This window comes from Bacillus rossius, chromosome 2 (genome assembly GCF_032445375.1).
Source record: "Bacillus rossius redtenbacheri isolate Brsri chromosome 2, Brsri_v3, whole genome shotgun sequence".
NCBI lineage: Eukaryota > Metazoa > Arthropoda > Insecta > Phasmatodea > Bacillidae > Bacillus > Bacillus rossius.
Window position 1 is genome coordinate 103770053 of NC_086331.1, and position 109900 is coordinate 103879952.

Below are 109900 nucleotides of genomic sequence, written 5' to 3' on the forward strand. Positions count from 1 at the left end.
CTGGACGCGGCCACAAGAGCGCTGGTGTGACGGCGTCCGAGGCGGCCTTCATGGGGAGTGTGGAGCCAAATATTGTAGTATAACAATATAGTAAACTCAAGCCCTTTAACATGGCAACGCTGGCGACACCTGACTGCAGCGATCCTAGCGGCTTGTCCTGTAGAACGCCCGCCAGATTCAAATTCCCGTGTATTACAATAGGCGATCTCGGCACAGATTTTCTCTCGTCGTATGGAATATTGTTGTCGTAGAGTAATTAATTCACACTCCATACATTTGTATGAAAACAGTGTACTCATAATTGAAACAAGTTTTCGCAATCTACAAAAATATATCGACATAAAGATTGATGCACACGTCGAAAGGGACGGGTGACCAAGTACTTAAGAATTTACAGGAGGCATACGAGGTGACAAAATTTATTTGACTCAATGCGAAAGATACAAAAAAAACATAGACCAATAATATTTACAACGATTGCCTTGAAGTCGTTATTTTTCTGAGGGCGCAACGCACGGGGACTCTGGAAACTGATAAACAATATAAAAACAAGAAATGCGCACATTAAAACTTACTATTAATAACCCCTGGCATATCTCTTTAAAATAGGAATATTACAAATCAACTAAAAATAATGAAATAGTGATGAAAAGGTGAGCTGAACAAAACATGAAAATATGTAATTAAAATATTTCGGCCACTCAACAACATGAACCATTTGAGTTAAAACATTACTCACACTTCAATACCATGGTTCGCAAACTAACAAGGCCACTTTAACACCAGGAAATTATCTAAACCATTCAATCTCACACCAAATTTGAAGATCAAAAATATTAAAAATATTAAAACAGAAAAACCTTGTACTACTAAGTTATTCGTGAATTACGTACGGCAGCTGAGTTAGGAAGACTATTACAGAACATGCGTAGAAGACTTTAAAAATTGTAATGAACCACCGCCGGAATGCGGTGGTTACTCGCCTCGTAGCGAGCTCAGGTCGAGCGACGAGTCACGAGACGAGTCGCAAGTGGACGGCGACGCTCGGCCGCGCTTCAGCACACTCGCTCCACGAGTAGGTACTGGACGACCCGCGACGCGCCTCTCTCTGGAGTCCTGCAGTCGGGTGTTCCGCCGGCTCGCCAGACGACCACCTCGCTCCGTGCACGGGTAGCCTGAACTCCTTGGCGAGTCTAGAACGGCATGTTCGTGGTCTCCTCTGCCCCAGCTATCTGGGCAGACCTAAGATGCACATAAAGTTCTGCCATTGCCGATTACACCCGAACAATTCACCTTCGGCCAACTTCGGGATTTGTTTATTTTTTTTTTTGCGCAGGAAAAATGAATTCAAATATTAAAAGTGGTCGGTTAGGTTAGCTACATCAGAACACTTCAAAACACTATGGACGGTTAGTTAGGTAAAGTATAGCTACATTAAAATAAACAGAGAAATATAAGTCCATATATAACACCCGAGGTTGGCCGAAGGTGAATTGTTCGGGTGTAGGCCTAATCGGGAATGGCAGAACGTTATGTGCATCTTAGGCTTCCCCAGCTATCTGTCTCTCTCCAACTACGTTAAGTTTATGTGCCACGCACCGCCCAGCTCAACGGCCAACCTCGCCAACGAAGATTCACTACGTCTAATGCCCACACTTAAATACCCGCAAGAACATGACAAGTTCCACAGCGAGTCCAACTCGTGCGTGCACCGGCCTCCTCCGTGGGCTGCACAAAAAAAAAAGTCCCGACACCTTTCGTCGCGGAAATAATCAAACACGCGGTCTTTAACACGCGAGAGTTGTAAAGGTGGGTTTGCGATTGAAAATTAAGAATTAAGAATTAAGACTTAGTCGTGTACTTACCATATGACTCTATGTAAAGTAGTGGAATGGTTTATGATTGTCGTGTGTGAATTTTGACGGGTCGTGTGCGAACCATATGATGACTTAATACTTAACAGAAATTGTTATATTTTATATTTTTCGTTAAGACTTAAAGGAAGCGACCATTCACAACAAACCGGAACCTTTCACCCCCAAGTTTATGTCTTGGTATTGTACCGAGCGAGGCAGTATTTTTGGTTAGAATTCGTATATTTGTAATTTGTAATCATCATCCATTTCGAAAAAAAATATATCCCATTTGTCAATAACCTATTTCAAACCTGCTTCTCCATTTCGAACAATGGCCGACCATGTGTTTTGTGCTGTGATTGGTTGGAATTAGCGACTTCTATGTCAATCATAAACTGGAAAATGTAGTTTTGACTTAATCGCGTGCTCGATGTTAAGTTATAATTCTTAAGGAAATCAATCGTAAACCCAGCTTAAGTCTGTGTGCGGCGAGGCTTGCCGGAACAGCTGGGGCACGGGTGACGTGGCAGGCAGAGGCGGCAATGGCGGCGCCTGGGTGGCCTGGGTGCTCCGCTCCCAGGCCTCACGTACTGGCGGCTGCCACGAGGCGGCCGGCCAGGGAGGCCAAACTGTGCCGCGGCGCGTTTACGTGCTGACGTTACCGGAGACGCAGGTCTCCCGCTGACAAGATCACGAAAACTTACCTAACTTAAGCATGAGGACGAAAGGAAAAAGATCTTGCAACTTTGAACAATGAAACATACTTAACTTTCAAGTCTGAATTTTTTTTAATTGTTCAATTCGTAAATAATCCCGTGAAACATGATAAAATATTAAATTTCCTAGAATATGAGCTCATCTGAAGGGGGAAAAAAAAAGAAAACCCCGAAAATTGTATTTTTTAAGTACTACTGTCCCGAAAAACATCGTTAAGTGTTTGTAATGTCGCTAACTTAAATCAACTAATCATATATAACCATTTACAGCATTTTAAATGTAGTTAACTAAACTCTACTAACTGTTCAGAACAGTGAACTATTGGTAAACTACTTGAAATAGCGCAATGGTGTTTAGCAGTCATAAAATAGACTGAAGGAAACTCAAAAATACAATTTTCAGAATTTTATATAAATTTTTATAAGAGTGCCTATTTTAGAAAATTGCCATATAATATTTACTTAAATCCTCATAAAAACCTTACTGTACATAAAAAGAATAAACATTTAAAAGCATGAAATGTTGCAGATATATAACATATTTTATTCATATTCATTGAAATTTTTTGTTTCCATAAAGGTTGTAGACACACTTTTTTCACAATTAGATGAAGACAGTAATATCCCTTTTATTTTAAATTGAAATTGTGCAAAATTGCATTAAGTAGTACCAAAATTCCGCTTTAAGGGGTGGGAAAGGGCAATGGGGGGTGTTTTTTAGGATCTTATGTAGACGTCAATAACATTCTACTTACTTTGAAGGCCAATTGTGTAAAATTTCATCAAGCAAGGAATGAAACATTAAATTTGTATTAAAATCATGCAAACAAACAATACAAATATATATTTATATATTTATATATAAATTATATTTAGGTGTATACACACATTCACATATACCCAATCAATCACTTCAATTATGTTTACAAGAATTATTTTTATTGTAAGTAAAAAATACATTTTACATGCCTACCTAGTTTCAAATAACCAAAGTTACTATTATAACACTTACTTAAACAATAACACGTAATAAAGTGATTTTTTTTTAACTATGATGTTAAAATATTATAAGAAAATGTAAAATAGTGTTTGAACCGGACGGGATTCAAGCCCAAATTTTTTATGCTGAAGTCACACATACTACCGCGATGCTATACACACATATTTAAATACTCGTAAAATATTTTGTGATAAACAGTACAATCCCAAAATTATAACTTATTATTTAAGTTGTGACTATTTCTTTGATTGATTATTAAAGTTTATAAAATTTATTCCAGAACATTTTTGCCATCATAGAGATTTATTTGCCACACCGATAAGGATTTATGTCGTTCGTTGTTTATACCTAGGGGCATGCAGATTTCGCGAAACGATTTGGAGACTAGATGAAAGTTAAAAAACTGTAGCACTGCCTGTGTTTCGTGATTGGGTGAGTTCCTCCCAGGTACATAGCGATTGTAACAACACCAATCACAGTGATTCAGTGCGTAAGTAAAACGCGTGCTGAGTGGCTCGGTCAAATAAGGCAACGACTTCTCTCGCAGACGGCCGCCAATCACAAGGAAGAAACCACAGGTGCGGGAATACCTTGTTGCAGTCTAGTAGACGTTCAGATCTTTTCGCGAAAAAAGCCTGCCCCTATTTATACCTATAAGCGAATATATACATATAATGCCGCCACACTAAGACGACTTCGGCAGCAACGCGCCTAAGGAATTTTAACTTCAAAAACGACTTCGAGGAGTTAGCAACATCTTAACTGTTACAACCAAACATTGCACGAACTTTTCCAGCCACAATAAATAATTAAAATTGCAGAAAACTTGAAAAAAAAAAATAAACGTGCAGTCTGTATGGCGTAGGACCAGGCCCTGCCGCTAGAATGCGCTGCATAACGTGTCTCCCGTTTTTTTTCGACGACTTTTCTATATTGTTCCACTGCAATAGCCGACCTCCGTAGCGTAGTCGGATGCACTCCGGCTTACGGTGCGAGGGGTTCTGGGTTCGAGTCCCGGGTGAGGCATGGGTGTTAATTTACATTAAGAGATTTGATTGCTACGATATGATAAAGATTCGAATAATATATAGTTCTGGTTGTGGGCGAAAGCCGTTAACCACACAAACAATTTAAAAAAAAAAAACATTTCACTACAATAGCTGGTGGAGCGCTCGGCTCGAGGAGGAATATGCGGGGAAGATGGACTCGGCAGGCAGCGCGACCGAGGCGGACGTTGCTGTGCGGAAGCCTACAACTCACGTAGTTTCGGTTCCCTAGTACGTTCGTGCAACTTCGGATTTCTATCAAATATTGAAATTAAAAAAATCGAACGGTTAGGTTAGGTTAGATCAGTCACAACATGCTTGTTTTCATTGGAAACTTCTGATTTAGCGGCTGAAGTGGCGTTAATACCAAAACGCAAAACTTCGGAAATGTTCGGAAATTCTTGCAGGGAACCGAAACTACGTGAGCTTCCCTTGCTGTGCGCGAGTGTAACCGAGCACATCATGGACGATGTTCCTGAGCTGCGAGACCGTCAGCGTCACAGCCACGAGTAAGTTTCCTGCCCCGCCCTGCGTAGCTGGCTTTCACTTCTTCGAACTTAACCTTTTCCGGCAGCAATGCGGATGAATTTATTTTACTGGAACTGACTGTTTTCAAGTGAACCCATTGCAAAAAAAAAAATGTGACAGAAATCGGAAGCGGGCCACGAAGCGTGCACGATAAAATAATTTTACGGCGCAGTTGCGCGTGTGTGCCCGCTTTGACGACCGCGGGCGCGTGGTTGTGCGCTACGAACTGGGCTAGGTTACACAAGCCACGAATCGCTCGTTCTGCATTGCTGCCGCTGAGTTTCGTTAAGAACAAAACTAAAAATATATTTAACATAATGTGGAAAGTATTGCATGAGCTAGACTGGTAAGCTGTTTCAGTTTTTATGGCTGCAGCACGAAGTGGTGAACTAAAATTTGCTGATAGTTTTTCGCCCACTTTAATTGAGTCTGCATTGAACTGTGAGCACTGCTGTAAATGGGAGGACACGTTTTATGAGCGATAAATTACGTTTTTCGCCGACTAAGGGAAACATGGTACTTTTAGCCTTTGGTCAGTATAAAGGATGATGGTTTGCAGTTAAATAGTGAATGGATTTTACCGCTGTCCCGAGACATTACTACCACGATCGGCACGAATGGGTTGCGTAGTATTATTACGAAATTCACTAAAGAAAATGTTCATAAATAAATTTCTTTCAATCAAGATCTATTACACTGTTCCAGTCGTACAGGGAAAATAATGGTGCCGCCATTTCACGACTTCTACGACGAACAATTATTTTATTTGAGACGACCCTAAATTCTTTAAGAAATATCAGATGCTGCGCGTCGGGAAAACACCACAGGCGCAAAGTAACAAACTTATAAGCTGACAGGATATTGAAGTAAAAGCAGCAAAATGAATAAAAATGATTTCTTACTAAAAACTTCAAAAATGATATTAAATACACAATTATGGCTTTACACGTGCTTACACTGGCTAATTTATAGATAGTCTTAAAACCAGTGGTGCACCACGCTAGCGGTAAGCTTAGCGCTACTAAAAAACATTTTGCCACAAAGGTAATTCGCGAATTGGCAATCTAGGAGAGTAAAGTGAAAACCGTACAATATGCCAACTGCTATACATAAATACATATATATATGTACATATATAAATAACGATGATTATTTAAAGTCTGAAATAGTTCGTTACACAAAAATCACACAACCGCGCTAAATGCAACAACAAATTTCTTCTCGAAAAGGAAGTTTAATTCTAAATAATTTAATTTACAAAGTATCATAAAAGAGTTGACTTAAATGATTTCTCGATAAAGTTCCTGCCGTTTATGCGTGAGTATAAAACTACGCTGAATTCTGTTGCGATTCACTGCTAGTCTCAGAGGCGGACGCATGCTTGAAAAAACCTCCAGCAGTGGTGTCTAAAGTAAAGGTCACCAACCAATCACTAGACCCCAGTCGCCAAAATTCAGTTATTTAAAAGCACAAGACTGGCGGCTACAACGAGCATAGCTCTTAATAATGTAGGTATGTGCTTAACATTCATAAGATTTGAACTTTTCTAAGCAGATGTTCGGAGAGCGTGTTAAAACTCCCAACACTTAAAAAATGTGCATGACCTATAAATTTCTACGAGAGTCCGGTACATCTAGGCCGTGCTCATTGACTACTCTGCGTCGCACGCGATTCGAATAGGCACAGTTTCAAGCCTCTGTAGTGTACAGCCCACAGAAAATAAAAATGCGTTAGCCACAAGTCACTGACAATATTTGCCACTACTGTTGTTCGATATTTCCTCTCCCTCACAAAAAAAAAATAAAATTACTATTGAAAAATCTTTTCAGTGCTTTTTTTTATTTCCGAAGCCTAAAATATTCTTCATTCTTGAATTAATTTTCCTTTTTAATTGATAAAAAAATTACTTTACAAATAAAAGTTGAAATCTTTTATCAAATTTTTAAACTTTCTTTATACTTTCTTTTTAATTTTGTATATCATCCTTTTGGTTTTAAAAAAAAATGTATAATATAGTTGAGTTAAATAAATGTTTTACATATTAGTAAATATTACGATTTTATATTGCTTTGTTTTCCCTTTATATTGGTACTATATATTTTTCTATTTTCAATACTTCATTGCCAGTAAAAGAAATAAAAAATATATTTTTTTCAATAATTAAACTTCAATTTTTTTCTGAATTTTTTTTAATCTATGAATCTTTTCAAAAATGTACGTGTTTAATATATATGTATATAAATAAAATATATATAAAATGCTATATATATAGCATTTTATTATTTTGTTTTTATTTATCATTCTAAATAGAAATACAAAAAGAATTAATTTATAGGAAAATATTACACACGTCTGTTTATGCAGAAACCAATTTTCAATCACCGTTAGACCGGGTTTATAATCTACGCAAGAGGTGCATTGTTGCACAGTGCATCACGCAACCAAAGCATGAATATCACGGTCGTTTATAAAACACGGAAGTTGCAAGATGTCATCAGCGTACAACTTGACATTCTAAAACAGCTGAAAACAATTTTCTTCCCCGGGCTTCATTTGTTTGTACGTGCTTACTATGAAAACTTATAAAATGATCAATAATTTGATTTCAATGTGTTATTATTTGTCATTGAGGGGAGGTTTAGCAAGTAAAACGTTATGTATATAATAATTATAACATCGCGACCTTCTATGGAAATAACGTCTGCGTCTTTAAAAGTTTTCAAAACACTTCGCTTTAAACATGGAAGACAAAAAGAAACGCAAGCCGAAACGAAAAAAGTTGAAAAGTTGGCCGATGCTTGGGTTGCATTGTTGCGTCTCCTGTAGCCGATAAAGCATTTGAAAACATCGCTATTCAACTGTTTGCGTCTTACATTTATTTGCATCCTTGCATTTCTAGCGTAGTTAATAGACCTGGCATTATTATCGATTTAAATTTAAAAAATTAAGGAATCATGAAAAATTAGATTTGAAAAAATGCTATGACTTATTAAAATTTAGCCTAAGTAGTATTCCTCATAATTTCTTTTAATTTTAAAAATAAATTTATATTATTAATTTTAAAGAAAAAATAATTAACTACAGAATAAAAAAATATAAAGATAAATGTTTTAAAGGTATAGGTTGTCAGCAGACACTGTTATGAAGCCATGGTATTAATTATCCCCGAAATATTGAAAAAAAAATATTAATTATATATATTTGTAATCTCTTTATTGTTTCATGGTGTTTCTTCTGAGATAAAAAAGTTAGTATTTATTATTTTTTTCTAAATACTGTGCTTGAAAGAATTATTTTATTTTCTTCTTGACATGCCACATATTGTATTTTACTGTTTTCGCTACAGAATAATGCGATAAAAATTCTTTGCTAGAAATGTAATATTTCTTCATGTATGTCTGGCCCATAGATTAGTTTGAAGAATGATGTCTGGTTCTCAAAAAGTGTGAAGTTAGCCATAATTGGTCTAGCCAATCAGGAAGCATTTGCTTTGAAGGTGCAATAAACTTGACTGTGGCTATAAACAGTTCAAAGCCAATCAGTAAACCGAATACGTTTTTAGACACTGTGAAAGCAAAAGAACTGCATAATAAACACCCAAGAATTTATAAGGTACACAGCTCCTGCAACCAGTCGCGTAGCCAGGATTTGTGAATGGCGGGGGGGGGGGAGGGGGGTTAAGAATCATGGTTCCCCCCTCCCCCTATTAAAACAGGGGAGTCCGGGCGTCCGACCCGGAAAAAATTTGGATTTAAAGGTGTAAAATAGTGCTATTTTAGCAGTTTCCGGTACTTAACTTTAAATATTGTAATGGTAAAAATATTATTAATTTTTTAATAAAAATGTTTGAGTGATGAAGTAAGAAATTTATTAAATATATTTTTATGAATCCAAGTGCCTTGTTTACATCCACTCAAAATCATAAATCATGCTCGAAGCTCGACAGTACGAAAAAAAAAAAGGAATAAAAAGGGTTGTGTTTCGGCAGAACTGATCTATTCCTGGAAACAATTAGCTTTAGCTTGAAGAGTTACATGACACCATGTCTTTGTCTCAATTCTATACACACACAGCGATCCTTACACGTTTGAAAGCCCAGTCAACACCTGCTTATAATTACCGCGCTGGTTAAATACAGTAGGTGTAAGATATTTGAAAGCTTGGGACCCGTCACGGCATCACAACCTTATAGCTTCTGCTCGCGACAGGGGTAGGGGAAGGGAAGGAGAATCGGTAGGGCTCGCTTACTCTTCCCCTCCAGTGCAGTGGCCTGGTGATAGCAGTAAGGCACCCAGGCGTTTAGCTAACCTGCTTTCAGATAAGAAAAAAATAATTGGGGTCTAAGGGGGGGAGGGGGGGGTTAGAAGCCCTAACCCCCCCCCCCCTGGCTACGCCCCTGCCTGCAACAAGACCTATATAGAACTAACTGGCACAAGAGCCTCCATTCAGCTAAATGAACATTTATTATACATCAAATGCAACATATACTGATCAGACATAGCACAGCATTACAATGAAACTGGACATTCCACCCAGTTTGAGATAGTCCAACACATAAATAATGTTAACCACCACAGATTAATTAGAGAAACTATATAAATCAGAATACACCCTCATGATATCAACAGAGAAGATGGCCACAGATGAAATAATATCTGGAATTCTTTGTTTAACAATAATCATTAGCATCATTATCAAAGATTAAGCCATAGTGTGAGCATCACTGAGCCAGCCACCCTAGGAATGGGTTCCAAAGCTGGGGACACTGTCTGATGCACCAGTTAGATCGATGGTAGCTATCACCACCCAGTGATCTAATTAGGCAATGACCATCTGAAATCAGTCACTTCCTACTGGTTGCGAATGCAGGGATCCAGCCGAGTGAAACAGTTGGATTAGTTGGAAATAGCAAATATCACCTCTTGGAAGTCGCTGGTGCTTTCGTCGGCTATGAGAATATGAAGGAATGGCAGTATCATAGGCTAAAAGAGATGCTGCTGCCCAAGAATTTAGTAGCTCACCCTAAGTGTTATATATACCTTGGGGTGAATGAACATGACAGTTTCCTTGATCTGCCACAGTAGGACACACTGAAACAAAAGAAATGAATAGCTGGAAAAGCATCCGCGAACTTTGGGCATAGTGACAGGTGGCACGAGCAGCTTGCAAGTCCAGTGAGCTGCTGGTGCACCACTGGTTGTGTGTAGTTTTGATAGTCTTCTGGTTAACAAGGACAAATGCAATTCGCTGCCCTCACAGAAATCCACCTCCCGCAGGAGAAAATGTACGATCTACATGATAATATGCCTCCGAGAGACTGGCTGGGCTCATACTTATCTAGGAAAGCACTGAACTGTCACATGATGCATCTGGTGCTTTGCATTATGTGTCACACTCAAGTTTAATCAGTTACATGAGTTTCAGCACACTAACAAGCATTTAATGCACACCAACACGACACTCATAACATGTCAGATAGCGATCTAACTGGTAGGGACTATCCTCTCTTCCCATGCTGTACACCAAAACAGAATTTTAAACTAGAATTACAGTACATATAACAACGCCCACACAAACCCACATGCCTAACTTATCCCACATAACACACACCCCACCCATTGATCCAAGTGAATCTACAAAAGTTTGGGGTCCATCTTGAATTACAGAGCACAAAGCAACTTTAGTTTCTGGTTTCACACACACTAAGTGTCCCGGAAGGTAGTATGAAGAATCGGTGGCGAGGCCTCATTTGTTAATCGACCTTGAAAATGACTGCAACAAGGCACATTAAAACATCAAGTACATAATTAGTAAGGATGTGGCTTAAACCCAGAATACAAAAGGTGTTAATAACTCTGGCCACGAAAGTTTACGATCAAGGTTATATTATTGTTTGCTGCGCATTAAATTCAGCAGTGGCATACTAACTAAATGTCAATAAAACTGTCAAAATCAGTTGGTGTAAACATTGCACTGTGGTTTTGCTTGAGTTAAATTCAACAGACACAAAATTTCGTAAAATGGTATATTGAAATGTATATTTTTTTTAAAAAAATGAGATATTCTTGTGCACAAATTATGAAATATGAAACACTGCATTGAAATAAATTGCAATATAATTTTATAACTTCAACAATTTATCACCCGCGTCTATAATCGTATTTTATGGTCGATTTAATTGTAAAAAAAGCCTAGAACATGTTTATGTAAAAATTCTTATTATCATTTTCTATGCAGCTATAATGCATAGTCGATTTAAAATTAGTTCAATTGTTTAGGTCTTTTAGGATACATTTTAACTAAATTCCCTTCAAGCGTGTTGGTAACACCTTCTTCCCTGTTTATGTCTGCGTATGACGTCACTTAATTGACTGTTACCATTCTGTGATAGTATCAAATCAGATTCATTATCATCAATTTCAAGGTGTGCTGGGAAGTGTTGTAAATATTATAAAGTAATATGAATAGTCCTATTAGGTGCACTCATTAAGTCAAGGAGATTCTCTTTGTTTGTGAGCAAGGTTACCATCTTATATTTCGGAACATCCATTATATTTTATTACAATAACCAGGTAATTATTAAGTTATAAATTTGAATAACTTTTTGTAAATGCCAGTGTTTGTAATAATAATTTATATTTTAAAACGACTGAGCAGTTTTGTAGTACTTATTAAATTATCATTAGCATGCTGATGTGTTATTTTACTTCTATTCGGTACTCGGTATTTTTAGGTTAGGTTTTCGAGAAGCTTTGAATGACAAAGTTCAGAGCTTAGGCTTCATTCGAGATTGAATGCAATAAGCATGTAAATACCAGCACTTAAGTCGAAGCTACATTTGCACACAACATGAAACATTACAACATTTTTTCCTTAGTTTATGTCTGTTGAAATTTTAAGTTCGAACATTGAAATTCTTTCAGTTTTTGTTAGAGTGTATAGCAGTTTTTTTTTTAACCTATGTACAAGCATTCAATTTCATTTTGTTATAATGGCTGTATTGATAGTCAAAATGAAGCATTGCCTCAAAATAAATACAATATTCAAATAAATTAAGTTTTCTAATCTTTCCAATGCATATATCAAAAATTTTTAGCTTTTCTATAGGCTACTACTGACGTAGTGTATGCTCATTAGCAGCGAACAGAAATATTCACGCACCACAAAGAAGAGTTAGAAGTTCAAAAACTTTCAGTGTGCCGTGCAGATGCTATTTTTCCGTGGGTGTGCTGTTTTCTTATGTTGCAGCTGCTATCTGTGTACGTTCAACTTCAGTGCCTGTGTCCAGTGCACGTGCTGTTGCAAAAGTAGCTTAGCCTTAAGGCCGATTCACAGTGCGCAGTCTACAGTTGGAAGTTGCTAGTTGGCAGTCAGCAGTCTGATGAAGTTTACAAACAACAGTTCACGTTCTGCCATATTGTTCTGGTCTCTTGTGAAAAAAATTATACATAACCTAAACATTAATGCTTGACTAGTAATGATCTGTCATATCTGTCCGTCAATCACATGACCTGTAGCCAATCAGAGGTCCTGGAAACTCCCATCCGTCCGTCAAAACCTTACCAATCTATTTTAAAAGTTTTTAATTAATTTGTTTGTTGCTTCCAAATTACATATGTTTTTAACTTGTGGTTGAAAACTTTTTAATGTTTGATATTTGATACAAAAATTGACAAAGACACAAAAGTGTTATTATTAAAATACAGTAACTTGAAAATATATTTAAATAATTATGAGACAAAAAAAATATTTTAATTTATAAGTGCTTACCGTACATGATCGTATAAATATTAAACCTCTACATGAGAAATTTTCTCAAAATATTTAAGCCTTATAGTCGATAGTCAGCATCCAAGTGGAAAAATATTGTGATGGATGTCGGATCATTGTTAATCACTTGACTTGTTGACAGACATACAGATGATGGATGGGCGGGACAGATCATTTAGAGTCTACCTTAAACCTTGTGTTGCATTGCATTCTTTGCAACAAACTGTAGTTTGCTTTTCTTATTGTGCTCTCTGCACAAAACACATGTCTTGTATGCACTCGATTCATTGGAAATAATGAGGTCCTGCTATTAGTTTTGGTGGAAAGTCCGATCTTCCTCTGCCTGATTTTCTTCTTTCTATATTGTCTTTGAAAGATTTGTGCAATGGGAGTGCATGACTTGATGTAAGCTTTTGGACATATGCCATTGCTAAAGCACATGTATGTCTGTAGAAGAAAACTACAAAAAACACAAAAGACAAAAACACAAATTAAGCAAAAAATTGCTGTTGTCAACAGGATATCAACGCCACATAATATTCCATAACAGGAATATGGTCAACAAACAAAGAAAAACAAAGAAAATGGACTAACAGAACAAAAAAAAAACCCACAAATGATGACAGCAAAAAATATTGAACCCAAAAAAAATTCATCACAACAGTTGAAAAGAGCCAAAAACACAGCAAAACGAAAAGACGAAAAACACAATAGTTTTCCAAAAAACAGAAGAGAACGAAAAAACCCCCACAAATGATGACAGCACAAAAATATTGAACCAAAAAAAAAAATTCAGCACAACAGTTGAAACGAGACAAAAACACGACAAAACGAAAAGACGAAACAAACACAATTTTGTTTGTTGACCATATTCCTGTTATGGAATATTATGTGGCTTTGATATCCTGTTGACAACAGCAATTTTTTGCTTAATTTGTGTTTTTGTCTTTTGTGTTTTTTGTAGTTTTCTTCTACAGACATACATGTGCTTTAGCAATGGCGTATGTCCAAAAGCTTACATCAAGTCTTCTTCTTTCTATGTTGTACTTTTCCAAAATTTGGTCTTTAATTTTCATTTAAAACTTGCCGTACAAAGTTTTTACAATAATTTTATTGTATAAACAATACAAATTGAAAACAGTCATATTAATAATATGAAAAAAGAGCTTGCAATAACACTTTGATGATTTCCTGATGTTTTACACTGTTTTCATTGTCATGTCACTCCTGTCAACAGATCCCATGATTTATTTTAATCAAGTACATCATTTGGTTTAAGTTTTTTTGTCCAGTTTTATAGTCACATTTGGAAGTTTCAGTCATGTCTACTTGATAAAAAGTTGAGAGCATATACACGTCTCTTTTGTCACACCATTTTAGTGCCAGAATTAGGCCTGAAATAGATTGGAAAGTAAATTCTCCCTTTTTCAGCCATTTTAAACATTTCTTTCCTTGTGTGACGAACAGTCCCACATGGATTTGTTGCCCGGTCATAAAACCAACAAAACAATGCTGGGCTGGTATACCAGTTGTCGCAGAAAAGTGTATGTTCCTTTGTAAATACAGTTCAATTAGGCTAGCTACAATGTCACCAGAAATACCAAGGCCATTTTTTTGAATGTCTGTAGGCATTCCACAATACACATTAAAGTCTAAAATATAATTGGTAAGAACATCACAGATAACACAGTTTCACTTCAGAATGGCTCATTTTTTAAACATCATCAGTGACTCATCAATGCACAATTTTTCATATGGGCAGAAATGGTTTTTATACATCTCCCTAAAATGATTAATGTATGGTCGCAGTTTGAATAAATAATCACCAGTGTGAGACTCTTCGTTGTAGGAGAAATGAAGAAATCACAGCATGTTCAGAAAACTGTCTCGAGATAGCAATTTTGAAAAGATTGGTGTGTGCAAAATTGGGTTCTGCAACCAATATTCAGATACACCCAGTTTTTTAATTGTTTTATTACAAATGCAGTGGCAATAAAAATATAAACATAACTTTCACTTGCATTGTTCCATTCAGTTTTGTGTCCTCACATTGAAAAAAATAGTTGAAAAAATCCAAGCTAATTCAAACATGCTGCATCCATTTCACTTTTTATTGCCAAATGAACATCATTGAACGTGTTTTTTTTTGGAGTCAGATATTTTGGCTGCTAAACAATTTTTCTTTTCATCGGTGGTTGGGTTTCTTTCTCATCTTCCTCATTAGAAGAGGATTCATCTATTACTGAAGAACTATTGTTGCAGAAGAAGTGTCTGATGTAGAAGGAATTGCTGAAGATATTTCTCCTGAAGTTGAATGACTGGCTAAAGAAATCAGTGTGTCTGCAGTAGACTGTGCGGCAGAAGTTTCTTCATATTCTGATGGTGATTCTTCTTCACTGGTTTTGTTATCAAAATCACTATTGAGGATCAGTTGAAGAGCCTCCTCTAAACTATATTTTTTCTTTAACATAAAAAAATAAATAAAAAAATTATATAAATGAGCAGGTGAGACGCAAAACTGCCCTTTTCCATAAATTGAAAAAATCACGTTTCCATAGAATTTGTAAAGTAAGAGTTCCCCTTCATGTATAGACAATATTGTTGTGTTTCTAAAGTCTTCTTTTCCCACGATAATTGTGAGTTGAAGAATGTAGTTCGTTGCAAAACTCTCCTATTCCAAGTGCCAGTAAGTTACATAACTGTACTTTTCCAGTTTCTTACAATTTGTTTCAAAACTGTCTTTATCCTACATGGTTTAACATTATGTATGAAAACCATCTGTAATAATGCTTATATGTTTCTATGACAAATGTATAAAACAATTTATAATTCTTTTTTCTTTCTATAATGTGTGTTTTAATATATTGCAGTTGGTTGCCCTTTATGTGCATATCTGTGGAAATAATAACTAGCCTTGATGTTTACTTTGTTACCTTTTTGTGTTTTTGTGGGAATAACTAAACGAATCATTGTTCTTGCCTGTGATGGATAATTCAGAACATTTTAGTAACGTGATTGAAGTTACTACTGAAAGGGGCAGGAAACGAAATCGGCGAAAGGAAACATGGACTCGAGAAATATCCAAACGAGAAAGGTAACAGCAATATAACCTCTCATATTAATGCAATACATTAGGAAGTGAAATTAGAATGTAAAATATTTTGATATTGCGATAACAAACAAATTACGCATGCCATTTTGCTAGTTCTGGTTTAAATTGTGACATACTTGTCCTTAACAAAATTTTCATAATTTTTAAAACTAATTACCACTCATGTTTTTGTAGCAAGCAACTCTTTCTACATGTAACAGGACTCTTGCATTTTTGCGATTATACTGTGTTGTATGCATGGAATAATACAAAGATTGCTCATACCAGTTACTTATAAATTTTATGATTAATTTATTGCTTCAGGTATACATCAAAATCACTGCCGAGAAAGCCGCAGTGTGGACATGATACGAAGACCTATAAATGTACAACTCTAGCCATGCAAGATATCAGACGTTTCCATCAGGCCTTTTATGCTACGTCTCGTAAAACATCTCAGGATAGCTTTATTTTGAAGTACACTTCCCAGATGTCTCCAAAGAGGACTTCTCGGTCAAAAGTGGCAAACAGTTCCAGGAAAACATCTTCAAACAAGTACTATGTAAAAACTCTACACGGACCTGTACAGGTATGTGCTACCACCTTCCTATCTATTTTAGGAATATCTCGATACCGTGTGCATAATTTATGTAGGAAACATTTAAGCACTGGGTATTCTCCAAAAGAAAATAGAGGTGGTGAACGATCAAATAAAATATATGAGGCAAAGAGAAATGCAGTTTGTGAGTTTATTAAGAAATTACAACCAGTTGAAGAACATTACACCAAGAACAAAACTAAATGTCAGTATCTTGAGTGTGATTTAAGTATGAAAAAACTATGGAGGATTTATAATGGATCTAATGATAGTGAATTTAAGGTTAAGTATAGTCTGTTCAGACACATCTTCCAATACAACTTTAACATAAGTTTCAAGACCCCCAGAACCGATGCTTGTTCTACATGCCTTCAACTCACAAATCAGATGAAGGCTGCTACCACAGGCAGTGAGGAAAAGTTTGATTTAATGGTGAAATTAAGGGTTCATAAACTAAAAGCCTCTGCATTTTATTCTCAGATTAAGGAAAGGCGTACTGAACGTACAGTGGTTTTTACTTACGACTGTCAAAAGAACTTAGTTTTACCTCGTGTTCCTGATCAAGCTGCTTACTACAGCAGACAGATGTTTATGTATAATTTTACTATGTGTAGAGGACATTCCAAAGCACCTCAGAATAAGGACACGGTCACAATGTATGCATGGCTAGAAAATGAACGTTTAAAGGGATCTAATGAAATTGCTTCAGCAATTATTGACACATTAAGAACTGCAGATCTTTCTGATGGTGACATAGAATGTATTCAACTGTGCTCCGATGGCTGCCCGGGCCAGAATAAAAATAGTATTGTCATTGGGGTTGTTATGAAGTGGTTGGGAGGATAGAAAAAGTGATAAGGAGTAGGGAAACAGTAATAACACCAGATGAATACATTGACATTTTCAAGTCATTCGGAACAGTCAAGAGACTTGGAAAGGAAGTAAGTACCTGTTTTTGACTGGAAAACTTCTGTGCGAAATGTACTCAAGCCTACATCACAGTGGCACTTTCGGTTATCTATGTGAAAGAGGATAGTTCTAACAAAAAATAAAAATGGTGCAGTTCGTGTTAGAGGCGAAATTAACTATGAAACAGATTGTTCAACTGTTTCATCTATCATCAGAAGGGGCATGGCTATGGCCAATATTCATCCAGAACCACTGTTACTCACAGTTCCTGTAAAAAAAGCAAAATTGAAAGATGTCAATAATCTTCTTTCTAAACATTTTGGCGAGAACTGGCGAGACTTAGAACATCTAGAATACTACCGAAATGTTATTGATGCTCAAGAAGAAGATGAGCATAGAGATGCAAACGCAATCGAAGAGTGTGCCAATGTGGATGAAGCAGATGATCCAATGGTGTAGACTTTTACTCTTTCCAGAATATACATTTCTGTTTTATGTGAAACATTTTGTACATAGTACATAAGTTTGTAAATCTTACAATAAAAACTAAACTGCCCTATTACAAGGTGTTTTAATAACAAAAATATTATTTTTCGCTAGTTTGCTGCAAAACTTTCCTTTTCCATATTACAAACCCAAATAACTCAGGGAGGTTTATCCAGATTTTTAAAATATTTCATAAATCAACTAATATTATTGTACTCTTACTCCACAAAAATTTAGCTGCATAGAAAATGTAAATTACTCAAGTTACGAGTTTTTCCCAATTCCTGAAAAATCACTTCTGGTGGATAAGGATAGTTCTGCATCTCACCTGCTCAAATATATTTTTATTAGTATCCACGATGCATTTACGTGTACATTCTCACTGCTCTTAAAATATACAGAAAAGACGAGTTTCTAAACACTCAAGGGGTTAGAATAACTGGATGTAAGGGTAATGGAAAGGAATGTGTAAAAAAATTTATTTATGGCCATCCTGCAGTCGTCACCCTAAAAGTGTCATGCAGACAATTGCCGAAGTCGTTTGTCAAAGCCCGGTGATGCGCCAGCTCGTAAAATACGCTCGGAAAAGATTGTAGTGAAATGGCTCAAAACTGAAAATCAATGCTATGTAGCATCTCCAGTAGTTAGACTCATGAGACATCCACTAGAAAGTACCAAGGTCGAGCTTCCACTTCAATTCTCCATAGCAAAGCAGAAAAAAGGGTAAGCTGTATTTTGAACTACAGTTGCCAGGGGTTTGTTTCATTAATTTCCATTGTGCTGAATGGGAATGTTATGTATGAAATAAATATTTAACAAAAGTGATGTTGCTTTTTTTGACATGAATTGATGGAACATCTTACTTGATGGTCAAGCAGCCGAGCCAGAAAAATTGCAACCCCAAATAAATTGTGACACCAAATCGGGACAAACTCTGCCTTTTGTTTACAACCACTGGCTCACCTGACTCCGTATCAATATCAGAATCTTCAGAGAGCATAGCCATGTCCATTTCCAAACAATTGTCGTCTGCATTTCTTGTCACTTTTGCGGAGATGGCTGAGGCTCGCTCAAGCGCAAATTTTGCACCTCGTTTGGGGGCTAGTTTTGCCCCACTGTCTTATTTCTCTCGGCTATTTTTTTGCCTTATTCGATACCTATGATACTCCTCTGCATTTTTAATTGCTTCTGCTCCAGTGATTCCACTAGTTTTCTTTCTGTTCTCCAACATAACCTGTTTGCGCTTATTTGGTAATTTTATAGTTATTCCACTCAACTAGTACCTCTCAGTGCACACTCATAAGGAACTTAAAAGTTTAAATCATACAAATTGGTCCAATACTTTCGTAGTTACAGCCCTCACTGACTGCAATTTGACGCTCCCCACCAATGTTCATTATGTCATCACTGCAAATGTTAACCAGGTGAGTTATACGTAACGGCGATGAGCAAAGTCTGCTCTACTAAGATATATTTTCTTCAACTGTGTAGCTTTCATAGTTTACGAGTTTTAAGCGTTATTGAATCCTCAGTCGAAGTGACACCCAACCCGAGATTAAAGACATTCATATTCCTGTTGGAAATTCCTGTAAACAAAAAAAAAAGATAGCGGCCCGACTGCTGTCCGGCATAGTCTATAGCATAGACTGCTATAGGAGTTCACTGGTCAGTGGGACCAGCCAGGTCTCGACTGCTACACAAGTTGACCATAAAGGGTTAACATGTATGACCAAGAAAGATACCTTTTTTTATTGTTAATTTAGGGGATGGGCGTATCCAAAAAAAGTAAATGAATATTTCAAAATGCAATTGGTTACTCATTTATATATTTCCCAATCATTCTCTAAAACATTTCTGCATAATTTAAAGTCATTTACTGGTAATTTAGCAATTTGTTAGCTAGTTTTAGCTGCATTGAATATTCTACTTAAGTATGTGTGAACATCTGTTAGGTTAGTTGCATTTTAAATACTGTACATATATGTGATCAGTTATTCAGGTTATGATAGCTACATGAATTATGTAGTGCATATTAATATTGTATTAATTTCATTTTATTATTGTAGCTGACCTAACCCAACAAACATTTTTTTTTGCAAGAGTCTGTAACACTTGCGAAAATCTATAATCTCTGAATCATAAATAAATGAAATCCAACACCAATATCAATACTACAAAATAGGAATAAACAATAAATAACTCACCTTCATGATGACTTAAAACTGCTTTCAACATACAGTACATAAGTTTATATGAATAAAATAAAATTTCAGATTTACAGTAGTCAAAGTTAGGAATGCAAGCCGTGCTTATGAAAATTGAAATTTTTTTTACAATACTGGTGTCACTTGATGTACATACCTGAAGTAGGCCTACTTTAAGTTCTTTATCAATGTAATGTATGAAGAAGCTGATTCCATTTTGACCATTTTGATGTAATTTTTCTCTCATGAATGTCAGTTTATAACGCATTTTCCAACCTGAGTCTCAAGTTCCGGAACATCAACAGTGCAAAGAATGTTGACTAATGGCAACCAGTATGAATCTTTCTGGCCATAATCATGATGTTCTGGCCAGTAACATAATTTAGCTGGCCAGTGAGGATGCATAAACTTAATCATTGCATCATTATTTTTCAAGCACTAACCTAATATAAAACTTATCATCATAAACTGAACACACATACGAATTGTTTTTAAATTTTGAGGCTCTCCGTTTTTTCAGTCAAAGAGTACTCTAATGAAAAATTCTCATTAGCGCTAATTCACATAGCTGCTATAATAGTTTTAGATAGTGGGATGACATAGTGCAAGGACCTTGTTCCAGGCACAGTTGTGAACTCTGAGAAACACTTGTTAAGCTTTTTTCTTCCACTGCGTGAACGTCGTCATCGTCTTTGATCAGCTGAAACTTAATTTTAGTAAATTGTTCATTGCAAAATTGAAACATCTGCTCAGTTGTCAAAATTTGATCTCTATACGGTCTTTGCAAGCTCACTCTAGATACTGTCCTTTTAACACATCCTCCAGCATCATTTCAAGCTGTTTTACCATGACTTGTTGCATGAAAGGTCCAAGAAGCTTTTGAATAAAAAATTTACATGTGATAGCAGATGTTGACGAAACTTTTAAAATTCTTGTATTGTGCTGCACTACCTTTGTGATATACTCCACTTGATTAATGTTAGGAATTCTTCATGAATTAGTAAGCTCAATCTTCTTTGAACCTCATATACAAAGAGAACATCACGGTTTAGGTTATCTGAGATAAAGCACAAACATATATTAAATTTTTCTCCATTCTTTTTTGAAGTACAGAATTACTGGATGGAATGTGCAAGCAGGACACGCCCAATGATATCACTTAATTCCATCTTGGATAACAAAAGAATAGTTTTCTGAAAAGTCCATGAAAACTAGTATTTCATTTGGGAGAATGTTTTCTTTCCTCTGTTTCACATAGTTTGACTGCTGTTTATAAACGAATGAGTGTGGTATTAAAGCCACAAGTTTCTTCAAAAGCAGATCAATATACTCAAATAAAGGACCAATGTTTTTAAAAGGCTGCGATCAGTAGTTACCTATTGTGAAAACTGAATTTCATCTTCATTCGAAAAAATCAGTAAAAATGTTTCTGGTGTATTGTTATGGGGAGAATTGGGTTCGTAAGGGATAGTCCAATATAGTTTTCCAGTTAAGTTTTATTATAATAATTGTACTTAAAAATGTCTGATCACCAATCACTGGCACTTAAATATGTTTATTCGCAAGTCACTCAATGTCTGTCAATTTCCACAGCTTGCACTCCTCACTGGATCTAGGCTCAACAGTGGTTTGCCCCTTACCTCGTGCCTGTCCACACACATACTCTCGCGCCACTCAGTCGCACTCTCTCGATCCTGTTGCTCTGCGTCGCGCCACTCTCGAGGGGGTCTCTCCCCCTCTTTGCCAATGTCGGACTTCCCTTCACTCGCAGAACTCTCCGAACTCTTGGAACTCGTTGGGAACTGGCTCAGAACTCTCACGGCACTCCCGCAGAGACCGGCGTCACTGTTAAGTACCTGTGGCGCCCTTCTTGAGCCGATGAGAGCGGCTGTGACATGTCGCGTCATCCTGGGCCGACCGGACGCCCGAAAAGTCCAGAAAGGTGGCACTCGTTCATGCCACTCCGAGCGGCGGCTTGTAGAATTCCCAAGGCCGCTCAGCGATAGATAACAGCCCTGAGGAAGAACAATGTGCGGGGAGTGGAGGAGGGTAGCGATGACCCTTGTAATCTGGCGAGGCACGTGTGGCATGCCTTACGTCAGTGGACGGCATATGACATGGTGCGTGCTGCCAGTGGCCATGCAGGGCAACCAGCCAGCTCCGAACCTTGCATCGTGGTCTAGTCTCTTGCGTTCGTAACAGTATTATTGTACTTTTTCAGAATTTGGACAGTTAGGACATATTCTTAACATGCAATCATTGTTTTCACTATCACCTACCAGTAAATTGATAAGGTCCTTAGCTTTGATATTTCTAAATTCATAGCACTTAAAAGGATTGGATTCTGGTGTATTGAGCAAACACAGACTGAATGTGTACCTGTCTGACCATCTGTGACGCACCATTTCAGCCGCAGCTCACAGAATTTAGAAAATCTTACTTTATCATTAGGAAATTTCTCTCTGTATGCTGTGTGTAGTTCCTTAAGATTGCAGAGTATTAGGCACGTGTGTTCATAAATATTTTTCTATACACTAACCTTATCTTCGGCACCTGGCATTAGTCTGCGATTTTCATCTGATTGATAAAAATTGGTAACGTTTTCAACCACTTAAGCAGAAATTTTTTAACCTTGCAAAGGCTCAGGATATGAAAGAATTCCTTTTTCTTTCACAAACTGGCTTGATATTCTTGCTGTGTACTCGGAAACATTGAATTCTGTTTAAATTTTCTTTTGTGACCAGGAATTTGATGCAACATATAAAATGTATTTAACTTCTCCCTTATGGATGTTGCATCTTTCAATTTTTCATTCATCTGAGTGATTAGAAAATTTAAGTCACTTGCATTCATGTTAATAACTTACTGTTCAGGTAAGTCTTCATCAGTACTTCCTTCAGACTGCAATTTTATCTTCTGGTAGCTTCAAAACTGCTGCTACTTTTGCTTTCATTTTACTTTTGACTTCAACTATCTTTCTTTTACCATACACTAATTTTTAACGGTTTGAAAGTCCTATTAGTTTTAAGGGTGATACTTGAAGAGAGCTCATGCTTAAAATAAATCTTCCTTTTCGAATGGTCTAGTGTCACTAAGGTCATCCATCGTAGGTGTAAGCTTGTGATGTTAATTTTACACTTTGTGACGGCGAGTTTTAACTTTTATTGCATAGTAGCAGAGGTTGCATCTTGTACTAATCTTAGTATCACTGCGCATGCGCAACTATAGGGTGTACAAGAGCACAATTAACACAATAAACATACACTGTACCATAAACAAGTACATTAAATATTTCACACCCCCTCTCAATTTCAAGTCCTCAGCAAGATTCACCAATAAATTTTGTCTTCTGTAGTTATTACTCATTTGCTATGACTCAAATACTTAAAGTAATCATAACTTGAAATTGTATACATAAGTTTGCTAAAGATAAAAAATTATATATGTAATCACAGTTTTTTTTTATGTATATTAAAAAAAATTCTCTTATTAAACTAAACCAAGATATTGTCGGCACTGTATGAATTTTTGCTTTCCCATTGGTTTAGTGAAGAAGTCTGCTATATTTCTACCAGATTCCACATACTCAATATTTATCATTTGTCTGGCTACTATATCTTTAAGAAAATGATACTTTATGTCAATGTGTTTAGATCGTCGTGTGTTCTCATAGTTGCTTGACTTGTGAATTGCACCCTGGTTGTCTACTAACAATGAACCCTGCACTTGCACTCTTGTGTCTTCAACAAACTCTGATAGGAGACCTTTCATAAAAAGAAGTTCAGTTGCTGCCATGCTACATGATGTATACTCTGCTTCTGCGGTACTTAGAGCTACAACTTGTTGTTTTCTTGAGCACCAAGAAACTGGGTTGCCACAGTGTAATGTTACCATGCCACTGACACTCTTCCTATCCACCTTGTCTCCTGCCCAGTCTGCATCTGTGTAGGTAGTTCTTTTTGTGAATTCATCAGGATTTCTCTCGTACACTAATTTCTTGTCCCTTGTTGCCTTCAAATACCGGAGTACTCTTTTTGCAGAGGTCCAGAGGGTTCTGTTTGGCTTATCTAGATAACTGCTAAGGAAAGATGTAGCAAAAACTATATCCGGTCTTGAAGTCTGCGATAGATAAATCAAACTGCCTACAAGTTCCCTATATGGCACATCTATTATAGGCTCAGACTCATCTACATATATCCTATCTTCCATTGGAGTGTTGCATCCTTTACAATCTTGAAGATTGAATTTAGCCAACATCTTATCAATGAGTTCACCTTGGCTGATTTCTATCTTATCTGTGGATATTTCTATGTCAGTTCCAAGGAAATGCTGTACACTACCCATATCTTTGGTGTTGAATTCCTTTTTCAGTTTCTGAGCAACCTCTTCCATTTTGCATTTCTCTCCGAATAACAGGATATCATCAACCCATATAACAAGCCAAACACCTTCACCCACATACAGGCATACATCATAATTTGATCTTCTTAGACCGATGTCTTCAGCAAACTCATTGAATCTTTGATTCCAGCACCTAGGTGATTCTCTGAGACCATATAACGGTCGTTGAAGCTTCAGTACTGGTTCTGCTTTCACTCCTTCAGGTCTGTGTATGTATATATCCTTATCAAGGGTCCCTATGAGAAAAGCTGTGGGAACATCCATTTGTTTTGTGTCCCACTGTTTTTGCAGTGCACATGACAGGACTAACCTAATGGTGGACAGTTTTGCCACAGGTGCATACACATCATTTTTATTTTCTTTTTGGTAACCTCTGGCCACCAACCTTGCCTTTTTTGTTCCATCCGATTTAGTCGTAAATACCCACTTAGTTTCAATTGGTGTTGTACCATGTGGTGGTTGTTGTTGTACCATGTGGTGGATTTTTAACTGTTGTCCACGTCTGAAAACGGTCATGTGCTTCCAGTTCCTTCTCAACTGCTTTTCTCCAGTCATCACTCCTTTCCACAGCTTCTTTGTAAGACTGAGGCTCACTTCCACTTAGCAAGCAATAATTCATGTAATACAATTCAAAGTTGTCTAGATGTCTTGGTTTTGATATTTTTCTCTTTGGTTTTTTAGCATCTACCTCTTCGTTATCAAAACCATGAAAATCTTCATCTTCATTGGTGCTGTCATCCTTCGATGTCACATCATTCACCACTTCTTCATTTTCTATGTTCTCCCTGGACATCTGTTCTCCAACCACACCATCTTTATAATGTATTCCTTCTTTCGCTTTTTCTGTAACTCTGTCTTCATTATCTAGACTGCTTTCTTTCACATTGTAGGTGGTATTGGTCTCATCAAATGTTACATCTCTGGAGATTACAACCTCATCTGTAAGTGGATCCCATATTCGATAACCTCTAGGACTGTAGCCCACCATTCTTCCTGGCCTTGCTCTAGGTTCCAGTTTATCCTGTTTTGGTAGTTTCACCCACCATGCTTTTGCACCAAATACCCTCAATTTATGAAGATCAGTTTTTCCCAAAAATATATCTGCTGGAATACCTTCGTGAAGTGCTGCAGTTGGTGATCTGTTTAACTGGTAGGCTGCTGTCAGAATTGCTTCCCCCCACAATTGTTTGGGTAGATTGGTCTCGACAAACATGGTTCTGACCTTATCCAGTAGTGTCCTATTTTGTCTTTCGCATTTCCCATTACTTTGGGGAGAATATGGTGCCGTATACTCCAGTTGTATACCCTTAGTCTTACAAAAGTTTTTCAACTTTTCACTCTTAAACTCACCACCATTATCACACCTCACACGGTTGGTACAGTTCGCTCCCAACTTAGACTCAAGGTATCTTTCAAAGTCAATCAAATTATCAGCAGCTTCACCTTTGTTTTTTAACAAATAAACCACACAAAAATGTGAATAGTCATCCATGATGGTTTGATAATAATTTTCACCTTTACTGGTTGGGGTGCTTACAGGTCCACCAATATCAGTATGGAGAAATTCACCAATCCTAGTTGACTGTATGGATGAGCTCCGAGGAAAAGGTTGTCTACTGGTTTTACCCTGACGGCAAGAATCACATACTTCATCTGAAAAAGGGAGACCCATCAACTTCAGTCCTTTCCTGTTTAGATGCCCAAGCCTCCTATGCCATAGGTCATCTATTGAGGTTAGGTTACAATTCTCCACGTGAAGATTGAATTGACTAAAGTACAGTTTTCCTGAACTGTTAAAAATAATTCGCAAATTATCACTTCCTACTATCTCTGCTCTATTCTCAGTGAATATTATCTTTTTTCCAGAAATAACTATTTTATTTACAGACAACAGATTCAGTGTAAGTCCTTGCACAATGAGAGCTTCAATCCTAATCACACGTCCCTCCGTATGTACTCTTAAAGTACCCTTTCTATCTGAAACCATCTCTTCACCATTGGCTACACTAATTTTCACTGGGCTATCCATTACACTTATATCAGTCATGAATTTCTCAATATCTGGTGTCACAAGATGATCTGTGCAGCCCGAATCCAAAATAAATTTAACTCTCCCTTCGTGCACTTCATCATTCATAACCGCACTATTACATGTTGTCGCAATAAACATAACCTCACTCTCATTGTCTCACATATAGCTAGACTGACCTCGAAATCCGGAACTATACTGTCTTTGGTAGTGACTCCTTCCCCTTCTTCCTCGATTGGTACCTCTCGTAAATCTCTTGGGACAGTCAGCTACTAAGTGTTGACTGTCTCCACATTCATAACATCTTCTGATAGGTCTGTTGACATGATGCATTGTTCTTGATGCGCCAAAAGATGTTTCTCCTTCTTGTGTTTCTTGCAAACTACATGCGTTTTTCTTTGATGCTCTGAACGATGTTGCTTCATCTTCCTTGTTGTCTTGAACATGACTTGCCTTTAGTTCAGCATTCAGTAGCCTTGATTTCACAAATTCAAGTGTAAGGTCTGTATCTAATGCTTCCAAAACAGTCACAATATTTTCATATTGATTTGGTATGGTTAACAATAAATGACACACGAGATCATCTTGTTCCAGTTTGGAACCCATTGCTTCTAAGTCCCTCACTAAACAATCGAATCTGTTGAAGTGTTCTTGTAGCGATGTGGTACACTTTAATGTCAGCAGTTTCTTGCGCACAAAAAGTTTTGACATTGCACTTTTTCGTTCGAAAACATTCCGCAGTGACGATAACATCTGAAATGCTGTCTTCGCATCTCTCACATAATCAATGTGTTGATCTGTAACACAGTTAATAATTACATTCCTTGCTTTCCGATCCATCTCAATTGATGTTTCCAACTCCTTACCCTCTTTACTTTTCCACATCTCATCTTCAACAATTCCCTTGAGTCCTTTTTCCTCCAATAAGGCCAAAACATGAAACTTCCAATTTCTAAAATTTATATCTGTTAATTGAGGAAAGGGACAAACGTTTGTATTCGTCGCCATTAGCACTGTTGTTTTTCTTAGATCTTCGTAAACATCTCCCGACTCACCGCTCGCGTCAATATATGTTTTTATCAATCTTAAATTTTCCGATTTTTATTTCCCTTATGCTGACATTCGTAGTCTGGGCCCATAACCTGTTAATTTTACACTTTGTGACGGCGAGTTTTAACTTCTATTGCATAGTAGCAGAGGTTCCATCTTGTACTAATCTTAGTATCACTGCGCATGCGCAACTATAGGGTGTACAAGAGCACACTTAACACAATAAACATACACTGTACCATAAACAAGTACATTAAATATTTCACATTTGAGGGTCTGGGCCTTCCTCTTCATTAGAATTATTCTGTGAATTTTCAAACTCTTGTTCTTGAAATAACTTTGTCCTACAGTAGGAACACAGCTTTTGTCCAGGAACTAACAAAACACCAGCTTTCCTTTTAGCATCTTTGGCCATTTGAAGAGATATAGGTCTTATGCCACTTTTTATAGACCTTTTGTGTTTCTTTGCTGGGTCACAATTTTTTAAAAGCATCCCTTCAATATTTAATGAGTGATGCATAGTGGTGTGAACATATACTTGAATTTGAATGCAATGTGAATCCATCTATCATCCAAAGCAGAATTTCCTTTTCTTCATCAGGAAGTTCAGCAATATTAAGAATTATCTTCTTGTTTGTGTGTGTATTTATATGACACACAGAATTAATAAAAAGACCTACACTACACTTTCATATAAACTGGTAGCCATTGTAGATTGTAAAAAAACTGTGGGTTTTACCCACTTCAGTTGGAAAATACAAAGCAAATTACTGATTAAAAATAAATAAATAAAACCAACTACACTCAAACATTAACAGTCATATATTAAACAGTCCAGACAACTTGTTGAAGTGCACAGAAAAATAGCAGCTCCTAAGACTCCCAAACACTGGACAACCTGTGACTGACTAATATCTTCTATTAGATCACCCTACAGTAAACATTTAGATGATGCAATATATTACATTATCTACTATTAAGCAAGAAGATGCAATATTATGCAAACTGATTGAGTGACCAAACATTAATTAAACCATAACTTTTCTTTAAACATTTTCTGCTCCTATTCATTTGTATTTTTCATACATAGGCCTAGAGTATATTAGATGTGCATTTACAACAAGGCTAAATCATTATTTCAAACATTTTTGCAATAAAAACTTTACTAAATATTTGCTTTTACATGTACAAATTATTTTGTAAACTTAAAACTGATTTATAAATCATCTTAACCACTTCTTTCACAAAGAACTTGCTTTTATAAGGAAATTTTATTTCACCATTTTGTAAAACATGTTTTTGTACAAAACCAGCAAGCTAGGTATTTTGATGAACTGAAGAAAAAATTAAGGCATTGTGAAGCTGTAATGCAGGTAGATTTTGCTGAAAATTACAGCTTCATCTCTCAAGATGAAGCTCAATCTGCTCACTGGCATCACTCTCAAGTTACAATTTTTACCTGTTGCTTGTGGTTCCTTGAGGCGACATGTTCTTATGCCGTGGTCAGTGACGATGTCAGCTTGCATCTCCCTTCAGCAAATAGTCAAACACTTTCAGAATGAAAATCCTGATGTGCTAACTCACTTACACTGATAATTCTTATAATAGTTCATCACAATTTAAGAGCAAATACACAGTTTTTAATGTGTGTCACTTAGCAGATGATTTAAATGTTGACTCTGTCCAATGGAACTATTTTGCTGCAGGCCATGGAAAGGGGGCTGTTGATGCGTACAGTTTGGACAGCAGTGAAAGCTAGACAGGTTTCTACTCGGAGTGCAGAAGATTTCTTTCGTATTGCAAAGGATCATTGTAAATCAACACAAGTTTTGTATGTGAGCAAGGAAGAAGTAGATAACTTAAGCAGTATCCTAAATAAAAGGTGGGAGAAAGTGCATCAAATACCAGGAATCAGAAAATTCCACCATATCAAGAGAGCTGACAGTTGTCGCGTATATTGTGGGTTAACCTCAACATCTGCTGTCAAAGAAATAAGAGTTGGATTTCCAAACTTAGCACAGCTAAATAGCCAACGTCGCTGGAAATGCAGTGATGTTTACTCGTCAGACTCTGAAGATGACGTTGTTTATTCAGAGTCAAACTTTGATGTCTTGATGCCACTTCAGATTACTTGCGGCGAAGATACTTCCTCTAAAACCAATGTAGCCCCTCAGACTGAAGCATCAAACCAAAATAAGATCCAGGCTGGTTCATTTGTTGAAGTTGACATTATTGGTAAAGGTAAAGCCCAAATAAAACACAAAATATGTTGGGAGTATGTCAGACTGGCATTACAGAAGAATCGGGTGATGTAACAGTGATTTTTTTAAAACAGTTTGGAAACAGTTCAAAAACATTTACAGTGTCTACGGAGGATGAAAAAATAATACATTTCAAGCAAGTTAAATGTATTTTTCCAACACCAGTTATGAAGACAGTTGGATCAAGAGAAGTATACAGTTTTGAATTGATATAAACGTTTAAGAGATTTTATTTTAGTGACAGCTTTTTAAAACTCTATAGTACAGACATAATGTATTTTGTATCCATAAAATGTTAGCATAGTCAAACTTTATTGTTTTTATAAAATGACTATCGAGATATCTAGGAAAATTTTCGTAATTCATTCTAGTGTTAAAATACTCAAATCCAGGATTGTTGAGCTGTGACCTTGTCATTTGAAAAAGGAAAGTGAAGTAATTTAATTATCACTGTTATTATGCAAAAAAGTAAATGTTGTGTCACTTGTAACATCCGTGACTAATGGTAACATCCATGACACTAAAAAATTGTCTTTTAATTTTTTTGCAAGTTCGCATTAAAACATGTTAATGTGATTTCTGAAACTTTATTTTGTGTACATTGAGACCCTATACCAAACAAAGCCTTGGTTTTGGTCATGAGCCTGAATTTTTCATGTTTGCTTAGTGACATCCCAACTGAGTTCACAAATGACGTAACATCCGTGACAATACATTGTCCCATTTTTTTAAACCAGAGGTTCTTGGGGTAATAAAATTGTGCCACAAGGCAGATAAAACAATAAGACTTAATTTTTGTGCTTTACAATTAATAACATTTTATTCAATTTAAATCTGTTACACTTAAATGAGCAGAATGGAACATCCGTGACAAGCCAGAGTGGCTGAGCTGTTAATCAGTAGTCTAGTAAACAATTATTACAGTATGTTTAGAAATGGTTTAAGACTTATTTCTAAATAGAGTAATGTGTGTTTAGATTTCTTATATATACTTATTTAAATTGTACATTTATGTAATACAGGGTGCGGTACGGAAACTTGCTGATTTGTATTTCATGTCAAGAGGTGAGATGAGGCCGGGAGAGGGTGGGGAGGGTCTCGTTCGAAAGGGCAGTCCATGACGTGTTGTCACCCGCCTAGTCAGTTGCTACCATGCGTTGGACCAACGAGCAGTGCGCGTTTGCCATCGAGGCTTACTTTTCTATTGGCCGTTCCATTATCGCCACTCAACGAGCGTTCCGTATTCGGTTCAATATTCGTCCTGCAGGTCCAGTTCCTGGTCGGCAATAGATTGTTACGTGGGTGGACACATTTAGGGCGAGTGGAAGTGTGATGAAAAGTGGGACAGGAGGTCCGCGAACTGTCACTACGCCCGAAAACATTGAGAGAGTGAGGCAGTCATTCTTGCGCTCTCCACGGCGTTCAGCACGTAAACACGCCGCTGCTCTGGGGATTTCGGATCGCAGTGTGAGACAAATTCTTCATAATGAACTGAACTTTCATCCCTACAAAATGGTTGTGACACAAGTGGTTAGTGAACGCAATTTTATTGCTCGTCGAAATGCATGTGAAGTGCTCTGTGAAAACTTGCCTCATGACTCAATCGTGTTCTTCAGTGATGAGGCTCACTTTCACATTTCGAGCAGTGTAAACAAGCAAAACATGTGTTGTTGGAGTGATAACAATCCGCGTGAACTTCATCAGCGGCCACTTCACTGTGAACGAGTAACTGTGTGGTGTGCAATCTCAAGAGTGGGGATAATTGGTCCTTATTTTTTTTGAGGAAAATGAACACGCAGTCACAGTTACTGCGGCTCGTTACACACAAATGATTGAAGGATTTTGTCTGTCTGCACTTGCAGAAATGAATGTTGGGGATGTCTGGTTTCAACAAGATGGAGCCACGGCGAACACCGCGCGATGTTCAATGGATCTTTTGAATCAACATTTCGCAGAGCGCCTTATCTCATTGAGAGGCGACCTTGTTTCGCCCGCCCGTTCCCCCGATTTGGCTCTGTGTGACTTTTTTTATGGGGTTATCTGAAATCAATTGTTTACAGTGACCATCCAAGGACCCTACCTCATCTGAAAAACAACATACACCAAGCTATCGCCACCACCCGTCAATATGCTTGAAAGAGTTGCACAGAACTTCAGAAATCGGGTAACTCAATGCATTGACAATGGGGGCCATCATTTGATGGATGTCATCTTTAAAACTATATAATGGAAAAATTTAAGGTGATATGTATTACAAGAAAAATTAAATTATAATGATATCACTACTACTTTATTTTTTATTGGCCTTTCAAATCAGCAAGTTTCCACGCCACATCCTGTACATATACACCTAATTTTACATACATGATACTTTATATATGATATACAAACCATTATTACAGTACCTTTGGAAATGGTTAAAGAGTTATTACTGAATAGAGCCATGTGTTTAGATTTATTTTGTATACTTATTGATATTTATATACAGTTACATGGTTATTATTAACAAGTGTTTGACAGATTGGCAAGTCCTAGAACATTGTTTGCAAGTTTTATTTCTAATCCGCTTTTACTTATGCAAAACGTTTCTTGTCTGTGAATGATTAGGTTTGTTGTTTGTTAAATATATTATGATAATCTGAGGATCTGTGTTATCAGCAACTTTAAATAAAGAATTATTATGAAATGTTTTACCTTTTTATGCTGAATTTAATGTTGGTAACAACTGTCTTAACACTTTGAGGAATATTAATTTAACAAAGAACTTACTGTATGTAAAATATGAAAATAATATAATTCAAGAATATGTAGCCAGGGAGGGTGACTATCAAATCTTATGTAAACTACAAATCACTAAAATAAAGATAAAAGTCATTAACATAAACCAGGGAATTTAAAGCATTACAAACTTATTTAAAACGTAATTACATTGAAGTTACAATTCACTAAATGATGTAATCACCGTACATTGGAGAAATAGCCTAGAGAGAGGACCAGATGGATATTAAATGAAACTAAAATTAATCAACTGCAAACATACCTGAATATTGTAGAACTGAGAAGAAAAAAACTAAACAAGATACCATCAAAAATGACCAAGTCATAATCTTGCAAGCTCAAAAGTAGGTCTACCCAAGTTTCGGACACCTATAGAGCTTAACAATTGCCAAGCAACTAAATTGCTTGTCTTAGATTTGAAAGCACTATTAGAATGTTTTTTGTTTGTTTAGACTCATTAGCATTTTATACCACGTCAATAATGTCTAGTTCATTTCCCATTTGTGACAGTCGTGACCTCTCCAGCTAGCCATGGTCTGAATTGCACATATATAAAGCACTGGTAAATTGGTGAAGCACTGTAAGTTGTTGGACAAGACATATTATTAATATAAAAGTTATGAATGTTATTTGCATTTCGGGTGATGTTCTGTTTCAAATACAAGATTCATAGGCTAACTTTTTTATATTTATTACTTTTAATGGAAACCTGACCCATGTTTCACTTTAACCTAATGTTTACACAGTTCCAGTTACTCATCGCTTGGCCCAAAAGAGAAAAAAAAAAACTTGCAGTTCAATGGTAATACAAACTGATGAATTATTCAAAATACTATTTCTTTATTGACAAAAATGTTCTGTGGTCACTTCTAAACGCACTGTACTACCAAAGAACTGTATTTTCCTTGGGACGATGCAAAAGTTTACTATGGCCCCATCATGGGCTTCTGCCGATGACTGTGGTAAAAAAATATCTGAATTAAATATTTCAAAAGAGTTTTTTCACAGCGCAGCTAGGACCACAACCTTTGAATTGTCTTGACCTATATCATCAATATATTTTTGAGCCACTGACCAGTATGACACACTTGGCAACCGAGCGATGAGTAGCCAGAAAGAGCACATTACAAAACACACAAAAACAATATGTGATATAGATAGGGACTTCCCTGGTATAAACACCTTCCTATTGGCTACAAATATTTTTCTTTCAATTACTGCTACATTATTCCCCAACCTGAGAGCTTTCTCACGGTTCTGGCAAACATGTTTGTCCTCTTCTCTAACACTGGATGCAATAATATTGGCTTATCATTTCGGCACAATGGAGTTGCGTACCTGTCTTTTTATTGTGTTTTAGAAACATAACCAACTGTTACTAAATGTGGAATTTAGCATATTACAAGTAATTTATGTAAAATAAAAAATGGAAACCCATTTTGCTCAGTATAAGTTAGTCACTAGATGTAGGACATGTAAAAAAGGACCTTAATGGTTTTATAGAAATAAAAAGCTTGGATATTCCCAAACACAATATAAAACATCTACAAATGAAATAAACAATTGTCAAAATAGGGCATCATAATTTTGGACTATAAAATCAGATGTTTCAAATGATTTATTAAAACATTTTTTTTTGGTCAAGAATATTAATCTGAATTCAGAAAGGTCTGTAATGCAATACACTTACTGAAACTTCATGACGGATCCCACTGAGATTGGAATTCAGATCCCACCGGGATTGGAACTCGGATAGCCTTGGTGGGAGGCAGTTGATGAGAATACACTGCTACCGTGGCCGCTAACCTCATTAGAGAAGTTAACGTAAAACACCAGGGTGTCTACAGGTCCTGGAAGTCACGTAAAAATCCTTAAATAAACAGCAATAGTGCTGGAAGCCACGAAACTTACATTTCAGCAGCCTTTTGCTGACTCACATTTGGTGTGTCATATGGAAATTATCTTGGAAAAGGTTTTAAGATTCTTAGCTGAACAATTGGTGCGCTCATGCAAATTGTAGAAATTTTCTTTTTATATGTGCTGATGTTTGATTTTGGTTGTATTTATGTAAAAATCATCCTTTGATTAAAAAAACTCATACTGAAAGGTGTTGAAAAAATGACTAGATTGGTTCACCTGATATTTGTAGCTGCCCTGAATACAAGTTAGCATTTTGTGTGGAAGCATCTGTGCATTTGCCTGGAGTGACTGTGGAAAGCTGGTGTTGGGATGGTTCTGGAATGTGAGTGCGGGCCTGTGTGTTTGCAGGGCTGGCCGGCCTGGAGGGGGACCCAGCTGCCCCGGGTGAGTCCCGGACACTCCCTGGACCCCTTCATCCTCCCAGCAGCCCAGACATGGACGATGCCAGTAGCAAACGACAGGCTACTAGGTAAGTGCCTCCTACCATCACTCTCACAAACAGCTAGTGGCATAGTGAAGCTCGTGACGTGCACACTTGTGTTAGTGATTACAACCTAGTTGAATAATTCATATCATTATAATACCATACACTGCATCATGATCAGGTGGCAGTTATTTAGACATTTCTGGAATTTTTTTTATTAATGTTTTGATGTCATTGTAAACCTATGCCACCAGTTTGTTTAAAGGTCTTCAAATGCCAGTGAAGGGGAACTCATGAAGTAACTTAACCTTACTCACAGATTTTTTACTTAAAAAAAAAAAAATATCGTTTGAATAAAAAGTAATTTTTTAATACTGTATTTTATGTTATTTGGTTTATCTTGTATGTTATTCAAGAAGCATGCTCCCACCTAGATGCTGTAATGTTAAACTACTATTGCTGAAAAATTAAAAATAATTAACAGAAAATAATTAATGGAAATCAAATTTTAAAAATGATGGTTTTGTGTGCTGGTTGTTGTAATGTTTGATCATCCTGCGAGACGTTTTTCTTAAAATTCTGTAAACCTTTTTTGATATTTATTTCAAATCTGTGGTACTCTGTTTTGGAGATAGTGATCACAGAGGGCACACCCATCTACTTGCAACATTAATCCCTGTTTTAAATAAATAACTATAACACCAATGCAACTTGTAGACGAGTCTTTTGCCCTTTGTGCTCTCTCCATTCATGCTTTGGAAATCAGAGTAGCATAGAAGTGATTTTAAAAAAGTTTCCTTTGGGGGGGGGGGGGGGGGGGTGAGTAATGAAAATTTAAATATTTTCATGGGATATCAAGTACAAAAAGCACCCAAAAACAATTAGTAATTTTACTTTAATTTTTCCCCCAGAAAAGTTCCTTTACTTTACTAAACAATTACATACCACAGTTTAATACATCGCACAAGCATGATTGCAGATATTTCATTAAAATATTTTATTCAGAAAGTACTTTCCCTCACTTTTAGACTTAATCAATAGATTAAGTTTCCAAACTGCAGTTGCTACACAAATATTAAAGCCAATAAAAACTCACGAAACTATGATAAAATGTTATCAAATATTTGTAGAAAGTTTCCTGCCACTTGTTCGGATTTCTTAAAATTACTGAAATGTGAAGTGGTAACCTCAGATCACTATTATCGCACAACATGTGTTGCACTGACTTCACTTGCTGTGTGTACATAGCTGGCACTTGGCATGTCATTTTTAGTAAATGGCAATTGTGGGTTCAGAAAATAAGTGTTGGGATGTAAAATGAATCTCAGTATTTGGCAGTGTGATGAAAACTGATATAATCATGTTAATAAAACAGGCTTAGATTTTTATAAATAATTGCTTGGCTAACAATACCGCCTAACTAACATTTCAGTTAATGTCTATTTGTTAAGCGACGATAGGTAACATTATGTGAAACACAATCAGTTTCATTAGTATATTTTTTGCTTTGTTTGTTTCCTATTGGTAGAAAACACCGAACAGTTTTCCTGGTTTTTAAAACAAAATCATTACCCACTAAATTCACTGCCAAATGCTTAAAATTTCTGTTATAACATTGCATTACATATAATGTGGTCTTGTTGATTTCCTCACATGTTTGCTAAAAACAAAATTTGCAATAAAATGTAGTTATAAAATTCGTTAAAAAAAATTTCTGTTTCTGATGCTATAAAATCAGTTGTTGATTGTAAATATTATTTACATTAATTTTTAAAATTTTAATAAATGTAAATAATTCATGGCACTTTCTTTAAGTGGTTTTGCCAACTGCGCAAGTTTTATTTTAGTTTTCTTGTCCATAAAGAAGGATCACCTACTGGTCAAGTCACAATGGCAGCATCTGCACTCATTAAAGCACCACCTTATCCAGAATAAAGTGAATATTTATTTTAGACTATAAGGTAATAATTATATAATTTCTTCAGTAAATTAAAAGGCTTTTGAAACACTGTCTAGTATACATATTTTCTGACATGTAGAACAAAAATATTATGCAAGAGTCACTGGACTCACTTCAGAGGTCACTGGCATTGACTTGTAGTCCTGCTGCCCATAGTTTCCTCAACTAACTGCAGGCATATGCTAGGATGGTTCCTTCATATGGGCCATGGCCGATTCACTCCGTATTATCCTTATTCTTAGTAGAAGCTTGTTATCTCTAATGACTTTGCTGTCTACTTGATGGTACTGATGTCATGGCGTGGAGTCTATGTACCCAGCGGTACTTGAGTGGCTGTTACACAGAGTGATGGAGCGGCATAGAAGTGAAAGGAGGGTAAGGAAGAACTATTTTTTTAGAATCATGCCATAGCTTGAGCTTGTTTTTTAACTGCTTTCAGCCACTAGTCAGTGGTGTTTGGTGCTGAGTCTGTAGCGCTTTACTTTATGACATGTTCTCTTTTTATACGCTGCAGAATTTAAAAGCATGGTAGTTAAAATGGATCTCTCTTTTCCCTTTGTTTATAAACAGCTAGTTAAAAGTCCCAGGTGCCAATCATTCTCCTTATATCTTTGCTATGAAGTCATATTCTTATCTAACTAAATGGTGACATTTGAAGTTGCGACATTCTAGAATTACAGCAGAAGATGTGCGTGCACACACAAACACATATAGATTGTTGATTAACGTATATGGTTTGACATTGCACGGTTATGCATAGATGCTTGTGAATTAGTCAAGTTGGGATGATGAAATGGAACCAACATGATCATGACACATTACCATTAGTGATAATGGCCACTGAGGACTCTTTACATACTCAGTGGACATCTCCACACTAATATTAGTTCCTCACAAAATTAAACCCAAAAAATGTTCATATTGCATTTGGTTAAGCAAGGTGGTGCTACTTCCATTTCCAAGACCTAGGGCCATTATGTCTGAAATGAAGGTGCAGATTTATTTTCCAATTTTCGTTTCTGTGTTTTCATGTATGCCGGAAACTATTTCATATAAAAGATTCAGGTACTGTAATGATCTGATATCTTGACAGATATCTCAAGAGACAAAAGAGCAGCTGATGTTTAATGTATACATTCATCTTGAAAATGTCACCACACTGTGGTACTTGGTGAATCTAAATGAACACTAGCAGATATTTTTTTTTATAACAGTGTAAATACGTTTGGGCGGTTTCATTTGTGTTAATGTGACAGTTCCCAGGCAACAAGTGTTTGTTACCATGAATTATTTTCGTTCTTGGTGAACAGTGAATACTCACCAAGTATACTTTTAAGCTGAGCTTTGATATAAAAATTGGGCCCTACTGAAATGTATGTTCTTTCGTTATAATCCAGTTTACTAGAGGAATGGTTCTGATATATAAATTAAAGATTATTTAGAATAAACTGTTTTATTATATTTAAAAGAACTGCAAACATTTACATAGCTGTAAAAATAATCTGTCATCCTCGTGTATTCACATGGACTTTCGTGCTACATTTCACATTTATCTTCGATTGTGACCTGGTACTGTCGGCTATCCAGTATTTACCTGTCCACCACACCCTACACAAGTTTTGAACTTATTCTCAAATGTGCTCAAACATCTGGCACTGACCATGGTGGGTGGGGGGTCCTACCAAAGCAATTAGTGTTCGATTCCCTGCGGGGTCGGACACCAATTTTTTGCAAGTGAGAAACATGGATTGTTGTAGTGAGCCGGTGAGTATTCTGGGGGTTTCCCAGTTCCCCCATCAGTGCATTCTGTCGCAGCTCCATCTCACTGTTTCACCCCATCTTCCATCTTTAATGATACCAAATGTTGATGACACATTCTCATTCTACATCTGGTATTACTTTGTAAATGATTTGTTTTTCTTGGAAAAACTGGTAGCATTTTCATTTCTTGTTTATTTGTTATAGGTCTTAAATGAGATTGGCCTCAAAATCAAAAGATACTTATTTTCTTTTGCTTGTATCTTAAGTAATGTTCTGTAAGCTTGAAATGTAATGATTTATTCACCATGAATTTAAGACAGAAAACTTATCAATGTACTGTTATAAGTCCCTCAAAAATAGAAAATTATCTATTCAAGCCAAGAACAGTGCTGTATATTTTTGGCACTCCAAGTGTGGGGAATCTATGGCTTCTCTTTTGCCATGAAATCTAATATAACCACTGTGCGCACACAGTGGTGGATTGAGGGGCTAAAACCATTAATTTTTCTTCCCTAACCACCTTCAGATCAAAACTTGCACTGCTACATTTTCTGGGAAATACTTAAGTTTCTGAACATGAACCTCCTTCCACCCCTCCGCCATGTTTCCATGGTGCACACCCTCATTGCATCATGAATTATCTTGCATCCATTCTCAACATTCGTTGGACTAATGCAGTCGCGCTGCTAAATATCTCAGGGTCAGAAGAAACCAGCCTAAATTGTGTTTCACCAATAGTCCACCTTCAATCAGATACCAATGAATAGTCTTCCATCACACTGCAGATTGTATTGCAGGCTTCACAAATACCATGGTCTTGCAAGATGTTGCATATCACCTACAGTACGTCTCCAGAGAGCCCTGTTCTCACATTTTGTAGTGTGACATACCTGTTGGGCATACAGCAAGTTTGTGTCCACACTATAGTACTCTGTCTCATATTGGCTGTAAAACTTGTATGAGAGAGAAATTCCCTGGCTAACTAACTTCTTGCAAACTTATAATACAACTTTGTTCAAATGACATATATACCTGCACCTTGAAGTAATGCTGCTGTAAGTAACGGTGCCAATAAATTACGGCATGATTTAAAGTAGCCTGGTAATAGAATCTATGTAGCATTAAATACAATGCAACAAATTCATATTGTGATGAATCACAATCAATATTTTGCTCTTCCCTTAATAGCTATTTGTCTCTGACGATGGCCCTAGTCTTCAGCCAATGTTTGTATTATGCCATCCCTTATGTCAGCATCAGCTCTGGAGAGAAAAGTCAGAAACTTTCAGGGCTAGTTTACCTCGCACCTACTAGGATGTGCTAGTGGTAAATTAAGGTGCACACACATTTAGTGAACACAGTCGGGAATTTCGTAAACAGGTTAAATAATCTTTCTAATAAAAAACATTTAGTTTATGATATTTTAAAACTTATTAGAATGTAAATGTATCTCCTATAAGAAAACAGTGCGGTATGTGAATTTTTTAAATTTAATTTTAGGCTTTTCAATCTCTAAATGTTACTCAACATTTATTTAAATGTACTTCAAATGTATTTAAATATTTATTATTATGTACTGTAAATGGATTTTAATGGAAGTAGTGTCTGGATTAAAATGTTTTTTAGCAAGCACACATACCTGATTGGAAAATAAATTATTTTTATTAACGCACACACTTACGGAAAAAACTTATTGGTTAGCGCTCTGTTTTCCTGAAACAAATTATGGCGTTACTTTGAGGGGCAGGTGTAATACTGATTTTATTCAGGTTTTTAATGTATTGCCATAGGAAGTTGTCAGACATATTGAATAACATCATCATCTGTGCCTCTGCTTTATGCTCAATTGTACTTTTTTTAATGGTTAAATAACAAATGCCATTCATATAGTACATTTCACCAACACTCTTCCTACTCATAAACATGTACACACTGACTTGAGTAGGTTGTATGGCCAATGATGTGTTCCCCAAGCTGTGAATATTGGAATGTCTGAATATCCAAGGTGTTTAAAATTGTGTGTAAATTTTCAATTTATGTTGTAACCATTTAATTGTAACTGTAATATATCTAAGTGAGTGAGATAAATGTGTATGGTTTTGTATTATTTTGAGCTTTAATTTTTTTTATACACAAAATTCTTTCCATGTAATAGCTTTTAATGTTGTCAATGTTTCCATGTTTAAATTTAGAATAAAATTTAATATTTATTCTGTTTTGGTTTTGATCATACTTCCAGGGTCTTCAAGAAGAGCTCCCCCAATGGAAAGGTAAATGCTGAATTCACTAAGTTTTAATATTTTACTTTGAATATAAATAGATGTAAAATGTCAGCAGAACATCATAATACTGTATGCATGCAATTTCCAAAATGTTTGATGTGTTTGAAATAAATAATAGTTTGAAAAAGAGGTAATTTCCTAGATTGGTGGTTTTTCCTTGGAAAGAAAATCGAAAATAGTATTTTTAAGCACTTTAGACATGCCTTTGTTTTCCCTGAAAATAGCATTTTCAAATTCCTGCTGGATTTGAGAAACTCGCTATTGGCCAGGGCCATGAACTCTAGAACAATTGTGGGTTAAAAGCCATTAAAAAATGAGAAAAATATTGATTAAAAAATTATTAAAATCACCAAATTAAAAATGCAACAGGAAATATAATGATTTTACTTCTTTTTATAATTGTTTTAAAATTTTCTGAAACAACCCAATTTTCCCAGACTTTCAAGGCCATTTTCCACCATTTCCTAAAATCTCATAATGCAATCAGAATCAAGTGCACAGAGTTTTTGATGTACTGAATCAAAAGAGCAAGCATCATTTACAACAGGGTCAATGTATATAGGATAAAATGCACAGGATCTGAGTATAACATAACATTTAAAAAGCGTAACAAACTGTGAACTATGTCGGAAGCGGGTACATCTTATTATTTTTGGGCAGAAAATGGAGATATTGGCAATTGTCTAAAACCTTCAATGAAATATGAACTCTGCTAAGTACCGAAGTAATAAAAAATTTTACTAACCATTCAAACACTCCTAGAAACACCAGCCATACTTACATCAGAATATAAAGCATTACAAAACAGACAGATCCTCTATGGTTGAACATAAATTTCTGCTCACATCTTATTAATGCTTACAAGCAATCACCACATAAAATTATACGCTTAGAACAAATTCAATTAGAAAATGCTTTCCTCTATTCCGAAACCTTTGCCACTATGCTAGTCAAAATACTTAAATGCAAACAACACAGTTCCGAAATAATGAAAACATTTAACAATTTTAAACTAATTGAAAACCTTAAATCTCCTTTATAATTAGTGTGATCATCTAAATATCAGTAATATAACATATAAAACTGTTTACATATTTCATAACATACCACACTTGACAAAACTATATCGGAAAAAACAAACACAAACACTTAGTTAACATGGTTCTAATAAAGTCTTGAACTGTAAACCTTTTGCAAGTTATTAATATCTCATTATATTGCACTCTCATCTCAAACCATCTACCACAATGGTTGGTATAACTGAAAAAAATAAATATTTGAAATGACTTTTTTTTTCACGCAGAAGCTGCCAATTTGTACAATTACTGAAAAATAAATGATAATCAAAGCCAATCAACTAAGTTAATTTGCTGCAAGTATATTCAGTTATTATTGTAAATTTTCTTAATATTTTTTAGTTTTCCCATTTTAATGTAGTATTTATTTTATTGTGTAGGGATTTTTAATGCATAATTTTAGTCAGGCAAGGCGGTTAAAATGCCATATAATTGGCATGCTACACCAATTATGTATTTATTATGTCATAAAAAATTATTGCTGAAGGGAAATTTTTGATCAAAATTTTATCTAATGAGGACTCTTGATACCTCAAATATTATATCTTTGCATCATTCCGCTTGTTATCTTTATTCCATTTACCATTGTTCCACTTGTCATATTTTATAATCCACTTTCTTATTTCTATAATATTTTTTTTTTTTCATGTCTGCTGTCTTGTTTGCCTTTGCCAACTTAATTTTTAGCTAAATCTTGGTTCACTTGTCAGGGCCAGAGCAGGTTTCAGTTGACATCATGTCTGCCAGATTAGTGTTCATGTTGTCTGTCGGATTGTGCTAGTGTTGCATTCGAACCACCAAATCCTGTGCATTACAAAATTGCAGTTGAGTGAGGTCCTCTTCTACATGTCCACCCAGCCATTAGAATTGGTATAACAGACCTGCTGGTGTGAGGCTCACAATTTTAAGGTCCATTTCACGCCCTCACGCCAAAATAGTGTTTCCTCACGATTTTTCGAGGCCCCAAGATTTTGTTTGTAAAAGTTACAAAACAAGTTTTACGAAAGCTTACGTTAATGAGTTTCCATCAATACTCGAGTCACGTAAAGGAAGCAATTTTGCGTTTTGTAGCGTGTGCCGTGCTGAATTTTTCTATATGGCATAGTGGAAGAGGAGACATTGTGAAACATGTCGCTACAAAAAACACAACTAACACGTTAAGTGTATTGCTTCCAATAAAAAAATTAATTTTGCTGTGAAAAGTGATAATAGTGTTACACGAGCAGAATGTTATTTTACATCTTTTTTAGTTGCGGCCCTGCATGATCACTACACGACAGCGCTTAATTATGTTCAACTAAATTAAATCTGCAACCTATAGTTTGTTTAAATAAATTTTGAAGCAGAGACCATGTAACATATGTACAGGTATGTCACTTAAATTTAAAGATTCTCATTTGTTGTTTTTTATATCTAACCTGTATTTATGGGCCTGAAAATTTTTATCGAGGACCTCATGATTTTTTAAAATTTGAATGTTGGCAGGTTTGGTATAATCTGCTGATGTAGGAAAGTTCAATAAACAGCTCAATATAAAAAAATAATTCCTCAAGCTTGATAAAAGATACCCAAAAAGTAGGGATGGGCCTGTCGAATCCTCGAGTCCTCGAATCCCACAGAATCGCGAAGTATTCGAAAGATTCAGGATTCAATGAAATGGATTCGTGATTCGAAGAAAAATATTCTAAGAAAAATATTTGAAAATAAATGGTAAATTAAAAAATTAAACATTGGTTAAGTTTACTAGGCTTATTTATATTTATCTTCGTACTTATTCTAAAACTGTTCTCCAAAATATTATTACTTTAATTTATATGTATTAAGAAAATTAATGCATATCATGTAAAAGAGTTAATGGAACGAATATAAATGTATAGGTTGCCATATTTAGAGACTCAAAAATACGAAGAAGTGAGAAATTTGTGGAAAACGACAAAATTCTAATGTTTTTAAAGTTTTTCCCAAAATTTCTCAACATTAAAAAAAAAAATGTGGTGCAGAACACAGCTGTTTATGTGAGTTGAGTGATGCCATTTCTTGAAACGTCATATGGAAGGTCATAGATCTTAACACAGGAAACAAATTTCAATAACAGAGTATTTCATTGTATTTTGAACATAGTATTTTTACTACAGAAAACATCAATTTTATTTATGAATGTTACAAATGTGATAAGTTGCTGATTGTGCTGTGTTTGTACGTCTTGTATCTTCATATCTTTGGTTATTTAGTTTGGGGGGGGGGGGGGAAGAAAGAATGGCTTTGTTTACAGATAAATTTGCAATCACACATTTTATATTTCTATGCAGTTTTACATTTATTTATTTCATTTCTTAATGTGACACAAAAATTTCATTTTTCAATGGAGAACAACGTGGTTTCCCAGTAAATGTCGTAACAAAATTGAAAAATAAAATAGTTTTAACATATCTTCTCATTTGTTCATACTATTCCTTTTTCTTAGAAATATTTTAGGTTAGGCCAAGAACTAATTGTAAATTGTATGTGAAGACATGTTACAAATGTGTTTAATGTATGTTTAGTCCCCTCCTCAAAATTTCTTTTACTTTAGTTACTACATCATCTTGAAATATACTCATTTTGTAAGTTCTGCGCTGTTTATGCCAAAAGATAGAGTTGATGTACTGCTTGATTTAGTACCTACCATGTGTTTTAATGATTTAACAGTAAGTTATTTAAATTTTTTGTTGAATTTAAGGAAGTTATGGAGATTATATTATTTTATTTTTTGAAATAGTTTCTAAAAAGAAACTGTTTTTTTTTTTGTAAAAAAACAATCAGTACATCTAAAGAAAAGCATTGTTTCCGTGTGTGTAAAATCTTTAAAAGATTTTTTTTTTTAATTCCTGGAATGTTTTCTTATCATTCTGCAAGATAGCATTGTGATACTGCAAGTAGTTTTATCATTTTATGAAATTGTTAAGTTTGGTATAAATATGTGAAATTGTAAATTGGGTTGGTTGGTATAGGTTAGCAACTTTTGAAATACTGTAAAAATCATTAGGAATTACCAATATTAAATGTGGCTAACAATCTCAGCAACAAAAAAGTGTTATGAAGCATTTGATATTTGTTGAAATTTTTATTTCTTTTAGATTATTTCTTTTTTGACTTTTTGAAACCTAGATTCGGATTCGAGGCACTCTTTGAGATTCGGATTTGAGAAAATTAGGATTCGACCCATCACTACTTAGAAGGATTTTGGAAATCCATACAAACACAAATTAAAGCCTGCCATGCAAGGAACAATATTGTTTACAATGTTCATGCATGGAGCCTAGTTTGCAGCTGTACTGGTTTAACCACTCAAAATGTTATTCCTAATGAACTACGGGCTGTGCTGCTAGATATTCGTAATTGAAATGGTGCTTCTTTCTCTGTGTATTTACTAACCAAGAACATACTCTTTTAGTGATGTTACTTTGGGAAGCTTTGTAGCCATGATAGCTCACTGAACACGTAGTATTAATCCTGTTTAATGCATGCTCATTTTAACATGAAAATCATGACAAATAAATTTTATTTTCTTGAAAGAAAAAAACTTGTTCAAAGACTTTATTGTACTATTTTAATTATTTGTAAGCAAAATTTGTAGTGCTTCATGATTTATTACAATGGAGGGGTTTGATACATGTTCAAAACTCTGTACAGTCCAAATAAAATTATTTTTATATTTTTTAAAGTAAACATTATTATTATAATAATAAAAAATGTTCATTTAAAACTTCTTTGTTGTTCTTTTTGTACAAAAACTAACTTTGTGCATGAGCCTCCCAAAGCATCTCTAAATAATATTTTTGCAATACGTACTTTTGAAGGTTTTGTTAATCAAATTTGTCAGTTTTTTGAAGATAGTTTTTTTATTAATTTTTCATACAAAAATAGTAAAGAAATATAATTTATTTTGTTATAAAGTTTGTCCTCATCCAGTAAGCAAATTTTTATAAAATATTGTAGCATCATTTATTTAATGGTTTTTTTTTATAGTGGAACACTTTTGAGGAAAAAGAATGACTACTTTTAACTACTTAAAAATAATGTTACCTTTTCCTAAAAAAATTCAAGCCTACCAGGCCAAAACCTATGCCAATAAATTTTAATTCAAGTTAGTGAAAATTTATCTTCACCATTGCTACTCATAGTGAATTAAATTTTTATTTATTTATTTTAGTGTTTTCAGATTTGTTTTAATGTAAGGGATTACAGTTGATTTTATTCCATGCCATATCTGAGCTCTTGTAGAAAATAGCAAGGAAAAATGGAGGACATATTGTCAGATTTCAGAGGAGCTTAAATTACAACTGTTGACTCTCAGTTCAGGCTTCTTTCCTCTGCCCTTAGTCTGGACTTAGTATAATACCTGTTATTACTTCAGAAGTCATTTAATCCAGTGTATATTTAACCCTTCTGGCGCCCCCTTCTAAATCCACCACTGTCTCTGTGTGCATTGGGTCAATAACCAACTTGCACAGACTGGAAAAACATGTGGTAAAGTCATTTAGTTACATTTAGTTTTGCAGTTCCAAAGTTTCAGTATATTTTCAGCATTTAACAAAACAAATAAGTATGATAATTTTTTTCTTTTTAGTTTTCTTCTTTAAACTGACAGTTGAAAAAATAGACAGTTTAATCAAATAAAATGGGCTAGGCTGAGTAAGTGAAATTGTTAACTAGGGCACTTGCCTCAGTTGCTAGCTTCATTTTTATTGTATTGATTTCTCTTTCTAAACAGAAATTGGTATTTAAGTCATTTGCTTCTTCTGGGTAGTGGAAATGAGTTATCCTGACCTTGCCCAAAGAGAGACATTTGACAAAATAAAAAATTTGCAGGAATGCTATAAATATTTCAATTTTATATTTAAATAAGATTTTTAAATAAACAAGTAGTATTTCATTTATTATTGAATTTAATATGCAGCAGCACAAAAGTATCATAAATTTATTTATTGCTGCACAAACATTACAATGTTTCAATAAAATAACATTAGATTTTGTAAATGTATCTCAAGCATTGTGTGCTGTATGAGTAGTAACTATTCAATTATTCTCGTAATGAGTTGACAGTTGATGAGTACATTTAAACACATCATTAAAACTGATCTTCATATTTTTATATTAATACAAAAGTTAAAAACATAAATTTACAATTAAAACATTGAGATTAATAGATTAATAAAATAAAAAATTTATGTTTGTATAGACATTACATGGGAGTATATTATGTATCAGTACTACACTATCAGCAAATGTTTCAGCCAAAAAAGAAATAAGACACAAAATTACTTTGCTTTAGTATGCTGCTTTGTATGTTGTTTAATTTTAACCATCAGTGTTGGTTTTTCTTGAATCATGAACCATTCCCAGTCTGTTGTTTGAAAAATCTCTGTTTACAGAAATGTTGTGTGCAATATTTAGTCCTTGGAAATGTCCACAATGAAGTACCTTGAAAGTCCTACCTTTGTTAGTTATACTAACTGTCCACCAATTTGACAATGAAATAAGCACTTTACCTTAATACTGTTTTCCTACCTATGGCATTGCTACTTTGGTACATCACACAAAGTGGTTGGAAGTTCTGTTAAGTCCTGTGTGTGTTCATTTGTTAATTTAGGTTTTAATTCTCTGAGTGTTCATTCTGTAGTCAGTTTGCACCAAATGTTGTTAGACTAAAAAGTACTGTTAATGTTCTAAAATAATAAAACCATTTTATTGTACAATATATGTAATAAAACATTTGTCTACTACGTAAGTAAATGTATATTGAAATTTTAAACAGTTACATGATCTTAATTATAAAGTGCAGCTCATTTTTCTTCCAAAAAAAATGTTTGTGTCGTGGAAGTCATAAAGTTGTTGTTGGGGCTAGTTTTATATGTGTGCTGCCATTTATGTTAACTTTACATTTTGTAAAGGTAGGATGCCACTTTCTTAGTAAAGATGACTTTTATTGTTGCTATATAGTTCACATTTATATAAAACTATGTTTTACAAAAAATACTAAAAGTATTTTGAATTCATTATTTCAAATTTTTGCAATGGAAATACATTAAAGCCGTGCTGAAAAAAATAAACTTAGTAATTTATTTTTTGGGGAAACAACCCTACAGCACTCATTGGAATATAATCAACCCATTGTTTTGATGCCAATTAATTATTTTTGGAATCTGCAAGTTTTTACACTCTACAGGGCACTTCTGAGGGGAGGTTAATCTCATAAATGAATTAAAAGTAACTTAACACTAAATCTTAATAAAATTAACATTTACTATTAACTGAACAAATTACTTAACATTACAACTAAACAGTCTTTCAAGTTACCAAAAATCTTTACTTAAGAGCTTAAAAAATTTAATTGTGCTTCACAAATTATTATTTATTACAGAACTTAAAGACAACATAAAGTTATTTTGTAAACCTTTTTAATTACGATTAAAATTAACTTATCAGTAATGATTTGCATAACGTAAGGCTTACATAACGATAGACACTACATCTTTACAGACAGTGACTCGTTAAAACATTACAACTTGTTAACATGGAACCTCTCTTGCTAGAGTGATATACACGACTGAATCTTGTAACACTTAGGTTATAACCTCGCCCGTTTGAGTGAGCCTAACTGGCTTTTGCATCTCAAACTCTGCAGCCGGAACTGCGAACAACCGACTCGTTACGTAGGGGTCCTCTACTCCCCAAGTGAGCTCCAACTAATGGCTTGTACCCCTTCAAGAACCATACACCCGTCCTTCCACAATGATCTAGTACTGCCTCACTCAAATTTCGTAACAACTTTCCAGGCCAGTTGAGTAGGCTCCCCCCACCCAACTATGTGCGCGTGGCTACGGCACTGCCGGTTTCATCACAGAGCGTGATCTAGTAATGCTGGCAGGTGACAGCACAAGTGTGCTGCTGACACAGAGACCCGACTCTCCAGTGTCAGATATCTGCGCCATAGCACGCCGTGAGCCGCCATGCACCAGATTCTGGGTTGCGACACCTGCCAGGCTCACAGTTCCCGTCAAGTAGACCACCATAAACTTCAATTTGGTATCACTGGGAAAATTCTGGACTGCGACAGTATTAATTTTTGTTATCCAAGTCTACGAATAATCAAGAAGATTAATAAAAACTAAAATACAAGGGGATCACATGGCTGCAGTTCTACGTTAAAAGATAATGTGTTCATGTGTGTGCATGTGCATGCATGTGATAATAGTGATGGTAATATGCCCTCTGTAATAATTTAAAATTATTCACAAACCAACACATATTGGTTATGAAAACATTACCTAAATTATTGCTCTCGTTACATTTTCCAACTACTGTGCCATTTATTAAAATAGTCTGTTTACTATCTACTTTGCTTTTGTTATTTTCACTGCTGTTAAATACATTAATCAAACATATTTTGAGCTGTTTATCTCTAGACTATTGCTTTTACACTTTATACAAATGGTTTTTGTCATAATTTATGTCTAAAGCTTCAAGTAGATTGTCATGTCTACTTGGTAATAGTAATTGAATGTTGTCAACATATTTGTAATGTTACATTTTTTAGGTAAAATGATACTGTATTAATGTAGGCGGTGAATCTAAACTACATTTTATCCTGTACTGGCAGTACAGGTTAGTTCTAAGTTGTTTGTAAGTTTGTTTTGCTTATAAGAAAGAGTTAGCATTTAAAAAAAATTTCTTTTTCTTTAGTACATGTTGTAACTAAAATTTTTTGTGGTTGCAGATAACAGTTTATTTGGGCAAGAGAGATTTTGTTGATCATATAACACATGTGGATCCAATAGGTAATCTTCAATTCAGATTGTCTATGTTTGTTTTAGTTCTGTTGTTACATTATCCAAAATTTTAATTTAAAATTTAAATATTTTAACCAGACACATTTTTCTGATAATATTAATATAACATTTTCTGGCTGTTCGACCCATCTGGTCCGTAGTGTGGAGTAAGATTGCTGTCTTGTACTATAAACCTTGTGCGGATGTACAAGATTTGGTTTGTTTATCATGTCTTTAACATATAGGAAAGATTCTTTAATATTTCCAATATAAATACTATTTGTTGAACCACCATCTTTCAAATGCAAGATGAATTTTCCTTAAATTTTTTTTAGTGTATTCTAAACATAATTTCAAAATAATTTTTCTTTAAATATTTGCTTTAACTTAATTTAAAGCATTACGAGGGTTCTCAACCCGCTATTAAATATTAAGTTTTATGTCCTTTCAATTTTTTTAATATTAAATTTTAAACTTGAGTTTGTGTGAAATGCATTAATAATAATTTTTGACTTAATAGGGGAAGTTGGCTACTCTTCACAACCAATTTAGTCCGGATTCACAGTATATGTAGGGCTGGACTAGAAATTAAAGTGACGCAAGTGGGAGCTCCAAATAGCAAAGTGTTCAGGAAATAAAAATTTCTTTGCGGATTGATCAATAAAAGTCTTTTATGTTAGCGTAATTTCCAAGCAGTGGTTGGCGCAGCGGCAACAGTTCGGATTCGTAATGCGAGGATCGCAGGTTTGAGTCACCATGCAGAAACTTATTTTGGGCTTCTTTGTAATTTTTACGAGATTTTGCAAATGAACTGAAATAATGCATAATGTATTTTATTTATTTTTTCACAAACAGCATCTTTATTTTAACAGGCATATAATCATGAAAAATTTGGGAATTGCGAGTAACTTTCCAAGAATGAATTGTAGTTAAAGATACACTAGTACTTGGTATATAAAATTAGTTACTTTTGTTATTATACAGTTTATGAATTGTATGTGATTGGGTGATCAACGTAAAGCGTGAATTGTGTCTGCACCTTGCACACATTATGAACGCCACATTTTTACAGTTACTTGGTTGTTTTAAAGTATCTATAGAAAAACAAATGTGATTTACATTCATAAAAGATTATCTCTCATTGCACATTTGGCAGCAAACCAAGCATAACGCATCATGTTGCAGAATGTTGGCGAAAATAGCTGGTGATGTACAATGGAATGTATTTTGATACACTCTTCTCGGGTTGTAATATCTTTTTCTCTCTCGATGAGATAAGAGCTGTTTTAAATCTACTGATCAAGTTCTTTACCTGACGATAAAAATGCACATCACAGGGTTGCACTTGCGGAGTGCAATTGGGGGAATCATTTTGATACTGCTCGTTGGCAATCCTTCTTCATCTTGGAAAACCTCGTCGTATAATTGTGGATTTATTTATCCTCACAAAACAATTAACAGAATAAATTTTTTCTCCTGCACATAGGGCTTCATCATATCAATTTAAAATTTTTTGTACAAGGCTGTTATAAGTTTACGAGATTTTGATCGGTGACAAAAATTTTATTTCCTAAATGCTTTGCCATCTGGAGCTCCCACTTGCCTCACTGTCATTTCGAGTCAAGCCTTACATATTCTATAATCCCGGACAAAATCAGTGATGACGAGTAGCCAACTTACCCTTGGAAATATTAACTTTCTTACAATTTGTACATAATTGGTTCCTTGTTTTGTAGATGGAGTAGTTTTGATTGATCCAGAGTATGTGAAGGATCGTAGGGTCTTTGGTCACGTACTCGCAGCTTTTCGCTATGGTCGCGAGGATCTGGATGTTTTGGGATTGACATTTCGAAAAGATCTCTACTTAGCAGCGGAGCAGATATACCCTCAAGATAACAGTTCTACAAAACGTCCACTCACAAGGCTTCAGGTAAGAGATATTCTTTTGATTTATCCTGGTTTATTACTGAAATACAGAGAATCTTGTGTGAATATAAATGCAGTGTTTCAGGCTTGGGTTTTTGTGTCTGGTGTATTTGAGTATTGAGATTTGTGAAACCTTTATCTTATCAAAATTATATTCTTTTTTATTAGAGTCCTCTACATAAGGCCTAAGGTTAATACAGAATGCACAATGTTTAAAATATTTATGTTTTAATATATTTTTAGGCTGACGGTAGGTAGCTTAACTTTAAAACATTAATCCAGTAGGTAAAGTTTTATGTCATTCTTAAAGGAATCAAATGTATGAAAACTCCTTATAAGACACTAAGCATTTAAAAAAAAATTAAATGTGTAAGAGCATTATTATGTACTTCAAAAAACTGTTTTAAAATTCAGAAAAAATTTAAAATAAAGAATTTTCAATAAGCAATTTTATTGTTTATCTGATCCATGTCCAACATCATGAATAGGTACTTAATGAAAGGCTGACTTTGTACTTGCTATATTTCATCCACTTCATCATCACTAACAGTAGCCATGGAGCTGATGACTTGCATTGTGTACCATGCTCTATGAAATGTGAAAATATTAAAGAGACTTTAGTTATGTAACCTGATGAGAAAAAATATTTTTCCCCATTGATCATCAGTCCATTTGTTACACTTTCTTGAGATGTTGAGAGAAAAAATGATTTTTCCACATTTTACAAGATGTTCTTTTGGAATTTATGATTTAATAACTACATTTTTGATTTAGGCAGCAATCTATCAAGTAAACCACAACAAAGCTTGGCTGGATTTTCACAAATTTTATTACAAATTAGTCCAGTACCTGATTAGGTTAGACTAAAATTTTGTAACACACAAATTTCACCCCTACCCATATATATTTTTCACAGACTCCCAAGCAACTTTTCCTTGAACCTTTGTTACCTTTCATCTAGAGCAGCGGTTCCCAACTTCTTTGTTATCACTGTACCCTAAAATTACTTCACTGAAATTGGAGCCACACTATATATATTTTTTAATACAATATTTTTTGTTACATTTTTATATGTGTTTTTCTGGGTTTAAATGCTTTTATTAAAATAAGGTTGATTTATTGTTATAATCAGCTAGAAATTACTATATTACATAAAATTCACTTAAACACTATAGAGAACTTTGTTGATTTATCTATACAGTAAATGGCTTCAGAATAGCTAAACAACACTCATTACTTTAAGTTTCAATGTCTTAAAGTCCATAAACACTACAAGAAAACTACCAAATGTTTCTTAAAAGTAACTTGTGAAATTTGTTCAGGCCTTAACCACTATTAATCTAAAGTTCTCTTCTATAAAGTGGAAAAAATACAGCTTGCTACTGAACCCAAGAGTTTGCCCAAATGAAATTTAAGATTTGCATCTATCACTTGCCATCGAGTGGCAGTAAAACAGTTTCTTACTTGCCTTCAGTCCTTTTCGGTTCTTAGTTCTGAGCCTAGGTTTAAAATCCTCCTTGGTGCGCCTAACTTGGCTGCATTTCTTGGACCCTTGCTTGATGTTTTATTCGCTCTGCAAAGCTCGTTCTCTGTTGTATTGTAGACTCAAGACAGCGCCGGTCTCGTTGACCCAGCAGGATCTCGGCTGGAATTACAGACTCCGGACTGGGACTCACTGTTTGGGATCTTTCTTCTTTCTCCATCCACATCTCCTGACTACTTGAAAGCCACCATCCGGGCCTCTGGGGATCGTTCCACTTGTCACTCTTCGGGTTGGCGAGTCAACACTCACTCGCCTTTTGCGTCAGTCATTCTCCGAGCTGCACTCGTCCTATTTTAATGTAGCAGACGAGTTCTCTCACCAGTGATGCATCTGGAATACAGCTCGTGCTTCGACACTCAGCGAGTCTCCACTTGACCACCTACTTGATAACTTACTCTGGACGTCTGGTATCGATTGTTGCATTATGACCATCACTATCTCCATCTTCATTAATATTCTCTGCTTCCTGCAACGTGAGTGTCTGATCACTGGCCACTCACTGATGGATTCTGACTCCCCACTGCTAGTGTCCCAGACTGGGGTCGAGTTGCGTACTGTTCTGTTTGCTCATAACCACCTCCTCTGTACATCCAGGCTTGTGCCCTGTCATCATATCTTTCGAGAATGTTTTGCCAACTTCTTCACGTTCGCTAATCTACAGTCTTCAACTCCACATCATAAGCTGTCTGACTGATTTCACTGACTTCTGCTATGCTGCCCTTACATCATAAGTCAACCCACAGAAGATTCACTGACCTCGGGGACTGTACCAGGCATCAACACCCAAGCGAAGGCGTAATGGCAGTTCTCCTCATTACACATGATTATATTTATCTAGCGAAATATCATGGCACACTCGCAGAGGCTTAACGTGTGCCTCAGCACAGTGGTTGGAAAACGCTGCTTTAAAATCTAGGCGTTTTGGTGTTTATGAGTTTTTCTGCTGACCCAAGTTTGAAATTCATATTACTCGTAAGTTCTCGATGCAGTAACATTTTAGAAATGTAACTAATATGAAATTACATCATAAGATAATTAATTTTCATAGTTTTTTTTTAAAATCAATAATTTTATTGGGAAACCATTTGTTTTTAAACATAACATTTTTTTTTCTAAATTATTATTTTTTTTATTGGTCATATGTTTTCAAGTACTTTTTAAATATATTGCTGTTAGTTTCAGTTACAGAATCTATTTTTGAATGGTCAAAATATTAGCATTCTGACATATTTTACTGTGTATTGAAGTGGTCTTTGTTTTTTAGAAAAGAAAAAATTAAATTAACTAAATGGTGTTTAATGTTTAAGTTTTGATAAAAAATAATAATATTCTATAACCACTTTTCATTTGTCATTGTTATATAATGAACCAATTTTTTTTTTTAAATTTAAATGATTGTGCAGGAACGTTTGATTAAGAAGTTGGGCCCAAATGCATACCCCTTTTACTTTGAACTGCCACCCCACTGTCCAGCATCTGTGACACTTCAGCCGGCACCAGGCGATACAGGGAAACCATGTGGTGTGGATTATGAACTGAAGGCATTTGTTGGAGAAACACAAGATGACAAACCACACAAAAGGTAAGTAAACACTTTTATTCATATCAAAGGTGATTGTATGATTTTTTTACATTAATTTGTGATATTTTATATAATTTATGTAATAATTGTAGAAGTTTTCCAAAACACAACTTTTCATGCAAAAATACATAGAAAGAAACTATTCCATAGCAAAACAATTCTATAGTGCGGGCAATCCCAATGTTTAACATAAATAATATTTAATTCAAGCACATTGCCACATAAATTTTGCAATAGTTTGTTGGAAAATGTTTCAGCATAAAAATTTATAAACAAACACAGTTATTTTATCATGTTGAGTGATAAATAGCTAAGTTTAGCCAAGTTAGATCTTTCACATTTTTGTTGGAGGTAAGTCCTTTCGTGAATCCATATTCTACACATCATGGGTAGGGCCATGCAATTTTCGCGATCGCGAAAAAATGACGAAAAACGCGAAATATTCATTAAATCTGATTTTCCCACGAAATTCGCCTTTTTTTTGACAATTCACGATAAAACACGCGAAAAACGCAAAAAATATTTATTAACTCCTTTGTTCAACACAACAGAGACAGTGCCAACTTGTACCACCTTACTACGAAAATAATATGCATTACGTTTTATAACTGTAAACACGGCAGGAAATTTCAACAATCCTTAAAAATCTGACGTGAGTAGAGTATTAAACTTGTATTCTCATAAATTCATGCGGTAAGGGATGTGGATTGGAATCCAAACGGTATTTTTTTTCCCCGTAGCAACGTTACCAATTTATAATAATAATATATTTTTTCTAACCTCAGATAACTTGTCGTATATATAAAGCTGTCGGAAAAAAATTAAATAGAACCATCCGTCAAAACGATCGTGATAATATATTTTATTAACGAAGTCACGCGCCATCTTCTTTGTTGATACTGCAAATTAGACCAGTCACAGACTCTTTCTATGCATAGATGTGTCTATCCAGATGTAGAAAGCCGCTCACCCGAACAGTTCCGAAGTTTTCCGATCGCAAGTAAAAAAGCACCATAATTAAAGGATTAAAATATTTTTATTTTACGGTCATTAAGTATTTTAAATAACGCCAACCTAACCTAAGATAACGTTTAACTTCGGAAGATTTCAGGTTGTGCTTGTAGTTTCTATTTGAACTTTAAGTTATCCATCCAATACAGCACAATGTTTTTAAAAGGCAATATCGCCACTATTCCAAAATGGCGCCGTTCTGGAAATGTTCAGTATTCACAATGAATGCAACACATTAGGTCCTGAAACTAAAAAAAAAAATTCTTGGAAGTAATTAATTGTTGGTTAGTTCAACATGCCAAAAATGTGTAAAAGAATTTAAAAGTGATGGCTTTTTTATTTTTGATGAAGGAAGTAAAATTATGATGTGCAAGTATTGCACAAGTATTGTGAGTGGCTGCGAAAAGACTTGATTCCTGTAACTGCAGTCTGATACTTCAGGCCAACCATTTCAAGCATACAACATTGTTGTACATTTTAAATAAATTATCAATATAAATATACCTATGTATGTACATATATATTTTTAAAATTTATTGCAAGGTATATGCATTAAGTGGCTTGCATATAAATGCATTATATATTATATGCTAAGTTATTAGTTTTAATATGCTATTCTAAAGTTAATAAAGTGTATATATGCATATTTGTATAGGAAATTCAATGGAATAATAATTTTAAAAAATAATATTATTTGCCGGTAATTTTTTTTGCTGATTTTTAACACCACTTTTCAGTTTTTTTAACGAATTTTTATACCGCTTTTCAGATTTTTTAACGAATTTTTATACCACTTTTACCTGTTTATAATGACGAAATACCTCATTTTTATTCACCACTTTCAGGTGACCCTAATCATGGGTCATTGTCTATAATTAATAAAAACTTTGTTAATACAAAATTCTTATTAATACAGTATGTTGTTCAGTTTCTAGAAATTATATATCAGTTATAGTGCTTAGTAGATTGTTTAGTACAATAATATGGTTATTATATAATAAAAATTATTTTTGTCCCACTAAGGAGCAATTACTTGAATTAAAGAAAGTGTAGTTCAAATATCATAGAATGATAAAAAAAAGTAAAAATTTAACTAATAATTGTGATATTTTCTTGGTTCAGAAGAGAATGGAAAAACAGCTTAGAGATATCATACTCATCCAAAATTATGATGTGTTTCCTTGTAAATAATTTCTGAAACGTTGGCGCATTCTGCTGTAATAAATAATTTTAATCTTAGTATGGTACAAAATGACATTTTGTAATAAATTTGTATCGAATCTAGGTAAAATTGTACCTTTGGTATTGTATATAACTATGTACCTATCTGAAAGTTTTCTTATTGAAATTTTTCATTTTTTTTTTGTTATTCATGTAATAACTGAGACTTTATTAAAATGTTTTTTAGAAATTAAATATCAATAGTTTGGTTAGTAAAAATCTCATTACTACAAAATACCAACATGGTGGTCTCTTCAGGTTTGTATTGATGAGGTGAAAATGTATTATAGTTTTCCAAATTTATTTTGTCACAACTTTCCTCAAGCAAAATAGATTTGCCTAAGGTGAGTATGTTTTTTAAAAGAAAACTCTTTTAGTGCTGCCAACATGAGGTAAAAACATTCGGTTGGTTTCTGTTTTGACTGCGGTGCCACCATTGCTTTTAATTTCCTCCAGTGTTTTTATGTGTTTTACGTTGCTGCAGATGGATTATTATTTTTTGTTTTGTTTTGAAGTGGCCTAAGGCTGGTATTTATAGTCGCATCTTGAGCAATGTCTTGAGACCGTCTTGACGAAGACGGTCTTGTTTCTCAAGGCAGCGATTTCAATCTCCATGTTTCATAGTCCGCGAACAAGACGAGCTTCATGAAGACTGCATGCTCAAGCAAGAGCTTGTTTTCCGTACTTATGGCTTGACGAAGCACTTACTTGAGACAGCCGAAAAGACACGAGCATACACGAACTTTGGCGATTGAACTGTTTTCGTTAAATATTCTGGTACTATTCACACCAAGCACTGAAACCCCAGAATTTGAGGCTATTTATAGTAACAAGATTTAGTGAGTATATATCACTACATTCGAAGTGCGTTTGTACGTTGATGTGAGGAATTCGTTTATTGTTATAATACTCTTGAATCACACATGGAAAAATTGATGTTTTGCGACCACAAATATGCATACCTTCTAGTACATCTCAGCTTGTGTCACTTGAGATGAATGAAATTAAGAACTTTATAGACTTTTGTCTTTCCTGTGCAAGTTTAACATTACGAAATTATGTATCTAACGATTGAATAATACCCTTTTAAAAAATAATAAAATTAAGTTAGCATCTTCAGAACTGTTTATACTGAATTACTACTTGTTTAAAAGCTACCTGTCTTTACAGAATTATCAAAAAATATTTCAGGTAGTGAAAAATGTTTTTTTTGAGAAAATGTCACTCTGCTTCAGCTTCAGGATAAGGTACAGAAAATGTTAGTTTAATAAAAATATCAGATTTAACTACACAGTAAAATAAAATTTTTAATTTAAGTAAGAAAAATGTATGTTTAGAATTATAACAATAAGTTTGAACGAATCTGATAAGGGTACATAGTAAGGAACTTAAAATTTTGTAAACCCTTTTATAAAGTGTTTGTTCATCAATAATATAAGACATTAATTTCCTCATATAATAGGTTAATTTTTCTTGTTCAAGTTACTTGTGATTCTATAATTTAATCGTATTATAAGTAAAATATATAGACTACAGTATGTCTCAAAGCCTACTGCGTATGAAATAACCAAATCATTAAATTGAGCTATGTATTTAAATATATTATAACAATTAGATTTTAAAAAATTAATCTAATAAAATTTCTCTTAAAGCTATATTTGCTTTTTTCATTTACTGTAACTATAAAAAAAAACATTGTCAGTGCCAGGATTTGAAACACATTCACATTGTTTTCTCAATTTATGAACTTGAAACCCATCTCCCTAACCATTACACTACGAAACCTCTAACGAGTTTTTGTGGAAAATTATGGTATATAAACAGTGTAATGCCACTTTTTCTTAAATTATTTTTAATGTATTTTGGGTGTCACAAATGTAGAATTAAATTTTCTGATTGTGATATGTACCATCAACCATCATTAAACGCATCGTTTTCCACATCCATTGTACTCGTTCTGTGATCGATACGTATATGAACGTGTCTGTTTAGCACTTGAAAATGTAACCACTGGTCACAAACAAACACTAAACTCATTTAAAATACATATAAAATTGCTTCAGCACTTCATACAGGATTTATTTAAGTTTAAAAATACGAGGTTCACGAGAATCCGCCATTTTATACATTGCGATCAGAACAAGCAATTGCTTGAGACATGCCTGCAGTGGTCTTGGCAAAGACGATCTTATTCGTGTTCTTAAGCACGGTCTCAGCGACTATGAAACATGCTTCTACGATGGTGTTCTCAAGCAACGACTATGAGACAGGAGAATGCCCTCTCATAAATAAGAAATATGTGACTATCATAAGATGGTCTTCATCAAGATTGTCTTGTTTGCGATCACTTGAGATCATCTCAAGCAACCTCTATGGCACACAAATGTTAAATAAGAATGCATATAAGAATTTCTTGACGAAGGAATTGCTCAAGACGTGAATATAAATACCGCCCTAAGTGGTCAAATGTTACGGTGTTTATAATTTTTTAAATATTCACATGTGGTTACTTTAATTTGTAAGATTTATTTTGCGACGTAAATTAATTCAGCAATGTATGTGTTGGGATAGTTACCCACAAGCTTGGATAGTGACAGAGGGGCATCATAGGTGCTTTAACAATAAAACAATTTATTCATGCTCATATGTGACAGAAATCAAACACCAAAAAATTATGTAGCTGTTTCAACTTCCAGAAGACTACATTTTCCATCTCCTGCAGTTGTCACTGTCCCGAAGCATACTGTACACTTAGTTAAATATACATACGCAACATCTTATTAAACAAGAATTTACAGTGAGTGGTGCAGTGAGTTTTTGAAACTTTGCCTCTTGCCTTTAGCAAGCTAACGCACAATCCGCTTAAAATGTGAAGCATGAGCAATACATATGGCTCATGAAAATTGACAGTAACTAATATGTTTTCGTTAACACCAGTCTTTAACCCAAAACTATAACTGCTCGTGCCTTGGGGCCTAGTCTGTATACTCCAGTCGGCACTCGCCTGGTCTCTTCTTTGAGTTCCTGAGTTCTGGTTACTCACTCTCTCCAGCTCTGAGATGCCACTAGTAACCAACTCGCTTTAGCGTCAGCAGTGGGTAGTGAGTTCTCCAACTCGTTCAGGCTTTGACGGCAGGGTAGCGAGTTCTCTATCTCACTCTGGATCTGGCCTCTCAGCAGCGAGTTCTCCAACTCACTCAGGGCGTGGCAGCCGGTACCAAGTTCTCTGATTCCCCTTGTATTCCGGAGGTGGGCGGTGAGCTCTCCAACTTGCTCTGGTCTGGGCAACAGGTAACGAGTTCTCTGACTCGCTCTGGATTCGTCAGCGTGGTAGTGAGCTCTCCGACTCACTATGAGTTTGGCAGCTGGACGAGTTTGCGTCATCGAGTAACAAGTTTTTTCTACTCACTAGGCGTGCTCCCCCCTCGTGCAGTGGGCCTGCGCTACTTTCTGTCCGTTGGGTTATTCCCAGCCCAGAGCTTCTGTCTGCTCGTGGGTGTGGTCTTGGTCTCCCATATCACAGCCAGCACCGTGAGTTCATGTACCCGCTTCCTGGCTGTGACTTCAGCTGTCGGTCGCTGCTGTCGAGGACAACTTACACTAGATTTTTAGTTACCCTAGATGAGTGCATAGCTGTTTCACGTAAACCACGACAGTTTTTGGGTTAACGCAAAGCAGAAAAATGTTATGGCTGTACAAATCATTACATATGAAATACTATGAATTCATATTTCCTCTAAATAAGATTGTAATCTTAGTAGTTATTCCTTTAAAGACTGTACTATGTTATGTTAGAAAGTGGGTTTGAATATGTCGTCCCCAATAGATTTACTACATTAGGATTGTTTTGTATTTAGAAGCCAATAAAAAATTTTTTCTTGCAAAAGAATGTTAGTTAATTTTTTTTACACTGTGCAAAAGATTGAATTAATTTGTAAAAATGGAAATTTATAGGGTGTACATTGCAATAAATATTATTTATGTATTTTTAACTTTTTTATTGGTATATGTTTTTGTAGAAATTCGGTGAGATTGGCAATAAGAAAAATAATGTACGCTCCAAGTAAGCAAGGTGACCAACCATCAGTGGAAGTTAGTAAAGAATTTATGATGAGTCCAAACAAATTACATTTAGAAGCATCGTTGGACAAAGAGGTAAGCATTGAAATATTTTTTAATTTTTAATTGTTCTGGTTTCAAGTTAAATTTTAAATATCTGTTAAATGCTTAATAAAATAATTATAATCTTATGTATTTTTCATTTTGGTTGTAAACATTATTTTGTATTCGTTTGCATTTGGTTAAAATCATTGTCTTCTTCGAAAGCAATCCAGTTTTGGTTCTTAGCAGGGTCAAACCTGGTGTTTAATGTTCTGGGGAGATTTGAAACTTTGCTGTTGACAATAAAATTTTTCTTTTGGTTTTATGTATTTTCTCTAAAAAGATACTGGACACCTGCAGGTCTCATCCCATAGTTGCTTTCCCAGTACCATATTTATTTATTAGGCATTCATAAAAAAATTTGCTGTTGGCCAACTTTTTATGCCTTTCTGGTAATTTTAGATATTTCCATTCTGTTGATATTTTTAGTTTTTAAAATTGATGTATAGCAAAATAAGCACGCCCAAACTGAAAACCCAAAGTAGTTTTTGAAAATATACTGTTGGGTTTAGGAACACAGGAAATGCATACTATTTATGTTTTACTTTTATTTTTTAAATATAGTTACTAATAGCAGAAATTTTTTTCTAGCTCTATCATCATGGAGAAAACATAGCTGTTAATGTTCACATTGCAAACAATTCAAATAGAACTGTAAAGAAGATAAAAGTGTCTGGTGAGTAGGAGTTGTGTTTATTGACATAGTGCCATTATAATGTTACTCAAGAAACCTCTTAGTGATAAAGAAAGACAAGAATTGATGGTAAATTTTGATAAAACCCGAATTACAACAAAATATACTGTATTACATTAAAATGCATAATATATTTTTAAACACCAAAATTGATGTTAATATACCTTGTAACATTAAAATGGAATTAAAATAAATTTCATGGACATAGGCCAATGCTAATTTACACTGGTATTTCATAAAAAAACATTCAAGAATGGACAGAATAGATTAATAAACAAACACATGGAAAACATCTAAAATCAACTCTGTCAAATGTTAAATGCCTAGACACCATCAGGCTGTTCACGCAATGCGGAAACACACAACTTAGAAATTTGGATGAGAGAGCATAAGTAATTTTGGCTTGTTCTTCGTGTGTTTATGTATTCATCTTTGTTCATTCTTGAGGTTTTTCTGTGATTTCCGGTGTTAATCAGCAGTGGCCTATGCTCATGAAATTAATTGAAATCAATCATCTCCATTTCTAGAATCATTCAAAGAATGTAATAAAATGGAATATAAAACATAGTAAGAGTAATATTTAAAAGAATTCAACTTGTGTACGACAAGTTTTATTTGAACAGTTTGAATTTGACAAATGCATAATGGTGTGCGAAGCTTCAGATTATTGAAGTCGAATCAGACTTATTTTATTCATTGTTTGGTTAGAGAAAATTTAAATTAAGAGCAGAATACCGTATTTACCTGCAGAAAAGTAGCCCCTGCATCTGGGTCACATCATTAAATATGGGCATAAAAATCAATCATTTTCATCTTAACAGTTGCCCTCTTCAGTAGAGTTCCTTAGATACACATGAATTCATTGTGTTCCGTGTTTCAGCTTACTGCTGCATAAGAAATCCAGCACTAGTGTTGACCCTCTATGTGTTTTTTTGTCTGCTTTCTGTCATACTTTATTACTTTGGGAGGGGATGATGTGGGAGTCCTGTGGCCTCTTGTCTTCCCTCCTCCCTTTTTTATTGTTTTTTCCTTCCCCGGCTATTCTCAGTTTTTTTTACCGGTCCCTCTTCTCAAGTGAGAAATGGTGGGAAGCTACTCTTTCTTGCCGCCTTCTGTAAAAAACTAGCACACACGTTTCAGTCCAAACACCAACAATGTTTATAGTCTTTTCATGGGGTTATACAGTTGAAAATGTGAGAAATTTCACACAAAAACAATGTTGGAGTATGGTTATGTTTTAAAAACCTGTCACTCGTGTATAGCGCGCCCTTTTTTCCCCTCAAGTAAAGGAAAAAAATAAGGATGCACGCTATACACGGAAAAAAAAAAGTTTGTGAAGGGGGGGAGGCGGGGAGGAGTGGAAGTCGTTAACTGCCGGGTGACGGGTGACGTTTCTGGCCAGCCCCCACACATACGCACAAGCAACAAGGCCTCTGTTTCACACACACACTCACACACGTGTGTGTGCGCGCGCGCGCACAAGCTGGCACATCATGGTCTCTTGTTTATTTTTAGACCTCCCCCCTTTACAGAAAGCCAGCTCAGAAGCTAGTAAAAAAAAAAGAGAGAGAGAATGTTGTCACCAGTTCTCCCCCCCCCCCTCCTTGTCCATTTCTTCGCTTCCTCCATTCCTCGTCCCAGCAGTGACGGGTGAGTCATCTAGTTCTCCGCGCCAGCTTAGCAACGTTGCGCGGCACGCCTCCCTCCCTCCCTCCCGCCCACGTACCAGTTGTGACGATACAGCGCTTCATTATCTTCCGTCTACACAGCAGAGTTTAAGTATTTTCCTGACGCATCACCACACATCAATTTAAATAATCAGGTACCACAAAATGTTAGTAAAATTTTATTTATGGAAAAAAAAATTTAAATTTTTTTTTTCTTTGGAATTTGTTGCAAAAATCGTGGTGCACGAGGGCACGCTATACACGAGTAAATACGGTATATATGGCGCCATCATGGACATTTATGTCTAAGAGAGAGGGAGGGAGCACCATCAACACTCCTCGAGATATGGCCATATGCATTCACACACACTAACTCTTTCTCTCGCTGGTTTACTTTTGGATTATCCCATTATCCCCTCCAGCTGAACGCTAGCGCAGCAGACACGTCACTGACCGGCCGGCAAGTGCCAGATGTAGCATAGGCACATTTGAATGTGGTTCACATGCATTGCTGAGATATTTTAATAAACAAATTTATACTTACTCGCAATGTCATATTTATTAAAGACCAACGTAGGCTAGTTATTTAAGCACATTTTAAACTACGCAGTTATGTTAAAATTTTAATTTATTATGTTATGCTGTATTGTTTTTTTTTTCTTTGAGAACTCAACGATTTAGATTTTTCTATAAAATTTGTTACATTTTGAAAGTGAATAACTTATAATTTTTTTGGTTTATTTTATTCATTGTTAAGTCCAGAGTGTTTTAAAAACTCAGTGTTTAAAAACTTATTTTATTTGCAGTGCGGCAGTTTGCAGACATTTGTTTGTTTTCCACTGCTCAGTACAAATGTACAGTGGCTGAAACAGAGAGCGAGTAAGTTTCCATGTTTTATACATTTATATTTTTGTAAAGACTTGCCTTTAATGTAAAATTATGTTATTTAAGGTTCACTGTTTCTTATTCATAATTCTTCAAACCAAAAAAGCTCTAAAAACAAACTAACTTGGTTTCTTGTCTTAAATAGCTGTAATATTTGGTTGTAATGTTCTGTCTAGACTTCAGCAGTCTGATCTGATGTAGTATTATTTTTAGAGATGATGGAAAATAGCATTTATTTTAAGTCCAAAAGCATTTCAAGCGATTCAAGATTGATTGCAATTTTGATGTATTTTGAAGACTTTTTTTTCCCGTTCTTTAGTTCAAACATTTTTATAGTAATTAATTGTAACTAATATAATTTGTAACGAAAAATAATGCATCTTAAATCGCATTGCACTTTGGTGGGAACTATGTTCAGCTTATTATGTAATATGAAGATGTTAAAACATTAATCTAAATTCATCATCATGAAAAATGTTTACTTCCACAAAAAAATAAGTTAATTTTCTACTATTAAATAAAGGTAGTTTAGCTGTCAATATTTGTTTTTACAAATAAGGAAGTTAAATAAAGATTAAATTAACATTATTGTGAAGCGGACTAGCGTGTTCGCAGAATCACCATTTTAGTGCCATAATTGACCAATTGTGTGAGCAAGTTAGAGTTGGGGCCCTAAATAGTTTTGAAAATTTGGGTGTGAAAGTAGTTACCTACAGTGGAGTCTATTCCATGAGAGAATATGAAAATGTTATGTTTATAAACTTTAATTCCTTGATTATTTCACAAACCTAACAAAAATTAAAAATGATTTTACATTATTTTTAATCTAATTTACTAAACCAGACAGACTGTTCAAATTATTTTTCAGTATTTTAAATGTAGTTAACCTTACCTAATAAATTGTTCAAACAATTTTACAGAATTTAGGAATATTTTATTAATCTTCCGTGTTATGTGTGCACTAATTCACCTTCCTTAATCACCTGAACCATTTAGTTTGTATTTTTTTCAGACAGGGCTTTAAAAGTTACCTACAGTTATGAATTTACTTGAAAAATCAGTACCGTAGTTTGAGAATTGCAGAGCATTTTAGTGTGCCTAATATTTGACCTTTATGTTACAAATTATTAGTAGAATTAAACCTAAACTACGCACACTCTGTAGCAACGGAAACATAATAGATATATGTATGTTAGATTTGTAAGACACATGCATACGCACACACAGAGCAAAAAAATTTAAAGCTTGAAATGATGATGCCATGTTTTTAAACTTCATATTTCTGCAGCAATAGATGTATCATTTACAGAAGAGATGATCATTTTTCCTGTATTCGCGTGGTGTTGTAGTCTATCGTCATGGCTTCCAAATAAACAAAACATTGGCCCGATCTTGAAAAAATAATGGTGTTGCTGAAACTCGCTGGTTAGTGATATTAAAGTTTTTTGTCTCCAATAAACGTCTTTATAGCATTTATTTGTGGCTATATAGTTGAAATAATTTTCCATCATCTTTTATTGTGTTATAAGTAAAACCAGCTGAGGTCAAAAAGTTTTATATAAGTAATTCCTTCATAAAAAGAAATCAGTACCTGCAATCTTGATTTTTTAATACTTAGCAATTCCTCTCAGTATGTATTTTCTTATTAAATTTTCTTGCTCATATTGTTAGTTAGTGTATTTATTTTCACCTTTTAGGCTAGTGATTTATTTCCAGCTGCAAAGTTTTCTGCATGAAGTAATCAGTTAATTCTTCCTGAGGGTGACAAGTCATAATATATCAATACGTAAAATTTTTAACACTTAAGAATGCACAGGAAGTTATTATTAATGCCATGTTTAGTGAAAAAGTAATGATGTATCTTAACTGAGCATTAAAGATTGATACAATAAATTTTTACCACTAAAGTTAATTCTTAAATTCTAACCACCATATCTTTCTCATTTTAAGAACACTTGAAATATTAGTTCACTTAAACTATAAATGTTTTATGCATAAAAAGGCCATTAACAAAACATGTAAATTAATAAATAATGATATTGGTAAGAATATTTCTCATTCTTTTCTCTTCAGACAAATTCATATTTGAGCCAGTGCAAGGCTGATCCCACAATCAGAGAACTTTTAACATTCGTATTTGGTTGGACATCATTTAGCCATGCCACTTTTCCTTTTTTATTACTGGCTTAAGTGTTTCCCAGGGCTTATCAAAAGAGCTGTAAACATTAAAGTAAAGTACAGTAAAACCCTGTTGTTACAACCCTGTTTATTATGACCACCTCTCTATTGCAACCCCTTTTTGAGGATCCACAAGAAAATTTGTGTTAAAAAGTAAAAAGTTTGAAGAAAATCTACTGATGATCGGTTTGAAGCGCATTGTGCTGCGTTTCTCTTGCTAAGCACTGTACTGCACACCCCTTTACCCTTTGACCACAAATGACGGTTCCTTGGTGTCAGGCATTTCTTCCCGCCGGCTGGCAGCAGCCAACCATTGCGATATCACTTGATCTTGGAGTCGCTACCTTCTCTGTTTGCTTCTGTTGTTATGACTTGGATTTTCATGATTTTGGATCTCTTTTGGTTTTGGGTACCGTTTGTTGACGACTTATAATTGCAATTTTTTTTTTACTCTTAATTTGGTAACGTTTGGAAAACGACTGTAGGCAAGCCACTCATTTTCGTTGGACACCGATTTAGTTGTGCTTTAGGTTTGATTTTGTGAACAGTTGTTGACAACGTGCATTTTTTAAATTAATATCATACGGACTTCTGATTTGTGTAAAATGAGTAGAAAGTAGGGTAGTGTGGGATCTTGTGATTCGGGAAAATTTTCAGGATCACAAAGATTTTTTACTTCGCAAAAGGGGGGGGGGGGGGGGGGGCATCCCCAAATTTGTGGTACCTTTTACGATTATTCACATGCAGAGTTTTATTTTCCTCTATATTCAGCAATGTAGATTTGGAGTAAACCAACACAGGAAGACCGATTTAACATGGTTTGTCAGACATAACAACTGCAATATTGGCTTACTTAGTATTACTCAGAAGAGCTTTATACCTGTCTGTAAAACAGCACATAATGCTGTGCCCACCTTGTGGTTGGTTTCACTCAAAATGTCAAAATGTGGTGAAGGAACCTTTCATAAATCTGGTAGCAAACATCTGTCTTTAAACGTAAGGAATGACTGTTATCCTGACATGCTACAAAATGTTTTTTTGAGTAGATTCAGTCCGAACGCATGGTCCCTCCCCCCTAGTGTTCTAATTACCCCAGGCAATGTTTATTTTGACAGCTCAGGCAGTTATTTTTTCCCATGGGTTGACAACAAAAAAAAAAGTTACTTTACCTTCACAACTCAAAAGACTTATCACTAACTTGGTGAAAAATGGCATATTTTCATGTATATGGGGTTGGGGGTAGCTCAAAACATCCAAAATTATTTTTATAAACACCCCCCCCCCCCCCTTTATGACCCTATTATTGGGAACTGTAAGGGGTTGTAACAACGGGACTTTATACTGTAGTGTTTATAGGTTACTATAGTTTATTTAAACTTTTTTTTTGCCTAACTGGAGCCAAAAAAATAACAAATGAGAGGACATTGGAAATAAATAAAAACCTACACAAAAAAATTAGATGTGCCCAGGAAGCAACGAAAGACCTAATCAGTCAAATAACATTTGAAAAATGGCAAAAATGAAAAGAAAGTTTAACTGGTACATTTACTATATAAATAAGATTGATAAACCCTTGTCAATAAAGAAGGAGTAAAAGAAGACAAATACTGAACTAACAAATGACGATAGTGATAGAAATTAACTTGGATTAACAACTAAAAGACAAGAAAAAAATTAACAACAAAATAAATTATAAACAGCAAAATTAACACACAGCAAATCAAACCAAAGAAGACAACAAAAATAAAAGTGAAGATGGCAATACTACTAGACTTTTCAGGAATTCCAGGGCCTGGAATATGTCATATTTTTCAGGCTCATCATATTGTCAGTTTTTCTGATTTCTTCCAGAGATAAAATATTTTTTCTGCTAATTTACAACTACAAGTAGCATCTGTTGTGTAACAACGTTATGCTAAATTTAAGTTAAGATATATATTTTTTAATTAAATAGGTTGAAGTAACTCAAGTATTTTCAATCATTTGCTTAGATATACAGGTACCTTAATATACAATTTTTTTCAATTATATTTAAAATTTTAATCTAAGTTATATTTTAAAATTTGTACAAAATATGAAATTAAAATTGTAACTTGTTTATGCTATTACCACTCTGCTAGAAGTTTTTAGAAAGCAGAACACGCCTGCTTACAGTATTTTCTCATCCAGCTTCTAGAAGAGCAGCAATTCTTTATGTGCAATTGGTCCTGCTAGGGTGTGACCAGGGACGAGTGAAGGACAGGAGCTGGCGTGACGTCACAAGCCTGAAGTCGAGTTCGTCGTCTACAGGTCTGCTGTCAGTCATATTGGGATTAGTAGAAGTTACATGCTTAGTAATTGTCGTACTTCGCGAAATAGTGAAAAGTAATCGAACAAGTGTGTTTTTGGTTAGAAGTAACTATAGAGCAGAAGGAACATGATGTCAGCGACAAATGTGTTTTGAACAATTGTTTCAATAATTGTAAACAGAATGTTTATGTATGGTGTGTTATATCATGGTTGCTTTAAGTTAGCAACCTGTGAAAATCAGGGAAAATTAAAATAGTGAGGGAATATGGGGGAAAGTTAGAGAAATCAAAACATTTCTGGAGTTTCGTGTTTTGGCAAAAAGAAGAAGTGAAACTAGATTTGCCGCACGCGCTGTTGATGAATGTCATGTGCAAGCCCGGCTGCCTTGCTTGTTTGACCTTGTGCTCTCGTGATTTTATGACTTGGTTCCCCCTTCTCCACTCTCCCCCATCCACCATCGCACAAACATCATCTGCCATCGCACAAACATCTTCTTCATGTTGTCAAGCTAAACAAAGTTTTAATACCGAACGCTACAGAAGTTTTGGTTAGAGTCGTGCACACCATTTATTTTCAGGGGCTTATTGCGGAAATACAATACATTTTATTCCTATATTGATTTAGTTTAATATAGGTATATATTTTAAGTTTGGTATTACAGTGCAGACTCTTTTACTACTCAATAATGAAAACATGTTTTGGGGTTTGGGCGCCAGGAAAAGCCCCAACCTGGACCCCTGTGTGAATTACTTCTACCATCACCCCATATCACCTGTGCCAGCACTGCCAAAATGCTGCTCCCTGACCTTGGACTCCACAATCGAGACTGGCTGCTTATATACCGAATACCTTTGGGAATAGTTGATATTTGGAACAGAAAATAAAATTTGCTAGAAAAACGTGTGTGATTAACTTCGACAGTAGAGAAGGCAAAGTCAGCAAAATCAATGTTTATAAAGAAACCAAATAAATTCAAATATAATCTACCAATAAATGTACCAGTTCTGTTAAATTTAAATGTCATCCTTTCAAACCTCTACTGTTTCTACACAGTGAAAGCAAATAGTGCCTCGAACTGTCGAAAATATCCACAGACACTTTTCGTCAAAAATATTGGTACTTTGAGTCCTTTTACAAGACTAGTGAATTTCCATTTTTCTTCTGTGCGCGAGCTTATTGTGTCCGCAATTCGCAGTGTGGTACAATTATTTACGCACCTTTTTGCATTTTATTACCAGCCAGGATGATATCACTCATTTATCAAATACAGCTTCAGAAACGGCTTCTCTTCTACAAACAATTTGGCGATTGGTGTTTTCAATCAGCTCCTGGGGGGGGGGGGGGGGGGGGCTCACATGCAGGCTAATAAGACTAATTATATCATACTTAGTATGAGTGCATCTTCATTCAGCATGCCCACTAAGTCCCAGCATATTCAAAACCTCTCAACTCATTCATGGAAAATATTGTCGGCTCCAGAAATACAAATTGGCTCAGTACCAATGATTTCATCTCCTAGTTCGATCTGTACACCAAGTCACTCTTCGTAACATTTGTAGGCCCTTCTCCGTGTCATACCCACAAGTCCCCGACTGCGTGCTACGAGCTTCACTGTTCAACTCACCTGAAACTTATCAGGCTGCCGCCGCCAGTGTCAGAGCACTGCCGTCGCCTTTGGCAAGCAGTTATTTCTCACACGGAAACATCATTCCAGGCGAATTCAAAATGAAACATTCCTGATTGCCCCCCTCACTCCTCTGTTTCAAATGTTTTACCAACTTAACAATACCTCATGATGACAGCATTAAAAAATTACCACACTAAAAATTAAATTAAAAAGGAAATTCCACAAATTGATGGAACCTTGGTCAAACAAATAATGATATCAAACAATAGGAAAAGAAAAAAACCACGAGGCGCATGGTGCTTCCAACAGTTTGAGCATATTCCTCCACCTATAGTTGCCTAGTGCTGGCTAATGTTTGGCATTATATCCGTGTGCAATACCTATTTACACTTGTCTTTATCTTCAGAATCTGCAGTTTCTTTTAGTCTATTAATTTATTTTCATGAATAGACCTCTTCCAAATAAAATAGTTTTTTAAAAGGGCTTATGTGACCATGTGTTATTGCCAAAGAAAGTTTAATAAACATAAAGAACTGCTCAACTCTTAGCACTCACAATAGTGGCTTGTTTCAAGAAAAATATTTTATTATTTTTGTGGTAACACATATTTTCTCCCAATTGTCTGAAGTCTGTGTAGTGAAATTATATCGGTTCAATGATATTTATAAAAAATAAAAAAAAAACTATAAAAACCATTAATAAGTGTTGGTAAACTTTCAGAACAATATACATTTCTGTGGTTTTGCTGTGGGAAAGTTTTTTTTATAATGGACATGTTTATTTATGTAAACAGGAAAATGTTTTTGAAATTAGTGATATAATAAAAGGGCATTTAGGACCTACCTTTGTTACCAAATAATGTTTAAGCAACAATTTTCCACCTAATTAGTGATAGTTGTGTGTGATTTCCATCTTGGTGGCTCTTTGCAAGAAATTTTTTTAATTTTTTTACATTTTTTTTTCAGTAGGCAGACCTCTTTAAAATTAAATCATAACATAACATTCAAGGGACATTTATGACTTCTCAGATTTATAAATACAAAGTACTGCCTGTAACTTTTAGCGTAATATGCAAATATTGTCCATTTAAAGTGGTTTCTTGAGTGAAAATAAGTGATTTTACTGTTAATATTCTAATTAGGGCTGATCGGTTCCCACATTTTCAGTTCGGTTCGGCTCGACTCAGTTTTTTGTTAAAAATGTCGGTTTTCGGTTCGGTTCGGTCACTACTTCAAAATTTTTCTTTGAGCTGTCATACCAAAAAAAATTCCACTATAGTATTTGATTACTTGCAATATCTTGCAAAAGTTTAATTTCTTAGGGGAGTCACTTTCTCAGCAATATAAAAGTTATTTTCAACTACTATTTGTATTTATAAATAAGTTTATATGCTACTGAAACAACCATATGTGTAAAAAGGAACAGAACAAAACAGTTTAGAACATTAATAATTAGTATTACATTAACCTTGTTGCCAGCTTCACTTTCATTTGAGTTTAACACCTAAATCTATTTGAGACATAAGTATAAAATCAGTGAAACTTACAAGTATCACATGTAAAAAAACAATTTATAACATTCATAAAGAGAAAACCTTGGAATCACCTTCACTATCATTTCAGTCAGACCCCTAAATAAATTTAACAGAGAAGTATAAAAACAATGTATCTTCCAAATGTTACTTAATTGTGTGTAAAAGTAACAATAAAAAATCACAGCATTTATGAACATAACCCTGAATACAAATTCAGTTTTATAGCAGGCACATTCACTTTCATATCAGTCAAATCCAGAGAATCACTCAAGTATTGTATCATAGAGTATTGTCACTTTTTGTTGAGATGAGATAGGTACTGTTTGTTTTGTTCAATGAAAACAAGTTTCTCAATGGTGTCAGGATTAAGACACTCCCTACGCATTGTAACAATATTACCTGCTGCTGAAAACATTCGTTCACTAGAAACCTGGCTCGCAGGGATGCTAAGATACCGCATTGCAAGAGTTGAGAGTGCTGGGTATTTCTTTTTGTTGGTTGCCCACCACGCGCAGGGATTACCTTTCTTAATAATAGGCTCTCTTAAATAGTTTGTAACTTCATCATGTTCATGGTTTTCTTTACAAGCTACCTTAGCAGCACGTCGTAAACTATCCCAGACAGAATTTCCTTCCTGCTCATCCGAAGAAATGTCTACACAGTACTCCAAATCATTGTTTTGGAGAGCACTGGTCTCATCCTGCAAGCCTCTTGTAACTTCACTGGTCTCTTCGTTTGTAAATAAAACACTTTTAAATCTGGGGTCAAGAACTGTGGCGTATAGGTACGTTTCCTGTTTCCTAACATCTGAAAAACGTGAATCTAGTTCTTTTAGCAGATTAGCAGCAAAGACTTTGCCTTTGGAATTTTCCTGACCCAGAAATATATTCAGTTTATCCTTCACACCATCTAGCAGGGGGATAACACATGATGATGTTGGGTACTGTTCTTTGCTTATTTCCCGAGTTGCTTCTTCAAATGGTGCCAGCACTTCAACATAACCTTCCAGAAGAGCCCAATCAGAATCTTGCAGTTTCCTTAAGTTGGTTTCTGCAGAAGCCAGTTCAGCAGTTATAGAACTTCTCAGCTTACAAAGGCGCTCAAGCATAGCATATTCAGAGTTCCAACGAGTAGGAACATCTTGAACAACTTCAAGTACGGGTTCGTTGAAAGCTTTTTGAATTGTTTGGAGTCTGCTTCTTGCTTGGCTGCTTTGGGAATAATGTCCAACAATACGACGTGCTTTCTTGAGAATTTCTTCCATACCTGTGGTGTATTTTCTGGCACTTGAAATTACTAATTGCAGTGTATGGGAAAAACAAGAAATACCTATCCATGCAGTACGAGAAACAGCGTTTACAACATTTGGCCCATTGTCAGTAACTATGTAAACAGGAATTTCTTTGTCCTCAAGATCCATGTGCCATGTGTTCACAATTTCTTTTAGCTTTTCGCATATTGCTTTTCCATCTTTTGGTCCATGGAAACACGACATTCCTAAGCACAAGCGTTGAATCTCAAAATATCCCCCATGAAGTGACATGTTAGCGAAATAAAACTGTCCATGGACCGACTAGTCCATATGTCTGTAGTAAAAGACAATGATTTTATCTTGCCAAGGTTACTCTGTAGAACATTATTGACATCTTTCTTCAATGTCTCATATATGTTGGGTATCACACGCCGGTAGAATGTGTGGCGTGATGGAACATTGTAGCTGGGCAGAGCTTCTGCCATTATATCTCTAAATCCTTCTTCTTCAACAATTGTGAAGGGGTGCATGTTAACAGCTATCCATGTTCCAATTTTGGTGGTAAGAGCTTCACTCTTTGTGCTATCTGCAGGCCATTTTTTTTGTTTTTTGGAAATCACTTCTGCTAGAGTTTTTTGAGTGGCACTACTTTCTTCACATTTGTGTTTTTGTGCTTCTTTTACTTCCTGACTTTTTGTGAATTCAAAATGTTTGTCAGGGTGCTTTTCAAGGTGTTTAATTAAAATACTAGTTGAACCATACTTGGTTTTATAGGTGTTGCCACACACTAAACATTTTGCACTGCTTATTTTATTACCTGAATCCAGCACCTTTTCGTAATACATCCACACATTTGAGCCACTGACTTTTCTCTGCAGCTCATTTCTAGGCTTCGATTCATTGTCGTCCGGTTTTGTAGGTGGAGAAACCTTGCTGATCTTATTTTGCTGTTTAAAAAGTGGAAAGATTGCCACTTTATTTCCCCAAGTGGAACAGCCGGGCGTATTGATGTTAACTTCTTTTTCTGGTTCAGTCATTGTAAAAAGAGTTACTATTATCTTACCATCCTTGCGTTTTGCTACAATTTGTAACAATAAATAATAAAGAAACTACTTTCGGTCAGCTTGTACAAGTTACATTCACGAGCGTCAAAATGTAAACAAATGCAACCTGTATGGCTGTAAGAAAAGAATTCCCACCTTTGAAAAAAGTTTCCCTATTTATTTTTAAATGTTCCGTTAAACATGATTGTCAGACAACGTCTGGCTGTATGGGCTATTAAACCATGAATATTAATTATCGTCATGAAAAAAAAAACTAGCAAAGCTCTTGGAAATGAGACCACTACTGGAAAACTCAATGTACAATACTGTGTACGTGTGTACGTGCGCAGACGTGGTAGACATGACTGCATGGCGCCATATTCACTAATAAAAAATTCTCATTACCTACTTGCTATTTTTTCGTGACCTTTTAACCTCTTTTACTACTTTTCGTAACTGAGGATATTTGTGGCAAACATAATTTGAATTTATGAAATGTACTGGAATAAAATTCAATAGCAATAATGTGATTAAAAGCAATATACAAATAAAAACTTCCTACTGTAGCCTCTATGCCGGGAGTTAATGGACAAGCCAACATAAACAAACGTCTTAACCAAGAAAACGTCTTAACCTACCAGTGCATTAAAGGCAGAATGAATCATAATGACCATATTTTCAAAATACACAAGTAAAGTATTCATATTTAGTATGCGGTATTTACTAGGATTTTTTTTCCGTCACGTGCGTAACATCATCATCTTTGCGGAACACGGGCGGTATTATTTTTAATTCCTTCGTCACAGATGTTCATAGTTGCCTCCAATTACCAAGACGTAGTGGCAAAAAAGAATTTTTATTTTACGAGAAATCAAATACTCTAGACTATAACGACGCAAAGCCGCAATAATCACGCGCGAATAGTAAACAAACTACATCTAAAGGGTCTGACGACATGCACATTCATTCTCCAACTGCCATTTGGAACGGAACTTGGAAGGCAACTAATCGATCCTAGCGCACGTATAGCGCATTCTGTGATGTGAAAATAGAACTGAGTGACGCCATGCGTCGTGAGCGCCCTGCAGAATACGAACGGAACTAAGCAATGCTACGAAACTTCTACCGTTTAAGCTTACGAACCGGAATTAAATAAATATTATTTTAGTAACGGAAGTGATATATCCTTTAAATAAGAAAAAACCATATATTTAAGAGAAAATAGTAGTATTCCGACAGAAACTTCCGACGTTAAACATAGGAAATAGTGAACTGTAAGAAACGCTTAGACTTTACTATCCCATGGTTAAAATGGCGAACATTAAGAGAATAGATGATTTAAACGTTTTATAGTGAAAAACTTAGCATGCGTCTTAAATGTGTTTTGATGTATTATGCAAGCGGTACGTTTCTTATCCAATATGAATGTTAAATACATTATTTGGTAGATACTTGAAGTTAGTTTTTAATGCCCTAATAAAAACTGAATCATCGGTTTTTTCTGGGATTTCGGTTCGGCTTCGGTTTTTACTAAAATGACCGAACCGAACCGAAAATTCGGTCAACCGATCAGCCCTAATTCTAATGTAATATCAAATGCAGAATTCTTCATGATGGAATGAAACTTTCGAATGGTATTAATAACATTTCATTCTCACCAAAAATTAAGTTCATGCACAAAACATTTGGCTAATTTTAAAGATCTCTGCATTCAGTATTCATTTTTAGCAGCTTTTGCAGTTATTAGGAATTTTAAATTGTTGCCATAATAATTAATTCCAGTTATGAATGAATTTAAGTCTGTTCCCAGTGTTAACAAAAAAAATAATAAACACAAACTGCTGTCTAACTTGCACTGATAGATCTCTTCCCAAATAAAAATGTACAGACTGGAGCATACTTGGTCACCCATTTCACTCAAACATTTCTAAACCCCAGGGTATTGTGAGTTGAAGCTTGTTGAGAAAGAAATTAACTCATCAATAATATGTTTTAAGTTGTTAATTAGAGATTTAACCATTTCATTAACATTGTCCATTTAGAAAATACCATCCCAATTAATATCTAGTGCAGGATGGGAATTAACTTCACGAAATAAAGAATCTGGATGTGTTTCAATACAAATTACGTTAATATTGGAAAAAACTAAATGTAGCAAAAACTGAGATGTTTAAGTATTATTGTGTTGCTCCAAGCCAAGCATGTTGATAGTCAAGTAGAAACTGGCCTTGAATTGTATTATACTAACTAGCTAATAACCTACGGCTTTCCTCACCTAATTCAGGCTATTGCTGATATTGCACCATTTTAAGAAAGTATGTTAGTCATTCCAAACCTCTTTACTAAAGAAATAGACACAATAAATTATCAGGTGTATAAAATAATTAATTCATAAAAAAATATTTTAAGAATTTTATTTTATAAAGTAATTGTGCATAAGTCTTTTTTAATTTTTAAAATATTTTAGGCATCTGATTTTATAATTCCAATTTTTGTGTTGAAATCAAAATTTTTCCTTTCCATTTAATGATGTAACCAATCTAAAAAATTGTGAAACATGCACATATTTCATTTTAATTAAGATTATGCCATCGTTTAGACTTACACTTTAATTTATTTTGGTTATAGCAATGCTTAGAACAATGAATTTCACCATTACGGATATTTTAGTTAAAGATTTTTTAATCAATTACATCTTTAATTGAAATGTAAAGTACAATTATCAAATTTCTTATCTAGCATATTTGTTTGTTGATTCAGAGTTACGGTTCAAATTACTTAACCAACATTTCTAAATTTTTCACCTCTCTCCTTTTTCCCACAGGGCTACCTATGTAAAAATTCAGATCTACATATTTAGAAAATATATCTGTTAACCAAATAAAACCAAACTCATCCTGTTTTTTATTGCAGATGTGACATCCAAAATATTTATTGTTAACTGACATTTATATTGAATTTAAATTTATCTTGCAAATACTGATTTATTGGATTACATAACTTTTTAATTTTTTTTAAAAAATTATATTCACCACTTTTACAACATTTGAGGTGATCATTCGGAAAGCATTCAATAAGAGAAGGTTGTTTAAGGAATGTTTATTGATTATTGCCAATATCTTAAATTAAATTTGATTTAATCAGAAGATATTTTTTAATGTTAAAACCATATTTGAAATTGCTCCCCTTAAGAAATAGAATCTCAGCAAGTGTTAAAAACGAGTTGGTCAATTTTGCACTTTTATAAACCATTCCACATAACTTACAGCCCGCTGGACTAGTTTCTGAGATATAACATTTATAATAAAACAAAACTAACTGCCTTTTCACCCCTTTTGTGGTCGATTATAGAAAAATGGTAATTGTAAAATAAAAAATGATGGCTCTTATTCTTGATCAGTTTCTTACCTCCAACTTAATTTGCTTGGATATATGATTTATTACCATTAAAACTAATGTACGGTTTCACTGCCTTTGGGGTCGAATTTCTAAAAATTGTATATTCACACTACAATATTAATTATTTAAGTTATTAATGCTGGGTTTCTTATATCGAACTTTATTTACAATGGAGATATAATTTTTTTTATGATAAAACATATAGTACCCCATTTTCAGCCCCTTAATAGACAAAATTTGAAAAATTAAAAAAAAAAAATTTAACTCTACATGAAGTGGTTCTTTATTAGTTTCTAACCTCTAGTTCCTACAGACTCGGAAGTGTATTTGTCTTTTTAAAACCATACTTGACCTTTTTACCCCTCTTAGAGGTTAAATTTTGCAAAATGGTAACATTTTGGTTTGTAATATTTCTATGTTTATTATTGGTATCCACTATATTTTCTTATGATGTATTTGGTTCGGAGACATAATTGTGTTAAAACCAAATCAAACAACCTTTTCTCCTCCTAGGGATTGAATTTTGCAAGATGGTAAAATTGTTGTTGGTAGCATTTGTATGTTCATTATTGGTACCCAGTATATATTCTTAATTAGATTTGTAGATATAATTATTAATTATTAATAATATTTCATTTAACCCTTTGTTACTCTTTTGGGGTTGAATTTTGCAAAATGGTAAGATTGTGGTTGGTAGTATTCTAGGTTTATTTTTGGTACCCAATATCATGTATTAGGCTGAATTGAATTCCGAAATATAATTAATTATCTTACAACTATATTTACCCCCTTTTCACCCCTTTAGGGGTGGAATGCTATACTTATATATACGCCTAAGTTTTAAGTTAGCCAAAGAGCTAACTATTGGAAAAAGTTTCATCAAAATAGATAAGTAGTTTTGAATTGATGAAACAAAAAGACAAATAAACAAGCATACAAACATTTTAAGAATAACTTTTAGTTAAAAATATTTTGTAAATAGCCATTTCCAATAAATTTTTATAATTTCATCCAATGTACAGACCTTTTACCTTAAACAGTTTTATTATTACAGTAAAACCCTGTTAAGGGGATTGGTGCAGGACAAAAAACAGACATTCGTCAGAATTTGTTGGAAATGAGCTTAAGTGTTTTATAAATGCTTGTTTATTACTACTGTACGGCCAGCCAGCACGTATATAAGCTAGCGGGTGAGATTTGGCAAGTTAGTGGCGAGAGAGCTTCCGTGAGGGGAGGTTGTCGAATATTGCAGCTCTGAGGCCTGCCATCTAGCGGGAATCTTTCGAAGGTCTTCCACAATATCGCCTTTCTCTCTCTCTTGCTCTCTTTCCAACACGGACACCCAACCAGCTCTTATCTTCGCTTCCCATCTCACCCTATCCTTCATTCTCGGATCAGGTAGCCGCCCTTCCCCGCGTAGACTTTCGTGTTACTGAAAAATTTGTCCAAAGCTGAATTTTTGTACTGTGGTAGAGTTGACTATGCTTAATAACATACCGAAAGTTTACCGCTGTAGACCTTGTGCGTTATCACAGAAAATTTGCATTTAAGTCCTAGGTGACAGCAACTTGCATCAGTCCATTAAAATGCTACCCATTTATACAGTTTTTAATTTTGACTGTCCGTAAACTTAGCCAAATAATCTAGAAACTGTAATACACCCATTAATGTTAGAAAAAATTTAAATTTTTAATATTTAAGATATGATATAAAGCGATTAATTCACGACATATATATTTTTTATCTTTGCCACCCCGATAAAAATACGATTTACACCGATTTGAAGAGCCCAATGCGAAAAAATGTCTAAATAAATGTTTTTAATTATACTTTTAGCTTTAAGATAGTATATTTATAAAGAGTCTAGCATAATTAGTTGCCTCATTAAAGCTGCCCGAGCGTTGCAGTGTACTGCGGCCGTACTGATCTTTCACGGCCGGTGGGCTTTGAAACACGCTGCGTACTGCGACACTCAATAAACTTAGTCTTATTTAGGGATTACTTAAAATATATTTAATGCATATGATAGGGTGTATTCATGTTACATCTATTGAGATATACATATTCTTTTTTTCTTATATGAATGATTTTTGATACAATAAAATTAACAATAAACAATTTCTGCTGGGAACTTGTAAATAAAAATTCTAGAGGACCGCTGGTTTTATATATGTGTTCATATTTTGTTACAAAAATTTTATTATTAAAAATTATTTTAATACCAAAAAATATAATTATTTTTTATTTCTAATACATTAAGTATATTATTTTACATCAGAACTGTGCAAAATTTAATGTAGCCTATATTATAAAATATATATATTTAATTGTATGAAATTAGTTTACTACATAACAATTGAAGAAAACGATACACCGTAAATGTGCTTATTGAGTTTTGTCACTTTTATAACATAATTCGTATGATAATATTATTTTTTTCCAGAAAATAAATAAAACATAAGTTGTGTTGTAAAATGTATTGATAGAATTACATATTTAGTATTTTTTTTTTTCTAAGTTAATTCATTGGAGTGCTGCGCCTAGCTTACTTCGTTGAATTTCTAGTGGCAAAGAGCGGTGGTGGATGTTTTTTCAAGAGTTTGACCGTATTTTATGACCCCAGCTGTGAGAGGGTGTTCGTCCCAGAAATCCTAACGGTCAAGGAAAATAGCCTTTCTCTGTAGTCACGTACGGGTCTGCTACTCGCTTAATATCGTCAGTTTATCACAACTTTCCGGGAAGTTCTATTGTTGTTATTTATTTATAATTTAGAAATTAAAGAGTCGATCATACTAATATTTTTACCTAAGCAAATCGCATCCTGGAAGATTTTTATCTACGTTTGCAGCAAAAATCACTTGCAGTTAGAAAACTTTTATTCTTTCAGAGTAAAATTCAGTCTGGAATTACCATACATTAAAAACCTTAGTTTTCTGGAGCAAAAAAGTCCCAGCACTAGCGACTTTAACACTGCTGCACACACACTACGCAGCTTGAAATACATCATTGGTCAGACTATTGTACCAGACACTCAAAATATACACATTTAAACCTTACAAAAAAAACACAGACAATATTTATGAAGTGATTTTTACGCTACGCTCAACATATTTATGTAACATGTAGTCAAATTTCTATAAAAAAATATATTTCTTACCTTTTATGATTAAAATTACCAATTTAATAATAGGACGTTTAAACTTTGAGGTGTTTATCACAGTTACCATGTAGGACATTCTTTTATATTACTTTGGTGCCATAATGAGAACCGGCTTAAAAAAGTATTAAAGTTATTAAATTTACGAAACATTTTTGTGGATCATTGTAGAAATTATCATTAAGGACTCAACTGCTCATTATTGGTGTGATCACAAGGTTTCATCGGTAAACTTTTGACGTGTTACTAAGAAATGTTCATTCTACTACTGTACAAAATTTTTGCTTTGGGATAATTTTCCATGTATTAAAAATTTTTGTTTCTTAACAGCGAAATTCGTTCCGACCCAAGCCTACTTCGACAACCTCGCAGTAGTATACACTACGCGGCTCGGATCGCTTTAGTGGTCAGACTAATTGTATGCGACACTTAAAAAATATACCAATTTAAAGATGAATAAATATGCAACAACGTTTACTCCAAGCGATTTCCATGTTGGGCTCTTTAATTTTATGTAAGATGTATTTATATTTCCTTAAAATTGAATGAAAGTGAATTCGTTAACTTTAATGATTTAAAAGGTCTATTTTATAGAAACATGTTTAAACTTTGTGCTTTTTATCAGTATCCTCAGATGGGGCAATGTTTCTAGATTATTTTGGGTTCCATACTGACGGTCTACTCCATAAACTGCATTTGCAATATCCATTATTGAGGATCGTTGCAAAAAAATTGTCATTTTGGACTTAACTGCTCGTTTTTGGTGTGACGCACAAGGTTTGCGGCAGTACTTAAACTTTTGTCGTGTTACTAAGAAATGTTAATTCTACTACTGTACAAATTTTCTGCTTTGGGATAATTTTCCATGTATTAAAAACCTTTGTTTCTTCACAGCGAAATTCGTCCCGACCCGAGCCTACATCGGCAACCTCGCAGTAGTATACACTACGCGGCTCGGATCACTTTAGTGGTCAGACACATTGTACCAGGCTCTCAACAAATAAACTAATTTAAAATTTAAGAACTAAATCGTGATCGTTAAATGGCCGCCATGGTGATTTGCGAATTTATGGAGAAATAAAAGCAGTTAAAATTTTATGTAGTTTCCAAGAGACATTATTACATCACCAATCATCTAAAATAACAGGTTTACAAAATTTCAACATATTCAATAACTAGTCAGTTTTTTCAAATGTGTTAGTATTAACAATCTGGACCATATCTAGTCGGTGAGGTCTGTATTGTTACAGACTATCTGTATTCTGGTATTTGGATTTTGAAGCTACTTAATGATTCGCTTTCAATGTCTATTAAAATATACCTAATGCTAATTGCAGGAATATTTCTACTCGATTTCAAAATTATAATTCCTGAAAATTTGTAGCGGACACATTTCAATGTAACACTTATTGATTTTCGAGTTATGTTGAAGTTTCACATGTCACTTCGTGTACACGAGATGGCCCCTGCTCTGGTAACAATGAGTCATCACAACCGGTGCCGTCTGTACGAGCGTCTTCACAAGTTATCCTGAAATATGTTCTTAAATAATAATTCAAGTGAATTCTTAAAATCCTACACACCTTATCTTAAGTGTCGTAAATAAAACGTTATATTTTGTAAATCCATATAATATAGGAGCCAACATGGCGCGAAGCGATGGACGCGATACGAATAATATTTTTTTTACCAACCACTACATCAGTAAATATTTGTGGTTTCCATTCGCTATGAATTCAAGCATGTAACATTTGTACTGCTTCTTCAATTCGGCCACAGTTAAATGGGAGGCTCTGAATCACTGAAAACTCCTCAACAAAATCAACGATGAATCACAGGCATTACAACAAACAGTTGTCACAAGTCAAGTAGCCAATGAGCAGGTGACATTTTTCGAGTCCGTAGAGGATTGTTGAGACTATCCTACAGGTCAATGGCAACGCGACCTTACGCGCATGGTTAATGCATGAGTAGAGTGTAAAGGCGTAAGCCTGGGACACATCTAGGTCCTCATCTAACCGCGCACACTTAGATTTAACTCAGGATAGGGTGAAAAATGTTTACTAATTTTGCAGTCCTAACAGTCACCAACGAATAGCCAGCAAAATACATAAATAAGCTCACGAATATTGTTCGTGAATGAAGGTGATGCTGATACTTTGGAAACGTTACCAGCAGATATTAAATAATGTTTAACTATTATTTACGTTGCTTACTTCTTAAAACTGCATTCATGTAAACTGATTTTGTGTGAGACTATGTTGAGTGTTTTCTGCTACACTTAGTTTTCTGAAAAAAGTATATTGTGGCTTAATAAACTTGTTAACATTGATGCCTGTCATAAAAAAAAATCAAACGTAATTATACGGATACATGCTGAGTATAGTTTATGAATGGTTCACGCATTGCTGAAAAAAAAAACATGTTTACAATTTTACACATCTTTTTGCTGTCGCATCGTGTCCATCGCGTTGTACATACGCAACTCTGAAAAATAAATATATGGTAAAAAAAGCTATAATAAAATAATCTCTTATTTTTTTTATTCTTTTTTCGAAGCGCTCTAATGGCTTTCGATAGTTTTGTTATTTTGTGTACTCTGCTTGGTGGAGGTTTCTTCTGCATTTTATTCCTGAATAAATCTTACGCTTGCAACAAAAAACATCTAGCTAAATCACTGTGCTAAATAATAACAGAGAATAACCATTCAATTATACGCCGAGCTAAACCAAACACGTTCTCTTATCTACTGAAAATGAGTACGTTGACCTTCATATCAGTTTCCCGCGAAATCCCGTCTCCTCTTCGTAAACAGCAGACAGCTGTGGCAGAGTGGGAACGAGCTGCAAAAAGTTTGGAAAACTGTCGCAAGGTGTCACTACTGTCCAGCGCACTCCATAATTCCTCGTATCCGAGCTTGCACGCTGCTCAAATTTCTACAGCTACGTTTTTACTTTAGGTCCGACTGCAATAAGCTAAAGACTAAAATAAAGTCAATCATTCAGCCGACATATATGTAGGCGTTTGAATTACAAATGAAAACGCGAATGTTATTAAATTCGCAAATGAATATCACGCAATTTCGAAGCAGCTCAGTTATTAAAATTCAAATTGTAATTACGTTAAATTAATAATTATTACAGATAAAATAATGGTCACAGTCATATCTCCCGTGTCTGAAAATTTATCTGCGAAAGTTTTACCACTGAAATCTTTATAGTTTTTTAATAAAGCTTGAATTATAAAATTCCCAAAAATCAGCAATAACTTAATTAAAATAAAAAAATAAAAAAATAAATTTTACACCAGAATGGTTCAAATCTTCTCTAGCAGCTGAATCATTAACAAATATATTGTTTTTTTAATACGATGCTGGTGCACCAATCCCCTTAAGAAGTTTTTCAAGGGACGGATGCTTAAAACTGCTTAACAGGGAAAACTTCTTAAAAGGGAAAACTTCTTAAAAGGGAAAAGTAATTTCCAACGTAAAAATCGATTTTACTCAAATGACATGTACTGTATTCACACAAAAATACACTTACTATCATTGGCATGCTGGAATAACAGAATAACTAATGACATATTTTTTATCAGTAAATTGAATTATTAAAACTGTATTTAATTTAATAAACACATTAAAATTAGTATTATCAAAACACTAGCAAAAAAAGCAATAACTAACATTTATTGTTTTAAAAAATATACGCAAATAATTCAAAGAAAGTAATAGCTGGCGGTATATGGTTTACTTTGTTTTCGTCACGTGACTTGAACTGGAAAATTGGTGTACTGATAGAACAGCCTCTAGTCCCTGAGAATGCAAGCAGGTGATTAGTCATGCGGCGTGCGGCACAGGTTTCAAAGATCGTTGGCGTTTCGCATTCGTCAGTTAAGCCACAAATGGGGAAAATCTTCTGCAGGTGGAACAGCCTCTCAGTCCAAACAAACGCAGGCATATGATTCGTCGAAATACACACAAGTAACAGTGTGTGGCGTGCGGCGCAGGTTTCGACGATTGTGCGCGTTTCTCATTCGTCACTCGAAACGGTGCACAGATAGAACAGCGTGTGGCGTGCGGCGCAGGTTTTTCGACGGTCTTGTTCTGTTCAAATTAACTTGTACCGTATTGGCCCGAATATATGGCGACCTGCAGTTTCAGGAGGCCAAACAAATGTAAAAATAATTTTGGTAGAAATAAATGTGAAAATTCATTAGACATACGTTTTGTGTTGATAAATCCTTTTTGCATTTATGTATACCACATTTAACTTTCCGTTTCACTTAAGCTACGTATTACTCTTTAGTAGTGTGTTAAACATAACAAAGCAAACAAAGAATGCAGCTTGCCGGAACAAAACAAGTGGCTAGCTGCCATGGTGAAGCATACGGCCATGAATAACTTCGGTGACGTGACCGCGAATATTTGTCCATATTACTCTCTGACAGAGTCTCTGTCCTATGAATTTTAAAGAATAATCTATGATAATTATGTTACTTGTAAGGTTTTTACATAAATAAAGAGTGGATTACTGTGAAATTATTAAAATAGCTTTTGAAGCAACGTACCAAATTCCTGTAAATATGGCGTCTTCGTGCGTGTTCGGCAATGTTCGTTTTACAACAAAGAAATATTGTGGAAAGACAGTTGGCAGCAGTGAATTTCCAAACATTACATCTGAAATGTTCTTAACATTTTCTGTTTGTAAACGTAAACAATCGTTCTGAAAATAGCTGTGATATTTTAGTACAAATATTTCCGTTAAAAATCTGAAATTAAATTACCGTAAATGTTAACACGCGATTGTGTAATAAAAGGTTGCCATATTGAGATGCTTCAACATTCACGTTTTTACTCAACAAATATTTTAATTTTCAACTTTAAACAATTGTGAATTACTGCAATATTGGGTGGATTTATCGTTTTCCCCGTGTGAGGTAACGATGTTTTATTTAATATAAAAAATCGTGAACATTTTGTTTAACAATGTTTCTACTGTAGCTTTCAGCTTGGAACTAATGTTTGCGGTGCTGACGTCTTGGGTGTGAAAATAAGGCGGCTTCCAATTTTCGCATCTTGTTTATGTAAAAATGGTCGCCTTATATTTGGACCAATAGGGTAATAAACGTTAGGAAGTATGTTAATTTTTAAAATTTACCTTAAAAATTGTTCAAAAGCTTAAAGATAAACAATTTTATTTTATTTTTTTCCCACAAACGCTGAACGTTATATGCGGGAAGCATATATATATATATATATATAAAGAAAAATGTTATGAAAGGGAAATATTAACATAGGGATATATGGAAGTGATCAAGGGAATAATTTTTTGAACTTGATAAACGGGAAAACGTGTTACGTGGGAACGTCTTAAGCGAGTTTTACTGTAATATAGGTGACTAACGTTTTTGTATGGTTGGACTTCCAGTCAGAGTGCCAGGCACATTGAAATCACCAGTAAGAATAATGGGGTTGGTACAGCTAATCAGTTTGGTTTCCAAAAAGGAAAAATAGTTCTATAAAACATTGACCGTGTAATTTGGAGGGATATAAATTTTGCCTACTAAACACTTCTTATGGTGTTGCTTTGCTAGTAGGCCTTTGCACCTTTATTTCCCAAGAAGAATATAAATTATGGCAGATTTTAAGACTGCACTAGGTAGCCAGGAGGTATTTTTTGTTATTTTAATAAGACATTAGAATTTGTAAGGTCGAATGAGTGTTATTAGCATTTAGAGGGAATAGTACTTTTTTTTTTAAATTTTCATTATGTTTGTGGTGACAGCTTATATTTGTGAACTTTTCATTTAGCTGCACCCACTTGGTTATCGTACAGATTTTTAGAGCAGTAGTAGACTTTTCCAAAATAATTCAAGCAATTTTTTGTGTTGTTAAAACTGTAATATTTATACATTTTTATAAGTTAAGAATATCATAACATTTTGTGTTGCTTTTTTATAGCTCTTTTTCTTAGTGTTAACACTGGTATTGTTTCCTGAGAACACACATTCTAAAATTGAAAGTGCCTGTCTTATATTTATTATGATGCCTTTCCTTGTCTTTGTTTTGCAGTTTCATGCTTAGATTTTAGAAAATTAATAGTACGTTTATATATGAAAGCTTTAATCCAGATAGACAAACTCTGTTGTCCAATGTTCTTGGCTAAGTTATTTATAGTGATGTCTGACATGTTTTGTGCAAGTGGCATTGTGAATTTTCTGTTTAGAGTGAAATTGTTTATTAGTTTTTCTGTTTTGTTTGTTATGTGGTGTGTAGAGAAGGTTGTCCCATTGGGCCTGGGTTTACCTTGAGTAAAGTGTTTGTGATGACCCCACTTCTCGCCAATAACAAGGACAAGTGGGGCTTAGCCCTTGACGGACAGTTAAAACATGAAGACACAAACCTAGCCTCTAGCACTCTGTAAGTTACCTAGGCTAGTTGCTCACTTTTATTTTATTTCTTTAGCTATTTCCAATTCATTGATCTTTCCATGTGTTGTCAACTTTATTCCCAATGTGCATGAAGTTTTGTTTAGCAGCCAAAAGTTAAGTTGGTTTTATGATAATAGTTTTTTGTGTAAGTTAAATTTTAACTTTCAAGATTTTTTTTTCTTCAGATTTTATTAGTTTGTAAGTTTTCACATCCTGGTTTAGTTTTCGGCATGTGGTTTTTAATGATTAAGTAATATTCAGACCTTTTTATTTGTATTTTTTAAGAATTGATAGAAATATGTCTATAAAATTTTTAGCCTTACAGAATTAATACTTGTGAATTCCAGTAACTTATTGTTATTGTTTTTTTTACTTCTATAGTTTAATAATTTTTGCAATTTTTTCTGTAGTACTGTAGCCATTGCTGCTTAAAGTACTGAAGATTTGTTTGATATTTTAAAGTTTCACGTTCTCAAAAAATAATTGCTCCTTGTTTCATTTCAAAGCATATTAGGTTACAATATTTGTAACAGAATCATAATAACTTCAAATATAGTTCTATTTATAATTAGTGGGTAATTCAGTGGCTGCAATGAACTATTATTCAGTAAATCTTTCAGTAACTACAGTGAAGAGTTAGTTTGTGAGCTAAATAGAGCTTTCTTACATTACTTTGAATATTATATTGTGAAAAGTTTTTACAATTTGTGCTCCAAATTATTGCTTGTAAAACTTCTATCCCAGAAAATTCATAGAATGGCAAAAATACATATATGAGAATATTTGGTACTGTGCTTATCAGTTTATTTTTCATATAAATATAGGGACTGAATGCAATGTAAATGCTCAGTTGTGAAACAGCGATGGCTGTGACAATTGGTGTATTAATATATGGAGCAAATTAAAAGTATTATTTGTATTTTGTGTCTGTTGAAGTTTTTTAATACATAATCTGCCAATACAATATGAAGTAGCATAAATTTGTCAACAACATTCTGTTTAAAGTATTAAGAAATAGGAAATCTTCAAGTAGGCAAGTAATGTCTCAGTACCTACTCAACTGGGGTGTAAACTTGTGTCCACACAAGTTTTTAAAATTCATGCTTGTTAAAGCAAATCTAAGAATTTGTTTAAATTAAAAATAACCTTCTAATGGGGACACCAAAGTGTGCATTGAACTGTAGGCATGAAATTTTTTCATTGTCTTTTCATGTAAACTATTTCAGCCTCATTATAGCAACATTTATAAAAAGCTGGAGTTATGATGTACTACTTTATAATTTGAAAATTAATGGTTTTTAGATATATACTGTAATTACCAACATAGATGAACATTTCATGCAAGTTCTTACATGACAAGTCAACTTATGCTGCTGTTGCATGGAGGAAGAATGCAAAGCTATTTTAATGAGAACTGACCAGCTTGAAACAATTTTTTTTTAATTTTGTAGCCACACTTTAATCTCAACCTCGTGTTGGTGTTCTGTGCCTGTTGTGATTTTATTCATGATATGGTCTCTTTTTCTATTCTGCAATATTTAAAAGAAAATTACTTTAATCAGAATTCCTCCTGTTTTGTTTATACAACTGCTGGTGGGAAAAGAAAACTCCTCGCTCTCTTCTCTTCATCCCTATCCATCATGGCCAATCAGTCCTACATTATTATTACTGTGTTCATGTAATTTCCTCTTAAAATGACATTAAAATTTTTAAGCAATTAAATGGTGACTCATTACTGGAAAGTATCTGTCCCTGACCTCGGCCTAAAGAAGATTGACCATTGGTGGCAACGCTTCCACCCGTGAGCGAGAATCGGCACCTGCAACAATACCACATTAAAAAAAAAAGTCTCGTTCTCTGTCTCTGAAATATTAACAAAAACAACACTGTAATTAAGGAACACAATGCTGTCCTCTGTTTATGTTACTACCCCTCTCGTATAGTTTTTTGACGATGGTGGTCATAGCTGGGATCTGGACTTTCAAACTGTCCAAGAAGGTAGTACCTACGTCAAGGGAAAGTTTCTGTTACTACTCATCTTAATCGTACAGTATACACACTTTCAGTATTTATGCATTTAAAATATATTTGTTTTGATATTTTCATTAATTTAATGTTTGTTATTTCTATCTCTGTATATGTACATGCCAGTATATCCATGCATAATGCGTATTTACATGGGAACTACAGTTTTAGTTTGGCTTTTAAATGGTAAGTCATTTATTTTATCATATTTTCTAATCTGCAAGTAATGGTATTGTGGCAAATATGGTATTTATTGTAGTTTAAAGAAATAACTTCTTAAATTAAACTATATCATTCTGTAAAAATGAAGCTTTGCTACTATGTTTCTGTTGAAAAGATTATGTATTTTTTGTTGGTAACTGATGTTATCTTCTTTATTCTCTTTTTCGTTCCATTTGTGAATTATTTCTTTCAGACTTATGTTACTTCTTTCTTTATCATTTTTAATTTTTTTTTTGTAGTTTTTAGTGTACTAAATTGTTGAGCCAAATTTTTTTTATTTGGTTTTCTGTTTTGTTTTTAGAGTTGCTGACCCTTCGCAGCGGGAGAACCTAGGTATAATTGTGCAGTACAAAGTTAAAGTTAAGCTGTGTCTTGGTGCCCTGGGAGGGTAGGTATAGATCATAATAACTTTTGTTGTTTTTCATTAATAGTGTAAGTGATATATTTTCATCCATTTTACAGCCCTTATTTCCACACACTGCAAGATTTGAAAAATAATAAGTCAATTTTAATATTTTTTTTTGTTTTGTATGGGCCTGTGCATGATTACTGGATTGCATGTGCACCTGTACATTTATGTGATTGTGTTTTGAGTTCTATTGCAAGTAGTGCAGATTTCAGACTATAGAAACTGTAATAATAAATAATGGGTGATTAAAATGTTTTTTTTTTATATTTTCATGAAATCCTTCACTATTACAAATTATTTTACTGTACAAAATCACTTTTTTGTCAGTCAAGCAAGGTGGTTTGTTTATTTTAATAAAATTAGTTTGTGTTTATTAAGTGTGCATTGGCATGTCATTTTCAGGAATTATGTTATGTATTATAATTGGGCCTTTTCACGTTTCTCAACTATATGCGAATAAGACTGGGACACATTTATGGTACTCATTTGGTATATTAGATTTTGGGTAACATTACATTTTTACACAAAACCATTTTCATTTGCTGAGCATTTATTCTGGATTAATTTGAAGTGCACTATATTGTCCAAAATATTGTGTTATTGTGACGTACAAAGGTAGGTTACATGTTTTCTTTTACCAGCATGAAAAATATAATGTATTATAAAGAAACTACTTCTAATGGTTGCTTGAAGTAAATTTTTTAGTTTAAGGGATACTTATTTTGAAGGGTGATTTAAAAATAAGTTATTTTAGTTATTTTTTGTTGAATTTTATTAAAGTTATTGACATGATCATTGGTATATTTAATTAGTAATTCTGAAGAAGGGCCTCTTTTCTGAAAATAATAATAATGATAATAAAACTGCTTTTTTTTTTTTTGTTTCCCAAAGTTTTTTTCAAACATTCTCTTGAAGGTCACTATGATACTTCAAGTAGTTTACTATTTTAATGAGTGGTTAGGTTTGTTTAGCTATATTCGAAATACTTATGAGATAGTTTGGATGGTTGATTAGATTTGGTCAGCTACATTAAAAATACCATAAAATCATTATGGATTACCAATTTAAAATTTACTTTGGTAACTTTACCTAACCAACCACCCATATTAGTTTATATAGTAATTTATAATTTACTTAAAGTCCCAGACACAATCAACTTGTATTAACACAACAGAACACAGAATTATACACAACAGTAGAACTCCATATAATTCAATCTGACTAGCCAATCATACATTGTAAGTTAAGCTATAAACATCATGGGCTAATTTCCATTGGAGAACAAAATTTATTACTGCATTATTACTGTATTTAATAATTCCTGTGCTGTTATATATTTTATTCTGTTGGTAGTAATTTTTTGTTATAATTACACACTACTAACTACTGTAGAACTTCCTGTGGTATTGTAGATTTTATTCTGTTAGTACAAATTTTTTTTCCAACTACTACATCATTAATTTTCTGAAGGGGCTTAAACCAAAAGAAACAAAAGAATATGTTTTAGTTTATAACTGTTGTAGCCAGCGCTGTGTTATTACTGTTTTGTTTAGTGCTTTATCGCTATAACTGTTCATGTGTTGAAACTATATTGATTGTGGCTGGGCCTTAACCCAACTACTTGCTAAAACAATTAACTACTTTAAGTATCAAAACACCCTCTTAGAGAATGATTGGACTTGTCAGGAAGTTAAAAAAAAAATTTGAATTTTTTATTTTTATTGGTTTTGGAAAATAGTTTTTTTCTTCAGGATAACTAAAAATACTTATGTTTCAATTCATAGCATATAGAAAACAATTTTTAAGGGAATAAAAGGCAAAAAAATTATCATTTTATACCAAATTTTAGAAGTAACAGAAAAATTTTACACTTGATTTTTCGGACCGCTTTAGTATTTTTTTATGCTAATCAAGTACCGTCAACTCTATCATCCACGGCATCTACAGGACCATAAAATAAGCTTATTTGATTACCAAGAAATCACAGAAAAATGGAAACGGTAGAAATGAAAATTTATTGAAGATACTTTTGCTATCTAACCGTTATTAAATATAGGGTTTTGTTTAGTGATGATATTTACTAATATATGTCTCAGTTTATAAAGTGGAACCAATTAAAAAAATTAATGAAAAAATGGTTTGTAACGACTCTGATAACACTACCCTCCTAAGAGGCCGGTCCATGTGCGACATCTCACTACATTTCTTGTCCTTGTCCACCCTTTTCTGGTAGAGTTGACCTGGCTGCCGGCAGTCTACTGGCTAATCTTACATGCAGGTCTAACTACATGATACACACGCACAGTGCATCGCCGAATGCACCCCTAAATTGGTCGGGATCAGCTTAGCATTCATACTTATTTGTTACACTTAAAATGGCCTCTTTAGAGGTTGTAATGACGTCGACCAGGGCTACGCCCTCCCTAAGCTCGATGTGCCTCACGCCACTGCCCTCCCCCTCTCCACCCACCGACACCCTCTGTTTCAAACCTCCCGCCAACAAGTGCGTGTGTGCGTGTGTTCGGTCGCACTGCGCGAACCCTTTCGGCGCCCACCCTAACTGGAGCAAAGGAGACTGCATGTTTTTTAAATAATGTAATTCTTAAATATCTGTAATAAGTTCTCCTTAAATCTTAATTAACTTGTAATTTTTAAAAGATTTTAATAGTTATGTTTAACTGTCTTTAATATTAATGTACTAAAGGTAAGTTCAGCACTTCCTGCGGCCATGACACACGGGGCCCAGGGCAGTCTCTTCCGTTCGCCGTGCGGTGTAGGACGCATCTCAGCACCTCGTCGACTTCAACTTTTGCTTGTAACCGATCCGTCAACATCCGCCATCGTAACTATTTTCTAAACCTTTTTTTAATCAACCTTCGTGGCCTACCCCAGCGGAAGACTGTTTAACTTAATTAATTAAAGCTCCCCGGAGCATTTTTAAATTAATCGGCGGACTTATACTTTTAGGGCCGAGCCACGCGGTGTCCTGATCAGCCTGAAAGCTGGACTATATGCTGTTTTCTGTGTGCATCATCAGTGTACGTGTCGGCGCCAATAAAGCTCAATGTTCACCCGACTCGTTGCACTTAATTCCCGACCACGAGTTTCCCAGCACAGATGGAGGTGTGTGGGGCGCCTCAAGACCCCACGAGCAGTAACATAGCGTGCCCGCTGCTGAGAGCGGGCTGGTGAGTGCTAGCGGGGGGGAAGTCGAGCCTAGCTCCACATGGGTCACGTCACGGCCCTGGGACAGTCGGTAGCCGGGTCCACGTGCCCATCCACGTGGTGGCGCCCAAGGTATAAACGTACGCCGATTCGAAATCCCCCCTCACGACAGTAAAATATGCTTTTATTCCCAAAACATCTATATACTAAAATAAGTTTATACCTCGATAATATATTCTTCACCATAACTACTATTGCGCACCAATTGCTAAAACAGATGCACTGCTGAGTGATGTTAAAAAGGTTTTTTTTTGTTGCATCTTGTATGTGGTAAATGTTTGTTTGGAAGACATGACATCGTGATATTAATTTTTTTCAGTAAAATGTCTTATTTTCTTACTATGTAAAAAGTACTGTGCACTAGTAGGCTGTTATAAGTTGGGTGCAATTATTTTTTTTGCTTATTTTTGGGCACATAAAAAAAAAGTTTTATTTACCATTCTATGGTATTGTTTTGTTGTTTAAGACTTCTACTTACTTGAATAAATTCACATTTAAATAAAAAGTAAATTAATGTTCCTGTTAAAAGGCCCTGATAGTTATCTTTGTGTGCACTTAGTAAAATATTAATTGTCACTCGATGCTTATGCTTTGTTTTTTGTGATAATTAGACATTTAACATGTACTCCTATGGTATCATTTTGTATTGAAGATATGTGATTGCAAATTAAATTTTATTTTCATCAGTAGTGATTTTTTCCTTGCATAAAGCCACTGAAAAGACTTTGCTAAAAACTTTGACACGACTCTGCATTAAGATTCCCTCAGTGACTAGAAGTAGTATATGCCATTTTAAGTGTCACTTTGATGAAAAGACGTTCAGTTTTCAAATAAGTTAATGGTTCTTTAGTAAATTGTGCAATGTTTTCGTAAGAAGCTACTAAGTGACCATAATAAACATCAAAACAGTGTTATTTGCTTTCTTAGGGCCTTTCCATGCCATCTCATCTCACGATTAGCACACATTAATGGGACTTTACAGTATTATAATCAGAGTATGTTATCATTGTGTTTTTGTCAGGTAGTTAACTTAACTCAATTTTATTCCTTTACATCATGAAAAGTGAAGAGAAGGTTATGAGTAAGTAGTTGAAAAGGTATGGACTGGGGAATAAAACCAAACTGAGATATGGTTACTACAAGTAAAAAATTTGGGAAAGTCAGGGAAATCACAAAAATATTCCAAAATTTATTGTTGGGACAATAATGTGCAACTTCCTTCCTTCCTATCCTTCCCCTATATCACTTACAGTTTCTTGTGCTTTAGCACTACACTAATCTTTCCTTTAATTGCCACCGAGGTAATAATTAGAGCTGTTTAGTTGTGTACTGAAATTTACTTCATGTGACCAATACTTAATTTATGCCATGCTTTTGTATACACTGTTTCATGTAATGGATTTTGTATTGTACGGTATTACCATAAGTTAGAAAAATGTTTTTCCTTCACTTGTATTTTTATTTTTGTTAATAGTTATGTATGTATGTATGTATGTATGTATGTATGTATGTATGTATGTATGTATGTATGTGTATATGTGTATATGTGTATATGTGTATGTGTGTATATGTGATTGTAGACTTGTTCTATATCTTAGAGCACTTGACTTCATGTGAGATCCTCAGATAAGCACTATATAATTTCAGCCAGCAGATTGCATGATGTTTTTTAGTGGGAAAGTCAACATTTTCAAATTCAAATAAAGTTTTTTTAGTAGGCAGATGTTTGCCAAATAAAATAGTACCACAGAATCACATATAACATCCATTATTTTTGCCAGAAATGTATAAACACCAAGTGCTACCTAGCTTTTAAAAAAATATACATGTAAATTTGTGGGGATAGTCAGGGTATTTATTGTAGCTTTGTTATTTATTTTAGATAGTAAATGTCTTCTGAAATAAACAATACTTTTGAAGGGCATATAACACCTTAAAAAAACTGTTAAACACATGGGGCATTCAGAACTCCGCGTGGAAGGTACGAAAAATTATTATCATTGCGAGTTGGGAAAACTCTAAAATGGTCAGAAGTTAGGATATCCATGTTTGTTGCAACCTTGTGAGTAAACCATTGATTTTATATTTTTTAAAAACACTAATTTTGTCATTACAAACAGTGTGTGTGCATGTGTACGTGAGTGGGGGGTGTGTGGGTTGGGGTGTGAATATTTTTTTAAAAATATTTTTTCATCATTTCATATGTATATCAGAAATAATTTTCTTTTGCACAATCTTAAAATTAATTGAATTTTTAATAAAAAAAATTTACATATTAAATTAAAATGTTTGTTATATTCATTATTTTTCAACGGGTGCCTTAGGCATCTTACAACCTCATACTAAGTACATAACAAGCATAATTATGTGTATTAACTTCTTCAACAATTTCTGGTAACACACTTAAAATGTGTGCATAATATAATGCTAGATATTTTGATGAGATGAGAGTAAGTTAAACCAACAAAGCAGCTTAAAAAAAATCAATATTTTTCTGTCATTTTTAAAATTCATGATAAAGTTATAAAAGTACAGCAATTACAGCAATGTCTAGAGCCAAGATTTAATGGTTTTTTATTTGGATCATTTGAATCTCCATTTTTTTATTTTTAAAGTATCATGCATTAATACATACAATTATTCACTGTTCAAAAAAATAAATGGTAGTTATTGGAACTACTAAACCTTCATAACTTTTAAGCAGTAGGGAAAAATATTTGATTGATTGTTTATTTCTAATGCCAACATATTTTCAAATTTAAATTTTACTCTTTGTCATCGTCTAATTTCTTCAATACTGTTAATATGAATCAGAAAATGAATATATAATGAATAGCCCAAAATAATAAAACAAATACATTTCCTTGTGTTTTTTCTCTGTAAGCCTTTTGTCATGTGTATGTGGTATTAGCTGTATACTGCTTTTATTTACTTTCCTTTGAAAAAACTCATACATAGAAAGTAAAAAAAAATTTCTAAGTAAATAATATTTGAGGTTTTTAAATAAAAGCCCAAACCAAAGATTTAAAAAAATGAATTCTATATTTTAACGAACAAAATTAGGTAAGGTGAATTTTGCTGTATTTTTTGTTTGGCTTGCATTTTGGTGTTGTGTAGTGTATTGACTTAAATTTTGCTGTTATTTTGGGTTTATCGCTATTCACCATATAATCTTGCGTCTTACCATTAAGTACCCATCATACTGCCAATATATGTTTCCATCTGAAAAATATTCCACACCTTCCAAAACTAAGGATGGCTGTCATATTATTTCATCAGTCAACTGTGCATGTTTTTAGTTTAAGGTTTTAGCATTGGAAATATAACTTGTCAAGTGATTTTTTTGTTCTTTCAGGGACTTAGTTGCCGAACTACCTTTTATTTTGATGCATCCAAAGCCAGAGGAAGAAATATTTCCTCATACTGCTCGCCCATCTCCAACTCACGCTTCCAACAAAGATAATGAAGATAACGTTCCAGTTGATACGAACCTCATTCAGTTAGATACGTTAGTAATTTTAAATTACTTTACGTTAATATGACTATTTTAATTTTGTGTGTTTTCAGACTAAATTCAAGCATTGTTGTTAGTTAACTGACCATTAGTGGAAGTAATATTTTTTCACTATATTTAAAACATTTTACTCATATAGTATTGTGTCCGTATTTTGTGAGGATTTTTTATAACAGAGCAGCAAAATTGTATACTATAATATTGCACTACATTATTTTGTGATTATGGATTTTATTTCTGGTTTAAGATTGTTTTGCTTGAAGTTAAATACAGCTTTAGAAGACAGGCACAAAAACTTTATAATAGAACGAAACAGTAATACAGTAGCAAAATACACACAGTGAGAATGATACAATTGAGTAGGTATATAAAAATTCTAATATAATTTAAAAAGGTGGAACTTTAAATCTCTCTTAGACAATGACTTTTACATGTCACCATTTACAAGAAATCAGCATGTATGTTACCTGGTATCAAAGCTGGTATCATAACTAAAATTCTGATATTTACACCTTGTCAAAAACACACGGTATGCTCAACAAAAAAAAACCTAACTATACATCTCTGTAGGTAAGCACACAGTGTTTGTTTGGGACCCTTAAATGCATACAAAACTATTTCTTATTGAATTTAGACTAGGTATGTACATTGAATTCCAAATACCTATTCAATAGCACAAATTTTCATCAGTTATGCTGCTATTTCACTACCACTGTGCAAACCTACCTGTTCTTAAACTATAATATTAAAAAAAAAAAAATACTTTTACAATTTGGGGAGTGAAAGGGGCAAGCCATTTAGGCCGGTATTCCAAGACAAAAATAAGCGTTTAGGTGTTGATTATGCTACACCTGTACCATAACCATATTCTTAGTGCATGATAGGACAAGACCAGTTCCTAATTTTTAGATTTTGGTGTCCTATCCATTGCCCATCTGTTGTCCAAATTCCGTGCATGTGTAGAGTTCGCTTTTGTGGTCATTAGGGCATGTACCAAGTGTGTTGGTATACCAAATGAATCTTTATGATAGCGAAACTATCCTGGAAAACATTTTGTACACTTCAATGGACATAATTAGAAATAATGGCAACTTAAAAAGTAACTTAGAAAATTATAAAGGTGGTTCTATTTTTGTGCAGTGGAGCTGCTATCTCTAGTAATTTTTCAGTTAAAATTGTATCGATGGTTTCTAAACATCCGCTAGAAAGCATTTAAACCAGTTTTTAGCCTTGCACAGGTCACTGTTTACTAAAAAGGTTGCGGATTTGTTTCCTTACTTTAATTCAGTTTGGACATGTTCTGGAATATGGCCCACGAATTAGGTTGCAGTTGTGTCCCAGCAAGGCAGTGCTTATTCGCTACTTTACCCTAACATCTTGAAATACCACCGTTAGTGTTCCCTTACACATTCTTGTTCATTTTACCAATTTCAGTTTGACTCTGTGAACACTTATATGTTGTATGACATAACAAAGTCTTTTTTTGAATAAAGTAAATATGAATAAAACAAATTAAACCAGTAAATATTACAGAATTTAAAATAAATAAAAAGTTACTTTCCAGACACTTCAACTTAATTGTCAGTATGAAGTTACTATACATGGATTGTATTTGTAGTATCATTAATTGTGTGTAATTTTTCTTTCATTAGTATTGTTTCATACATGATTAATTTTTAATGTCTATTTCTTTTAAGTACATAAAGCTTTTTTTAATTTATCCAGTTTGTTTGATTTTAATGGTTAGTAATAACATCACACACTTAAAATCCAATTTTTTTCTACATTTTAAGTCTCCACATAACAATTTATTGATTAAGTTTTCTTGGTTTTCTTACTTTTTCAAATTGCTGAATCAAAATTTTTATTTAAATTTCTTTCATCATTATTTTATAAAAGTGCTCGAGCTTTCCACTCAATATCTGTTAAAAAAAATGAATTATTGCATGAATTTAGGTATAACTTTTTGTCCATGTTAAGTTCATTGGAGATGCATGAGGGTGAAATGGTGAGAGGAAGCAGCAACAAAATTTGTTGAGGGAAGGAAGTACCCTGAGAAAATCCACAAGCGCTCTGCAATGCTCACCACTTTTTTTACTTGCCAAAATCTGGGTTTGGCCCCGCTAGGTATCAAGCTTGGAACGTCTGGAATAGATGCAAATGATGGACCAATAGAATAAAACATACTCAATATTTTTGACCGTGCACACTGATGTTAGTGTTAAGGCAGTGTTGGCATCCCAGCGTCCCCATGAATTTGAAAATGTTCAGCTGTGAATATTTATGATATTCATGATTTTTTTTCAGAGATCTGGACACCCATGATCCAGATGATGACATAATTTTTGAAGATTTTGCTCGTCTGAGACTTAAGGGTGGTGAAACTGATGCCTGAGTGGAAGAGAAAACTACATTTATGCCAATTCGAACTGAGGTTTACATTGTGCTGGAATAGCCATATTACCATTATTATATTTTTACTTTATTTTAGCTCTAAATGGCAGTGCTCAGAGTAGGCATTGCATGCATAAAACATTTTTTATCAACTTTACCAGATGATTGGAATTAACATTTACTCAGGTTGTAAAGGGGAGTGAGCAACGTGCATTAAGAAAGTAGTTTAATGCTCAGAAAGTGTTTGATCTGGCCAGAAGATGCCATCTTATTTTTCGTGAAAAATACAAAACATTTTAATGAAAGGAAGGAAACAAAACAAAAAATTTTTCCTTTGTCCATCAGATGTTAAAGATTCCAGAAAAGTTATGTATATTCATATAAATACATTGTAAGGTAATTTTTATTTCTGTGGCAAAATGAACTGACATCCTAAAGCTTTGCCCATTTTTATTTTTTGTCTTCTTGTTTTTTGCATTCCTTGAAACTTGAGTTAGTCCAACCAAGATTTTTAATAAAAGAAACTCCTCTTTACACTTTACCTTCCAAAGGATATTTCTGTTGTTATTTCCAATCAGTATATATTATTTAAGTTGAATATGTATACCAATTTGTTGTTTTAGAACACTGTGCTGACTGCAGATAATTTTTGTAACAACTCAAGCTTCTTTCAATGTAATGTACATAAATATATGGAATATTGTGAATGTATAATATATGCTAGGTATGAATTTATCGATTTTAAATGATTAATTAATAATTATTTGACAAAAAGCGATATACTTCGGATATGAATTGATTCCAGCAATTCTGAACTTATAATGTATATGTAATGAAATGTTGTAAGTCCCATCAATGTTTATTTCTTCCAAATAATCATGACTGTATTACAGTACTTTTGATGAAGTAAAATTATGTTAAGTGGGTTGTAATTCTTTCAAATTGATGTTCGTATATGAATTTGATATACCTTTTTTTTTAAATTATTTTTGCAACAAATCTATAAAATGTGTTGTAATGTAGCATTAGGAACAAATGCAAATTGGTCACTTTTGACAGAGAAATTTCTGTCTTTACCTCATGTCCATTTTGTATCACCCATTTGTACATCTGTACTGTTTAAAATGTGTTGCTCTGTTACTCACTGATTTTTTGAATCCTGAGTAAAGCATTTATATTAATAAGTGTTAACATTAGTGTGTTTAAAACTTTATTCTAGCATGAAAAACTAGTACAGTAGGTCTTACTATAATGTCTGGTTATGATCCTGAAAACTGCTATAACTTAATATAAAACTACTTTTTGGAAGTTTGTTTCCCAAAATTCATTTTTCCATAATACATTGCTTTGGTTCACATGTTTTTTTTAAAATCATGCAGTATAGAAAAAATATTATAAGAAAGGAATTTAGGTGTTTATGAAGAAATAACAACTTCCTCTATGTAAATTATAGTTTTCATTATTCTAATTGAATTTGGCTGAATTTTTTCATTTAGCATGGCTACCAGTGCACAAAACAAGTGCTTTAATTTATGGCTGGGCCTGTAGATTCTTCTGTGCTTCAGTTACGATTCTACTTGAAATCGGGACAGTTGATTCTTAAGCTGTAAGGAATTGTATCATGTTTATAATGGTAGGTAATAAGAACTGCCAATAATTTGGATGTAAAATAGATTCAATGAATGAAACGAGTGGTTCTTGCCACAATTTCCTTATTTTCCTGTTAGTAAGCTCACAATGTTTACGCAACTAATTGTGCACTAATATACAAAAGACCTGGTCAAGACCTGGCTAGTTCACAACTGGATTTACCCATATGGCTTTCGTATACTAAAGCTATTTTCTCATCATATTTTTGATACTTTTACATAACTATTTTCTGCCTTAACCCGTCATTGGTCGCATTGTAAAATGTTACACCAGTGGTCGCGCATGAGCATTTTGCTCACAGACTTAATTTTACGATTAGAGTCGTGCTTAACCACTTTTAAAAGGCCAAATATTTTACATATTGCAAATGAAACAACTTTGCTTTTTTAAATAATATTTAATATTATTATCACATAATTTTTAATTTTTTTTTTTACATAAATCATCATCAGAATAAACTATTTGGCTGTATACTGAAATTCCTTCGTCCGGCCTATGACTACATCAACAAAAAATGCAGTAGTTTTGGAAGCAAAACAGAAAATCACACATTATTTACTACTTCATCATTTTATAGCAAAAAAAAAAATATTAAATCTACTGAGTCTTTTAAGGGCACACTAATTTATGTTATACATTTGAGACTATGACTAATAGAACACACATTATGCAATAGAGAATTTCTATTTCAAAACTGCTTTCATGGAAATTTACATGTTATAACACATAACTCTATAAGAATTTACAACATTTTGGTCAAAATTTTTATCATTGGCGGCTGCTTGGTTTTCAGGTGGTAAACTCTACGGCAACCATGGTGGAACTTCTGTAAATACAAAGCACAGAATATATATCACATTACTGAAAATTCTAGTAAAAAATAAATAGATTCATAAAACTATGGAAAGACTATAATTACATATCTTCCTCCGGAATTCCTAAGAGTTCTTCCAAAATTATAAAATCTTGTCTAACTTCGATGCAAATTCAGCTTTTCAGCATACGTATTCAAAAGTAATTTCTTATTTTGATGCGAAAATCAACAATTTTGTAACAAAATGATAATGTTTACTATAATTGATGTTTTATGTATTATTTTTTTTTTTTGTATTTTCAATCAAAATGTTGATAATTATAACATAACTTACCTGTTCTGGAACATTCAGCGATTTGTTGAAGAGCCAAAGCCACAATGTTCTTCTCCCGATTCATTTCAATAAGTAATACCACGAATCATTATATTTAGTCTCACGAGAATATATTTCAAGACTAAACACAGCACTTTGCAAACCGAACTGTCGTCACAATTGTAGCAACGCGACTGGTCGCACTGTGAGCAAACTGCTCATGCGGCGTGCATGCCTGTAAACAATATCTTATATCAAGACCAAGTATTAGTTACATTCTGTCAGCCACCTAGTGACTTAAAAAGGAAGGTTCAAAACTCAGCTAGAAAAAAAGACACCTTCCCACAGCAATAAAAACAATAACAGTAAAACATTATTTCTGAGGGTGAGCAAAATGCTTATAGCGCGACCAATGACGAGTTAAAAAGGTTAGTTAAAAAATCAGATTTATGCATATATAAAGTTCTTAAATTATTGATTTTGCAAAACATGTGATGCCTGTGTGCAAACAAATTTTCGTACAGATTCACTGTTTTCACGTTGGTGTTGATGTTTCATTTGCCATGACCATAGCTTGTGTTATTAATAAATATATTGTGATTTTGTAGAGATGGGTCGAGTCTTGGTTTATCGAGTCGAGCCGAGCCGAGTTGGGTCAGATTGACTCGACTCGAAAACCGAGTCACATATTTTATCAAGTTCGAGACTCGAAACACGTTTCGAGTTAAGTACCAGCATCGTGACATTATAGCACCTTATTATAGGTTGTCTTAACGTTTTCGCCAAGTAATTAATACAGCAAGAAATGATAATGACCTTTAAACAAAACAAATCCCGTGCAAACCTAACCTTGCCCGCTACCGTGCTACGGCGCTATAATAGGTACAAGTGCAACCAAACCTAGGCCTACCTTCATTTATGAACGTAACGTCGTAACGTGATTTTGTCGATAGTGGCGACAGTTTATAGGACAAAATTATGTCACATGACCATTTTATATTAAAAAAAATGCTTGGAAAACAGCGTGCACTGTTTTCATTTTGTTTTTCATCCTGTGTTTACTTCAAATAAGGTACCGCATTTGTTTACAAAATACGTCAAAGGATTTTCACTGAAGAAAAATTTATTGCAAAACGCACATATATTAATAATCATCACGTTTATCGTGCCCCGTTTATAATAACTCGTATAAACAAGAGATTTTCGTAACCTAAAAATAAAAACATAAAATAATTATATTGTAATATTTAGTAAATAACACCAAGCCGTGATGCGTGAAAATGACTGCGTGTTAGGCCAACCAGCCTTGAATTTTGGAACTAAATTTAGCTGTGATCCGCTACGCAGCGCTGCGTGTCAATAACGTTTAGGATAAAATTACTTTCTTTTTGTTTGAATAAAATATAATAATAACAACGCTCATGCATTTTATATGGCAATCAGTTACTGATCGCCAAATCAAATGCATGAAATATTTATTTAAAAACATATTGATATTCTTGTAGTTGTAACAAGTTCCGGGCCAATAATCTTGCCGCGGAAAGTGTATTTACATTGAGAATGTGACAATGTGACAAGGCCTATATCCCTTGAGCTGTTTGTTCATGTGGGGATCTGCCGGTGGATCGGAAAAAAAAAGTTACGTAACTCGGGAAGCCTTCTTTTCACAGACGAAAGAGCCAAACTCCCGATCGTACATCTTCGTTTTTTTTTTTGTTCATTGTAAATAAATATGGCGGTGTTGATAAAAGCAAATACCATAAACAAGGAAACAGTATTTATTTGTACGCCGCCATATTTTTCGTTTGCAGTGTGTCCGTGAATGTTTATTTTGGTCAATTAGGTTAGGTTAGCTACATTAAAAATACTTTAAAACATTGTGGACGGTTGATATGGTTTGGATAGCTACATTAAAGATACTGTGAAATCATGTTGAAATAAAGCTTAGTTTTTTATATTTAAATAACATAATGATTTGCTAATTAATCATTTAAAATATTTAAATAATGCAGATGCATCTTGGATACACAATTTTTATATCAATGGGTGTAGTAATATTTTATTTATCATATTCGACGCAAAAAATTATAAAATTATGAAACTCGAACTGACTCGACCTCTTCAAAAATTTTGTGACTCGAACTCGACTCGACTCGAAATATGAATTGCTAAACTCGGCTCGACTCGACTCGAAGCCAAAAAACCTCAACTCGTCCATCTCTATGATTTTGAATTACAGTAAACAGAAATTATCTCTTAATCATTTAGGGTTTTACTGCAAATAGAATCATTCATGTGTTGATGGTGAACTGCGGTGGCTAAAAAGATGTTAAAATGTAACAAATACTACAATTAATACTTGCAGTTTTTCAAATGTAAGTTTTTTTGTTGAATTTATTGTGCATTGAGCTTTAACATGCCTGAAGACCAAATTCAAAGGTATCTTTGATTATGTTCATTTTATGTCAAAAAAGTACATATATTTAGATTACTGAAGTATTGTCTTTAGGTTTGCATTCTGCTTGAATTTCCTTAATTTCATTCAGAAAGGAAGTAAAATTTGGTTTTTTAGTCAAACTTGCAATAGAGAGAATTCGTGGAATCGGAATAAAAGAAATGTGGAATTGACCTATTCATACTATATCTGTTTGATTGGGCCTTATAATCAACAGTTTAATTGAAGAAGTTCTTGCTTGTATATTAAGTAAGCCTGTGCGAATATTCAAACTTTCATATATCAAAATGAATAGTTTATTATTCAATTCGATTTTGAATACTAACACTTCAAAAAAATGAATAGTCAGTCATTTACAAATATAGCTGTGCGGGATCTCTAAAGTGTGGAAAAATTTTGGGATCACAGAAGATGTTCTCATCGGGCGGGGACAAAATTTCCACAGGATTTTCGTAATGTTAAGGGTTATATATGTGGAGTTTTTTGCTACCTCTGGCAACATAAATTTTGAAAAGAAATATAGTAAAGCCGGATTTAAGAAATTAGTTCAGAACCTTTACTAATACCCATGTTATCAGCTCAAGTATTTTACAAGTCCAGCAGGTTGTTAAAAATAAGAACTGCAACATACTGATAAGGATAAGTACATGTCCGTAAAAATCAAAACACTGCGCGAATGTTAAGTTGACAGTTTTCAGATCAAAGGGTAGAAACATGGTATGCCAGCTCCGTGATTAGTTTCGTTCCGAACGGTGGTAGAGAAGAGAAAAAACTTGTATAGATCTCGTGGAAAACATCTGGTCGCATACTCGCAGCAAAGACTCGTAAAGCCTAACAATTTACAACGTTTTTGTGGTAGACGATGACCAACGACCCGGGTCCCTCCCTTATGGCCCAAAAATAAAAGGTCACAGTAAGATTGGGGGGGGGGGGGGGGGGGGGGGGGGGGGAGAAAAAACTTAACCTCTTTAACCAAGCACACACACACACTGGACAGAAAAAGAGAGGAATATTCTAAGCAGCTACTGTGTTCCTACACTTAAGTTAAAACAAGCCAAAAAATGTAATCCATAAATGTTATTATAAATAATGATTTATTTTCACATAATGAAAAATTCAATGAAACAAGTTTTAAATTTTTTAGACCTAAATCATATTTAATTATAGATTAAAACTACTAACTGTACCTTCTTTTTAAACCCACCCTCTTGAAATTTCTTCATACACACTGCAATTGCCATACATATTTGCTTTGCACTGTTCTTTAATTTTTTTTTTTCAGTTTATATTTTGATTATCGTGAAAAATAAAAATTTACATTTTCCTTTCAAAATTTGAATATTTCAACAATATTTTACGTATAGTAATTATAGCTGACTTAACCTAACCAACCTTTCAATTAGTATTATTTATCTAATTTCCCATAAGCCAATAGACAACATATATACTTTTTATGTGAAAAAAATTTTTAGTGGGATACTAATTTTTACAATTTGAATTCGATATTTGTATTCGAGAATAATTTGATATTTGTATTGGTATTCGATTCAAACTAAAATACTGATATTCGCACAGGCCTAATATTAAGTTAACTATAGTAACCTTAATTCTAAAATCAGCAGATATGTCCATTACTTACTCAGGATCCAAAACTAAAAATTTTTTTGTCTGATTAAATGCCATTATCAATTTTGGCCACTGAAGTCATCCAGTGTGTTATTTTAAAATATGTGTCAGCCATTAAGGGTTTGTACCAATTATGCAAACCTACAAATATTTTAATAATGTTATATTCATTACCATTTTTATTCTATATGTAGTAGAAACTGAATTATGAGAGAACTTTGTATGAGACATATTTATAGCATGACTTACTGTATTTGCAATTGTCCCCCAAATTTAATGCCTTCATATATTTTAATGTTAAATTTTCTCAGTAAAGGAAATCTTATTCAAAATAAATGTATTTTTTTAGCCATTTTATTGTTTTAACTTCAAACATTGTATTCCTGAATGTACTATGATTTTGTGTAAGTCAATTTTATTTAACAGTACCATATCATAAACTAATTTAATAATTAAATATTTGCAATTAGTTTTACTATGAATTAAAATACCTGCTACCAAAAATCTGTAGTTTGAGGTATTCACCAAACCACTTAAATGCAACTTACATAAAATCAAAGTTATGTAATGTTGTACGGTTTTGCTGAAACAAGTAACCTGTCAGTATGCATGTTTAATTCTTCCATTGCATGCAGCTGTCCACTTGTTATCTTGTCTCCTTCCTGTATTTAGTTATGCATATGCTATCTATATCCTAGCATGTGCTATTGTTTATTATTTATTTACCATATGACTGATGATGAAACAGAAAAATAAAACTCCAAATACGTTTTTCAATGTCTGTATTTTGCGCAAATATTCCTGTGGTGATGCAGATGATATACCTCACTGAACCTAATTTGCACATGCTGCAGTTGAAAAAATTATAAAAGTAACTATTCATTACCTTTTTTCAGTGGTGCTTGCTGAAATTATAAAAAAAAATAGCCATGCCCATAACCATTGGCAATGCAAAGTATGGCAAGGTGCCAAACTTTTCACTTTCTTGTGCAAGATCCTGTGTGTTCACAATCTCGATCCTACCTTGAAGCCATAGAGTAACTTTACAGGTAAACTTCACTCTCAATTGTTCATTTCCACTTGCAGAAATGGATATTAGTTTACTGTTGCTCATGTTTTTACTTATACATTAACTTGTTTCAGTTGCACTCTGGAATTGAACCACATGAGAAAATAAGCTAAATTTATAAAGGGTTAACTATAGGTCTGTGCGAATATCAGTTTTGTAATTGAAATCGAATATGAATTATGAATAGCAGATTAATTTTGTATACAAATATCTAATTCAGGTAGTCAAGATGTAAACAACTAGGTTGAGGCAAGATAGATTTAATGTGCTGTTTAAGTATCAAAAAATCAACAACAACAAAGATATAATACGAGCTCGTAATAAGCCAAACAGACTAGAAATATAAAAAGCTCCACTTTTTGTAATAGCACCAATGAAATATCACAGCACATTTTCAGAGCTGAAGAAGGGAACATTCAACTATTTTATACTATGAGCTCTCAGACTAGAAACAACAGCAAAACTCTCACACTGTAATTTACTCATCAACAATAGTTGGGAAACAACAAACATAGGGGCAGGGGCTTGATAGAGGTAGCACAGGCCACACCAACTGCTTACTCAACTAAGCAGTCTGGCCAATATTAACCAATGCTTGACTCACTGCTTGTGTACACACCCCTCCTAGTACAGCAAATTATGCCAGTATGCCCATAGTATGATCACAAATTGCAACATGAACATAATCCACAGATACAAAATGCACCAACTCCTAATTAATAACATCAATATCAGATCAGCTTCTGTCCACTGGAGATGCACACCTTAGCTCTGAAATCTGTGCACATAAATTCAGAAAAATCTACAAATATAAAGTGAGCTTTGTAGCAAACTTTTATAAACACTAGTTGCTCATTTACCCTCTCATTTACAAACCAACATACATTTAAATTCTAATGTAAGTTGCAAAACCACTCAAAAACACTATGTCGGCCCCCACATTAAAACAGTGTTAAAATATATTACAACTATAATGTTATTGTCATAAGATTTTGATGTAAGCAAAGGAATATTTTAGTCACTTAAACTGTGTTATCTCGGTTTACCAGCAAACAGCCACCGTGGTTTTCTCACAGTTCAGAATTTAACTTTAGCTTCAACACATTATTATGTTTTTTTTATTTATATATATGGAATGGCTCATATAAAAAGTAAATTTTAAGCAAACAAATAATATTGTTGGCTCACACAGTATTCAGAATTTCCTTCGCAAATAGCCAATGCACAATATGCATTAACCTTATTAGTGTGTAGATTTAACAAATACAAAATTATTTTAATTTTCATTACTTATATTTGATGTCCATATGGCATTGTTTTCCATATCAACATTTTACCAGATCAGCAAGTCAAAATAAATTAATAAATATTTTGAAGGCTATTCAGTAGAGAATTTCTGCAGCATTATCTACCTCCATGTTCCAAAAAAATTTCCTTTGCTGATCAGTAGTGAAACGAAAGTTACTCAAATAATTTGCTTATTCCACACTTAAATAATACTGCAACTTGGTCTGCCTCCATGTTCCGAAATTTCCATCTTGTCATAAAGTGAAATCAAAAAACACATCTCAATTATCTTACTTTTCTCGCCCAGGTGCACAGGTGTAAAAAACAACTTGCAACAACCACAAAACCTGTCAAATCTTTGTCAGCTGCCGTCAGCACTGCCGGAACACAGCACCGAGCCAAAACATGTCTTGTAGATGCCAACATGGCTGCTATATTTCACAGCCAACGAAATGCCCTGAACATACGTCGAATGAGAATCCTCCGACTCGTAGGTTGCAGCAACCACAGCCAAAATTACTGCCTTGGTTGACAAATATAATACAGCACCATGCTATATCATCACTGAAGCAGTAGATACAAATTCACTGTCATGTCTTGGTCTCCATATAACACAGCGTCTTTTAATATGAAGAAAACTTCATTGTATCCATAGTATGTATGGAAATTAAAAGGTGACTACGTAGTGTAGTGGCTTATGGGAAATTAGACAAATAATACTGTAGTGAATGGTTGGTTAAATTAAGAAAAAATTGTTATATGTAAAATGTTTTTTTCAATATTTCATTGAAAAAAAGTTTTATATATTTTTATGCAGCTAATCTAACCGACCTTTCTCTGTAGTTTTTATTCGCCATAATTCCCAGAAGTAGTTATTATGCATATTGATCCATAAATTTTGCCCTTACCACAAAATACAGCGATATGAAACCTATTTCATGACACAGTATTTTTGTTTTTGAAAATGCTGCATTTGCAAACAGTTATTTTATAAGCTCATATTTACATGTTTAAACACTGGTTATTCACATTTTTTTTATTGCTAATTGTAGCCAGGTAAACTATATTTTAGTTTAGCAACATTATAAACACATTTTCTTCTAATTTCCTTGGGAATTGGAACCGTTATATATGTTTGTTTATTTAGTTTTTTAGCCACGTCTGTTTCGTCAAAGATAGATACAACAGTAAGCTGCTACTGTGTCGTATGGTGATAGATTGACCATTGCAACTTTTGTGTTATAGTCAATGTTTGGTTACGTTTATTTTTTTATTCACAGTACTGGTACGTGTGACAAAACAAATACAAATAGTAGTTTTTTTTTAAGTTTCAAATGTAACA

At 34.2% G+C, this 109900-nt stretch overlaps 2 protein-coding genes across 3 annotated transcripts; both read left to right on the forward strand.

Annotated features, from left to right (window-relative positions):
* The first annotated feature begins 11476 nt into the window (after positions 1 to 11476).
* LOC134529540 (beta-arrestin-1) lies at positions 11477 to 106973 on the forward strand. 2 transcript variants are annotated; one of them, XM_063363742.1, is made up of 13 exons: positions 11477 to 11570; positions 34992 to 35112; positions 41028 to 41058; positions 49906 to 49966; positions 51694 to 51887; positions 54830 to 55008; positions 61260 to 61395; positions 61993 to 62077; positions 64569 to 64641; positions 87401 to 87544; positions 90104 to 90190; positions 96792 to 96944; positions 99258 to 106973. In XM_063363742.1, exons 2-13 carry the CDS (start codon positions 35078 to 35080, stop codon positions 99343 to 99345), a joined length of 1266 nt encoding a protein of 421 aa, XP_063219812.1. In that variant the 5' UTR covers positions 11477 to 11570; positions 34992 to 35077; the 3' UTR covers positions 99346 to 106973. The 2 variants fall into 2 exon arrangements, with proteins under 2 accessions (XP_063219812.1, XP_063219811.1); XM_063363741.1 differs by having other exon boundaries at positions 11478 to 11718.
* On the forward strand, positions 11727 to 23569 carry LOC134529541 (uncharacterized). Its single transcript, XM_063363743.1, has 3 exons — positions 11727 to 12571; positions 15179 to 16010; positions 16332 to 23569. Exons 2-3 carry the CDS (start codon positions 15901 to 15903, stop codon positions 17449 to 17451), a joined length of 1230 nt encoding a protein of 409 aa, XP_063219813.1. The 5' UTR covers positions 11727 to 12571; positions 15179 to 15900; the 3' UTR covers positions 17452 to 23569.
* Positions 106974 to 109900: the final 2927 nt, after the last annotated feature.

Bases quoted from the DNA above. Each gene is read 5' to 3' on its own strand.
- LOC134529540 (XM_063363742.1), top strand. From the start codon at position 35,078: ATGGACGATGCCAGTAGCAAACGACAGGCTACTAG. The intron at 49,967-51,693 runs GTAATCTTCAAT...CTTGTTTTGTAG, and splicing joins AACACATGTGGATCCAATAG to ATGGAGTAGTTTTGATTGAT. The intron at 90,191-96,791 runs GTAGGTATAGAT...TTGTTCTTTCAG, and splicing joins TGTCTTGGTGCCCTGGGAGG to GGACTTAGTTGCCGAACTAC.
- LOC134529541 (XM_063363743.1), top strand. From the start codon at position 15,901: ATGGATAATTCAGAACATTTTAGTAACGTGATTGAAGTTACTACTGAA. The intron at 16,011-16,331 runs GTAACAGCAATA...TTATTGCTTCAG, and splicing joins GAAATATCCAAACGAGAAAG to GTATACATCAAAATCACTGC.